The sequence below is a fragment of the Fringilla coelebs genome (assembly GCF_963513975.1).
Source record: "Fringilla coelebs genome assembly, chromosome: 1".
NCBI lineage: Eukaryota > Metazoa > Chordata > Aves > Passeriformes > Fringillidae > Fringilla > Fringilla coelebs.
Window position 1 is genome coordinate 105,123,438 of NC_140028.1, and position 144,179 is coordinate 105,267,616.

Genomic DNA, 144,179 nt, shown 5'->3' on the forward strand with positions numbered 1-144,179 from the left:
ATATTGTGCAATTTGATTGAATGATAAGAAATCGAAAACTTGGTCCAAATAGCCCTGATTTTTTTAGGGTCTTGTTTACAGAAGCTGAGCCATTTGCAATGGCTTTAATGTCAAAAGTCTTTTCAATTTCCAGACTACTCTGCAGCCTGTTGATTAATTCATGGGGAAAGAAATGAAAGTGAAAACACAATAAACCTGTTGAGTTTTTATAAGTATTCAAATGAGAAAGTCAGAGCATCCAAAATCTTGTGCTTGGCATTCCAACAGTCCATTTCTTGACTCACAATGACAAAATCCAGCCCTAATAAAGTACTGCCAAGCAATTAGAGTAATCTCATGAAGATTGAACTGTTCTTCCCCCTGAAAAACACTGCATTTGTCTTATCAAGGATTCTTACCACTTTAAGAGTATTAAAAGGCTTCACCTCTCTTGCTGGTGGAAAATAACATGAAAGGAACATATGCAGTTGTCTTGCCAGACAAAGGCACACCTGCATTCACAGCATTGCTAGTTGCACTGAGCTGGGCACAAGGAATTATGTCAGTGTGGCTTCCAACAGAGAATTTTAAGTATTTTGGCAAGACTGAAATGACAGCAACTATAACAAAAAGAGTTTGTTCTTTTCTATCAAGAGTTTTAATTTAGAAATACATTTTGTGGCCATTTTATCTAAAGCACTTCCTGTCCTCTTTTCACAACATTTTAACTTGCTTTGTGAGTGAAAAATATTCTTTAAAAAAAGGTAGAACATGAAAACTAAGATGCTCTTAGTATCTTCAGTAACTTTCAGGACTGACTATGAACTCTGAGACTGTGTCCCTTTACTCAGCCAGCTGCTGTTACTTCTCCCTTTTCTTCCTTGGATGCTGTAACCAAAAGCAATTCTGCACTCATGGGGATTTCACCACTGGTTTTTGCTGCACTTTGGTAGTAAGTTGCTGCAAAATTTTGGACTTGATCTCTGCTACTGAATCTACAGATAGTTGGAGCAAGACACTAAATCTTGTCTTCAGCTTATTTGCTTATGAAAGGAAGAAAATCAACCCAAATACAGGTTGGTGAAGAACCACTTTTGATCTGGTAGCACCTGCTGCAAAACAAGAGCTTGTTCATGTTAGATGCAGAAAGATGCCTCGGCTGTTGTGGTGCAATATGTGGCGTGTAGTAAACCCTGGAAGTAAGGAGAAAATTAGGTCTAGAACTGAAAATCCATGTGGTTTACACAGATTGCTCTGATCTAGAACTCATTAATGCAATTGATGTGTAGAAGAGAATTCACCTGTACACTGCAAAGCTTTTGAATTATTTAAACTAAAAAGGTGGCCTTAAAATTAATATTAGTGTATCTGTGTCTCATAGTATTGGATTTTTACAAGAGACTTACCCGATTGTTCAAACACTTAAAAATTTGGTAAAGAGCACATGAATCACACAGCAGATAATATTGTACAAAAATTCTTATTAACTCTTATTTAATTCTTTGAACGCACACATTGAACAACAGTCAAGTGTTTGAATATTTTTCAACTGGGATAAAGGCCTAGGAGCAAACAGAGGGATAAAATTTCTATGTTCTAATATGATTTCAAGTATGTATAGTGCCCTTCTTGTTCCATTTGGCTTATCATGCTGGTCCTTTCTTGGTTTGTTACTAAAACTTGAATTAGCCTATAGGGACAGTTTCTTGAAGTTTTCAAAATGGAAATGAATGATGCAAACATGGCAATGCTATCCCTAGATGTCCTGGTAGATATGTACCTTCTTTCTGGATATGAGATATGGAATGTTGCCTGACACCACATGTGTGTATGTGTGCTTGTGTCTGCGTACACTGCAAAGAAGGAGAAATTATCATCCATCTTCCATGAGGAAATTTGAGGTGTTTTAACAGGCTTTAGTTATAATAATTGCAAAAAGAACCTGAACAAACAAACAAACAAATTCCTACTGAACTGGTGATTTGTTGCAGCTCTTAATCCTGATTTATTTATTCTAATAAATCCAAAGAATTTTGCAGAAAAATACTGGAATGTCATCTGAGAAAGACATTCATTAGAAAAATTAATGGCATGACAAATACTTGAAACAAGAAATGCTTATGTTTGCAACCATTCATTGTTTGTCAGTTCAGATGCATCCTTTTCTTAGATATCTCATTTCCTTACAGTATTCAAGGTATTCAAACCATTAGCATTTTGCAAAGGCTTTTAGGCCTTTTGGTTACATACTGAGTTAGAGGCTGGCTTGTTTTCATGGCCACCATGCTGCTATCTTTACATGAAGAAATACGATTATTTTTAAGTCAAAAGTGGGGCTCTCTAAGGAAAACAGTTCAATATTCTTCACCATAGTTAAAACATGCTCTAGCCTTTGATTTTGAAGCTGTAGCAATGCTTATTCTCAAGTACCAAGTCTGCGGAAGAGCCATGGTTGGTAATCATCACGGTTTTGCATAGTGACAAGGAACTATAAGATCAGCTACCTTGGGTATTCCTCTGGGCTAAGCTACACTGAAATCTCTTTCCCTCAGTTTTATTCCAGGTATAAGAGAGGTAGTTCTTTCTCTTGCATGTCATCTTCTCTGACCTTTCTGCAAGTTTGGAACCCACAGAAAACTTTCATGAGAAAAGTCTTGTTGTAGCTGTGGTGAAAACATCAAGTGTTTCACTGTTGTTATATGTGAAGATAGATGTCTGTTAAAAGCTGACCCTTTAATTGCTCTTATGCTTCCCTTAAGCTAAGTAAAGTTAATGACTGAAGGATTTTGACAATTTTTCTTCCAAATTTGCTCTCCGTAGAAGCAGAAATTTTTAGAAGTTCCTATTCCTGGGTTCATTATTTCAGTGCATTCTTACAGCAGCTTCAAGGAGAGTTTTAGCTCATAAAAATAGAGGTTTATGATTTTAAAGTTCCTTTGCATCTCCTTCTTTATTTAATCTTAACCACTTCTGCTAATTGCTGGAAGTAGTTATTTTAAGAAAACTCATCTCCTGTGTTTGATCCTTTAATGATGATGTAATATGATAATGATGTTGTGACATCATTATGGATGACAATAACCACTTAGTTTTTATGTCTTTGTGTATTTGGTACTTTTTCACTATTCTGCTATTCCTGTACTCGTTCTGTATCAGTCCAGGGTAGCTGCAGCAACACTGTACCAGAGCCTCAGTTTATGAGAACTTGTGAATGCACCCACCTTAAATGTAAACTGTTCTAAAGTGTTCTCAGCAAGCTTTTCAAAAGAACTTTTTATTCACATCTATAAATACAGGCTATGCTTCTAGGCTGATTCAGTATCCACCATGACAAGCTCTTCTGAAAAGCTTACCATCTTTTCTAGCATCTAAATGAACACTAAAATCTTGAAGAAATTCATCCCCAGTTATATCTGTTAAAATATTTCCAATTCAGGTGATCAATTTCGCTAAGTATCATAAAGAATTAATCAAATCTACATGTGTTTCACTTCAGTATTGAAATGAAAGCAGGAAATATTTAACTGAGAGAAGATGCATGGCTGCCTTCTGTTCACAAAGAGTATCTCCCAGAGGTATCAATGAGTTAGTGTGGGAGCTAGCTGAAGGAGTTAACAGCAAGTTGTCACCAACAATCCTCCATGGTATAATCTCATACTTCTTTATCACTGTTGCTATAACAGGGGTACTTACTAGCTTTGTCTTTTGCCATTTTTTCATTATATAGGATGCTGTTGAATAGCTGTGAAATACATGGAAAGCTCAGATTTCAAATGCTTTAGGCACTGTGTAAAAGAGGTTGCTGCAGTTGTTATTTTAAGTGTAGGAAGAGATTTCACGGTCAGAGGACATTACCTATAACTCAGTGGCTAGGATCTCAAGGTATGGTTTAGGCTCACCTTATTTTCTATGCTATATAAATAGAAAGATTTTAGAATCTGGAATTTAGAATAGAAAAGCAAGACAGATGAAGACAATTTTAAAGATGCAAAGAAATACCTTGATGATGATGAGTGAGTGCATTTACCATATATGTGGTCTAATTGTCAAGATTAGTTGTGAATATGTAGGAAACAGGACAGGAATAGACCCTAATAGATGCCTTTTTGTAACCTTTGAAGTAAGAGTTTTAGGGAAGTCACTGGATGTAGATAAGAATGTAATACTGCAGTTATTAAAAGGTTACTCTTCCCCAACCCTCAGATGTAGAATAGCAGAAAGCACACAGTAAGATCATTTTCATATTTACCAGGGGAGCAGTGAAAACCAGCAATGCAGGCTGAGTTAAATCTTTCCTCTTGTATAAAATTTGAGATAAAGGATTGTGCAGGCATAAGCTGGGAAAGAGCTGACTGAAAATCGGAGAAATAATATTTCCAGTTGTCACAAGTCAAACCATAATGGAGTATCACAAAGACAGAGAAGATGACAAAGTAAAATAAATAAGCTAGGAAAAAAATGAAGGCATTATTTGGGGATTCTCACTAGGAACACATCAAGATTGTTCTTCTCTGGGCAAGCAACATGGATATTTGAATTGCCAACTTAACTTATCATTATTTTGGGGCTTTGTTTTGGCAGCAAGAATTTAATTTCCTAACAGTCTAACTCTAAGCAGAGTTAATTTGAAGTAGAATAAATGTGTATCTCTACCCTATAATAAAACTTTGCTTTTATTTTATTATTTCCTAAAAATAAGCTCTCTTGCTTACACACAAAATTTTCAGTTCAGCCCACTTAGAAAAATGTCATGGAAACTAGGTAGCAGCTAGGTCATCTTGATAATAAATCTCATATCTCAGTAGACTTGAAACTTCAGCAAAATCTCATTAGCATGCAAAATAACATTTATATTCCATATTTCCTCAGAAAACCTAATGATTTCCAGTATACAGATGCCCATTCAGAGCTCATTTGCTGTAGTTTCTCCAGTGCATATATTGTATTAACATGCAGTCTTTAAGAGTGGCATTTACTGTGGGCAGTAAGAGTTTGAGAGACAATTAAAGTAGTTACATAAGGTACTATGTGTGACCCTAGGGAAGAGTACCTCAGGATAAGTTTTGGGCATGTATCAGCTACATCAGGACAATTACTTTAAAAAAAAATCACTAGTGTTCTCCTTGACTACTATGGCTAATTCTACATTGATGGCATAAGCCTGAAATATTTTTGTTTTTCTATTATTTTATACCATATCAGTCTCCAGGTACATTCTTTCCCTCTTTCTTTAGTTTCTCACCACAACTTCCCCTCTCCAATTGTTTGGTGGTTTGGGTTTGTTTGCTTTTTTTTTTGTTTGTTTTTTAATTACTTGAGTCAGTTTCTCTGTCATGACCCAAATATCCTCTGTCAACAAATACAAGAGCAACAGAGGAGTTGCTGACAGCTCTGTGATTTTCTTCTTGGCTAGAGACTGACCTTGCCCCAGCATAGGCCAACTTCAAGACTTTTCTGAAACTTTTTGTCCAAATTTTCCATTAAAAAATTTGACAGGGATGCAGGGATGGGTAGAGTGTTCCTCTTATATCCATCTGCTCATGCTCAATGTATTCAAAGTCCAGACACACAGTAAATCAGTCCCAAAGGACCTATACAATCAAACCACCAAACTCTGAGAAAACCAAGAGAAATATTCTGATCATGTCTTTTTCAGTCACTGCTTTATGGACACTACCTTTAGTGGGGTTTTTTAACAGTTCGGGCAATATTTCTTTTTTTCTTCTTTTTAGTCTCTAAGCTACATTGTAGATGATTAGTGAAATAGCTATCTTTGGGGCATGCCTTGGTTTAGTCATTAAGAGAAATGTCATTTCTTAATCATTTATTCAATAATTAATCAAGTATATCTTCCTGCAAGTGCTAGAATTCATGCCTTCTACCTTTATCATTTAAATATATTAATTTCTGCTAACTTTTGGGCCACTTATTCAGTGAGACACCACAACTTGATGATAGGCATGCATGGTGTTTTTTCATGTATTGAGACCATCAGGAGGGGCAGTCCAATCGCTAAAGGCATAGTACAGAAAATAGACACAAAGTTCACTTTCAAGAAAAGTTCTTTGAGATTTTGAACAGTCTTCTCACTTTTTTCTCATGAACACCCAAGTTAAAAAAAATAATATTGAGGGATTTAATTGCTCACTTCTTTCAGTTTATGTCAAGTGCAATTTTGACGTATATTTATTTATAAAGAGTGAGATTTTTGTTGATTTGGGTATCTAGCAGGAGACCATAGAGAGCAGTAGGTTTTAGAAAAGCTGTATGCCCAAGCTTTTTATAAAGTGTTGCAAATTAGGTGTGAAAAAATGTATAATTTCTTATTTTTTTCCCAAGTCTGAGCTGGTTCTGTGAAGGCTGTTAAAGAGTAATTGCAAAGTATCATTATTTACATACCCAGACTGACTTTGTACAAACTATTTGTATTATATCCACGCTCATGTCTGGCTTATATTACCTTTAATAGAAGGACATAGGTCCTCAGGATGTAGAAATGGAAACCCCTACATTATGCTTAATACACATATTTTAGAGTCATTATGTTATACAATGAAATTGCATAGCATGTAAGACCTCAAGCAGAGAAAAGATTTCTCAGGAGTATTGTTAGAAAATGGCACTGGTTTAATGGGGGGTATAGAGGAGATATGGTGCTTTGCAGAAGCTCCCTGTTCAGTGTTTTACTAACAGTCCCCAAGCAATCCTAGCTTTGGGATCCTATCCCCTGAATGCCCTATCTTAATTGGATTGTGCTTTAGGTAATTAGTTTTCCTAATGCAATATAATCAGTTCTCTCTGAAATTTTCTTTTAAGGCCTAGGGACACATCATGTCAAAACATGATGAGTTTTCTAAGCTTATGTATGCAAAAAAATGATTTATAGTCAAGCTTACTCCTCCTCTATACCAACATAGTGAAGATAGGAAGGACTAGAACTATAATCCTTTCAACATCCCCAGCAGGAATCTAAACTTATTCCTCTGCCCATGTAAGATTAATGTCTTGCAATAGTATGAACTAGGGACAATTATGCATCATCCCTGACTATGGCAAGTGTTTTCCATTTCTATCTTTCATTTTTGCTGGTGAATCATCAACATCTGGGCTTGGGACAGGATGCATCAGCCATGTGCACCGATGGCCAAATAGTAGCTGGAATAGAAAAGGAAAAAAAACCTAAATTATTTTACACCCCCAAAAATTCATGCTTTTGACTTGACCAAATTCATTTTCCAAACCTGTTCATTTTTCTGAACTGCTAAGTAAAGCAAAATGAGACTTAAATCTTTTGTTTGATACTTCTTGGAGTGACATTTTCCAAACTGATAATGCCTCACATTAAATATATTTTTCTGCGACTAACATTTTGAAAACAATTAACTTTGATGAAATCTAAGATTACTTTTTAGTATCTTTGCTTGCTGTAGATCTTTCTATACCCCCTAAAAGGTTGGAAATGTCTAATTAAAAAAAAACAGAACTCAAGGGTTGAGTCCAACACTTGAATATGATAAATTGCTTTAAATTATTTCAGTTGCAGCTTATATTGTTATACCCCTTGGGTATTTATCTAACTTTTAAAAAATACACAAAGGTTTCTAAAGTATTTCTCTATATGACATCTGATGATATTGAAATAAACATCCAAAAGTTTCCTATCTCATAGAAAAGTATAGGATATTCTGTCAGTTGGTGAAAGTGGTAAAATCAGAAATTCTCAAAAGTCATTAAATTTAAGAATGTTTCAGCTGTTCCAATTAAAATTTGCAAAGGATGATTCCTTTGAAATCACATAATACTTTGGAGTAAGTTATCACAGTATGTTTTCCTCATCAGTGTGAATTTTTAAAAAAAGGGAAAAACCCCTTTGAATTTCTGGTCTTTCAGCATCTCCCTCCAGAGAGAGCATCCTTCCCATGGGATGCATCTCCTACAATCCCATCTTCTGGTTCATGAACCTTATGTTCATGAATCAGAGGCTAGATGGATGGCTGCAGGGGCCATTGCACAGGAACAGCCTGAGGGTGTGCTGCACTTAGGACTAAAGCCAGACTGAGATGTTCTGGCACTCATCTGCTCTTTCCACACCTCTGTGTTTGGGAAGATTTTGGGGGCCACAGTGTAAATCAGATTAAAAACAGGGCTCCAGTCCAAAGTCTTACCCAGTCCAATGGCCAAGGTTAGAGTGTGATCACCGAGTGAATGGCATTGGAGGTCGAGGACAGAAACAGACAGATGTAGAATATTTTCTATCATTTTGGTGAAGAAGGAAAAGTACTGTATAACCTCACCCTGGAAGAATTACACTTCTAGGAAATGCACCACCATGGGGAAAATAATCAGACCTTACACTCATTTTTCTCAAGTCTATGCTGTAGTATGAGGAAGAGCATAATTTTTTATCAAACATGATATGTGCTTAATGCTTCTTGATGAACTGGATAAAATGGAATATTCTTAGTTGAAAAGGCACAAGCCTCAATAGTTTCTTTTCTGAATGTAAAACAAGTTTTTGTCATATTGGAAAACCCTTGATTCCCCTCCTGCTAAAATTCCGGTCAAAAATTTATTGAAGTCAAAATTTCCCCACCGGTTCTTATTAAGTAATATAAATACAAAATATAATGGACAAATTAAATGAAGTGGTGTTTGTGGTGTCTTTGCCAGATCCAGAGAGTGTGCTCCATTTTAAGAGGAGAGATGATGCTACAACTCATAATACCCCTAAAATGGGAATGAACTAAAATGAACTCATTTCAACATTGTTTGTAGCAGGCAGAAAAGAACAAGCCTCAAGTAAGTCAGTCAAAATGTTCATTTTTCTTTCTCATGTCACACTGAGGAAAAGGTGGACAAAGAAGAAAAGACCAGTTGTTTTTTCACTTGTGGACAACATATAACATTGAGCCTGAAAAACAAAAGCCCAAGCAGCACATTTCCTGAAACTGGGAAAATGAGACCTCAGTGCTTAAAAGAGCCTATGAAAAGGGAATATTAAAGCAATTTCTCATTTGATTTGCATAGCACATTGCTGCAGCTGTAGCTCAGCTATATCAGGCTGGGGTGAATGTGATACAGAAAAGGAAGGCTTAGCAGTTGGGCTGTGGCTATTTGACGAGTGAGGGACTGGTGCTCTGCAGTCTGGCTGTGACCCACATGCCCAGCTCCCATTTCTGTGGAAAGCACAGCGAAGGGATGGAAGACAGAAAAATATCTTCTTCTTATCTAAAGTTAAAATGCCACCAGGTTGAGTTCTCAGCTTTGGAAAGTGACTCACACAGTTTATCTGCAAGATTCTAGCCTCAGCTTGCATTCTACACAGAAGCAGGGCAAACCCTTGGCACCCTCTCCATGCAGTATGTGGATGTATGCTGAGGATTTTAAGGCAATCTTCCTTATTTTCATAGCACACAACAAGGTTTCTCAAGTCTATGTGGGTACTTTAAGTTGGCATTTTTGTCGTGGGTGGTGTTCTCCCACATATTTTATATTCATTGGCTCTCCTGCTTAGGGATATTTTCTCATGCAGATTTCAAAGGAGAGGCAGCCTGGGAATGGGACATTTAGTCTGAGAGGCTGATGAGATGTTTAGCTTAACTTACTGCATTCAAGTAGCCAATACAGTTCTTGAGCACATTTGTACAGCATTTAAAGACTGTTACACAACATGCAAGAAACCCTTGCTACAATTTTCACCTTCATTCTGTAGGGAAAAAAAATATGGGTTTGGAAGAGCTCCAACACAGTCCAACTGATCCTTTGTGCCCTGTGTAGTGGTAAACAAGGGGCGACCATTTTGCATTGCAAAAATCTTCTGTCTTTATTCAAGACCAAAGTTCAAAATCAAAGCGCTCTACCTGGGCACAAAAAGGGGAAGGTTTCCTTAGGCAGCTTTTCAGTGCTTAAGCAACAAATAAATTGCCAGATTTTGGGCAGAGCTGAAAGAACCAAGGTTTCACACCTAAGATGAAGCACATAAAGGGTTCTCTTAAACCCTTGGCTGGAAATATTAGTGGAAATATTATAACTCATATTAATTGTTAACTGAACTAATTGAAACTTTGGCATTTACCACATTTTAGGCTTAGGGGAAATAAACAGACTTTCCTCCTATTTCACAGCACATAAAGATTTGCTCAAAAACTTAGAAAAAAAATTATGAACAGCTTAACCTCCTAAATTAATAAGGGCTCTGAGAGGAGCACTTTGATGTAAACCGATTCAGCCCTCTCACTACCACCACTGTGATCCCTTTAATTACAGGAACAGTATGTTTTATAAATAATAGTTCACAGCCTCCTACGTGACAGCAAGGGGAAAATATTGAAAGAAAGTTTTATAATTACCGTTCAATGATCTGTATTTTAATTGAGATTTTTACCAAATAATTTCATAGGAAGACAGGAATGTTCCAGTAAAACTGATTCGTGGTTAGGCATTTAGGGTTTAAATTGTCCTACTTTGTTATATTTGGACCTATAAGGACATGGAGACATCAAAATATTTCTAAGGGTTAGGGGTTTTTTTTCCTCACTTCTATTTGCAATATTCTAGAAAAACACACTTTCTTATGTCTGCCTGCTTCTGAGCAGTCAAATGCATTATACGGTGTTTTGAAGAAGGACTTTAATTAAAGTTGATAGTGGGGTCTCAAACATACTTGCAAAACACTTGACTCTGCTGCTCCTATTCTCTGAGATGCCCTCTCTGTAATTCCATTTTGCTGAAAAACCAGACTTTCTTTATTTTGCATTTGCCTACTTATCCAGTTTCTGCCATATTTTCTTAGCTAATGCTTACTCGACGGGTATTGTTACTTACCAAACAGAGAGTTAACAATGAGATAGTAGAGCTGACAGAACCTCTTCCAAGATAATTTCTGCTGGTGTGAGAGTTCCTGTGTTGGCTAAGCAAGCAGAATTGGACCAAGATGTCTAATGGCCTGTGATACTGCTATTGAATCCTTATTTGGAGCTGTAGCAAACTCCTCTCTGCCGTCACTCTGGTTCAAAGGATAAACACAGACCCAGTAATGCTAAACTTAATGCTTAACTCCGTTAAATGGTGTTGGAGAACAATTTCTCAGAGCTTTTTTTTGCTGTATTTCCTAGGCCAACAAAGTGTTGACAAAAATATTCTGACTACCAATCCTCTCCTTCACTTATCTCTGGTATCTGTGATACCATTAGCCAGTCTTAACCAAACCTGCCAGAGACATGGACCTTCTTTTCATGCCAACAAGCTGTGAGAGAGAGGGAGGCTCAAGATTGTGTCACTCTGGTAGAGGTGGTGAGTTTGCTCTCTGTTACCCCATTTAACACACTTCACATGCAGATCAGAAATCAGGTCTCGATAGGTGAGGAATGACAGAGCAATTACCAGTCCATTTTTTGCTCACTTTTATTGCAACTTTTGTGTGTGTGTGTTTATATTTCAGATTAAACTCGGAGTAAAATACCAGATGAATGCAGCTCACTGTTTCCAAAGTAGTCTAATAATTCTTGTTTCCCTACTGCTGTGTTCAGACTTCTCAGCTTAAATGTGTTTATTTTCTTTGTGATTTTTACTTGCTGCCAATTGCTTAGGCACTTAACAATTCCTTCAAACACATGTTTTGTGATTGTTCATTTACTACAGGTGCGGGAAATTTTATTTTCTTAGTTTAGACATAGTAAATCCAAATGTTCTTGGCAAGTGCATCAAATAAAAATGCAGTTCTACCTTCATATATAAAACCATTCAAATACATCTCTCTGGGTATGGTCCTTTTCCAGATGTGCAAGGGGATTGATACCCTTTCGGATTGAAAAGGTCACAACTGGGACCAGACACACTGAGAATGCGTTGGAAATTGTGCTTTAGTTTGATTCTTGCAGAGATAAGGTTTTAATGTTGTATCTTTTCATGTTCCACTTTCAGTTTTCCCAGAAACCTTTTCAATATTTTACCTTCAATATGCAGCCTTGCCTTTTCTCTTGTGAGCTCTCATCCCTTTAAATTAGTAATCTTGGTCTACGGAGGCATAAACAGGAAATCAGAGTATTGTCCTTTCTGGGAGATTTGCAATTTGTGAATATTCACTGATTTCTGCCAAACCTCCCAAGATATAGAAGACTCTTTATTTCAGTGCAAACTTGAGTTTCCAGCATGTACTCTTCCCATGAAAAGTTAGATTTGGAAGAATCACCTGACTCTCATGAAGTACATGATGAGCAGAAAGCTTATACTCATTTTACTTCAGGTACTTTTCCAGCTGTGTGCATGTGTAAAAATAGGTTATGTGCATACACTATGCATAAAAGTTATTTGTAAGTTACCTTCTCATTTGGCTAACAAAGAACCCTCATATAACACATCTCTCTCTTTTGCACGTGGCTTTTGGAATCCATGCCTTGGATATTATCCTATGTCTGATTTGAATGAGTAAGTTTCAAGTTAAATATTTCTTTTCCTTGATCATCTTCTTCCTTTTTTTTTTGTAAGATAAGTTTTCTCTTCCAGGCACGATATATAGCTGTCTCAAGTTATATTACAGCTGAGAGTCTCTGGCTTTCACTTCCTGTGATTACCTTTTTGTACCTGTGTTTAGAGAGTATATTCCATGCTTTGTGCTATGCTAAGCAGACAGTCTAGTGAAAAAACATGAAATCACCAAATAAACTGGTACTTAAAACCAGGAAAATAAATGTTGCACTTAATTATCTGTACTCTCATTTAACCCTAGGTGATACTCTATTAGGTTCTGATTGAAGCTTCCAGCAAGTGTGTATGCACCCCAGGAAACAATTAGTGGAGAGTAATACTGCACTCTTCTCCAGAATGAAAATATAATCTCATCACTGCAAAATAATGCTACTTATTATTGATGTTCCATCTCAGCTGATAACAAGAATGTTCAGTTGCATTAGATAAATATCAATATGCCATGAAGGCTCTAAAATTCAGTACCTTAGAAAGACATTTTTCAAAAGCCATAATAATAATTTTGTCTTTCTTTACATCAAACCACTGACCAGTGGTGGAAAAAAAAATAATGGCATAAAGTTAATATCACTGTGGTATCCTAAAGATAATTCATTTTTGATTAAATTTAGATGTAACAAGTTGAACTGTTCTTCCTGTACTAAAATCAGCAGCAGAATTTCCAATGGGATTGGGGCAAAGCAGCTGAGTCACTTACTGAAAGCTGTAATTTTTAGGAAAAAAAAGACAGCTCAGACTATGATATTGTCCCATGACTAAATATAGGGGAAAACCAAGCCTTTCTGTCTCTTTTGTATGATTCCAGCGTGCTGAAATTCTCAGAGGATGAAAGGACAGATCTGAATGTGATATTTCCTGAGAGAAGGATATTAGTTTTATGAGTCTAAATATAGAGAGTGGACAGACTGCATGAGAGTCACAAACTCCTAAACTCAGTGTGAGAGAATTACAATTACCAGAAGTATAAAACTGCTATTTGTGTAACGTCAAAAGAGTCCTGACCCAGGCCAGAAATAAAGAAACCAGAAAGAATCCATTTTCAGAAAGACATATTATTCACTTACAGGAGCTCCTAATGTAGGCAGAAGGATGTGCCCTGCCATGTGAGAATGGATTTCCTACACAGAAGGTAGATATGTATAGAAAATGAGATTATGAGAAAATGCAATTTTTTGAGAATCCAAGATTCAAAAGATTCTTCCTAACTGCAGAAACTGAATCTAAACAAAAACCACTCCTCTCCAAAACTGTTTTTATACAGAGAGCCAGATTGTATTCCAGAGCCTTTCAGACTTCTTTTCTCACTTGACATGTGTTTGCTTATTACCAGGAAACATAGAGCAAATTCATCTTATTTTATTCTTCTTCCTCTTCAGGGCAAGAATTAGTCTTCATGAGGTTTTGCTGCTTTATGCTGACTCCTGCAGCTCCTTAGTTGGTGTTGGCTCACACTCAGAGTGATAGTAAAGCTCAGGTAGGTTGCTTGAGGAGAGTTTTGTGGGGAAGCATTGTCCTTCTGATTGCAAAGCAGCCTGTAAAAAAGTACTGTAACTTTGCACAGCTTTTCCCAGGGGTAAAATACCTATCCAGAAGGTCCTAAAATCAAGTTATGAGGGTGAGAAACTTCCTTTCAGTCTAGAGGGAGGGTGGTTACTTCACAAATTGGTGGTCTTCCCTTTTCTGCTGCCAATAGTTATTTCTCTTCTATTGACAAGACAGAGAAACCAGGACTACTCCTACATTTACTGCTGTCCCCATTCATTTCTTCATACTGTGGGGAACTGGGCAAGAAGCTTGTCCCTCCCATTAAATGCAGAATTTGTTTGCCTGAGGCTGAGTGGAGTGGTGTTACATTGAACATACTCCACTGCACTGATCCATTGCACCCAGAGAGGGCTGTTGAGTTATGTCCCTTTGAAATAAAAGGGTTGTTCCCTCTCCACTGACAGGGCTTTTTCCCTCTCTACTGACAGGTCTTTTTATCCAAGTCCCACAGCATGGATCACTAGTGGGTTTTGTGTGAGTTGCCTAGTTAGGGAACAGTTAGAGAGAATTATTTACCTTGAGGGAAACTCAATTAAAAATCCTTTGAAATCAAAAAGCCATGTCTCTTCTCTAACACTCTTTATTTTTTTTTAAACTTTCGTCACAAAATAAAAAAAAAAGTTGAAAATATAATGGGGAAATATTGAGGTGGTGAAGAAAATAATTTGGTGGCCTTAGTGAGTCATATCACTGTTTTGCTGACCATCTTTTTCAGTTTCTTATTAGCAGGCAAATGGACATACACACAGGAGCATTTCCTCATACTGGCTTGCAGCAGAGCTCTGGGTTCAGCTGCTTATGATCCCTCAGCCAGCCATCTCCTCTGCCTTTGGATAACTAACTCCTCAGGATGCTATTGTAATGCTTGGATATTTGACCATTTCCAAAAATAATTCCTTGTGCATGTCCCTGAGTTTGTAAATGAATCATTTCAAACGATGAATCACTGAGATGTGCTACAAAGGGAAAACAATAGCCCCAGTCACAGTTAAATTTATGGCTTAAAAGCTATAAACCCAAGGCTTGAAGAAACAGAATTCTAATTTGGCTGAACACTCCAAACCCAAGATGGAGAGCGAGGACAAGAGCTGCCTCTGAGCAGCTTCTCTTCAAGCAGCTGAAGCTGTTGGCTGTGGTTTGGGGTGCTGAGCTGCAAAGCTCTCCTGTGCTGCTCCCAGGAAATGCAAGCCTTCAGCCTCCTCTGCCACTCAGGGTATAGCAGAGCAAAGATGGGACACACATCTCCTGGGAAGCATTCAGATCTTTCATTCCCAGCAGATGCAATCAGCCCTGCCACTGATGACCATGACCTGGGGGTGTATTTCAGTCACAGTCTCACGTGGTATCTTCTGCTTGCATTGCCTGATACATCTGCAGCATGCATGTTGCCATAATTAAGGCAAATGAGAAACTGCCTCTCCAAACAAGATTCTTTTGCACTGTCTCCATGAATTGGTAATATCAGCCACAACCTAGTCAGTTTTAATGAGATTGTTGATACCTTCAAATGGACAAATAAAATAAAATAGCTCTCCTGGCTACAGAAATTGCTATGATTTACATCAAAAAAGCTTCATAGGCCCCAAGACTATGGTAGACCATTTGAATTTCTGCTACACACCATTGTTCTTCAGCTTCATTTGTGAGTTTTAGGTAAAGGCAGGGAAATGTCATCCTATTTAATTACCTGTTTATATGTGTATGTGTTTTTCTCAGGAGAAACACATTATGGTGTACCTGCCATAGAGCTCAGAGCCAGGACATAAAGTTTTATAATCCTTTTATCCTCTCTTCTATAGATACCCAAAAATGTATTCCTACAAATTATTTCTACATTTTGTCTTCCTAATGTGTTTTTCTCCTCTCCCAGCCATAGTGGACTATTAGGACCATTTTCCTAATTTTTTTATTAGCCAGCTGCATCTTTGTACATTGTTACAAGTAGGTAGTTTTTCAATCTTTTCCAGCACTGCACTTTTGTAGATGTAAATATTTTTTTTGCATCCTGGTATGCTTCTTAAAATGTCCCTAACTGACATCACCACATGTTTAAAGTGCACAGAATGCTAAGTGTGGGCATTAGTCTGCTAGCATCTTTTATAAATACCTTACTGTGCATGGAGAAATGGGTTTTTTCTTCCATGATTACACATTTTTCATGTATGACATGATATGATTACATTTAGAGGGACCCCAAAGGTTCAGTGTGTTGACTCCTACAGGGTGCTCGTGAATTAGAATGTCCAATCAGAGAAGACCAAAGCTTTTAATATACTTCATAAAAATGTGTGGTTACTGAAAAACATATGATTTAGTTAAATGTGCAATTACTACTTGATTGAATGGCATATCTGATTTTATCTATCTTTAAGTAAATATTAGGGGATCTACAAAGTAATCTATGAAATGAGGTTAGGATCGCTGAACTGTTTGGCATAAAACTGGATGGAATATTAGATTAAAGTAAAACTTTTCAGTCACATTGTTCACTAAATGGAAAATCAATTTTTGCATGACCTAAACAATCTCCCAGTGGGGAACTAAGTTCAGAAAAAAATAATTCCTTCAGGAAAAATGAGGATCTTATAATATTCTTTTTCATATTTCTTGCAGCATTTTCAAAGTGAAAACATTTCCTCTTCAAATCCTCATTTTAGATCATGATAAACAAAATTAAAATTTAAGAAAGAGAAACCAGGACTAATAGAAAAGTGCAACTTTAAATTCTAAAACAAAAATTGTTATGCTTTTTCTTTAATCTAGTGATGAGTTGGAGGAGGAAAGCACCTTATGAAAACTACATTTTATTTGTTACTGGTTAGTTTACAGTTTTAGTAACTAGCCCAAAATAATCAATTATTTCTGAAGTTCCATCTTTCCAAGAGCTATGATGAAAAATAGCTTAACATATATAAGACATTCATTAATTATTCTTACAACTATGGACTTCAGTGTTCAGTATTCATACAGAATTTGGAAAATAGCAGGAGGACAGCTTAATGTCTTGTTTTTAAGTATGGAATTAGAAGGATGTGTCTAAGAAACTCATGTGAGATGACCTATTTTTACTAGACACAGAGGAGAACTAGTCAAAATTGACCGAAATTTAAAAAAAAATTAACCCCCCCCAAAAAAAAAACCCCACACCCACCCCAGACCCAAGACATTGCAAGACCTTCAGAGAAGTATTCAAAAGGCCTCATCCTGCCATAATTGATTCCTGAGCTTCCCAAGTATTAAGATTCTGCCACCTTTGATGAACCTGGTTCATTCAAGCCAAAAGAATCTCCTCCTGTCTACCTCTTCCAAGAAGAATCAGCTGTAGGGAAAATTATGAAGTGTTAGGTTGTTTTATATTAGGGTTTTTTTGGCAGGAAGTTCAGGTTAATTATTCTATGTGTTTTACCACACTCCTCAGGAAAAGACAAGCCATTTAAAAAGTTTCCTTGAGTCTCAATTCTGAAATGATAAAAAAGTGCTATAACAGGAAATCTGTTTCTTTAATCTCCTTTTCCTGTTTTTCTCTAAATATATTGTTTTGTCTACTGAAAAGAAGAGAGAGAAAAAATCAATAACAGAGTTCATAATATAATTTCCTTGTTAGCCTATCCAGAAATCAGCTGTCAGATTAAAACCAAAAGAAAATAACCAAACAAAACTATAGAAAACTAAAAACCCCGCAAACAAACAAACAAACTCCAACCAATCAACAGAAAAAAACCCCAATGTGCTGTTATGCTGGCACCAGGAAAAAAATAAAAAGAGTTTAGAAAAGAGTTTATCTGGGACTTAGCTGTTTAATCTTGTGGCTGTGAATCTGTAGGAGTGAAAATTGCTTTGACATTTCACGGTAGTGCCCGTGTCTGCATAGCCCTGAGAAGACATCCCCAGCAGCAAGTTCAAGGCCAAAGGCCTCACCTGTCTGCCCACTGTGAGATTCTGGAAGTGTCATGCAAGCACATCACCTGGCATGCTGGGAGTCCTCAGAGGACATTTTTGGTGCCCCTGCCCCTGTTGTGCTGGCAATTGGAGCTGGTGAGATCAGCGTGGCTGAAGACGGATGCAAAAGCCCCCTTCCCATTTTTGTGGGTCCCTTCCAGCATGATTATTCAGTGATTTGTGATTCTCCTCCCTCCTAGGGCTGTGCACTCCTGGAGCACAGCTGGGAAGCACCAACCGTGTCCCTTGGCCACCCTTTGCCTTACTGGGCAGCCCTGGGGCTGTGGCAACACCAGCCACTCTCTGCTGGAGCCGAGCCTTTTGCAGGCACCTTTCCCACTGCCCTCACCACAGAAGGAACATGTCACATCCACACGGGATGCCTGAGCCTTGCCCTTCTCATCCACATCAGCAGACCCCAAACCACAGAGCTGTAGTAGTTTCAAACAGCTTTGCTTCTGGCAAAGAGCTACAGAAATATTTAATCACGATGGTCTTCCCTGATATGCAAGCAGCGTCTCTTTGGCTAAACTGTTTCTGAGGTTTCTTTCCTTTTATTGGTTTAATGACAGATTAATTAGTTTTTAAAGGGCTTGTGTCTCTTGCCTGCTTTAGTGGTACTTTAGATGTTTGTGGATCTAATCTGAATACAAGTTAGGTGGTCCTCATATTCCAGGCCAGATTCTGCAAATTAGTTCAATCCACAGTAAGTATTTAGGCACCAGGCTAAGAGGCTGGACTTTTAAAAGAGCTCAAGAAGCTGGACTGTGTAGACACTTAAAATTCCACTATGAATGATAGAGCAGCAAGATGTTGAGAGTTCTCTAGTTTTCAAAACAACATACAAAAAAGTTATTTGTCTTGGTAAGAGAAGAGAGAATTTGAAAAATCATCCTTTATTTGCAGACATTAATTCCTGGAAATGGCGCTGCAAATACTCCTGGATTGATTGTTCAATATATTTGGTGAAAACCCAATTCTTCCTATCACTAGTAGAGAATTGCAAGTCTCGTGTATTCTGCCAGCAGAGAAAATTCATCTACCTTTGTTACCAAGTTTTCTAGATTTTACTTTTCAGAATTTGAGTAAAACTTGTTTTTCAATCCAAAACGATGTTCAGGCAAGTACATTTTCACTTCTAGCTTAATTGGAGTCCAGCATGTCTGGTTGGAATTGTTTGATGGCTTTTTCAATTCCTTGAGGTTCCAGTGATTTGTGATGTCTTTTATTTGTAAGTAAAGGCACAGCCAGCTTTTTTCCAGGGCTTGTTATTCTATTATAAAGCTACATAAAGGAGTAAGTGCCTATTGGTAATGAGCAGCAACAGCAATACTGTTGTGTAACCAAGTCACCCCCTTCTGCTTCCTGTCTTTTCATTTAGTCTTCAAAGTCTTCCCCTTCTCTCTGCAAATATTCTGCTTTGTGCTAAATGGTTGCTGGTACTCAGTGGATGCAGATAGAGTGAGGCTGGCCTACAAGGTGGTGTGGATCTCTAACTCGTCTCTTTAAGGGCAGGGCTTTAGCATAAGCCATGCCCAAGCCACTGGATTAAGTTTGCCCTTGGGATCATAGGCCAAAAGGATCCTGGTAGTGGGCTACAGGGGCAAGGAAAACCGTGCAGGTACTGATGCTGGCTGGAGATAATGACTCACTTCTTTCCAAGCATGATGCATCACAGTCTGATGTGGTTTGCAGCAGATCCTGAGGGACCTGTGGGTATTATGCCAATCTCAAGATAAAAATTAAGAGGATGGTTCTTAAATTCCACTTAGAGAGGGGAGGGTTTCAGTTGTATATAGAGGAAATGTACTATTTCCACGAAGTGGGAGCATTAAGAAAAGGTCTCCATCACGCATCTAAAATTTCCTGTGTGCAGCTGGGAAAGAATGAGGACTGGAAAATGGAGAAGAAATATGCAAAAATTGAATTAGGAGATTTAAGAAGAGAACTGAACACCATTTTTTCTCTTTTCAGCAAGTTAAAGAAATAATTTTGAAATCACTAATTCCTTTCCATTTTTCCCCTTTTCCCCATAAGAATCAGTTGGGATCACATGTCCTGTTAGAAACTCTGTTCTGTTTCTGTGTGGTCTCTGGCACATTCAGGACCCCTGCCTTCCATTCGTATAGGTGACATTAACAGCCATTTGTCAGGAGTGCTTCTGTAGAGACATCCTCACACAGATACTGTGAGTCTGCTACTCAGGAGACAATTATCAAGCAGTGAGAACAGCACGGAAGGCAGGCATTTCAAAATGGACTCAAAGCTGGAGTGAAGCATTTGCCTCCAGCTAAAATGGGCCAGGTAGACTAGAGCTGAAACAATAGCATGGTGCAGGCACATGCTGAGTAGATGTAGCATTCTTATTTTATCATAAAATCTTCCACACTTCATAGTGTAATGTTAAAAAAAAAAAAAAAAAAAAACCACCAAAAAAAACCCCAAAACCCCCAAAAAACCCCAAAAAACCAACCAAACAAACAAAAAAAAGCATGAGCTACTCAGCACTGCAATTCTGTACTACCTCATGGCAGATTGACACCCTGCACTGGCTCAGGGCTCCCCAAGTATCATCCAGGTCCACATAATAGAAGGCCACTCAGAATGACTCACCATTCAATATGCTCACATTCTATATACTCACTGTCTTTCTGACTTCAATAAGGTTTTTGGGTTTTTTTAATTTATTTAAAATTCACACTGTTTTCTTTCTGCCCCCTCTTTGTTTTTAACCCAAACTATTGGCTATAGGAGTTTTTTCCAGAGTACCCAGCAAGGTAGCACAGGTAAAACAAGCTGTGCTCCTGCTGAAATTAATAAGAGGATTTTTCATAACAACAGGAATCCTGGCATGAACTTAGGAGCCTGTGAACTGGATGGTGGATTTTAAGCCAGTGCCCTGGTGTCTAATTCCTCGCAGGCAGTGGGAGAGCAAGCTTTTAATCTCCATCAGAAGCGCTCTTCTTGTCCTGTGTGCAGACCTGTTGTGTGGGTGGTGAAAAGGGAAGAAAGCCCTGTCACTTCTCCAGACTTCTTGTAAAATTTCTGCTCTTCCTTCATGACAGTAACAGGGAAGGAATAGTTTCTGAATGACCTGAAATATAGGGATTTCTCTTGTCTGACCTCCCCACCTGGCTGGTTGCAGGGAGGAAAACTGTGCAATTAGAGATGTCAGAAAGGTGGATGAGGTGTTTTTCTTCTTTTGGTTGGTAGTGCAGAGGCATAATAGCACTTGAGCTTTTATCTTTCTGATTGATATTAGCCCTGGGGAGAAAGACTTGTATAGCCTTACTGTAATGTGTGTATACATTGTTTTAATTGTGCAGCAGAGGAGGAAAAAAATTATATATACCTACCTTTAACCCTGCTGACCATATATAAGGAGACCCTACCATCTGAGAGCAATTGAACTTGTTCTGGTCATTCTCTAAATATATTAGAGTAGTAGCTGTTTCTAAGATTTCCATTCTTAAATATTCTGGCAGTACCTGAAATGACTCAAAGTTCAGTATAAATGCTATGTGCTGTCTGCTCTATGTTGATATTAGGGTGGCATGCTTCCCAGTAGCAAAGTAAATAATTAGCATATGAGAAGTAATTATTTCTGTTAATAAACAGACTCAGTGCCAGTTTGCCCAACATAAACCTATTGGATCTGTATGCCTAGGCAGCACAAATAGTCCATGGGGCCATGGCCTCAAAAAAATTCTAATAATACAGATAGGGTAAGGGTGGTTGCTAAGTGGTTGGAAATCTGGAACCTTGGAGGAAGAGATGATTCTATATTTGTGCTTCTACCTCAAATTCACCAATGATCAAATTTGCTGTAGGGAACTCTCCCCTTCTGGATGCACTGCCAGATTAATAACACTCAAAACAATGGCTCTGATGAACAGCAGGCAGAGCATGGTCTCATATGCCCTGCCATGGGAGTGGAGTTTCCCACCCATTCTAGTAAGGATGATTGCAGTAACGTCTGTCTCAAGTTCTATCCAGACTGAACATAATCCAGTGAACCCATCTGTGTAAGCTGGTACAGAAAATGTTCCCTAGTGAACCTTGTACCACAGCTCCATTTGGCTGAACAGCTGGTTTCTAGCCCTCCTTCTAGCTCCTTGAGAAGAGGTGAGGTGAGCTTTTCATACAAGTGTCACTGAGAGGAGGGGATGGAGATTGAAGCCAACCTGCCTGGCAGGCCACCAACCAAGTTCACTCTGTGAGTGCAAGGAGGGAGAGCTGAGTGTCAAGAGTAGGATGATGATCCCTTTTAAATTAATTTACAGTGGTCCAGATAAGATTAACAAAGATGTTTCAGCCCCTGAACTTCTTGCTATGTCATGATGAAAGGAACAAAAGCACCAGAAAATTTAAAGATCACCCAGAGAACGAAGAGTCACCGTCACTAAGCTGGCATTTGCCTAAATAAGAGACATGAGGAGGGAGAAAGAGTATTATGGGATAGCAGTGAGGTTCAAAAGAAGTACATTAATTGACTCCTTTCCAAATAGGAATCATAAGGGTGAATTTCCTTTTTCTTAAAGATGCAGCTTTCCAGAATCTGTAACACACACTGAGGGGTTACACTTAGGGGTCTTTCCCAACCTAAAAATTCTGTTATTCTTAGACTCTTTCCATCCATCTGTCATAGAGCTTTCAGATGAAAGGGTAGTTGGATTGAGCTTGAAAGAGAAGCCTTCTTTACCTCAGAAGTAGTATTTCTCACTCCTCTTTGTCATTTTCTGAATACTGCAACATGCAAAACTGCTAACCTGATCTCTCCTCCTGCTAATTAGGCAACAGCATTAAAACTCTTTATTAAAGGCACCCCTCCTGGGTGGCTGCAGATATATATACTTTCACAGAGTAATTGCTTTTTGGCCCTCATTTTAATTGGAGTCCAGGGGGGGGCTGGAATTCCGCTGCCTTCATCTCCCACTGGCTCATTGTGCCTGTGACACAAATTTAGAAACAGGGGACTACTTTCCAGATCTGCATCTGAAAGAAAATGTCAGCAAGGGGAAAAAACTAACAATACTTAGTAGATAAGATGCAAGAGGAATTGGACTGGGAGAAAACAAAGCCTTTCGCTTTGGTTCCTTCTTTTACCAGGAGGAAAAAAAATTGTGAAAAATTTTCTGGCATTTCTGTTTTCTGTCTTTTGTCTAACATGGTGCAGCTTGTAACTAGGTTAACCAGATCCTGAAGGAACTTAAAGACCATTTAAAGCAAAGCTTAAATAAAACCTACTTTGCAAATTGACCCACACCTTTCTAGGTCCTTGGAATCTCAGGCAAGGTATGTAACCTAAATATGAAAGGAATTGCCTCTTCCAATTCAGATTTGTCAACTTTAGCTCCAGAAAAAATGTTTCAGCTTTATTGAAACTTCATATTTTGTTGAAAATGGACCCTTTTAAAGGTGCTGAAAGAAACTATTTGCCTGAATAAAACATTTCTGTCAGAGGAACTCCAAAAAAGCAACAGGTTGGAAGAAAAACGGGTGTTCATGCTTGATTACACAGAGTATAGTCAGGAGGGTTTCAATGCAGAGAGACAATGCTTGGTTTTATGCTTTGAGTTTTTGAGATATGTGCTTTAGCTAGGTATTTCAAATTAAATGAATAGTAGTAAAATGGTAATTGTATTGTTCTTATATGTCTTCAGAGTTAATATATTCTAAGATGAGCTAATTCGCATCCACCAAGCCATTGTTTCAGGCAGTAACTGCAGACACTTCTACTCTGTATAGTGCTCCAATTAGTGTTTTCTAAATTATAGTCATAATCATAAGGACTGGAAACTGTAATTTTTCAAAAAACTGTGCAGCTACAACAGCGTGAAAAGAAATCCTGTCTCATTTCAACATTTTAAAATAAGTTTTGTTCAATTCTTTTTGTATCAACACAGAAATAACTTCATAAAACTGCAGGTATATAATTGCCTCTTTTGGAGGTTTTTCCCCCAACATCTCACAGTTTTGACAGTTTTCAATTAATTCCACTAGAACTTAATATACATCCTTCATTCTTCTAACTCTTTTTCCTTTGTAAGTTTAGGTACTGGATTAGAGTTTCACCACAACCTAAAAATGCCCCAGTGGCACACACACACAGACAGACAAGGCTCTGCACCTGAGTGTCAGTCCATGGTGATTGTGGTGCTAGTGTTTTGTTTCCTGTCTCAGACAAAAGGCTGATTACTGTTTCCATCTCTGTGCACAGTTGGGTCTTCCTAGGAAGGTCTGTAGCCCCTCATCACATCTATCTAATTAGGCTGATTGGTTCACAGCGCCGAGCCAGCCTGATTGAGAGTGTGCTTGGCTCAGTGTCCTTATTTCTAACTCCTTTTTGTGTGTTAAATGAACCTGTGCTGAGGCCCTTTGTGAACCACTCTGCCAGCTTGAAGCAAAGATGCGTGACCAGTGTAATGCTGAAGAAGTATAACCTATCCTTCTAACTTGCTGTGGGTGAACTACACCACAAATACACTGAGGTCTTAATTTTAAAGTTGTAGCTACATAGAGAGAGAAAAAAAAACAGCCATGGAGTTCAAAGATTGAGGATTTGGACAGACATTCATAAAACAGGGATCTAGACATAGAGATTAGTGCAGGCTGATTAAGCTCATTTTCCATTTAAAGGTAGTTTGGCCAGATTGCTTTAAATCTGTTTTGTAGATTTAGATTTTTGAATTTATAAATAAAAAGCTGACTGCACTTGTTTCAGGGGCTGGGAGCCTACAGCTGATATAATTTCAGGCTGCAATTCTTGCAGCCCTTTCATAATGCAGTGATCTCATTCAATTCTCCTTCAGGGCCTCAGAAACTCAGCTTCCAGTGTTACAAAAGAAATAGATTTTTCTAGTAGAAGTATCATAAAAACACACGAAGAGGTTGATGATGGGTTACACTGGAGCAAGAAGAAGGATGAGACAGGGCTGTGCCTGTAATGAGCTGACTGACTTCTGTGCTGCAAGACCAAGAGGGAAACAGGGGAGAAAAGGAGGCTGCATGGTATGAAGCAGAATTCAGGCATCGGTTCATCTTTTACATCTGAAACTTAGAGATGTTTAGATAAATGCGATTTATTCACTCTATAGTGGTGGCCCCACGGCTAATTCTCTGTTGGCTGGAAGTTTTGTAATCAAAATAATTATTTCAGCACACCATAACTAGAAAAGCATTTGCAGCACTTGCAGCATATATATATATATATATGTATGTGTGTGTGTGTGTGTGTGTGTGAAATTGGATTTTGAACTCTCCTAAATGTGCAATTGCTCTGTTCTCAGAGAAACCAAAGCTCTTACATTACAGCCTTCAAGTTATCCATTGACTTTGACAAGCAGTCACAGGAATGCTGTGCTGTTTAATATGGGCTGTGAATTTAATATGGGCAAATGTTCCTTTTTGTTGAACCTTGTAATGAAAATGTCTCTAAATAGCTCTAAACCTAAAACTATCAAGTGCTCTACTAGGTTCAAGTTCTGCTACAGTTAAGTAACAGTTAATGCCAAGTGCATCAAAATTTGGAGAAATCATGTTCCTCTAACACAGATGAACCACCTGACAGATTTACATCAAAATCAGGGACACTTTTTGCAGTTTCATTTGATTGCATGTGAGAGTGTTTCATAATCTGATGTTCTGCTGTGCAAATTTAGAGTGCTGCCATTAGCTTTGAAAGCACTGCAGTAAATCCACCATCCATGTATCTGATTCAGCAAAACCAAACCCCACATTCCTTTTCAGAAATTGAGTTCTTAACATTCTGCTCTTTTACCTTTTTTTATTCTTAAGGGATCAAAAAAAAAAATCAAATTGTTTCATTTTGGAGGAGAAGGAAGATGTTACAGCTGCAGCACTGTGCAACATTTGATCCATTTTCCATTTCAAATATACATTGGTATGTACAGCTGACATCCACAAAGAATTTTGCATTCAGAATTAAAAGCTCATTTGCACACAGTTTACGCAGTGCATTACCTCCTTTTATAGAAAGACCACTGCTCATGAGTAGTTGTCTAGAAAAGGTCTTACTTCAGACACATGACAGATAAGAAATCAAAGCATTTCCACAAGCACACTCCTTCCTCCTTTCATGCACCCACGTGGCTTGGACCAAACTGTATTTACTCACAGGTTTGAAAGGCTTTGTCCACATCATAAATGGTAAACACTGGAGAGATTTGTCTGAAGAGATGAGATAAACTGTGCACACAAGTATTGCAGTCAAAGGCCAAGGTAGAGTGTGGGTGGGAGAGGGCAGTTTGCGCTGGTGTAAGAGTGAGAGAGCTAGGAGCTATGTTTGGTGTCTCAGTAAGTATTATAGGTATTAGTCTTCATGCCTACATGGCTTAAGGCATTACAGCTGAAAAGCTGGGCTTAGGGAACACTCAACAGTCTTTGATAGGATACTTTACCCTGTTGAATTAGAATTTCAAGGAATAAAAGACCACCTCTTTATCTTCAGTCTGAATAACAGATCTGCATGCCAGCAACAAGCTGAAACAGCCAGTGAGTCTATGGTGTATAGGTGTTCACTTATATAAATAAATAGGAAGCAGTTTTTCCTCTCACCTCCATCAGCTAACCACTGACCAAACCCTAGCTTTCTCCTAAACATGTTTTGAAATCTGCTTGCAGTCTGTTCCTGAGTTCACATGGTGTGAACACAGGCACACAGGCTCTATCAAACAGATTGACAGACAAATCACTCTGTAACTCCGTGGTCTTTCCTTCCCCACCTGGGAAAAGGGAAAATCCTCAAGCAGCAGATCAAATGCTCACATGCCTTTAGAAAATGTCCCCCAAGAAGGCTTACAGCTCATGGATTTCTTCCAGATCTCCAGTGAGTCTTTAATAAATGCCAGAACACTGGCCATGCTCTTGCTGAGCAGCAATTCACCTGAGCAGGTGAGAAAACTTATCCAGCTGGTTACAATACTTCTTCACACTGGCCAATAAATCCCAATAGGGATTAGAGTGCTGTAGTATAATCTGAGTGAAAAAATAGTAGGTTAAATTTGCTGGAGAGACCTGGCAAACCATTTGTTAGATAAGTCCCCCAGTATCAAAGCTACAGTTGTGGGTAATATATAAAACATTTACATGTCCAGGACAGATTGTGAAATATGAGCTGATAACCAAGGTGACTAATTAAAGCAGAAAACCTTTGCTTCCTGAATTAACATATAACATTTGAATTGAATTAATAGGAACCCCTGAGGCTGAAATAGGGACATGGCTTTTAAACTGTGCTGAAATGCATTGAAATAGTTACACTTCTTTGTAAGATAGACTATACACAAAAATACAGAAAATAGGAATGTGTGTGCTAAAAACAGAGACTGTCCTTTCTCTGTTGGAATGTCTGACAGCTAAAACAAATTGGTTTGGCTTTGTCATTTAAAACAGTGACTGATATTTTGTCATGTTGTTCCCTTGTGGATAGATTCTTACAAAATGAGAGCAAGGATTCCATTAATTTGTGTCTCATCTGTGGTCCCAGGTGATGTAGTTAATATAGTTTCTGTAATATCAAGTTAATACTTGTTCCTCCTTTTGGTGAATTTTTTTACAAACTTGCCCTCAGCTTGTGTTATACCCTCTGCTAGAAGAGGAGTTGAACTTGGGAACAGAGGCTTTAGGCTTGAGCTGGAAAAATTTATAAGATCTAAAGAAATGAAACTTCCACATATGTATTCAAAAACAAGTTGGGTTATGGCTCTCCTCTTTCTTGTGGGGGGCCAACCCAATGCCTGGACATTTCACAGAGTATAACCTCTTCTTCCATTAATTTTTTTTCCCCTTTCTGTGTGAAAAGCACAGTCCCACATCTTGACTAAAGAGGAGGAAGAGGTATTTCAGCTGGACAGAGTGGGACAAAGTTGCCAAACGCAAACGTGCTGTTGACATGGATAGTGCTTCCCAAGAGACCTGATCCTGGTCCCAGGGAGCCTCTAGGCAGAAGATGGGAAGAAGTAAAACTCATCATCAGAATATCTAACTCATTTAATGAAACAAGCTGGACATTGATCCAGAGAAAACTTACGCTTTCAGGAAGAAATTTCACCTAAACTTTAATTTCTATTTAAAATATTAATCAAAATTGATGACCTTAACTTTTCAACAGAGCAGTTATTTGTATTCTTCCATGCCTTTGGGAATTTTTGAGTGAGCTTCTCAGAGATAAAATGAACACTGGTGTAAAACTGTTTCACAAAATAAATTTGTATGTTTCAGGAAATGCTTCTCTCACAATGACAGAAATGAAAAAGTAATTGGCATAATTTGGTACAATCAGATGGTACAAAAAGCACTAAAAAGAAGTAAGCATTAGAGAGGGATAAATCCAAGCATTTTTTCTTTTCTCTTTTTCGTTCCACTTGAAAAAAACCTACAACATAGTTAAAGCATTGTCAGAATTGATGTTGATCTCTCTGGCTATGATTTCAATGAGTTAAAACTTCAGGGATGTTTGGCTGTGTTCCAGTTTTTCTCAGTTCTGTGCTCTTTTAGGAATTTTAATTTTTCTTGGATAATTAGATCTCTGACATTAGACGCATATAATTAACAGGGAAAATGGCTTGCATGCTGGCTATAATAGCACTGTCTGATCTGTTTGCCAGATAACTGTTATGACCTGTTTTTTTGGAACCAATTTATTCCCACAGATAGCAGCAGACATGCCTAACTGGAACCACTTCAGTTTGTTTGAAAGGATGAAATCCTGGGACTTTTTACTGATTCCAGTGGTCCCAGGGTTTTCCATGCATCCTCAACATTTCCTTTTAAGATAATACTTTTTCAACATTTTTTTAATATATATATATAGCTGAATCTGAATTACTCCCCCATGTCAATAGAATAATAGGACTGAAACTTCATGGGCAATGCTGTATTGCTCAGAGACGTTTCTTAGAACTGTCACAGATGCTTTTACTGTAATTTTCAAAATGTGCTTCTCTGGGTGGGAGGGAGATGTGTTCTCTTTAAACTAAAATATTAGCTTTATCTGTCTGTTGTTAACCAAAGTTCAAGACTTGAGTGTCATTCACGTCTTTTGCAAAATTGTCCCCAAGACTTTTTAACAGCCTATTTACCAACTGCTAAATAAACACCACCTGACAATAAAGGACTGGAAAAAAATGTTTTCAGCTGCTTGTTGCCATGTATTTTATGCTACTTACAACTTTTTGCATTTAGATCAAGTTTTCGTTCTCTAAAATAAAACTTTCTTTCCTCATTTTTAAGGAATAAAAAATATGGCTATGAGGTGAGGAGAGCCAGCACCATATTACTTTTTATTTTTGCTTCTGAGCATAGGGTCCAGGAAGAATCTTCAGGTGACTAATAATAATAATTAAAAAAAAAAAAAAACCAAGCAAACCTAGCAAAGAAAAAAAAAAAAACCCAACCAAAAAAAAAACCAAAACCAAAGAAAACCATATTAAAATAATAAAAGCCTGAAAAATAGGCTGAAAATGTTTTGGACCAAAGTGGTGTTAGCATTTTCAGCTGAGTGCTTGATTATGGGCCAGGGTTTCGGTCTAGGCCACAGGAAGCAGGTTTCACTTCTGTGGCATAAGAGAAAGGTCCATTAAGCATTTTTGAAAAATCCCAGGAAGATCTGACAACAGTGTATTACATGGAGAAATTTCATGGAAAAATGACTGTTAAGACAGGTTCCAAGTATCCTTATAATTCCACTGTGTGCAATAGATTAAAAAAAGAGATCACAGAAAATTCAAAACCTTTACCAACTCTGCAGTTAAATCATATCATTCACATTACCCCATATTCTTTGCTTTTCTATGTGAAAGTTAAAAACAGATTTCTTACACAAAGCTCACATTAGAGGGTCAACAAATACAGAGCAGAATTTTTTTTCTAAATCAGATAATCCTCTACAGTACTACTTTTGATGTATGGCATTCCTAGTGCAGTGATTTTTTTCCCCCATCTCTCCTGAGCATAGTTCCTTATCTTTCAACGTGTCTACAATACATGAAGTCCCTACTCTGCTAAGTATGCAGCATGTGAACATATGTGAAAGTGCGTGTATATATAGTTACTGTTTAGATTCCACCTTTTTTATTTCAATGTCTTTGCTTAAGGTATCAGGTTTGAAAACAGCACTGTGGTTTTTTTCTAAAAAGAAAAATGGTTTTCTACTTCTTCCTCCAGTTTCTAGTAGTCAGTGCAGAACAGCACTCTGTTTATCATAACAAACTGAGAGGAGGGGAGCAGCAAAGGGGAAATTTTTGGTGATAAGATTTTTGAACAAAATCATTTTATTGCACAACTTAGATTTACAGCACTACTGGGATAGAACATGTCCATTTTTAAAAGATCCATTTTTTCCTGCAATATTTAAGACCACACAGAATCCCCAACTATCTGCTAGTTTCTGTACATGCTCAAATCAGAACAATGCCTATCTTGAAGAGTTCACAATTTACGTACAAATTTTTTATGTTTTCAGAAGTTCATATCGGAGGGCTGATCACATCCCTTTGCGAAGACAACCTCCTCTCCATCCCAGTTTGATTGCTAGAAATTTACTTTTCATATTTTCCTGTGAATCAAAATCTTTTTCTGACAGAAATGATCTTTCCCAATGTCTCATCTCTTGAATGTTGAATGTGGTCTTCAGAGTCAGCTGGATTTCCTTGTATCTGGCCTTCCAGAGGGATGCCCTAGTTTGAAACAATCCCTTGCCTTAGGAGATGATGGGTATCACTTCTGCTATAAACTTCTGCTTTCTTTAATATTTGGTCTTCTGTATTTACATATAACCAACCACCAGCACTCAGTTCGGCTTGTTCTGCTTTTGGCTAAATTTCAGCCATCCTGATGCTCATTGTTCAGTAGTCTTTTCTTTCCTCATGGTCCAGGTAAAGAGGCTAATAAGACACATAAGTGTTATGGACTACTAAATTGAAATAGAATTGTGAAAGTATAGAGATTTATTACCTAAATCATTATTAATTAACTTTAGCTGTCTCAATTATCCTAACAAAATCATTTTGACCAATTACACGTATAAAGCTCCAACATACTTCAGTACCCAGCTTATTCAAAGTCTGAAATCACAGACCTCAGTGATTAGGCATGTGAATTTGAGATGCCCCTTTCCATGGAAACAGCAGGAAAGATCCAATTCTTACTGCGTCCAGTGTGCAGTCCCATTCTGCCTGAAAAATTCAGACAGACTCTGAGACATCAGAATGACAATTACTGAGTGGTTATACAGCAGGTGGTATGACTAACATGTTTATAAGGAAACCTTGAGTGATTCTTTCATGATTCCAATGAAAAAAAAGTAGTTATGAATGAGGACGGTAAAGGCACTCATACTTTGGACAATTTCCCCCTCATTTTTATTTTATTACTCCTCCTTTATGACATTTGCACTCTTAAAATCTTGACTATCTTTGCTAGTAAAATCATTTGCTCCTGTAGCTGAGCTTGACCCCTTTGAATGTTTAGAGGCTGTGACCTGTGACTCAGAAGAAGCAGTGAGTCCAGGATGCTCTGTGTTGAGATTTCAAACGGACATCAGTCATCACAGTTAAAACAACTATATGACATGAAGCACAATAAAAGGAGGTGTTATTTCTATGAAGAAACCAGGTTTTAAAGCTTTTCAGCTGCAATGCTTATTGATTTAAATACTGTTTGTATTCTTAAGAGTAAGATCTGATTTTTTCTATGTAAATTAACCTGAATACTATAAAATGGTATATTTCATAGGCTCATAGGATTGTGACAGTCTTGTCTTTATTAAGAAGACAAACTTACCTTCCTATTATCATTTTTCACTGAGTCTTAAGACTTTTTATTGTTTCAAAACAATACAAATCATTATAGATAACCTCTTGCAGTGTTTTTAAAATTTAATTTTTGCTCAATTAAAATTTTATTTCCATTTCTATTTTGAATTGGTAAATATGCTGAGAGCTAACAACCCAGCTACATCAATATCTTTTAAATTTTACATCTTATCAAGGAATAAAACTAATATATTTGGCCTTCAAGATGTTCACTTTTTCATCCAATTTATAAAGGGCTGAACAATTACTTTCTTGATTCTTGTTTGAGAGCTGTGATAGATCTTTATACTGAATTACATAATTGTGGGCAACCCTCATCATACACACTTCCATTCCAGTTGACACATGCACTAATCTGATAGAGTGAAATGTTAATCTAGATAATAATTTCTTCTATTTCTACAAAGCTTTTCATTCTTTAATGTCCAAAGGCATTTAAAAGATTTGCTGTGCACTGCTGAGTTCTACAAACCCTGTAGAAAAGCACCCTTTTAGAACAATGAGAAATATTTTTTTCTTCCAAAGCAAAATACATTAGTACAGCAGCTGCAGGTTTGCAGTCAACAGTGAGGTTCATTTTGCATTCAGCATGCATGTTTGTGCCTAAATATTGCAGTGACAAGCATGCTGTAACTACCTAAGACAGGAAATACTGTGCATGCACAGCCTGTTAAAAATTGGTGCATACGTACCCATAGGATATCTAAAAAAAAAAAAAGCAAACCATATATATGAAAATATATGAAACACATCCTTGTGTTCACTACTGGTTATGCTGGGAACGTTTGCCAGGTCTTATTTTGGATTCTATTTACAGTCTAAGCAAAACATTGCTCTCAATGCATTTTCACTGACATTAGTTAAGAAATAGCTCATGATGACGGTATTCAATACCAGAATAAATGGAAAGAACAGGAACCTGAAACAAATCCAGTAAAGCTCTGCAAACTCTAATACCCAGCTCATGCCTGGAAAAGCTAACAACCAGACAAAGGAATTTAGGGAGCAATTCAGGTCAAGAAAGGTCAAGGGAAGAAAGAAGTGATTGAAGCCCCTTCTATCAAAAACCTTTCTAAAAAAAAAAGACTGAGATCCAGCATTGTTACCCTGTTGGTCCTTCCTCCCACCATATCCTGGAAAATGCTGAGGATAAAAGAGACACAGACCTGGCTGGGATGGTATGATTATGTGAGGCCATTATGACTGCTACTGAGAGTCACCTGGAAGAGTCTTAATGACTATCCAAGGAAGTAGAAGTGAAGCAGAGTCTCAAAAGAGTAGAGGAAATTATGTTATTTATCATAATTCTATTATCTCTTAAAATTTTTTTGTGCCATGGATACTCTGAAAGGATTTAGTACATGGCTAAATCAGCACTTCAGCTACCTATTGAACTGGTTCAGGTCATTCCTGTTAACAGTCACGTTGGACCAAATCAGTAAATGGCTATTAAAAGGCAGGAATTTCTAGGAGCATCTGCGAGTTGCAGGAAATGTTGCTACTGATTCTTCTTTTTATATCGCATTCCTATAAAAAGTGAGAAGGAATCTTATTGCCAGCAGAGATGTAAAATCAGGTCGGGACTGTCGCTGGTTATTTAAAGGTATTGCCATCCTTTTTGTAAGACTGAACATATTACATGCTGTATCTTGGCTAAATTCCATCTTTTATAATTACATCCTCTTCTCCCCTTCTCAAACATTTCTTGCTGTCACAAGAGGATGCAGCACTCTTCATTTTCCTGGTCTAGATGTCTGTGTAGCAGTGTTTCAATCTCATCATGACCTCCCTGAAAGAAATATTCAAGTTGCCCAAGATGCAGCGTGATCTCTTCATCACTCCCTGTGGCATTGTTGTGGATGGAGAGAAAGAGGGCTTTGAAGTTAATACTCAGGCAGAGGTTCTGGTTTTTTTCCCGCTTAAGTACAAGCATAAATCTGTTGGTTTGGCTTCCTCCACAGTTACTCATTTGCTACACTCCCTGGAGCAGTGGGAGGCTTAGTACTTTACCTCGAAAAAATACTTTGAGATTATTTAGTCAAAATGCAGGCCACCAGTGTTCCATTAGTACTGGGAATGCTTTCAGAGCATTGACCAGCTTTTGCTTCCAGCTTGATGAGCTGATGATTGTAGCCCTCAGATGGCATTTAGATAAGCAGAATCCACAGGGATTTTTTAGTATGTTAGCTGCTCAATGAACTGCCAAGATTGTATAGTAAGCAAACAAGGGGTGAGTGATTATAAACACAAAACCCCAGCCACATGATACTATTTTAATCTTGTTTTCTTTGCGGATACAATGTTTGCTGGTGAGAAGAGCCCGCTAGCCTGTCACTTGGAAACACAGAAAGATATTCTGAGCAATGGTACTTGAAGTCTAGTAGCCAGCTGTGGGTGAAGCAGATGTTTGAGAGGAGAGTCCAGTAAAGATATCAACGAGTGCATCTGGCCAAAAGCACCATGCCAAAAGTAAAATTCTCATCAGAGATGGCACAGGGTATCCTGTTGTCAGTTTCCACAATGACAAAATCTATTTGACAAAGAAACACAACTACTTCTCACCTGGAATACTCAAGAAAGAGAACTATTTCACACCTGGAATGCTCACAAATTGGCATGAGGGACTTGGGATGAGGCTGACCAAGTTTCACTGCAAGTGCTACTAGGACATTATTTTTGGACGACGTTTTTTTGTGTCTAATGGTTTCTGTGGCTCTGTCTGCATCCTCTTGGAAGTTGGACTCCAAGGCTTTCTTTCAAGAGTCTGCTTTAGAGCAATCCAGACTGCAGCAACCAGACTGATTCCTCACTTTGTAAAGCTTTGTAAACTTCTAGAGGGTGGTACATAGTAATTTGAACCAGTGCCATCTACAAGCAATGTGATCTCTATGTGCTCCCTTAGACCCTCTTAGCTCAGAAGCATGGGATGGTTCATGCACCAAGCTCTGAATACTGACAATTATATCTCCCTCTTTCCTTTTTCCTTGTTATCTTTTCTCTACTAAAATGGGAGTCTAAACGGAAATAAAGTATTTGGTAAGTACTGATTTCTTATCATTCCTTTAGTGAAAGACAGCATTGTGCATATATATCATTGGCAGAGAGGTGCTCAAATACTTCAAAGGACTGCCCATATCCAAAAAGAATAAAAAAAGGGAGGCAAAAACCATGGCATGGGCCAGATCCCACCAGCCTAATCTTGCCACTTTGGAGGTCTCCAGCATGTAGGACTTGGCAGAACAGGATGTGTGTATTGATGTATTCCGGGAGTCAGGAGTCTCGGGGATGCTCTCATCAGGCTGGCTTCAGCCAGAGCTTAGGAAGAGCTACTGCCCAGCACAGAGGGCTGTGCCACACCACACCCTGTCACCTTCATGTGTGGAACAGAGAGTGGGAGTGAAGGAGGGCAGACAAGACATGGCACGCATGCAGCCCACGTCAGACCACTGCAGCCATGCAGCCAGCATCAGACCACCAGCAGAGGAATGCTTGGCAGGGACTCCAGGCAACACACAACAGCCTTTAGACAGCCAAACAACTTCAGCTGGGGGCTGAGAATTGGCACTCATGTTTTATTCATCCAAATTGTTTTTCCCCACTCCAGAAATCTACACTCCTCTCTACACTACAGAAACTGTTCAATTTCCTCTTGTTTAGCACTGCGCTGCAGTGCTCCCATTTCCTCTGAGCACCTCCACGTAGAGACTGATCAGCAGTAATCACAAGTCCAACTTCTCAGGAGTGATGCGTGGGTGAGAGATGTAGGTTCCTCTAACTTGATCAGTCTGTTTTGTTATACTGTATATTAGATCTTCCATAGCCAGCTCCCATGGAAGGAAATAAAAATGCAACAAATCCAGTTTCCTTTCCTTTTTGCATTTTTGGTAAAATTTTATGTTTGACTCATCTTTCCCAAGCTAATTGTCAAGAAACTGACAAATCCATCGTGGATGACAAGTGAGTAATTGGGGGAAGAGAAGGAGTGCAGCAGGTGTTAGTACTAATTTGGTAAAACAATTAAGAAAAAGAGTGGTATGATAGTCACTTACACAATCATGACGTTACAAGCTCTTCATACAAAATGTGTTCAGGATTTTACAACACTCAGAGAATTAACTATTAACCAGCCACTCCACATCCATTTCAAAGATAACCTGCAAGTTCACCATAAGATGTTTTTTGAGCCTCTTAACAGGAAAGAGCAGAACACGACACTTGTGGGGAACTAGGAAGAATTTGGTTTTATGATTCCCACCTGTCAGGTTGCTGGGCACACAGAACAGTCCTTGTAGGGGGCAGACCCCATGTGCTGACCATGGCTTGGCTGTTCTAGGCTGGACCATCAGGGAAGGACGCTACTGCCAGGGCTGGAGCATTCAATCGCTGTTGCCCTGCCAATATGTCCGTTGCCCACAGCTGCCCTAATTCTCCGAAACTGTGGCTCTAATGAGTCACTGCTCATTGCTAAGAGGATGATCTTACAGCAAAGCCCAAGTCTTACTTGCTGAGTGAAGAAATTACCTTTGCACCTGGAGAATTCCTCCAGCACTGAAGGGGATGATCTAACACACGGCTGCATTTTAGAAAGCAAGTCCTTGGAAATAAATTCTTCCACTTACCTGCCAAATCTGCCCCTCTGAGCTGTGTATTTCCTTGCTTCAATCTCAGTTGTTACTGCCACTGCCTCAAGAGCAAACAGTGTACAAACGTTCTGATCCCTGTAATCGTGTTAGTGACTACAGGCCAAATAATAGGTTCTACTGGCAGACCCTTAAGACACTCCTTTGCTCTGAAGCAGCTGTACAAATAGCATTGCAGCATTTCATCTTTATTGTCTGCTAAGGATTTTGATATCTTTTATGCTCTGTTTCAAAAACATAAAGACCTTTTCCCCATCTAAGTTCCACTCCTCAAGATTCACTGGGGATTCAAAGAGGAGCTGATTTTTTTTTCTGACTTCTGCATAGTTATTAAGAATACAGAGGCTGCAGGGCAATTTCTGCTCTGGCTTTCATCTGTATAACCCCTACTATCTTGTAAACTTGCTTCCACTTTCACACATGGATTATTTGAGGTGAAGGGGACCTGCAAAGCAGCTCCAAGTAGCAATTGTGTTTCTAAGGGATGGGTCCAGAGGGGAATCTGGTGTCCTTTCCCAGAACTACAATGTACTAAAGATTTTCTCTTAGACCCATCAAATCACCTCCAAACACCTACCTTACAGATCTACTAAACAACTATTGTTTTTCTTCTCACTTTCCAGGATGTAAGTATTGCGATTAGAAACATATTTGGGTTGCTTTTTTTTCTGTTTTCTTTAAATGAAAGAGTCATCTCCACCAGCCATATGGAGTGGCACCCGCTCAGCGAAGCGTATCTGGTGGGAAGCAGATCCATTCAACCTTTCACAATACAGACCTCAATTCAGCAGGGAAGAGAGCTGACATGCACCTTTGCAGCAGATTTAAATCAGAGGCAAAATCTCAAGCAATATAAAGCAATCTGAGGCAGACAGCAAAGTCACGCTGACCTTCTGCCAGCAGTACTGCAGACCCAAGCGTGACTTCAGGTGCTGCATCCTCAGGAATGACGGCACTGGGGGAAGCCAACAGGCTCTTCCCAATGGCTGCCTCCGCTCTGCTGCTGCCTGATGGAGTGTTATCACTATGACAACCTACAGGTATAGTATGTGCATGATAGTGGGAGCTCCAAATGACCCAGATTGCGTGTGCGTGGCTCAGAGCGGGGCTTCCCTGCCTGGGAGGGGAGCAAGGAACACGTGGATCCACAGGTAACTCTCCCCCGACTGTCTTGTCATCTGCCAGCAAGTTTGGGATGTGAGCAAGGTGGGAGCCTTAGAGACACCGAATAGCTAGGATTTTAAATAATCTTCTCTGGGACAAGGAAAAAGATTCATTTTCCTCCTCTTTTTCAAGAGCCCTTTTGCTGGGCTTCTTTTTCTTCAGTAAAAGACATGAAAGAATATAAGGGTACCCTTCAACTTTGTCTCTGCCAGTCTGTTAAAAGGTAAAATGCTTCCAAACCTCATATACACTGCCTGCCTCTGTGTGTGTGTCTGTGCATGTGCATGCACACGTTACTTCCTTTCACTACTATGACAGCACATGCTCCTCCAGAGCTATTCACAGCCTTAGAAATACAACTCCTCCCTCCAGTGCCGTGTGTGTGTGTGTCTGTGTGTCTGTGCGTGTCTGTGTCTGTGTGTGAGTGCGTGGCTTGGGCTCGCTGCTTCAGCTCACTCCCCTCTGATTGTGGGGCTGGCGGTCACGACGCTGCTCCACACCTCCAGGCTTCATATGGAGGGGAGGAGAATCGGGGAAAAGCAGGCACACAACTGACCTACAGAACCATCGATAACTTACTCCCTCGCAGCACAATCGCATAGGAAAGGGGAGGGAGGAAGGAGGGGAAGGAGGAGGAGAAGGGGGAAAAAAAAAAGAAAATCCAGAGAATTCTAGTCTGGCAAATATAGTGAAACCAAGCGGTCGGAGTTCATTTGCTCTAGAAGAGCAGAGAAGAAAGAGGACGTTAAATGAAAAAAAGCAAGAACCATCTGTAGCCTTTTTTTTTTTTTTCCTGATAGTAGCAGTGTTTTAGAGGTAAAATGATTCCTCCGAGCAGCACGACTGAAGTCAGCGTGGACAGTGTGGAAAAAGAGAATGAAGTGGAGAGCACAGAGCAGCCCCCCTCTCCAGCATCAACTACCAGCCAGGAATCAAAGGTACTCAGAGAATGAGATTTTTTCTTTCCCTCTTTCTTTGTTTTGAAAAGAGATGTATTGCCTTGATTTTCATTTGGAGCCCTGTGCCAGGATCAGCGGCAGAGTGCAATGAGCCACTTCTGGCTGCGGTGCCTGCTCCGACACTCCTGCTTCTGAATTCTCCCTGTCACCTCAGGAGTCTGAGCTGGGAAAATACCTGCCTTCTGACATGTTTGGGTTTGTGGATTTTTGCCTGTGTTTTCTTCTCCTCGTTATGGTAACATCCTGGGGTAGTGATGGGGCTCAGGGAGGGGATCACTGTCAATGGGCATTGTTAGGTATTTTCACACCAAGTGTCAGATCACTTAAAGGATTTTTGTTGGAAAAATTGATTTTCCACAAAGGTTCAGAGAAAATAATTTTGTCTGGAGGCTTGGGGTATTTCACCTGACTTTACTTCTCTGGCAGACTCATCAGTCAACTTTCACTGTTTAATGAGTTTATTAAAATATGAGATAAGTCGCAGCTTTATCACAATGTGTGCACACCACACAGAAAAGGATTTTTGTTTCCACAGCCTTTTTTCTGTTTGTGAGTTTTTCAATGTGGTTCAATTTACCTTACTGAAAATCAACTTTCAGCTCAAATGGCACAGCCTCTGAATTTTTGACTTGCATGTGAAAAGTTTTTCTGACTGCCAGGGTGCTACTTGGAAGACAGAGAGGCAAAAGGTAAAGTAGTAACCTTACATAATGAAAGTTCCTTGCAGCTGACTTAGATAATATGCTTTTACTGATCCTCTGTTACTTATGATTGATACCATGATAGCACCTGACAGATCTTTCTGTGAACTTCATAGTGATGCTGTGTACACATGTAAAAATAGGGAGGTTCTTGTCACTAGGAGCTTACAGGTGGGTAAAGCCTCAGGAGGTGTGAGCAAAACAGCTGCTTGACAGGGAAGGTCTTGTGCTGGCCTGAGTTTAAAGGAAGTGGCTGCCTGGGTCTAATATAGGAAGACTGCTACATTATCCTGCAGTTACAGCTTTCCACTTTCCGGAGGGTGAGTTGAAATTATCTGTCTGTGTGGGTAGAGTTTTGACGCGGCCTTTGGGCTTCTTTATTTTATGTATTTATTTGGAAGCTGTACTCCAAGGAGGAGGGCTGAGGTATTCCCTATGTAATACAACCTCTTTAAAGAGAAGATCTTTTCCAGTAATAATAGCATACAGTATTCACTATACCCATTTAGCTCTACTGGAGTCTCCCTGGTTCATGGAAAATGAAAAGTAAATGGATTATTGGTATAAGCCCAGGCTCTAAAAGGATACGGTACCTAAATCCCACCCCCCTGAGTCCACTTCTCTGGAATTACTAAAGTGTTATATGGGCAGTGGAAAGCTTTGCCCCTAGTGAGGCCCCAAAAGTACCTGCAGCCTTCACTGCACTGCCAGTGCCAGCTGCTCAAGCGTTGTGGGCTGTGCATGGGCCTGGTGGGCTGTGTGCTCCCTGTGATCCCAGCTGTGATCCTCACCCTGTGCCAGAATGGCTCAGGAGCTCCGTGTGCCACTTGGGAACAACGGTGCTTGAGGGACTCTCCCGCTGGGTCGTGGAATGCTGTTCCCAAAACAGACTGGCATGGATCCAAAACTCAGAGAAAGTGAAGAGCTGCTCAGAGGGTTCCCTCTTGCTGTTTGTGCACCCATGTGCTTCCGAGGATGACAGAGGAATTGGGCACATCTGGACAGAGAACAAATAGGCTGCAAACTAGTTTATAATTAAACATTATCATCGTCAATTTTTTTCAGTCTTTTGAGCATTTGAATCAATCCGCTGGAATAGGCAAAAGATATGACCATGCAGTTGATGCCACTACTTGGATAGAGATATTCTTAGCAAACAAATAATCTGTGTATTCACATTTTAGAGCTGCAAATATGATCAGATAGCATGATGTATTGTCATTTCAATAGATAAAGTCAAAAGAGACTTCTGATCACTGGGGTAATAAGCCTTCTTTTTCTGGTCCAAGGAAACAGGAGGATGGAAAAAATTCTGTGATTTCATAAATATATTTATGCTTAGGGTTTTTTAAAATTTTCTACCTCCTAAGGTACTTCACAAACTAGAGTCTGAGAGAAGCAGAGGTCGGTGCTTTTATCCTGTGGTGTCCCATGGTGAGGGAGCTATCCTGTCATTCACAGGAAACTAAGCTTTCTTCAGGTACTCTCTGCTGCCCATGTTCAGAAGTTCATGTCTGCTGCATTTACTGCAAAACTGTTTGTGCAGTATCTAATTAGGCCCCAACAACTTTATTCTGTGGCAAAATACTTCAAACTTGACAGTTTTTTTATCTGGCAAAACTCTCCACCTATTATGACTCCAAATATACAAAGTGAACCAACATGGACAGTAGCAACCTCCAAAATGCCTTCGAAAAGGCTCCAGCAGAAAAGCAATTTTGAAAAAAATAATGTAGAATTAATAGCTGCAAGCTTCCTTCCAGTCCAGTGTAATCAGAGACACTGGTGGCACATAATCCCTGCTCATATTAAAGTCCAGAAATGAGTTTTATCTCTCACCCTCCAGAGGGTACTTAGAAGATGAGAGAGAGCAGGTACTGCAACTTCTGACTAGTGCTGGGTTTGAGAGGCAGAACTTCAGCTGCTACCTAGTAGCTGAAATTTGGAAGGATGACTCTTGTGTTAGTCACACACTTCTGTTGCAGGAAAGCAGTTCACTCTTAAGCACATGCTAAAGCCTCCCACCACCTTTCCCTGTGGATTAGGAGCACAGCTGGCAGGTGAGCACACCCTGGTTGTTGAAGGAGCCATCCTGTGCTACTATATGTACTGCTTCTGTGCTAAAAACCCTAGCGCCTGAGTGGCTAAGAATCTTGCAAAACTGATAATTAATTTATTAAACTAATTTATTGGCTCTTGGAAACATTTACTTCACACCTCAGTATGACTTGAGTGGATACTTTTTAAAGTTTACCACGAGAATTACTTTAGGAGGGTATACTGCACAAACACATGCAGTTGCTAAATTTCTTACATTCATGTAGTTGTAGTTATGGCTCCCACCTGTTTGGGACATTTACATCTGGTTTCCAGGAGGGCAAATTACTAGTTTGCCAAAGTCTTTCATAAATGTACAACTCAGCAAGGGAGGAAGTCACTAGTTAATGAATCCTGAGGGAAAATTTCTTCTGGGTGGTAGCATATTTATTTAACCACTAACTCAGCAATATTAGCAGAAATCTAGTGGAAGTAGAGATCATATTTCTGATGTCTTTTATATAAATGTACCTTGGTTTTTCATAAAGAAAACTAAAATTTGAATAAATATGTGTCCAAAGAAAGGAATCCTACACATGGCATGATTTCTTTGTGTTTTGGTGTAGGTGGCAAATAATTCTGTTAACTTTATTCTTGTTTTATCTTACCGACATTTGTATATGAAAAAACCCCACTTCTGCTCATTTCTTTAGGTATGAATCAAGTTGTTATCACTCTTCTGTGAGCAATGGCTGGGGTATTCCTAGGCAGTAGGGTTATCTTTCAAAATTCCTTTAGCATTTTTAAATTTTAGGGGATACCTGCGCACCTGCAATGTTTGAGCTAGTGCCACTAGGGTAGATTAGCACTGCTGATCTTCGAGCTGAGTTCCATGTTAATATGTTAAAAAGTCTTTCAGGCTTTCTCATATACCTCAGAAGAGGTATCAAGTCCTACCTCTACCATTGCAGGCAATCGGTCATATAGAAGTTATTTGAAAATATTGATGGATTTCTGTGAAGACCAATTTTTTTTCCCCCACAGTTTTTCCACTTCTGTCTACTTTATTTGCTAAAATACAGCTATAATTGTGTTGTACTGTAATCACACATCTTTAGAAGGATTCAAAATTTTCCTCTGAACGACAAATTCACGAGTCAAAGAAGTTGCTCAAACTCAGATCAGCTAGGTAATTTGAGCAGCTAAAAAATTGAAGAAAAAAAGATAAATTAGATCTGCAAATATATATGGTATCTGGACTATGTATTTCAAAAAATAAATGAGTCAGCCTCAGTCTGACACTTTCACACACTGACTGCCTAGTGGACAATATTCAGGGAAATGCAGCCCATTATCTTCAAATTCAGGTATGGCAATTCAGGAGATGCAACAGTTGTTCCAACATGAGCTAGCCTGATAAACAGTACATAAAAGAGAAGCTGAAAAGAGTAGGAATCCAATAAAAGGATTAAGCATTGAAGTTCAAGACTTGAAATTCATTTGTGAACATCCCCACGTCAGTCATGAAGACTGAACTTACATACCTGTCCTGCTGGATATTGCTTACTTGAGGTTCAAAACCAGGTGCTAATACTGGATATTGAACTAACATAAACAGCTTGAAACTCTTTGGGTTGTGTGGCATTTAAATCACATGGAGCTTGTGCTATCCTGTTAAGCAGAGACCTTCCCCACTTAAAGAGTTAATACTTTATGAGGCTGCATAGATGGTTACTCATCAATATTTTAAAAGGGCAGGGAGTATGGTGTGTAGTTAGTGTTTCACCCTCCACACCAGTGATAAATATCCAGCATGTAAACTGGTGCTCTAGTCTTCAAAGGAATACCAAACAGCTTAAAAACATCCCATGAAAGGGGAAGAAAGAACAGTTTTCCTTCTCAGTGTTACTTCCATGCCTCTGTGTCAAATGGTGAGTACATGCTGTGAAGGTAAGACTAAGGGAAAGAAATTAGTTTAAGCATTTTTACATGTTTTGCAACAAATTATGTGAAGGAAAGTTTCATTAAAGCAGGAAAGTAATACTCTAACCAATCAATGTCTCCTCAGCAGACTTATTCTTGTGTTTACACTTATTTTGACTTTTCTTTCTTATTCTTGTTCTGATTGAAACTCTCTGGTATTGTTTTTACTTTGATATATGTGTCAGGTAAGCTTCTAGGCACTTTGAGATATCCAAGACAAAACAGAAATGTGATCGGTTCATTCTATTCACACTTTCAATGATGCTAAAATGGAGACATCTATTAGATTTCTATAACTAAAAATGACTTGACTGAAATCTGGTGTGGTAAAAAAAAAATGGATTTTTAAAATGGTGAAAATTTCCCTGAAAGAAAACAATTTATTTACACAGCTGGAAGAGAGTTCAGTCCACTGTCCAGTCTCTTACACTGTATTCTTCTTCATAAAGTAATTCTGTTGAATTCAGCTTTTACCACTACTTTTAAACTACTCTCCCAACACCTGTATGGTCTAAAAATGGCTAAGGGATGTCCTCTATGCTTCATCCTCTTCTAATTCCAGTATACATTTATTTTTTGCCAGCTTGTGTGGCATTGTAATTTTAATAATATTGCTTTAGGTTAAATATCTCCTTTCCATTCTTGGTGCAGGTTTCCATCACTTGATAGACTTTCATATCTTTTATTAACCTTTAATTTTTATACTAAATAATGTGGGCTGACATAAAATAAACTCTCCATTCTTCATCTCATTCTGGTAGCAGAGCAGTGCCCCCATTTCAGTATTGAATAATCTTTCTTGAAAAAGAGTGACTGAGTTTGTGCATGGTATTCTCTATGAGAGCCTGTACAGTATCATTAATTCCCAGAAACCTTGATTCTAACCTTTGTGTCTCCTAGTCACCCCTTGGTGAACCAGAGATGTCCATTCTATTTTTCTGGAATTTCCAGGGGATCCAGGCAGGATACATTTGTCTGTCCTCATCTGCAGTGGTTTGAATCAGGTCTCAAGCACAGAAGTTGGCACTTCCAGGGCTGACCTTCATCACATTTCCCTGACTCCATCCCTCAAGACCCAGGCCTCCCTAAATGTGACAATGCTTCCCAGCTCATGTTAAAGAAGCTGTTAAAGCTTCCCCATCTGACCATCCAGGAGCCCCTCTGGCACAGTCCCTCTCAGACCACCATGCTGGGACCAAGGCCTCTTCCCAGCTCACATTCCACACTCACACAGTCACATCAGGTTTCCTTACCCACTTGACCCCAGATTTCCCACAGCCCATTCTCAGATATTTTGATCCTTGAAACAATTTAATTATGGTGCAAGAGCAAAATAACAGCTTGAAGAGGTTGCCTCCAAGGAGGGACCCCAGAGCAAGGAAACCCTGGGGTTTTACACCTTTACAGGTAAGCACAGGAAATTCTGGAGTTCTTGGCTCCTGCCATGTGGCTCCTGCTGGGTCTGGTCCCCGTGTCTGGTCCCCAGGCTGTGCCCAGGTCCCCACACCCTTTGTTATGCAAAGGGTCATCAGTTCACAGTCTTGCCTGGGGTCCTGCCACCCAGAGCTCAATCTGCAGCTGCACACACAGAGCTGTCTGTGCTAAATGTATTCCTCAACAGTGCCAGAGGGAAATGGCCTTATGACCTGCGTAATCTTTGCAAAAAATCCAGTAATAAAAGTAGAGAGAGCAATATCGACCCTAAAACTATATCAGTGCTGTTCTTTGAAGAACTCCACCAGTGACCAGCCTCAACCTCTCCTTTCAACAGCATCCATCTCCATCTGAACTTTCCATAAAACTTATTTACAACTTTCCTCCTTTTTGGTCTTGGCTAATAGATTCCCTTTCAGCAACGTATTCAATAATTTAAATGAAATCCAAGTAGACACAGTGTATCTTTGACCTAATACATTTTCTAGAAAATTGTCTAGAAAATTGTTCATCTTATTCATTACAACTGATGTAGGAGGATTTATCTTTTTTTTATTGTTTGATTTTGATTTGGTTTTGTCAGATTCCGTTGAGGTCAGATCTACAAATCTGTATTTGCTGGGATCCCATTTTCTGCCTCTCAACAGAGATCTCAAGTTTACATCATTTTACATTCAGTTTACATCATTTCTGTCTTGATAAAGCTTGTTAAGGAAACTTGTTTCTAGACTTTCAAAGTAAAATTTTATAACAGAGCTTACTCATTTATTTTCTCCCTTTCACCTCAACAGACACATTAAACTGCTTTTTTAATGTCATGCCATAAATTTCTGTAGTCTCTTTCCTATTGTTCCAGCTGTTTTTCTCCAGGATCGTGGTTCTGGGAAGAAGGTAAGCTGAAGTGCTTGCTGAAGGTCCAAACCAGCCTTTTATCCTGTCCTTACTGTACCACAGCCTTTTTCTTATTTTTCTTTCCCTAGCCCGAATCTGTCCATTGACAATTCCTAAAATACATTTTCAAAGGACTCACTCAGCTTTTCTTGACAATTAATATCCTTTGACCTAAGGAACTGTGCTTGAAGGGTCCACTTTTATTTACACAGTTTTTGTTTTACTTTTTTTCTTTCTCTTGTTCCCCACCTTCTTTGTAGACTCTTTTCTTAGTCCAAATTTCCTTTTTGAGATAACAATTTTCATGCAGTTTTCCAAGAGCATACATTCACAGAGTCTTTTCATTTATCTGCATTTCATAGCATCGGTATTAGTAGTAACAGCTTTGGAGAAATTATAAGTATCTTACATATCCAAGCACATTCAAGACAGCTCTGCTGCTTTCCAGACCACTGCTGAGACATTCATACCTTCCTACAGTCAGAAGTTTGGGTTCTTCTGTGTCACACTCAAATATGCCTCTAAGTATCTGAGAGTGCTGAAGGCTTGAAATTTCTTCAGGGTAATGGAGCACGTCAATTTTGGATTTTTGAAATCCAAAACATGGCTTAGAAGTTCATTTTTCCTGTGCACTTTATTTAATTTAAATGCAAGTAAGTTGTAACCACTTGATAGAAAACTGTAATTCTTTGTATGACAAGGATTTTGCCTACTGCCTAGGACCCATTGCTGCATACTCCTGATGGGTATAAGATTGCATATTTGACAAATTTATACTCATGTTTGTCAGGCAGAGGACTAGGCTTTCAGATGTGAGCATGAGTTGAATATTCTTAACACAGTACACAGTCCTGCACAACTTCCAGTTGCATAGGCAAGCAGTCATCCAGTGTTAAATAAGCACTTCCCAGGAAAGTGCTGAAGCATAAGCAAAGGTTGCATGTTCATTAGCAAAGAGGACCAGCTGTGAAAATGAGAAATCTATGTGTGAGTGACTGAAATAATTTGAATTTGTTTTCCTTCGACATATGCCTCTGTTGGAGGAAACTCCCTTTGATTCAGTAGACCAATTGAGAGAGTAAATGCTTCTTGTCAGGGAATTTAACTCTGAACCCTGTAAAATATATTTACAATGGATGTCTGAAAAACAGATTTCTTGTGTCTCTGACATCAGCAGTTAACTGTGACAAATGACTTGCCCATCTTCTTATTTATTAAAATAAAATGAGTTTCATGTCTGTAGTCTCACATTACTAGAGGCTCATGGAATTTTTCTTCTTGACAGGTCAGCATTTCTTAGCTGACCTCTTTTTAAAGTGATGAGAATGGTTTGCTAAGTACTGTCAAATGAAAGTGTTACTGTTTAGGGGCTGCAGTGGTGTTAAAAATACCATAGCATGAATAATTGTGAGACAGAGGTATTTCCCAGCCACAGGAGGCTGCAAGTTCAATATGGAATTGCAGTCCTTTAGGCAAGTAACAGCAACAACTTTAACGCTTTTCCTTTTTGTAGACATAATATGCTCCATCTCTGAGTGCCATTCAAAAGCTTTATTAAAATGCCACACATGCACTGCTTTATTAATAAAGATCATTTTAGCAGTCTAGTATTCTGAATAGAAAAGGAAAATGAAGCTGACCTACAGTAACTGATGATTAGGCTTAACTAAGAAAGGAGGAAAATTACTATAAATTGGTATTCACAGAGCTATTAAAATCTGCACTTAGAAATTTTTTTTCACTTATTCATCAGAGTAAGACAAAAAAATGTATGCTTTGGAGGTACAGCTACAGGTGAGAAGGCAAAGTCAACCTGACAGATTGTTATAGCAAATACTGCTAAATATGGTCTTAAAGACAAATGCCCACTACCTCAGTACCTCAGTATTCTACTTTTTTTTTTTTTTTTTCAAAAATTGTTCATTCATAGTGAAGGGAGACATCAGCTTTTGTCAGCCAAGGGAAGGGTCAGATTTCTGGCGCAATGCAAACAAGTCACCTTCTAAACTGTCATTTATATAGGTGTACTATTTGTCATTGATTTGCCAGTGTCTTCCCTGCCAGTTTAAATTCCGTGGTTCCCAAAATCAAAATATCTTGAGACTGAAATGAGAGCCTAAAAGCCCTGACCCAGCCTCTCTTGCCTTTGTGCATACAGTGAGAAACAGGCCTGGACTGGGCATCTCTATGCTCAAAAGTAAACAAATTCAGCATGATTAACTTGTCATTGTCCCTGGCTGCTGTGCAGTTAAATTGAGAATCCAGTTGTTTCAGAGGTTTCAGGCCCAAATGCATTTTTAAAATGCACGTACTCTTATCAGCTAGTATTAGTCAACTCAAGGACCTGGCACAAACAATTTTTGTTGTATCTCTTAGTGTACTTATTTATATTATTTATAAGTGGATTAGATAATTTCTCACTTGTTTTCACACAACATCTTTTAATTTAAATTATCTAATTAAGGAATAATTTACACATAAACATAAGGTGACTTGTAATGATTTGCAAGATATTTCTGATAACGAGCATTTCAGTGAAATGCATGCTTCTGGAGTGCTTTAAAAAAAAAAAAAAAGCATTTACTGCTTATTTTTCAATGTCAAAACATCTGGTCCTGAGGATTTGTTCAGTTTCTTAATTGCGTAAACTTTTGCTAAGGTGCTTTCCCTGATTGCAAGTGAAATTTCCAGACAAAAGAGGAGGGGGAAAAAAACTTCATCCCAGGTTACATTGTACAACCTCACCTGTAATTAGAGACCTACTATAGGCAGCTAAGTTAGTAGTTCAGTCCTCCTCTGTTATAAATGGAACACAGACCAAAACCGTTTTATCAAAGGTGACTTAGAGGAAGAGCCCGCTTTGTGCGATCCAAATTAGCCTCTCTGAGCAGAAATCTTTTTTCCATTGACCAGAGTAGGCAGCTACAGCTGAGTTAAAAGCTGAAATTTAAGTAAGGTGAGCACCATTGAGATTCTGTCAGAGTGAGGTCTTGAACCTTGCCTAGGAAGACTGTCTGTTCCCCTGCATAGCTGGTCTGTCTGACATTCCCCTCTCCTGCCCACAGGTCTCTCAAAGGCATTCTGAAAAGCTGCACTTGTTTGGGGTTATTTTATGCCAACGTGGAACAAAATCATTTGAACTTTGAAAATTTTTGCTAAGTGAAACTGCTGTTTGCAGACAGTCCTATAATGGAAAGTTATGCACCTATGAGGAAAAGAGAGAAAAGTGTGAGCCTGTCCAGGCTTCAGAACGTGAAGTGCTGTTGTCAAGCTGTAACCACGAGATGAATCATGTACCAGTTTCATGAAGTATGGGCTCGCAGGAGTCTTTGGCAGGTTCACAGCAGTTAGATATACCTCCTGGAGCTGGTTGTAATGACAAATGGATTTCATCCTCCTGACCATTAAAGATCCAGGGAAACAGTTCACTTTTGTGCTACCTCACCCACTCACACTCTGCCTTTCAATAATTCTTTCTTCCTTCTCTGTTCCTATTCTCACACTAATGCTTTAAACCATGACCAGGCTCTCTGATACAATGAGTCTTTACAGGAAAAACGTCCATGTTTCCAGGCTTAGCCAAGTTTAGATATTTCTGTTAAGAAAAGGGACGGTGGTCCTTCTGTTAGGGAAAAGGGCCTTTCATAAACACTGTGTGGATGCTGACGCTCCTGCTGTAAGTACACTTGGGAAAAAAGCAAACCCCACAGTTGGTACTTTCCCTTTCACCTATACTCAAGCTGTACTTGCATTATTCACAGAGGAATGCCTTCAGTTGCATTTAACTTCCTCATATGTTCCAGTTTTACATGGCCTGTTCCTTGTGTGTGGATACCTATTTATCCCTTGATGTAACCTCATCATGTCTTTACATGTCTATGCAGGAAACTATACACACATTTAAAACCTGAACAATGAGGTAATACAGAGCATTCCTTATGGAGAAGAAATAAAGACCCTTCCTGGTTTCCCCATCTTATCCCCTCCTTTTGGGGTAGGTAACTGAGGACCGTGCTACTCAAACAGTTCAGGTGCACTGCTGCTGAAGGTCTTTTGAGCTCCTGCCTTCTCCAGAAGCTTAAGTTCCCACAAACTGCTACAGGCTGCAATTCTGCCCTTCAACAGCACTGGCTTTTTTAGCAGTACCTGCCTGGCATCCAATAAAAATGCTCTGGACATCTTCCTTAGAGATTATCAAAGCTAACATGAATGCCAACAGCTGTAATAGATCTGCCTGAATCCTGCTAGAATGTAGAAAAATTAAAAACATTTCATAAAGGTCCAAAAAAATGACAGTCAAACCTTAAATGAAAAACTCTGAACAGAGTGATTTTCTTCAGAGGAGAATACAACTATGACTAGATGCTGGCCATAAGAAGTAGCCACTCAGTCCAGTCAAAAAATCATCAGTTCTTTTTTAAACAAGATGAGAAAGATAGCCTATTTTTTTTTTCTGGCATTGTAGGGAACACACTGTAATAAATACAATATTCCCAAAGTAGCAATAGACGTAATGTCATTTTATCTTCACTACTACCTGCTGAATTCTAGGAAAAAAAAATCTCCTTTCCATGAGGTAATATCTCTCCAGTACAGTCCCACACATGGCCTCTGCTGCATATAAAAAAAAGCAACTGATGGGAGAAAATTGATATAAATCTCAGAATTTAGCACTGCACTTGCTCTTTAGTTCAGCAGTAGACAGTAACTGTATTTCTGCTGTAATTTTTCACATGCCTTATAAGTCAGTGTTACTCAGCTAATATCAAGAATTCGAGAATTGCACCTACTCTAACAGTAGAATAGATGATACAAAGGGGATCTTTTCATGGAAAAACTCCCCACTTTCATTGGATTCATTTCACATTCTTTAAAACTCTTTCTATTAACTTGACTTTCCTTTCTTCTTCCTTCTATGTCCCTGCTTTCCTGCCTGTCTGAAATCCCTCATGCAGCCCCATGCAATATGCTGTTCCTCTTGAAGTGACAAATATTATTTTTGTCAGACAAGGCATCACAGTTTTACTGGGTCAAGATCCCTGAATTTCCCATCAAAGCAGTAACTCTTATTAAATTAAACAAGTGATAACTTATGTCAATGACAACAATGTTTTCTCTTGCAACGCTAAAATTATGAAGTTTCGTTTGTTAGGTGAACACAACATCGTGACAGAATTACAAGCTTTTTTTTCAAAAACGTTATTACAATTATTAGATGTTTGTGTGCAGGTTTTCATTAGCAACAGTTTAAATTTAGAGAGTTTTGAGGAACTTTAAAAAAGTCTTAATAGTCAGAAAAAAATTTAGTACTTCAGGAAGAGTTACAGTCTTATATTCTCTACTTTTCTACATATGGTATCCTGTATGTAACCATCTTTTTACACAAAACCAGCTATCTCAGTATGAAACCGCATTTTTACAGTTCAGTCATTATAATCTTGAAATTTTGATAGAGGTAATTTGAGAAGGAAAATTGTGCAGCTGGTGAAGATAAAAATAAAATGGTTTTGTTTTGCAGGGTTGATCTTGAAACAGTAGCTGGCTGAAGATATGTTCAGCAGCTTGGAGGTTTAGGAAAAAATATAAAAGAAATGGATTAGCCTGAGGCAAAAGGAGTCAAAGATGGATCATAAATCTCATACTTAACAACTCCTGCTAATTAACATCTCCAAATATACGTGTTTACATTGTCAACTTCTTGAAGCAGTGTTTAGGCCTTCAAATGTTGCCATGAAGCTCCAAGTAACTGTGTGTCATCTGCATGGCAATATCATCCCCAATTAAACAGATTTTCCATGTGGAGAATTGGCTTATTCTTTATGTTGGACATTCAATGCAGTTTTTGCTTGGCATGACTAAAAAGTCGTAACAAAAGGACAAAAGACAGAGGTAGATGGAAACTTTCTGTAGCAGTAACAGATTCATTGGAAACTGGTACTACAAGCATAATATTCCCAAAAAAATTTTGGAAATGCTTTTTGAAAATGCTTTTTGAAAATTAGAGAGCTACTAGAGTAGATTTTTTAAAGGAATAAATGCATACTGTAAGTTGCACTTTGAGAGGAGCTTTAATGGAAAATGTACCAGATCTGATCTGGACTGGATCTGAAAATAAACATATTTTTGTCATCGTGGACAGTAAGATAACTGGATGCGGAAAAAATGACAAGGAAAATGTTATCAAGGTAGAAAAAAATTTTAGTTGACACAGCATTTGTTATTTATATAGTAGCTGCTGTAGGACTTAAGAACTGAAAATACAAGATGAAGGAAACCCTGTGGGTGCCCAGGTAAAGCGTGGAGAAGCCCAGAGGATTAACTAGCTTTGATCCTTGTGTGCTATCAGCTCTGCCCCCAGGTCCAGGACTTTATGCCAGAGTGGTTTCAGGGCAGCAATGTACACCAGGACCTTATGGATCCTGTCAGATTTGTGGTGTCTGAACCAGCACTGCCAGGGTGGCCAAATGCCCTGGCTGGCAAGAAGCAGTGTTCCCATGATGAGGCATTGTTAGTCTTCAGGAGGGGCAAAAGGAAGATAGCAGTCTGCAAATTTGCTACCAGACTGCAAACTATGCACAAGAAGAGGAAGGGAACCATGAAAAAGAAAAATTGGAAGGGAACCAACAAACACTGATAATATTCTGTAAGGTATGAGTTCCTGTGCCATCTCTCACGGAGGTGTGTTTGAAATGGAAGCATGAAAACCAGTTGTAAAATTTGGATCTGAATCCCTGTTGGTGAACAGGCAGTAAAGAAAGGAGTGAAGAAACCTGTGGGATCATGTATGACAAAATAGTGGCCTGTGGGCTTCTTTTAAGCCAATGGGCTATACAGCACCCAAATTCTTGCATTTCTTGTGTGCTAGCTCTTTCTTTGAAAAACAAAATAATATCATCTCAAAGTTAAAGCAGAGTAGCTAGGCAAGAATTGGACAGAATATATTCACACAAAGTATGAATTGATACAATTGTCCAGGAAGGACAGTAGAAGCAGAAGCATAATGTCACCTGGATCTACCTAAAATTGATTATGGAGCAGCACACTTTAGAAAAGAGTAGTTTAAGAAGAAGAGGTGTGAATTGAAAGTCAGCCAGGTAACAAAATGTCAAATGTGGCCAGGTGTTCTTTCATGCTGCCTGCAGAAATCCTTTAGTTTAAAGTATAAAACACTAAAAAAAGTTTTATTTCAAAACATACAAACAATAAAACCTCCAATAACCCATCCAAACCCTGAGCCTTTATTCAGGATACATGCTCAATGAAGTCAGTGGGAGTTAGCAGTAAGCGAAGAGCTTTAGGATTTGGCCCAGTGACAATTATTCTGTTGTAGAGCTGTGCACTTACATGTTTTCATTGCAAAGCAATTTTAACAGTGTAAGTTTTGAGCCCCAAAAGTAAGAGGGGAAACACTGACTGAGTATTAACTATAACAACTCCCAACAGGTCTCGGACTTCTTTTTTGTTTTAAGATGACACAAATGTGATAATTCAGTATGTGGGTTGTGGTGTTCATGTTAATTTGCCCTCAGTTAGTATCAGCCTCTCTGCAAGATGTACTTCCATATTTGCTTCAAGAGATAAATTCCTATTTAAATTATTATAAAACAGCTCTGTTCACAAAAATAAAAGAAAAAAAAAGAAAAGAAAATCGATAAAACATATTAGTGAAAACTATTGCTGTAGGTAGCCCAGCATTTTTTAGCAGAACACTGTTGTGTTTTGGGCTTTTTTTTTTGAGGTCCAAGGGTGTCATACTGAGGCAGAAGATCAGCAGGGGAAATTCACATTTCATAGAGGTACAGACATGAGATACAGTCAAGGATGATTAATCTTACATTCACAATCACATTTGCTCCAGATTATTCATGAGAAGGAAAAGAAACAAAACTCAGGTCCTATTATTATCAATCTGGAAGACTCTCAGCAGGTAGTTTTTCCTTTCCCCTCAGCAGGGCTGCCTGGATTTACATTACTCTGAAACCCAGCCTTTTAATCTCCAAATTTCATTGTGCCACATCCACCACAGAGAAGATTAATAAATTACTGAATCAGGAGTTACCAAAGGCTTCTAAATGTTCCTTTTAGAAGCTGAAATGGAAAAGAGCTATCCAAAAAGAGATGCAAAATATGGGATTCCCAGAAGGGACCTCAGAGGTAACAGTCCAAATGCTGTCTACATCCAGAGGCAAGAAATAACAACATCCTGATAGAGACAAAGTATGGAGATGACTGGCTGCTTAGCAACCAGGAGCCTGAGATGGACCCCAAAGTACAAAACCAGGTGTTGTAAACACCTACCTTTCTTGAAATTGAAAGTACAGGCTGATTTTTTTTTTTTTTTCATGGAAGGGCTATTCCTAACCATCTCTTGCTTTCTTCATGAGCTTTTATTTTGGTTTCAGGAGGAAAAATTTGAGACAGTTCTATTGTCAGACTATGAAAGGGAGCTACATAAAGGTCTGCACCAGACACCTTTCATAACCTGAATTATAAAGGATGTCCTGCAGCTGGTGCCCCCCATGTGGAAACAGTTATTTACCATCAGGAAGAACAGAATCCTGGATATAGCTACAGGATTTGTAGTCTTTGCTCCTGAGAGAAGCAGCCTGTCTTTTGTTAGGTGAGGCAGCAGGGAAGATCAAAGAGACAAAATATTTTGCAGCCCTGATATTTGATAATGACTGAAGTGTTCTTTAGTTTGATTTGCAAACTGTTTTGTTTTATGCACATGCTGACAAAGGAGGGAGAACTGATGATCAGTGAGTTCAGTAGATCTTTTTTTGGGACTGTTAATCTAATTTTTGTCAATTGGATTACAAACTTTGGAAAACTACAGTACAGATTCTCTGAAAGATACTGTGATTTGTTATCTTGAAATACTGCAAATTTGAGAAAGATTCTCTGATAAAAGCAGACTGAATGCAAACCATGGTTGAGGGTTATTACAAGCATTTTCCCCACAAAAAAATAAACTTGACTTAAACCTGTTAGGAAGTTTGAAGAAATACTGATAGACACTAAACATTATTAAGATAATGTAATATGCACTCCTTTCTTTCTAGATTACGCTTTCCAATACAGCTTGGTTAAAAGAAATCAAAGGAATACATCAAAATAGAGCTGTTCAAACACGCAAAAGCAAAAATTATGTTAGATATAAAATTTGAGAGTTTGGGTGTGGATTTTACTCAGTTTTTGATTTAAAAAAGTCTTGCATTTTTCTTCATTTTCATTCATGCAAGTTTTTTTTTTTTTGCATATGTTTCCTCCTTTTTGTAACCTATTTTAAATTTTTAAAATGATTGTGAGTTTGTTGAAGTTACAATGAAAATATAATTTAGCAGGGAAGGTAATGTGAGCTCAGGGTAAGTCACAGACAATCTAATAGAGTGTCTACCCTTTTTATGCCTCAGGACTACTTAGACAGTTCTGAACATAATAGAGAGAGAAAAGGATTTCCCTGAGATTTGATGTCAATTGATACACTTAGTAAATTGTGTTTCCTCAAATCTATCACTCACTGGACTGTATTACTTTATTCTTGTCTTTATTATTGTCATTATTGTCATATTATTACTTTATTATTGTCATAGGTGAAGCTGAATTTTGATCTATAAAAGAATGCAGATCACATAGGAGACTTTTCATATTTTCAGGCCTTAAAACTTCATGTACTTTATCTCACATTTACCTCACATATTTGCCAGTCCTGGTTCCTTGAAGAGTTAGAAGACCACACACATTAAAATGTAGGATAAGTTCAAACCAAGTGCAGGAGCAATTGTTGAGGACCAGGTGAATTTTTAGCTTGGTTTAAACCAAACCAGAGTTGTGGAGAATGAACAACTCTGCTAAGCAAACTGCCTGTTTGGCTACATGTGCAGGCTGACCTCTTGATAACTCAGAGGTCTGCTAACTGGAGATGCAAATGCCCAGCTGGCAAGGAGGTAGTACATCAGGAGAGGGCTGAGGACATGGGATTCACACATAGATTTGTGAGGATGGTGACACCTGGGCATCCCTTCAGATTTCATGCTTTCAAACCCTGAGGCTCTTTCAAGGATTTTTGCTGCTACGCTCTGTCATGTCAATCAGAGCATTTCATTGTGGTTTTGGACGCTGCGTGTGAAAAAGCATCACAGAAAGAGCCCTGCCTGGAAAGGTTTATATTCTGAATAGGTCTGAGAATCTGTGAGCAGATTTAAAAAATAATATTAGACAGGGAGGAGAATCTGAGGACGATGAACAGAGCTGCGAGAACCAAACAGAGCAGCTGAAGGTACACAATGAATCACTAATAATAATATTGCTAGGTATTATGAAAAATGGCTCCTCTTTGACTATTTCAATACCATATTCAAGCAGAAAGTTTGAATTATTTACTTTTTACAACAATAACGAACATGTTTGTTCATATAGCTATGCAGTCTGTTCAGGAAAATGCACAAATATAATACGTAGCAGATTCTGCAATAATGAACACTCCCTCTTAGTCTGTAGTGGATTAAAAGGATACAGCTTCCAAGAGAGCTGGCTAGAGCAAACACATCTGCATGATAGGGCCAGATTCTCAGACTGTATAAATCATCTACAACTGAAGTCAGTTTAGCTAATTGTACTAGCAGAGTATTTTGACTATTTATTATTTAGAAAGAAGATGGTGGAAAAGAAATCGGCTTTGCTTACAAGTTTTATGATTGGTCCTTTGCCAATAAACAATACAACTCCCTAAGTATTAGAAATATCCTTTTATCTTGTTAATGTTATAAGACATGGTACTCCTCTCATCAGCAGGCAAACACACATATTGTTTATGAAATTGCATACCGCCTTTAGGCATGTTATAATCTTATTTCTGCTCATTAAAATGTCAAGGCAGAGCATTTTCAACTCAAAATCTGTAAAAAACCTGCTCTTGTCTGTCCTCAAAAATCACTTGCTTTTGTATCTCTCAGTTTTAAGAAGAAAATTATTAGCCTTCATGCTCACAAAAAGTAAGCACTCCTGTTTGAGCTGGTTCCCTGTTGGCTCTAGATCAGCACAGCTAGCTGGAGCCCAGAAGTGCCGCCAGGGTAGCTTACACCCTGGTAACATCCAGTCCTTCAACAATGCAAGTAAACAACTGAAGTATGTTCTGAGAGTTGCTAATGCAAATTGAATGTTCCTTGACCCAGAAAATGGACTGTACTCCGTAGAGGAGATGCCATTCATCAAGGCTTTGTTCTCTCCCTTATTTGAAACACTTTTGGTCTGAGTCCCTTTTGGTAATAGCCCCTGTACCTGACATTCTCTCTAGCAAATCTACGCAACATCATCTGAGCCATGTGTGCTGAAGTCCTTCTTTTATAACAATGTGAGAGTCAAATAATTTGGAAATTTGGTCTAAGCTGCAAGGAAGAAAAAATGGTTCCTTACAGAAGGTGGATGTTTATCTCACAGCAGAGTGAAATCTGTTGACAGAGCATTTTTAGTCTGCATACTAAACAAAATAGCTACATTTTATAAGGCTTGCAGGATTCAAACTGGCTTGATGGCTCGTTCCAGCTCTGTTAATACCCTGAATTACTTGTAGTGGATCTAATGATACTGTTACACCAGTGTAAAGAAAGGGATAGAGAACAGCAAGCAATATTTTTTTTATTTATTGCTAGTCCAGTAGCAATATAACAAACAGCTGATATCTGAAAAATAAGGGCTTGAGTCAGTGAATTTGGGCTGATAAGTGGGACTCATTTATTCATTTCTCCTGGGAAATAGTTAAGAGTGGAAATGTACAAGCAATTTCCCCATAGGCCCCACACTGCACAGGCGCCTCTGCTGCTGGCAGGGATGGCTAGCAGTGACCAAGAGGGGAGGACCAAGCCTGTAAGGAAATGTGTGCATGCTGGGTGCTCAGCAGCCCCCGCTTCATCCTTCCCATCCTCTCCTACTGAGCTGACTGCTAATGTGGGCAAGCTGGAGAATCAAGGGGAAAATTGTTCCTAGATATCAGGGAGCACTCAGGAGCCTGAATAAAGTACTCTGTGGGGTGGATGCATATCTTTGTAATTGCAAAGCTAGGGACTGTGAAACAGCTCAAATCACATCTTTCCGATTTTCGTGGGAACTTTTTAAATGAAAATTGTAGAAAAACGTTGGGTGCTTCCAACAATTACATCAAATAAAGTCCTGGTGAGGGCAGGGGCAATTCCCGTTCACAGCAAAAGCAGTGGCACGTAGCTTACACTAGCAATGAATTTGAATAACTGTTCTTTTACTGCCTTCTGTTTTCTGCTTACAGCAGCTAAAGAGTTGTAGTATAGGGGAATTAGGAATGGAGGAGTGCTGATAACAGAGCTTCCTGATCCCTTAAAGCTTGAACAGTCACTGACTTGGAGGAAAATTGAGATTGTGCTGGAAGATACAGGGAAAAAAAAGGTTAATCAAGCTCTGAGGTTGAGCTATTGCACTTATCTCTACCTTGCCTGTGGGGTAGTATGTGCAGTCACTGTGAATCTGTGTGACTGCTAAAAAGCTTTTAACTAAAAACAAAGATTTTTTTCCCTTACTCTAATTTCAAACCACAGGAACATCCTGGCTTTAATATCAAGGACTCATATTTCTGAAGTGTCAACACTGTGAAGTCTCGTGATGCTACCACGAGTCTAGAAAACCTCCTGTGCTTTTGGGAATGTTATTTTTATTTAAATGAAAGCTAAATTGCAGCCTTGCTCACAATGAAGAAAATGTGAAAGTCTTAGGAGATTCATTTCAAATCTGTTTCTTAAAACCTTCTTGTGCTTAGTTTAGGGGTTGTTTCAGTCTCAATACATGATTTTTTACTGAAGAGTTGAAGTACTGAGTGTAGAACAAACCCAGCTGCAGGGTTTTTTCACAAAGTTTTGTAATGTTTCTTCATAAGGTTTAACTTTGGACTCATTTGCTCTGCAGAAATAAAGTGTAAATATTAAAATTTGCATATGTTCCTCTCTATTGAAAGATTTGATTCCCACCTCAGGGGAATATTATACCAGCTGTGGCATCACAAGTGCTTTAACTCACTTTACAGCAGACCAAAATCAGACATATATTACATACCTGTATTTAATTACATTTGAAATCTAGCAATAAAAGAATGGAGATAATCCTGAGCAAATTTCAAAATGAGGAGATGGTGATATTTAAGTAAGGGAAGTGATGCTTACTCAAGTGCAGTATAATAATTACTTAAGCTTTTATGGTTTTATAGTTTATATAATATGTATAACAATCAGCCCTTGCCCTTGCTTGGGCCAACTTTTCCTAAGTAAACAATCACATACCATTGCCCTATTTCGAATTCTCTCATGAGTCTAATATGAGAAAGGAAAGTTGGATCTGATCTTAAAACCTGATGCCAATCTTCTGTGGCCCTGTATATTCTCTCCTACGCATGAAGGTCATAAAACCTGCTGATCTGAGAGGTATTCTTAACAGTAGAAGTGTGTAATTAGCTGTGCAAAAGGCTAAATTTTGCCAGTATTCTTCATTTTCTCCAAGTCACTTCTCCACACATATAACCTATTTGGAATGTAGTCCCAGACTTCCACTGGTGTTTTAGGTATGCAACAGAAGCCACACATGCAGGTGTCTTCCAGTCTGAGTGCAAATGGGCATGAAATCTGTATTTTGGCTAATGAAAGGGATGCCCATCTTGTCTGGGAATTATTTAACCACATGAACCCAGGATGGTTCTCAGTGAGTTTCAGAAAGGGCTATCAGCTTGCAGAGCTGCAGAGGTGCCTCCCAAATATGTTAAGGTAACTTGCTCAACTCTTGGGTATGTGTCCTCTGAAGATTCTGGGAGAGAATGCACAGAATACACAGTTTCATACCCTTTAGTGTTTATCCATAAGTTTGGGCAGGCACAGCCTGAATGCTGGACTATTCTTTTTTGGAAAACTTGACTTTTCTGCTTGGGGAAGGAAAAGCTGCTGGTAGTTCCTTCAACTGGTAAATGGCTGTGCACAGGAGAATGGGATAAGGATAGTAAATGCAAAGGTTCTTAAAATGTACTGCATGCATTATCCAAACTAGCAGGACTGTTGTTTCATGATAACACAAATACTGTATTGCACAGCTTAGGTTTCCTTCTCTGGCAGGAAGAGCATTTTGAAATTTAATTAGCTCCATGTGGCTGTAGAAATGGATGGCAAATCAATAACGGATGCCATTTCAGTCACCTTGTGGTGTTGTAATTCTCTGTGTTTTGCTACACTAATTAGGTCTGCCTTCAGTGAGAAATGTTTCAGGAGCGAGGAGGTGAATTATTGTTGAGTTCCTGGCTGTCACTGGGGAGATGAAGTAATCTCAGAACTGACTAACCTCAGTGACTTCAAGAGCCAGTAACTTTAACATCCAAGAAGAGGGAAGATCTCACATTCTCATGGTGCAGTTTACAGTGAGTTTTAGGCCCAGTCAGCCCGTGGCTTGAGCTTCAGCTGAAAAAGCATCAGAAACCATAAACTGCACTTAACTCATAGTTGGCATTTAATTACTTAATTGCTCTTATTTTCACATTCCCCTACAGACTGAGAGTTTCTTGCAAATAGATATTTCCTTCCTTTGGATCCAGAGCTCCTCCTCTGAACCCAGACTGAGTTGTGGTTGGAGACAGGTGCATGTGAGATGGGCCCCAGGTTCTGATGCCTCCCTACTCCCAAAGCCATAGTGAAGGAACAGCACAGGAAGTAGAACACAGTTTGCTTCCATGTAGCAAACCCAAACACTGTTAACTGGAGCCAACAGCAGCTCCTTGTCCATTTATTTGACTCTGGGGTTTTATTGGGAAAGACTGGGTAGAGAGCTGGTGTCTCCCTCTCCAGGAACAAGCTACTTGCTTCTGAAGGTGGAAGAGAGACTTTCCCCCAGAGTGTCTTGACTCTCCTCTCCAACAGTGTGCTGTCAGCCACATCATAAAGAAAATGGATGGATAAGAAACAGAATCTAGGGAGAGCAAGTACTCTGAGGCCACTAAGTCAGTGTGACGTACCAGTTCTATGCTTTTTTTGGGAAAGCATGTAAACTCCCTCCCTTTATATTAGCATGAATTATGATTCCAAATAATCATTGCTTCTAACATAAACAGTTTTTAATATAAACCATTCCTGCTGGTTACCACAGACAGCCTGAGCAGCATGGAAAATTTCAGTTGTTGCATCACAGTCACCCAAAGAATAGCAGCGGTGATTGAAATTATTTTGCAGTGGTTTGAATAATGCTGAGTGAAAGGTGATACAGAATTATTGCACTTCACAGAGGGCAAACACAAAGCAGACTCAGAGCTGGCTTTCCTCTTACCTGGCCTCTCCTTGTGGGATGTTGGAGCTGACAAACCCACAAATTTGTGTGGCTAATTTCCTAATCATGTCAGTGACTCATCCAGAACCCCTCTCAGCCTTATACAAAACCGGGGAAGAGAATGAAAAATTAGAGGATGGCTGATATGGCACAAGAGCATTTACAGATAAAGAATTTGAGTTAACAACTCCAATTTAGTAATGCCTTATTGTGGTGTTTGATAGTCTGACAATCAATACAATACAACATACAAAAACATATGTGAATGTGTGTTCACTAGTATTAATTAGTACATTAACTATCAGCTGGCCAGCTAATTACATTCTTCCTGCTGTTAAGACTTCTGTCCTTAAAAAAATAAAAGTAGAATTTCTTAGTCAAAGCTAATCAAATGCATATAATCTAAAATATATATAATAAAATATGCATATAATCTTTGTTTCTGCCAAATTCAAGAACTTTAAGTATATCAAATATATTCACTGAATTCACTTGTCATGTACCACCATTTAACAGCTATTCCTGTAATGGTTTTACAAACTGATTAAGTACTCTTAGAGGATGAATAATGCTCTAAGTTCCCTCATGCTTGAATACAAAGGGTGTCTGCTCCCATGCCTACAACTTTCAGCAATACTTCTTTGCTGTCGTACCTGCAAATAAAGACCAAAAGAAGCGTTCATTAGGATTATCAAGTTTATTGTCCATCAGAAAACATATGTAGGGTAGGTTATTTTCTGATTTGGATCTCTTTTCTTTGCTCAGAAATTGCTGGTTAAATTTTAAAGTCAGTTTTATTGCTTAGGTGGTTTAAGGTCTAACAGTAGCTCCCAGTTCGCTTGGCAACATCACACCCCAAAACCAGGAGCCTTGCATTGCTTTCAGAGTAGAAAAAATAGTAATTATAATTGGTTTATTCGTTGCAGCTGCAGAAACTGAAGCGATCCCTCTCCTTCAAGACTAAAAGCTTGCGGAGTAAAAGTGCAGATAATTTCTTCCAGAGGACTAATAGTGATGTGAAACTGCAAGTAGACTTAATGCCTGAGGTGAGCACAAGCACTGGGCAGCTCCCCAACTCAGACAGCCAGGCATCTTCACCCACCAGAGCCCAACAGCTGCCAGAAAACAGCAAGACTCACATCTTCCAGGAGCACATCTTCAAAAAACCAACCTTCTGTGATGTCTGCAACCATATGATTGTTGGTAAGAGACATTTTATTTAAAATCTCATTGTGCGTCCATGCTAGAATTTACAGGATAACCTTTCTCTAATTTCTGTGAGTCCAGAAGTCTTCTTGAGAATATTCATGTAGAGAGGTTCTGGATTTATGTCATATCTGCCACAGGCTAACACAAGTTCTACATTTACTGACAGATGTCTTGCCTTGTAGACACATACTGTTATCACAAATTACAGGTAAGGAATTCAGCTGGAATCAAACTCTTCTGTCATCCAGGTTATACTGAGCACCAAGCACAAGTTGTATGCTGCACTAGAAGCAGCAGAAATCCATATTTCAAATGTGTTCACTATCCTCAATCTTTCCCACAGCAGTAATTTTAACTTTCTTCCTCCTCGTGTCTGCCTTCACACCCTCCATCACTCCCAAATCCCTTTCACTTGGTGACCATATCTACCTCCCCCAGCTGTCCCACGTGTCACTTAAGGGACAAGAAGTAGCATCTTCCGGGTGGTAGGCTCTTGTCTGCTTGTGTGGGTGTGGGTGTTGGCTGCCTAGGATGAATATTTTGGGAGACCAGGTCAAAAACCAAATATATCAGCTGAATTTACACTGTGGACTTTCTTGGGATTCTTCTACCTGATCCCTCCTATGTACAAAACCTCATACTACCTTTATACCTTTGAAAGACAGGCCTATCTGCTCTCTGAAGCTGTCCATGAGTATGTAAGTTCCGGCCAGGGATTGACTGATGGACTGACTGACTGACTGACTGACTGACAGGAGATAATTTTGTTATTGTCTCTAGTGTGCACAAAAAACCTCCCTGATGAGCCCTGCTTGTAAGGTAATTTTCAGTGCAGTGTGAAGACCTAAAAAGCCAGCCTTCATGCAGATCATCCAGGGTGCTGTGCAAGGAGAGGTTGAGAGAGAGGTGCGAGTGCCTGGAGGTGTAGAACGTGCATGGCCACCACAGTGGGAAGCTGCAGGAGCTGCTATTCAGAAATCTGGTCCTGGAAATTCACATCCTCATGGCTAGTGTTGTGCACATGATTTGGTCTTCCTACTTACTTACCATCTACTTGTCCCAGCACAGCTGAGCAGGACTAAATTCAGTGGCAATTTACTTATGTGAAAGTGAGTGACATAATTCCCAAGCTTATGGGCAGGACAGGGAGCTAAACATGCTGATGATTTAGCTTCATGTAGAAGTATTACAGGTCTTTGAGTACAAAATATTGTCTGCAATTTGTATAACTTACTGTCAGAAACTTACATCCCTTGGCATGGAAGTCACTGTCTTTTAGGTAACAGTATGGTAAGTTCTTGAAAGATGCTGATAAGACTGATCAACATTTTTCAAATGAGGGTGCTCAGTGTTCCCCACTTCTGTGAGAAATTTGTGGTCTTTGGAAAAGGCAGCTGTCTACAGAACTTTAAAATTGATGCAAGACAATCTTGCTTCCATAAATTAACTTATATTCTCACTTCACCACAGCTGTACTGAATCCAAGGAAGCGAAGGAATTTTAATCACCACTTTTTGGTGTCATTTTTCCAGTCTTTTAAGGTTATTTCTACTTGAAGTGGTAAAATAAATGAAAGAGAGAAGCAGTAAAGTATCAGGGAAGTTCACGGTCCAGAATTTGACAGGAAGTCTGGAAAAGTAGTTAATTGAAATAACTTTATATATGGGAAAAGGCCCGGAATTTTTCTCCTTCAGTAATGAGGATGGATGTTCTATCAAAGCTTATTTTCACAAATATATACTGCAAATATAAGTTCCTTAAATTTCTGGCAGCTTCTTGTGAAGTTGTATGGACATAAATATCATCACAAATCTGCGTGACTCAGCAGTAGTGTTTCAAAATACTGCTGCTCATGACGGATTATTGCTGGCAGCAAACTTTGCAGAGAGTAAATCCAGTTCATAAACACTCCTGCCCTTCTCCTTTGCTGGGCAATCTGTGTCTGCCTGGAATACGAAAGTCCTGAAGCACAGCTCTAAGCCTCAAAACATCAGCTTTAACCCCCTGTGCTTTCTGAATTTTTTTCTGTTCTCTCTGCTGGGGGCTTTGTTTTTCTGTTCTGTGTCTTAGCCACTTCATTAGCTGAAGAAGCCTTTTATAATTGCTGAAGAAACTAATGTGACCTATTTTGTCTGGTAGCAGTCTGAGTCAGGTAAATTGCTCTGACCTCCTCCAGCTCATCTTTGCTTAGAGGTAAGGCAGAGAAGATGTTGAAAGTTTTACCTTAAGATGCCTTAGAGCATAGATGCCCTGATTTTCATAGACAAACGTCTTCTCTATTCCCGTCATCTTCTCTTTTTGGTCCTTACCGCATTCGTGCCTGATTTTGCTGTATTGTTATTTAAGCAGCATGGTAGATCTCGATGTTAACTCTTTGCCATTCAGTTATTCCATATAGGTTGTGCAACTGTGGGTTATAGGAATAGAAAAGCAAAACAGGCAGCTTTCAGGAGACCCTGTCAAGCCTGCTCCCAAAGACAGGCTGAAAAAGCCTCATTTCTGTTCAGGGACTCTGACTGCTTGAAACATGGAGCCAATTTGTTCTCTCTATTTGCATTTTTCACAGGCAGTGACATTTAAGAGTAATGAGTCTATGACTTTAAATTCCTCATTGATGAGAATAAAGGCAAAGACAGATACATGTTTTGAAGGCTGGAGGAAAGACTCCAGGAAAATTGTGTCTTGACTTTAGATGGCTTTAATTTTGCCACCAAGAATGATTCCAGGCTCACCTTAAAAGGCACTCTGATCTATGACCTAAGCAGCTCTGTTTGGTACACGGCAGCGTAATGAACAGTGTGCAGCATGAATGTACAGTGACTGCTTCAGCCTCACTCGCGGCAGAATCCGTCTGTAGCTTCAGCGTGAGCAGGACACATGCAGCAGAGGCAGCAGGTTCCCTGTGCTGCTCTTTTCACAGCAAAATTAAAGAACTTGAAACATTTTCTTACTAGAAAAAAATACGTGCATCATCTCTCTCTGATCCCTGGGCACTAGGAGCCAAATATTGCCGTTGGGATGCAGGGCAGACTTGCTCTTTAAAATGTTTTTTATGCATCCCAGAGTACAATGCAACATATTCAAGAGAAAATCTGTTTATTGATGTGATTTCAAAAAAGAAAAATTAGTATTAATACTGTGCTTCATACCACACTCTAAAGGCAGGAGTTGGAGTGTTCCTATTAATTGTACTAGACTGAGACTCAAGTTCCACCTCAGTAAACAGAAGAAAAATTTGATACGGAAGCGGTAATTTTCTGTCAAATGAAATAATGGAGGAAATTTCACATTTGAGGGAGTTTCGAAGAGTGCATGCAGAATCCATTTTACATTAATGGAGCCTTCTTACAGCATCTAATTCTCCAATAAAATCATCATTTCTAATAATGAATTCAACAGTAATAATTCACATAATTTCAGAGCAAATCAATAGTGTGTTGGAGCAGACTGCACTCCTTTCTCCCACTCACTGTTTTGCTGCTGTGAGTGCCAGGCATTGGTTAGTTTAGGACTGGGGTTTCAGCTGCATGGAGGGCTACATATTTTCCTAAACATATCCACCCTTGAACATCCTCTCACAGTATGTCTCTTAGAAAACCATTAATTTGCTGGTTTTAGTAGTAGTAGTATTTATTACTGTTTTAATATCTAACTCCAGCAAGGGAAAATTTTGAAAATCAAAGTGTCTTATGGAATGCATTACTAGATCCTCATTTAGGAGACACTGGTTTTATGGGGGTTTTTTTACATCACAGCGAAAAGAAAACCAAGTCAGATACCTCCCAGTTTGCATTGTGTTATCTATCATTTTCTGTGATTAGCAAGAATGTGGTAATCTTTGGCAATGGCAAATTAAGGGAGGCAAAACCACCTATCACCAGCAAAGACAGATACTGTTAAATAAATGTTGCATCAGATTATGGTCTTAAACTATGCTTATCAGAAGCAAGTTCTTGCTTTTCTTCAGTCTCTGGTGTGTCATCAATCATCTCTGTGACAATTTGCTGTTGAAGAAAACATGATGTCAGTACTCTATAGTTGTAAAACATTGTGTATTTTTTAAGAAAAACCTCCATCTGTAGAATTCTCAACGTTTTACTCATTTGCAGATCATTTCCTGCGCTGATTCACATGGAAAAAATGTTATTTTCCACATATTCCAAGCATATTACATGCAATTAATGTATTCCCATCTAAGTCAAATATAAGTAATGCAGCAAAAAAATTAAGCACTTTGCTTAAGCAAATATATTACTTTAAAGTTAATCTTTCAAAGCTGTGTTTTAAAGAAATATATCCTTGTTTATATTGTATCTGTCTTTGTGTTTCCAAAGTGTATGCAACTGTTTCACTCCATTCTTAACCTTAACTATGGCACAAAATTTTAATCAAACACCTGGGCTTTTTTGGCATACCTGTTAGAGCATGTTTGCTTGGAACAAACATGCAGGAAGAGCAGAAAAAATGTGGTTTGCAATGTCCAGTAACAGTCAAAACCAGGTCCTTCTGGGTCATGCCACCCCAGTCATATATGCATTATAGGTGTTCTCAAGGCAACTGGGTTTCTGGGTTGGATGCAGATTCTCTGGACCTTTGTAGCTCTGGAGGTAAATAACTCAGTACCTGTCCTCTCAGGGAACTAACCAGATTGCAGTTAGTGGAAAACAAATAATTAAAAATAGAAACCCAAAACATGGCTGTAGCATAGCTTCCTTCCAGTCTATTAATCAGTAGTGCTTAAGCAGTGAAATTGTGCTATCCCTTCAGAACTGACTCACTCCTACCACCATCTGTTCTGGTTTAGCCAGTCATTCTGGGGGTTCAGACAGCCAAAAAAGTACCATGAATAATTCTTTCTCACTTCATCTTTTAGAAGCAGCCTGTGTTTCTTTATTTCACTGTGCAGTTGTGGCCGCTAGAACTTTCAACCACTTTTATCCCCAAAGCATTGTAAAATCCTCCAGAAAGTTAGGGTCAAAGTTGATAAATTGGGCAAGCTTTTCAAATGCAGGAATAAAGGAAAGAAAGAGGTCTGGATTGAAGCTATGGTTCCTTTTTTCTGTTAGATTCTGCATTTGAACTTCTTCTCTTAGACTATCAGTAGCTGCGACTAATAAGTACTGGAAAAACTCCATGGTTAGAGGAAGTGTTTATATAACTGTAATTTATGTGGATGTTTATTAAATATAGAAAAATTTCACAGGAACTATGACACAGTGCTTTCTGCCTCCAGTCTGATCAGCTCTCTCCTAAAAAATATGCTTGACTTTTTTTAAGCTTGCTGCCTCATTTCATGAATTAGGCATTCTGGTTTGGTCCAAAACTGCCTATATCCAGCATTAGCCAGGTGGACAAAGGTGCAGTAAATGGTCACAGATTGATCACCACTTTTTGGCAGCAAGACAAAGTAGAAGTATTCCTGAAAGCATGACTGTGACTGGCTTTTTCCAAGGTTATGGTAGTTTGGAAGGCTCTTTGGACAGCGATCTTGGAGAAAAAAAAAAAAAAAAAAAAAAAAGGCATTTTTATTTATCTTGCAGGATGAAGGAACAAAATAATGTTATTCATTCAGTCCTGCCCTCCACTCTTCCTAGTCTCTCTAGCATCTCCCAACACAGATGACCTTGAGGGAAGAAATTTGTATTGCTACTTCATCAGAGCAGAGTTGTCCCCTGTAGAGAAGGGTAAAGAGCTTCCAGCAAGGGGGACGAACCCCTGGAGCAGGGCTTGTGTAGTCACAGCCGAGCCCCCCCACATCTATTCTCCAGAGACACTGTTAGTACTGCAGCATAAATTTGTTTTGTTTATTATTAAGAGTTTCCCTATTGAAAGAAGCTTTCAAAAGCAGCCAAATGCTTTTTTTTTTTCATTTGTGAGGAAAAATCATAAAATGCTGCCTGACCAATCTGATAGCCTTCTATGATGGCATGGCAGGCTGGGTAGGTGAGGGGAGAGTGGTGGATATTGAGTGCCTTGACTTCAGCAAGGCTTTTGACACTGTCTCACATAACATCCTGGTAGGCAAACTCAGGAAGTGTTGGATGAGTGGACATTAATATGGATTGAGAACTGGTTGAATGGTAGAGACAGAGAGTCCAGTTGGAGGCTCATTGCTAGTGATGTTCCCCAGGGGCTGGGACCAGGTCCAGTCTTGTGCAACACATTCATCCATGACCTGGATGAAGGGATGGATGCATCCTCAGCAAATTCACTGACATCAGAAAACCAGGAGGAGCGGCCGATTCCCCAGAGTCCTGTGCTGACATCCAGTGAGACCTGGACAGCCTGGAGAGTTGTATGGATGGGAAGCTCCAGAAATTCAACGGAGGCAGATGCAGGGTCCTGCACCTGGGGAGGAATAATCTCAGGCACCAATGCAGGCTGGAGCTGAAAGCCCCTCTGCGGGTGCCAGCGGACAGCAGTCCCGAGCTGTTCAAGGGCCAGCAGTGTCCTTGTGACCAAGGAGGCCAATGGTATCCTGGAGTGCATTAGGAAGAGCTTTGCCAGGCTGAAGGAGGCAACCCTGCCCTTCTACTCAGCCCTGGTGAGGCCTCATCTGGAGTGCTGTGTCCAGTTCTGGGCTCCCTGGGCAAGAGGTACATGGAGCTCCTGGAGCAGCTCCAGTGGATGGCTGCAGAGAGGATGGGGGGCCTGGAGCACCTCCCTTAGGGCACAGGCTAAGGAAGCTGTGGTTGTTCAGCCTGGAGTAAAGACAACTGAGAGGGGATCTCACAAATGTCTGTAAGAACTGAAGCCAGGCTCAGCAGTGCCCTGGGAGAGGACAAGGGACAACAGGCACAAACTGAAACAGGGAGATCCATCTAAAAATGAGGAAGGACTTATTTACTGTGAGAGTTACAGAGCACTGGACCAGGTTGTCCAGAGAAGTTGTGGGGTTTCATGTTACAGAGATACTTAAGGCCCACCTGGCCACTATCCTGTGCAACCTGCTCTGGTAGAACCTGATTCAGCAGGAGATTGGACTAGGAGATCTCCAGATGACATTTCCAAACCCAGTCACTCTGTGATTCATTGAAAAAGGGCCATTGTGTAACCTTTTCAATAACTGGTACCAGGTGCCATCCCATATATTACTAAGCGATCCCTGCCTCTACCTCCTCCTTCTCTCCACTAAATTTACTCCTGGATTTAGGACACTCCATTTCAGTTGACAACGATGAATGGCTCTGGGCACTTAAATCTTCTGGCACTTTTGAGAGTCAATGTGAGTAAGAATTGTTTAAGTCATCTCTCTCTGCCATGCTAAGGTTTAGGGCAAACAAAAACTATTTTTTTTAACACACATCTGCTAAAAATTGGTGTAAAATAATAATTTTACCCCATTAGACTGAAATTGAACCTGGCTTATCCTACAATCTCTTTCTTGAGTCAATAAGTCTCCGCAAGCACAGACCTCCCCACTTCTGAGTAGAGCCCTGTAAGAAGGGCCAAACAAAAATTCTCAGGAAATATGAAGTACTGGTTTACCCAAAGTGTAAAATATGCATTTAACTGTTAGTTATAGACCAGTCAGGTATAGGTAATATCATCTGGACTCTCCAAAATTTCCCAAAAGTGGATATTCTGTCTGTTAGAATAAATAAAGTGGGAATAAACAGAAGTGAAGACATAGAAACAAAATGGTATGGGCAGTGTAGATGTGCTCCATCTACTTCTACTCCTATTTTTTAATATACATGGCAAAAAGTATCCAATTCATGCATTCCCACATTTGTAGAAAAGCTACAGGGAGCCACACATTACCCCTGCATCAAATCATTACTTGTCTTTGTTAACAAAGAGTTAAACGTGCTTTAAAGCAAATATTGAAAAGGAAATATTTAGTTTGTTTATCCTCTGGGAGGGCTTTCTCCTCTGAGAAGAGACAAGAATGTTATCAGTAAATTGGATAATCAGGAACTGCTTAGCTGAGAAAAGAGGGTGGAAATATATTTTAAATTCTAATTTGTCCTTGAACAGCATCAGACATGTTTCACATTTGTTACTAGATAATTTTCAAGCTCACTTTAATTTGGGGGAAATTGCTATTAATATGAAACTGCAGTTAATCCTCAGTCAAAAGAGACTTTAAAAAATGTTGACCAGCTGTTTAATTAGATGGAAAACAATAAGCATTTCTAGAACATCTACAATTAATATTGTAATATTACGTTAGCCATGGTGATTTCTAACCAAAAAATGCATTAAAACCACCAAACACCCTATTCAGTAGTGAGTAGGCTCCTGGTACCATTGCTCCTGGTATCAGCTCTAGTGAAGAACATAATGGCAAGCTCAAGGTTTTTTAAAGGCCAAGGAATGAAGCAGAATGCAAGTGGGGTTTTTATGTCCTGCTATGTACTTTTCCAGAGCTCACATGGGATATTGGGAGTTTACAGATAAGCAAATTAAGTGCATCTTCTTTCAAGCTGACCTTCTTGTAAAAACATTATTTTTCTCTTTAGAGTCCTTATCTACCAGAGTGTGACTGTTATGTGGATAATTACAATGCTGAATAGCTGACAAAAGCATTATCCAGAAGCAAAATTATTAGAAACTTTACCTTATTCTGAGTTGAAGAAATCTTAAAATGAGGCACTTAACAAAAATGCTTCTGCAAGAAATAGCATACTGCCATCATGTAGAGTAAAATGCCTACCCACATTTGCTTGTTGCTGTCCTTGATATAGAAGGATGTCTCAGAGAGCAGTGATCCTTGCGGCTCACATGGATCATCGCATGTTTTCCCGCTTTGGAAATAGGAACGCAGGTTACTGCAACTTCACCAATGCTCTTCTCTGATCTGCCGAAATTTCGGTTTTCCAGGTATACACAATACAGAGCTGTTTTCCCCCCTGACATAAGTTTATCTTGCACACTGAATGATGCTTTTAATTCTGAAGACGTGCTTAGTTAAAAATGACATGTAATTGCGTTGTGATTTCACTGTAGTTTCCTTTAGAACATGCAGGGAGTTGTCTGTGTCTTTGACAGAAGTTTTTCTCATTCATTTAATCAGTAATTGGTGCCCCGTGGAAGTGTACCTGTAGGTGTGCTTTAAGCCAGTACTGTTCTGCGTCAAGTAATTAATTCTCTCAGGTTATAATATCTGTTTACAGCAGCAAGGTAAGATATTGCCTTTCTTGCAGTGTTTATTACACCACAAAAAATTCCAATGTGGAGAGCATCTAAGTACCAGGTTTTATTGAAGAAACAATGACATTACAGATTTTACCCTATTTGTTTTTTCTTACACTAACTTCCTCCCTCCCCACCAGCCTTTCATTCCCTAAGTCTCCCTTTCCCTGCATGGAGGGGTTACTACTAGTGACATTAGGGAAGAAAGTAATTTTTTATTCCTGCTGGAATGCTGCTTGAAGTTGCCCACCTTAGGCATTGATGCCCATCCCTGACATTGATGTCCATCATTGATGTACAACATTGATATCCATGGCTTCTTCATCTTCAGGATCTTCCTGCATTTCCCAGATCCCTTCCCAGGCCAGGATCTTCACCTTTGGCCCTCTTCTTTCTGAAAATGCTTCTTTCTTTCAGGAACCCTTGGCGCCAAATCTTCTTTCTGGAAACCAAGCTCACAGTTCATCCTGTCTAAATAATGTATGTGCATAAGAACAGCACACAATCAGCCTTTTAACTAGTGCTCTGGTCTCCTGTCTCTTTATTAATTGCAGGATTTGGGATACACTGCTTTTGTTTAGTCAGAGCATTATCAACATTTCCAGCAGCTAATAGTGGTTGCAGCTTGCAAGTAACAGCCACTTGTCTGAGAGTTCAGGGGTTCAGTTTCATACATTCACCCATGCACTTACACAGCAGTTACTGGCTGCCTGTTCCTGTTCCCAATTTCACCTGATCTTTGCCTATGACAGCTCATAAATCTTAATACCTGTATTGACACTCAGTTCTGTGCCAGTACCTTCTGACACATTGATCTGCTATTTGCTGGACTTTTGTTATATGTTACAGCTTCGTACACTGTACAACTGTACAACAGACAGATAATGCCTGCCAAGCCTTTTGCTGATCCTCTGGGTTTCCCTACCCCTGGCAGTGGTAGCACAATCATGGTTGATGTTAATTAAGGTTTCTGGACAACAAACCACATAGCCATGCTGGTCCAAACCACATGTGTAGATGAGAAAATCTATGCCTTGTGTTGGCTTGGCTGGAAGCCAGGGTGAAATTCAGGTAATGTAAATACTGTCTAAATATGGACAGCTTATGAGTGATGCATTGAATTACTCATGTTCATTGACAAAATATTAAAAAGCAGACATTTGGTGAATTTGATTAATGATTTAGATATTTAGCAATAGAGTGAAATTTCAGCTTAATGTCCCCATTTTTTTCACTGTCCAGATTGACCCTTGGGTAGGTAATGTTCTTTTTACTTTGCTGAGATACCTAAACTTCTGTAAAATCACTTGACAGAAGTTTTTCTTATTCATTTAATTATTAATTGGTGCCTTATGGAAGTGTACCTGTAGGTGTGCTTTAGGCCAGCACTGCTATGTGTCAAGTAATGAATTCTTGCAGGTTATAACAGTGAAGGCTGAGATTGCCTCTTTGACAGTTGTAAATGAAGTGTTTTTACTGCCCAGCCTGTGTGATTTCACTGAAATCAGTAGCTATTTCTAGAAAAAAATTACCAACACCCTGCCCCACCTCGCTCCCCCCAGCCTGCACTTGTGTGAAAGGTTTCACTTGAATGTTTTTCCATTGCTTGGAAATCAGAAAGAATTCACAGAAAATAGGAATGATATTGGAAGGGGCTGCTGAGGCAAGTGGTGGAGTCACTGTTCCTGGAAGTGTTTAAGGAAAGACTGGATGTATCTTTCAGTGCCGTGGTCTGGTTCACAAGGTGGTGTTAGTCATAGGTTGGACTGATGATCTCAGAGGTCTTTCCCAAACTAGTTGATTCTGTGATTGTACATTCCTCACATGGAAAAGAAACTGAAACACATTTTGCTATAAAATGTGGTTGTAAAATTCTGAAAGGTAGAAGCACATTGTGACTAACTGTAGAAATAACTTCCCTGAAAACTGACCCCACCAAAATGGTGTAACTAGCCAGTTATGGTGGTGCCCTGAATTCCCTCCAGTCCAAGCAAATCATGCTGTCAATTTGCCTGTAGGAGGAAAGGGCCCAAACCCTCAGTAAGTCTGAAACAGCAGAAGGCCAGTGAGCAACCACATATACATATACATATACATATACATATACATATACATATACATATACATATACATATACATATATATATATAATGGGAACTAAACATCTTATAGTTCTAATTGATTTTCCTTATCTTCTGGCAAATAGCATCTCTCATTTCAAGCCCACTGCTGACGATGGAGACACATAAGCAACAGGCTGTGTTAAAAATCCATTAGCAGAGAAGACAGGACATCAAATCCCTTTGCTGAGGACACACTGTTCTTTTGTTCTGTAATTCTTTTCCCACGTTTTCAGCAAGCTCACAGTCCTGGTCTTCATTTCACATCATAGGTTTTGTTCAGATTTCTGGTTTCTGTTTTCCAGCTCCTCTGTAATGGTACCAGGCCCTTGGAAGACAAAGATTTTGGCACATGTGAGCAGCCTTGCAAAATTCAACTGATTTTTCAAAGCATTTCAATACACAGGAAAAAAGAGGCTGCAACTGAGGAATTTTCATTTCAAAACATGTAAGAACACAGGTGCAAGTAACCTGAGCCTGTCAAAATGGAGATCTTGTTTGAAATCTGACTTTTATCATCTTCACCTCAGGAAGAGTTACTTGTATGTACTACTAATACGACTGAGACCAACATCAGCCATTCATCTCTGCTTGTCCTCATTTGAAATAACATATCAAGCTTAATTTCTCCATGTTCCCTTGTCCTGTTTAGTTCTGTCACCATCATCTCACACAGTCAAGTTTATGCCTATCCTCTCTGAAATGTTTTCCTTTTCAGCCACACAGCCCAGTTCAAGGACCTATAAGCACAGGTTCATCAATCTTGAAAATTATCTAGAAAAGTAGGTATCAATAAATCAGTGCCAGTTTGGTCAGAGCACAGAACATTAGACATGATTTAGCATGTTTAGTGTTTAGGGGACAGGGACTTTTTCTTTCAATAATATCTGTTAGTTTATTTACCATAGCATTCCAGCATCCTAATTAACATTTAGATGATCAAAAACCTGAGATGATATTTTAAGAAGTGCGGAGGTGGATATTTCCTTTCAGGGATAGACTTTTATAGCAAAGCTGCTGAATATGTGAAAAATGGATTTTGAAAAAAATTCTTATGGCCAAATTTTTAAAAGGCTTTTTTTTAGCAGGGATATTTTTCATCTCTATAACTGTCTTGCAGAAAAACCTGCCTATTACTGCCTCATTTTTTTCTCAGCATGTCATTTCTAAAGAAAACTATGCCACTAGGAAGTCAATTCTAATTTTATGCACTGTTATGTAGCCTGCCTACACATAAGGCAACTTTTCTTGCTATTTAAACATTGGATATTGTTATGGAGAAACTGGGGTAGGCACTCAAATGGACCCACACCTCTCAATGAGATATAATTGAAAATTTATTCAATTGAAAGGGTAGGTACTGGATATCAAGTCCTACTACTCTACAGAACATAAATATACAAGCTCCAGCTTCCCTACACACCCTGTTTGGTTTAGAGTGGCACAAGGTAAACTCATGAGAACAGGACATTTCAGGCAGTCAAGGCATCAGGTCAAGACAGGGTAGCTTGCTCCCAAGTTCAGAGGTTCCTCCTTTCATACGGCTGGACATCCTCAATGTGCCTCATCCCAAGAAATTATAAATTTAACATGCCCAAAGCTCTGTACTTTTTGAGCTGGCAGATTTAACTGTAAAAAATCCAACTCACAACTTAATAAAGAAAAAAATGTCATTACTAAAGAGTAACTCTTTGTCCATCAGTTTAAATTCTCAATCAGGTATCAGGCAGCAATGACTTCCAGTGTTCAGCCCTCTAGGGTGGCTGGGCAAATCTGTGTCCAGGCTTTGATCTGTGGCTCACTTGATGAACAGGTGAGGATCTGCACTTCTGTACTCTCCAAAATGTCAGCTGGGGAAAGTGATGGGGCAGCATCAGTTTAAAAAAAATAATCAGAAGGGTTCCAGGCATTAGGAGAGAGCGTAGTTCCCAAGGTGGCAGGAGGCACTCGGGGAGGCTGGAGGCTGAGGAAGGGAGAGAAAAGGACTCCCCAGCTCATTCTTATAAACCAGCCTAGCGGTTTGGATGCATCAGGCTCAAGGTTTTAAACTTTAAGGTCTAGATGTCTCGTGTAGAAAATGCCATTTTCTGATCTCCCCACAGCTCCTGATTGAGATAGAGCAGGAGAAGGAGAAGCACTTGTCCAGCAGGAGCCAGCCACACGGGCAGGAAGCTGCTGCAGAGGAATTTTTTTAAATAGTCATCTCAGTCATCTCTTTCAGCATCAGAGCTTTTATGCAAAACCAATTAATTAAAAACTAAGAAGGGGGCACGAGAGTAGAGTGCACAAAGGCATAGAAATAACTGCAGAGGCACCAGTCCCATTTGGGGGATTTCCTCTTTTTAAGGTGACATCCTAAACCCTTCACAGCTGTAATACTGGCCCAGCTTGCTTAAAATTCTCCATTTTCCATAAACTTTGGTATGGATGAAGCTTTCTGGTGACAACTGTAAATGCATTTAGGGAGAAAGGGGAAAGACACTCAATATTTTTATCAGCCTCCCACAGCAGAAGTTGAGTTCTATGGAAATTATGTAATTTTAAATATATTTATTTTTAAAAGTTTTAAATCAAAACAATTTCTGAATGGTATATTCCTCTCAGCAGGGATAATAAAAAAATAGTGGTTGGGTCATAGCTAGATTAGCTGGAGGTGACAGTCTCTCTGTGTCTCTTCCCCTTTCTCTCTTTTACAGACCTGAACGTTTTTATCCTCTCTGTTTTTTTCCCCACTTTGGCGTAAGTGCCTAATATAGTTATGTTTTTACAGTCAGTATAACATCATGTTGTTACCAACATCTGCAGTTTTCTTTGAAATTTCTCCAGGCTGTAGGGCTCGTTCTCCCTCTCCAGTTATTAATCTTATGTTGAGACTTGGAACAAGAGGCAAAAAGCATCAGCCAGCAGGGCTGTGGCTACAGCTGAGCTGGCCAAGAGGATGACACAGGTTCCCTTTGTGTGTCAGTAACAAGCAGATTCTCATTTGCATTCCTTAGGAAAAATGTGACTTTCCTGAAATGCACAGTAGTTACTAAACTGCTTTTGTAAGAAAACACAGACAAAAAGAGTTTGAATCAAATTCTGCCCTCTTCCCTCTGTCTTTCTCTGCCTCCAAATATTTCCATTCACCTATATTGAGGTGTTCTGTTTCCATTTAGGCTTCCTCCAAAAAAGATTTAAATTTACAAAAGTGATGCAGTGTGTCCTTTTAGTGTTATTTAAGGTCATATTATCAGAACAGTTTAAGATTCAATTTTCCATGACTGTTCTGGAAAACCTAGCCACCGGTTTAGATATTCAAATGGGAGCTGACCCAGTCACAGAGTATTTCTAGTGAGGTGTTATTAAACATGACCTGCTTCTCAAAACAATGCATCCTTCCAGACCTAGGTGCCTGGATACATTAGCTGATATCTGAAGAAAATTACTGGGCAGAACCTCATTTGTAAGTTTATTTAAGACCTACTTAGTATTCTGGCTGAAATGTCCTCTTTTTTTCCAGTGAAATACTGTTTCTTTTGTCAGTTTTGCCTTTTTTACTGTTTGAAAAAGGAATACCAGCCTGTACAGACTTGGAGATAGTTGATCCATTAGAGGACATTTGTTCTAATGTCTGTGTGGTTTTTTCTCTGTATGAATTTCATAACCACATAGACACTACTTCATTCACCAAAAAGGACATGTTAAGTGTTCATGGACACTATAAGTCAGCTAAACATGTCTAGTAATTTCCACTCTAAACCCCCACTTTCAGAGTTCACAATTTTTATAACTTAAACACCAGCATCTGGGCCAAAATAATATTAGTTCAACCTCTGACAGTTTTACCCCTTATTCCCCTAAATGAGAGCCATCTCATACAAGTTTTGGCAAGAAACAAAGACAGTGAGCCCATAAGAAAACTCATGAGGCTGTTAATCACTTTGTATTTGGAATAAGGCTAACATGGGACTCAAGAGATGGTGCTTAAAGACACACACTGACTGAGGAAAGTAAAAAATAAATGTTGAATAGAGTTGCCATTCATCAAACACTGTCTGCTCTGTTTGGTGAATGAAGTAGTGTGCCTTGAATAAAAATAGTGAAAATTACATCCCCAGACAGCAACCAAAAAGCAACTGAGCAGAATTTTGTTCTGTCCTGCTCAGTATTTACCAACCAGCTTAAGTAACCTTAGCAAGGGTGTTTGGAGAAGAAGGTAGGAGAGATGATTACTTTTTGAAGGTCATAGCAAAGCTATCAAATCTGTTAGTTTACTCCCTCTTTGAGTGAAAACCAGAGAAAAAAGTACTTAGGTTATTCCAAATGGAGCTTCATTGTTAAGCCTTTAGTTCCTATATTTCTGATCCACCACTGACTGAAATTATTCCAGTTGGGCCAAGATATAGCAGTGACTATTGCATGTGAGTATCAGTAACTTCCAGCTTTGCTTTAAGGTTGGTATAGGGGAGTATCTCCTGGTGGGAATAAACAGTAGCCTGCAATCAAGCCATCAGCTGTTTGGGGGGACAGAAATCAACCTAGACAGCAATGGTCAGGCTTGCAGATCATCAGTGTGAGTTCAGCACATGCCCTGAGGAGACTGTGTTAGTGTCTGAGACTTCACTGATTGGAACACTGCACCTTGCAGACAGTGCTGTAACCAGCTCAAACGTGAACCCGCTCCTTACCCTTCCCCTGCCCCAAGCTTCAGTCCACAGAAAGATTAACCCAGTGGGACTAAGCATGCCACAGAGAGGCTTTCAACTTCAAACAAGGCCTGGTATCCTCTGGCAACAAAGGAAAATTATCCTCAAATAGTCTCTATTGTGTTGTTGTAGCTATTGCTATTATTGTTACTATCTTTGTCATTGTCATTTTTTTTTTTTTTTTACTTTTATGAGTCATTAATACCACTTATTTTCCATTATTTAATGTATGTTCAGACCACATTCCTAACTTTCTCATGATTTCCAGGGGAATTTATTAGGAAACAATGTTTCAACACATTGCTATATCCTGTACCACTACTTTAGGCATAATGAAATAACTCTTGTACCGGTGCATGACTGTGGAACTTTCCCTGTACTCACTCAGCGTTAAATAACATCCTTGCAAGATCTGTGTTCTGCCTTCTTTTTCATTATTTTCAACTACCTGATGTCTCCTAAAACCTGCCCCATTCAGGTCAATAAGTGTGCATAAATGGGAGGCCAGAAATTGATGTAATGAGTCAAACTCTGGTCTCATTTACACCTGTACTGAATGCAATCTCTTATCTGTGATGTGAACTGTGATTGTGCCTCATTTCTGAATCTCAGAAAGTTTTGGGTCAGGTACTTTGCCAGTATGTAGTTATCTGATTCCTGGTGTGCACTAGTTTTGAAACAGTTTAGCCATAGTTCTCTGAGTGATTTAGTGTAAAGGGGAAGAGAAACTGAAGAAAGAATTGTTCTGTGGCAAAAAAAAAAAAAAAAAAAGATGTTTCTCGTAGAAATGCCATTTTCAGAGCTTGAGATATGGTGGTTAAGCATAAATGCAACATAAATGCTTCTTCTCCAAGCTCCGTAGTTATTCCTCAGTGGGAGGCAGGGAGACGCAGGGAAGTTTTTTCCAAGCTTGCCCCATCATATACTAAGTAGTTAGAACTGAAAATGGGTTGAAGATTGGAGCTTTTGGTAGTTTCAGGAATTTCATTTTGATTTACAAAGCCTTCTTGTAGACTCAAATGTGTAACAGAAATGCTTTTCCTCTCTTTGAAGCCATTACTTAGCTACTCAGATATAAAAATATGGCACTCAGCAATGGAAATAGTGTTGTTCTTTTGTAATTGTCTTACTCATTTTCACATGACCACAGACTTCCGTTCTGAAAGAGCTGGGGTTTGACTTTTGAAAGCAACTCAGATGCTTCACATTCATTTTGCATATCATTTGGGCACACAAATGTTTTGACAAACGTGTCTCTTCTGTGATCACATGGTTCTAACATGTAAGGATCAACATCCACCTTATAAAGTTAACATTAAAATGGCTGGAAGAGCATAACATAGCCGGCAGGAAGGACTGTGAGACTGTCTGCCTCTTCACAGATAAATCTTAGGAGTACCTTGGTACAGAGCAGCACAAGAGGAGTATTAGACCTGGTGTAAGCACTGACGTGTTGCATAGGCCAACTGTGATGTCATTTTCCTTTTCTCATTCTGCCCTATAAATATAATGAAAAACTGTGAGGGAACTGCTCTTTTCTCAGTGCCAATTGTGGATCACCAGGAAGGGTGATTCAGCATTTCATCATCAGTCATAAAAGCGCAAAGCCACAGAAGTCAATATTGGTTGGGGCATGTGTAATTGAAACGAAACTGTAACTGAAAAAATCCTCACAGCACACTAATCCAAGTGCAGCCATGCAGGGAAAAGAAACAAATAAACAGGCATGTGTTCTTCTAAGAAATCCTGTGTTTGCTACGAAAAAAGACCCCAGAAAAGAGGATAGAAAGGATGCCTGCACACACTGAAAGGTGGCTAAAAGGGACAACACGTGGGAGCAGGCACTGACCCCACTCCCTTGAAGTCCCTGGGGCACACCCCACCCTCAACCCCCTTTAGTCCCTGGGGCACACCCCAGCCTCAGCCCCGTTTAGTCCCTATCACCCCAGCAGTCTCTGTAGGAAGGTGGGGAGGATCTCGGCTCCCTGTCCTAAAGGAAGCACACAGGTGAAACATCTGAGCCTGGCTCACTGCAGCAACCCATGGCTACCTCTGCCTGCCTCACCTGGCTTGCAAGTGGCCACTTCAGACACCTCTTCCTCTGACAGTGGAACACAAGGCTTGGGTTTTGGCACCAACTTGATGAAACCTTCCCTGAAGTGCTTCTTTCTGAGGCAGCACTTCACTGAATCAAACTGGCAGCTGTACACAACCAATGAGCCCAATGAGTACTTTCAGATGCAGGATCCTTCTGACTAATATTTATCATGTCTGACTAATGAGGGCTGGTTAAAATGTCAAGAGTTTTTAGGGTTTTTCATTACCTTGTTTCATACTGACTTTCACAGTAGATATAATGAACAGATATGTTGTTTACTCCTTCCATTTACACAGTCCTGTAGGGGATAAAAGAGTTGCTGCAGCATCCTTGCTTCTGCACGGTTTACGAAGTGTTATGGTTGTATGAATAAAAGTGACTGTTCCTGCCTGGAAGCAAGCAGACTTGGGTCTGTCATTTAAGAGTAGGTCCTCACTGAAGCTAATACAGGACTACATTTGGCCTAGTGGGAGAATTCTGCTTATTTAAAGCAAAATTTCTGCTGTAGCTCCCCTACCTGTGACACTCTCACTTCCCCACTCAGTGACATGCAAGGAGCCCTTCCTGCACCCTCTGAGCACTGGCCCAGGATGGTGAGAGCAGCAGACCCTGGGAGCAATTGTCAGTATTGTTTTGAGCATGTGTAATTGAAAAGAAACTATAACTGAAAAAATCCCCACAGCACACTAATCTAGTGCAACCACGCAGGAACAAGAAACCACACAAACAGGGATGCGTTTGTCTGTGGGTGGGAAATGGCAAAGGAGATGGGTTAACCCTCTCACACATGCCTGGAGCTTCCTCTCACCCACAAATCCTGGGCCTCCACTGATGGCCCAGTTCCCCAGAGCTGTTCCAGAGCTGGGCTGCTCCTTCAGGGTCTCCCTCAGCCATGCACAGCCGTGCCAAGACCTCTCAAGATAACAAAGGTGCTCATGAGGCAGAGACTCATGGTCAGATTATCATACAGCAGAGCATAATCCAATATAAATCTAAAGGCAGCAACAGCCTGGGAAAGAGCCTGGGGAACAAATGCCTAAAATGGAGAGGCTATAAAGAAAATGGGCGTACAAATGTGCATTTTTTAAAAGCAGGTAAGGCAAAGAATGCTGTCAGTATTTGCTCTACTGCAACTGACCTCATCAGCTCTTTCAGGTCACTTGTTTAAATGGATGGAAACTATTGATTTTGTCTAATTCAGTCTTTGCCGTGCGTTTCACAGGGACAAACGCTAAGCACGGGCTGCGCTGTAAGGCGTGCAAGATGAGCATCCACCACAAGTGCGCCGACAGCATCGGACAGCAGCGCTGCATGGGCAAGCTGGTAAGTGAGCAGCCCGGGGCAGCTTGTGCTGGAGCTATTTCTTTGTGTGCCTGAGCCCCAGGTGTGTATTTAGCTGCTGCTCTAACAGAGCACACAGCAGATTGCTTTGCTGAGGTGGGAAAAGCTAAGCCAGGTGGTGCCCTGTTGTCAATTTGGGCAATTGCTGCTGCACAAGGTTGCAAACTAAACCAAGGCACAAATCTGGTCTGCTCTGTGGATGTGAAAATACAGTTACAGAATACAAATTTAGCTAGCTAACAAAATTAATTACCTTGGTTTCAACTGTGCTTGCTGCAGTGTAAACCTCTCAAAGAATGCTATAAATTAATCATAGTATTTCAGTAGGGTTTAACAAATGAAAAATCCTTCAAATTATGTTTTATTGTTTTCCCCACTGTTAGGGCTTGAAGAAAAAAACATAATCCACCTTAAAAAGAAAACCAAGGGATATTTCAGAGTAAGACACAGCAGAGTTTGCAGAAATCTCTCAGCAGGAGAGGCTGGGAGGAGCCTGCCCCTGTAAGGACACAGCACTTTAGTGCCTGGTTTGCCTTCTGAGCAGCAAAATCTTGTGATTGGCAATGGCAGTACGCTGTGTCTGAGACAATTCTAACCCACCTTGTTGACTATTATGGGACTATGGTTCCTTCTGGTTCCTTTTGGAAAAAGAACTTGGAAAAATACCAATTGGAATATGAAAAGTGAATAATACATAGATTCGTGTCTCAGATGTTCTCAGATTTGTCGTGACTTGAAGACACTTGAGACAACTGAGCTAAAACCAAACAGTTGTACTGGGTAAAGTGATGGGAAAATGCAAGCACTGAGTTCAAAAGTGCTACAAACCCCACCTTTCACTGGAAAGATCTTTTCTGTCCAAGAGTGCTCACTGAAAGCTATTGCTACTTATATCCTTGAGGCAAGTCTTCATGTATCTAAACCACAATCGTAGTTCTAGCAGGAGGCATTCTGGTATAGGGAATTGCTCTGTGAAGAGCTGAATGACAAGCCCTGGACAAATATTACACCATGTTAATTGATTCATGCATGCCTTGATTCCAGCCTCAGCTCTTGTGGTTACTAGTCGACAAAAGCAAAAAAAAAGAGAGGCCAAATTTACATCAGGAAGTTGTCAGCAAAATCACAGGAGTTTAGTGAGCTCATGCTGGTGCTCTGTCTGAATCTAGCTTGGGGGCAGACAAAGGCTGAAGAATCTGCAATTTATTCCTCTGACTCCAAGACTATCAGTCACCTCAGTCTTTTTCAGTTTTTTCTGCAGCTCATTACCTGAAGAACTAGTTGTCTATCAGGTTTTGATGCACACTGAACAGAGGATATGGAAAATATCCACATCTCTTCAAATCTTCCTCACTTCTCACTGTGGCTAGAAGTTCTCATAGTCTGCAGACATTAGAAATTGGAGAGACCATTTGTGAAATTCCAATGTCTTGAAGGCATTCATTCTGAGTACTAGGAATTTGCCTGAATTGAAATAAGTTTTTTAGAGTGATATAGGCACCATTATTTGCCATATTATGGTATTCTTTAATGCTATAGCTTGAGTTTTTATGGTGCATTTTTCTACAAGTGGACACTGTGGGAATATCTGGCAACAGCTTGGAGAGCTTTTTGACCTTACAAGAAAGGAAAAGAAAAAAAGAAAAAAAAAAAAAAGCAGTGGAAGCTGCAGTCAGTCAGCAGTAAACCTTAGAAAAACCTATGGGAAGGTTCTGAATTCTTTGGGTTTCACATATGCATATGTGGGAACATGAGGATTTGGAGTTAGGGTGGGGAAGGATAGTCACATGTTTAACAAATACAATGCAAATTCACATTCTATAAGATAGGGAGAGGGAAACTTCCCAGAACCTCTAATGATTCAGCACTTCTGCTGCAATTAATTAGTTTTGCTTTTGTGTACAACAAAAGAAAAAAGAGAGCTGAAAATGAGCCTCTCCTTCCACAGAAATATAGGAAATTGGTTTTTTTCTAGGCAAAAAATCAAATAAACATCTGATCTCTCAACCTCACAGTGACTCTACAACAGGAGGCAAATTTCCAGCCTCACCATAATGTTCCACCATTAACCAAAGAGCTGAGGCTATTTCTACCCCACCAATCAAGGCAAGCAATGCATCTCACTTGTTTTCGCTTTTTCTCCCTCCAGCCAAAGGGATTTCGGCGGTACTACAGCTCACCACTACTCATTCACGAACAGTTTGGCTGCATCAAAGAAGTGATGCCTATTGGTAGGTTTTGACTGCTTTTCCATTCAGTCTCCCCTTGGCCATGCTCTGCAACAGCAGCGGCAGAATTCCAGCCGTGCTCTTTGCCCTCAGCAGCCGTCCAGCTCCTTTGGGTGACTGGGTGCCCTTCTGCCACCTCAGGAAAGGACCACCTCAAAGATACAAAGCTGGAAGAGGAGAGGGTGTGTTCATTGTGTGTTTCACTCAAAACCCTCTTATGCACACCTCTTAGCAATTACTCTGCTTATCATAACAACTACCTGAGATCAAGGGAGGAACTGAGGCATGAAGAAACGCTGAAATATTGAGATGAGGGTCTGAGCTGGGAAAAAACAAATAAAAGACAGGGAGATCAAAATAGCAGGGGGCATCCAAATGACTGGTCCAGCTTTTGAGGGATGTTGCTAGGTTCCTGTCCTTTTTCATCCATATTTTTTACTTTCCTCATATTTTTACTTATTGATCATGTCTACACATTGTCTGAGTACTTGAAAGACCACTTTTTCCTCACTGCAATACCAAATTTCTGAAAAGAAACATTTTGAAATGGAGAAGTTAAGTTTATTCTGGAAAATATTTTTCCTCATCAGTACTCTAACCAGGCAGACCTGGAAGTGCAAAAAAATCAAAGCTAAAACTAGGTAGTCAGTTTAAAACTACTTGTCTGATGACATTTGCAATCTTACTGTCATCAGTTTTAAAAAAAAATTAATTACAAGGATTTAATCTAAGTTTCTCTTTCTCAAAAACATCCATCATTTTTATCAGAAGTAACAGAAATATTTCAAATAAACTCCGGCTAAAAAATGAGGCGTGCTTTGCTCTAATCAAAATCTAAAATCTGTTGTATTTTCTCACTACTTTGGCTAAAATTTCTCTCCTACCTAGTGGCACAAATGTACTGTTTTCTACATCTGACAGCCTTGTGTCACAAGGGAAGCTGAGGTCTAAGGGTGTAGAAGAGAGTTGAACTGAATTTGCTTGTTCCCATTGAAGGCATCCATTTTTCTTCCATGTGAGATTATTTTTGTGGCTAGCTGTGAGGGAAAGCTGCTCTTGAGGGCAATCCAAGAAGTCACTGGTGGAGACAAACATGGATTAGAACCTCCTGGCACTCTGTCTTCCTTACCACCATACAGGTAGCACCAGTGATGATTAGGGAAGGAGAATGGCAGGTGAAGAGAGACAAGGCAATGGCTGAGAATGGAAGAGCCAGGATGAAAGGAGGATGTTCTTTCTGGGAGGAGAGAGGCAGCAGAAAATTGATAGCAATTCCATTAAGTTCAACACTCACTCTTTATCAGGATGGTCTCTCAAATTGTTTCCAAGCATTCAGCTCAACCTCTTGGCAGAGGCAGGTGTTGCTCCAAGTTAAGCAGGAACATGACCAGAAATATCCTCAAGGATTGATGCATGTTTTGCTCCTTCTGTTGCAGCCTGTGGAAATAAGGTTGATCCTGTATACGAAACTCTCCGCTTTGGGACTTCCTTAGCCCAGAAAACCAAAAAGGGAAGTTCTGGAAGTGGGTCTGACTCTCCCAACAGAAACTCTGTAAGTATCCCACATCTTTCTTCATTTTCTTTCTGGAGGAGCAACAGATATTCATTCACATGAGATTGTGTCAGAGTTCACAAAACTTGTATTTCAAACTGTAAAAAAACCCTAAAATCTTACTCTCAGCTTCCATATAGAGACCAGAAAATTTGTTATTTTTGCAAATTCAAAATGACTCTTGTGAAAGGAGAAAAATGCTAATTAAATTAGTAAACTGTTTTTATCAGATTAGAAAAGGAAATATTAACCTTTTTATTTTGCATATCCACATAGAAGTGTGGCAGAGATATCGGATGGTCAGGCTGGAGCAGATGCACAGTGCTTGTTGTTGATGGTGGCCATTTGCCCTTCATACAAGTGATAACAATGAGTTGGAGTCCTCAGAACCTAGACTTAAAAGTACATGATCCCAGACAAAATTAAGACACTGCTACTGCAACAAAGCAAGGGACCTCCACCCCTTTCCAGGGCAGAATGGTGAGGGAGGCATTACAGACTGGGGCTTCTCTCTCCAAACCCCAAACACAGACAGGTGTGATAAGGTTGTTGTATCCAGACAGTGAGGCTTTAGCCTTAATGTTTGTCATTCACACCCTCCAGTCATAAAAGTCACTGTCTTAAGGACCATGGCAGAAGAGGTAGAGAACAAGGGAAGTGATAGCTCCCATGGCCATGCCTTTGTTATATCCATACCTTGTTCAGCAGTTAAAATTGCCATTTTCTTCCTTATCCTAGTACTGGAATCCACGAGATCGGGAGCTCCTTCATGGTGTTGAAAGAACATTTCCTACCTTCTCAGCCTCTCATAAACAGGCGCTTACACTTATGTTTGAGGCCACCCCTAGTCCCCTCAAAAAAAAAAAAATCAAAACAAAAAAAAAATTTAAAAAATAAAAAATAAAAAAAAAATTAAAAAATCTCACCTGAATCATTCACTGGAGGCTAAAGCTGATTGTCATCTCTAAAAATCAGACCTACACTATCTCACAACCTCTTCTGCTCACACCTCATAAGACAAATCACTGGGCACAGAGACATGATGAGAGTTGGTCTCCAGGTCTCAAAGGAAATACTTATACGCTTAATATGAAGTCATGCTAATATCTGTATATGTTTGTTACAACATTTCCCTGGCATTTGAATGCATGCTCACAGGCTGACCTGTAATCTCAGGTGGCATAGGTGAACTCTTAAACAGGCATCAATTCATGTCAGACAGGAAAAAAGATGAACTCATTTAAGCAAGAACTAAGTGAAGTCTGCAAGGGATTTATGAAAGGACATGTCCTCTATCCACCCCCATTTGTGCCTTAAAAGGAATTTGCTAATTCCCATTTTTTTTTAAACCCACAGTGACTCTACCTTCTGTTGCATTATTACATTTCTTTCTTTCAATTATTTAATTTCCTTTGAAACGAAATTTCTACAAATGTAATTATTGCTTTCTAAATCAATAAAGTTTATGTTGAATTATAAATGAAAACTCGAGAGTAGAAATCACTAATGCTGTGTCAGCTTACTCTAGGGAGCTGATCATAACTAGGTGGGGTGTGGGCGTAGAATTAGGAACGCAAGTTCATTACAGGAATTTCTCTAGGGTATTAAAGCTGAGAGAGAATGTAACATGTGTCAGCATACAGGAAATAGAGCACATTAGAGAATTGAATAAACAGACCTGAGAAACCATAAATTTTGCCAGCACAAGCTTGTGAATTGAGAGAAGGATAAAAAACAGGGTAGACACAACCCTGAACAAAATGATGGAGCTCAGGACCTTTAAAACTGATGTGTGACCTGGGATTAGGTACTGACCCGTGGCTGTAGCAGGGATGTGACACAGAGCCCTTAGAAGCACGTGTAGTTAATAACTCAGAGGGACTAGGACCTTTCCCCAGGGATGCCCACTTCTGGGCTTCTCTGCTCCTCTCCAAGCAGAAGCGGCAATGCAGCTCTGAGGCTGTGCTGAGTCCCAGCCCTGGGAGATGGAATGTGCTGCAGGGCTCTGCCATGTCTCCAAACTAAGGACACCAGGGACATGGGGACACCTGGGATACCACTTCATCTTGCAGGGGGTATCCAAGCTGTCCAAGGCTTGGCTCTGGGTCAGCACAGCAAAGGTGCCCCTGCTGAAGGTGATGAACAGCAAAGGTGACTGGCTTAGGAGCTGTACCATGCCATGAAGCTTCCATACTGCATGCAGTTCATGTAGACAGCCTCTACTCTCTACAGAGACAACCACCTTCCTCTAAACTAGCCAAAGTATTTTTAACATGACTGAGCTGTGTGGACGTACTCATTGATTTTTCCGCCCAGATTCTGCATTTCCCATAAAAGAAAGTGGCCATATGCTCCAGATTTACTACCTACTGCTTGCTTCAAAACTGTGCTTCTGCAACCCACATTTATACAAAAAGGCACTTGAGGTGATGTAAATGTGACTCTGGTTCTTGTTAGTTTTTTGTGGATCAGGTCCTCTCAAAAGCAGCTTTGCACCTCTATCATTTCTATTACATTTGTCATGTGGCCATTCACTGAAAAATCATTAAGGGTAAATGAGGCTGCCTCAGAAGGTTTTGGATGAGGTAAATACTGAAGAGACAGTCACTAGACATCCCATATGCACTAGAACTTAACAAAATAATATTAATTGCTAATCAGCAATAATGAAGCTAATCTGTGAAAACTGAGGAACATGTTGTAGCAATGAGCTGAAAAATAGCTGGGGCTTAGTCTTTCAACAAAGCCAGTCTTTCTCTTCTCCATCCAGCAACCAGAATCCATAGATATGCTCTGCATTGGATCTGTGTAAACTTTGCTATTGCAGTTCCTTCTCATCCTCGGGTGACCTATTTGGGCAAGATGCAAGACAAACATGACCTGCTGCAAAAGGCTGAGTCTAAAAACAAGGAGCAACAGAGCAGCAAAGTAAAGCATATATGCTTAAAACAGCAAGGGAAACAAGATAGCCACAAGACACTTGAGGCACAAATCTTTCAGCCCCTTTGTTCATTGGTTTCCTTCATGGAGAAATAGCTAGGAAAGTACTAGATAGAAGAAATAAAATTGTGAGAGCACTTTCTAAAAAAAGCTTTGCTGTCAACACTAGTAAAAGGGGAAAACAACAACATGTAAAATCTATAAAACAAATCAGATTCTGCTCCCTAAACAAAAACAAAAATGTTCCTGTGATACAGGCACAGAAGTGCAAAGCAATAGAGACCACTGTGTGTATAGTACAATTGCAAAATGTCACAATAACATTAAATCTTTCTTGTGACTTAAAATTTGTGAGCTAGAAAAAAATAAATCTTGGAAACAATGATTTGGAATAAATTTACATGTATTCAGATTAGAGAAAGCACCTGACTCAAGCTCAATCTTTGGGTTTTTTTTCTGGTTATCAAAGACGCAGAGAGTTCAAGGACTGAAGTTTTGTTAAGGTCAGACTCGCACAGAGTTGTTTGGAGCAGCTCCTAATTCCTGTTGGGCTATACAAGGAGAAGCTGACTACCCAACCAAGGAATCTGTATGCAGAGTATACTTCTGAGGCTCGAGATTATGTCATCCCACGTTTTCCTATACCCTGGAACACTGGGTCCCTAATCATGACTGACATTAATATGGTACAAAAAAGAAATCATAGTAATTCTAAAAGCAACACTTAGGTTTCAATTTCCCTAACCATACTGGCCAGATGACTGTTTAAAAAGAAAGTGAGGGCAGATATTTAAAGACTGACTTCATCCACTTCATTGCACTCTAGCTCTTTCTTTTACAGCATTTTAACAGAATTAAAATGACCCTTACATTACAGTTATTTTACTGAATAATGTATTTGGAACTGATAGATTAAAATTCAGTAGTTTCAACTAATGTTCAGTCTCCCTGGATGATAGCTATTTAGTATACCTGCAGAATCTGCACATTCCCTCATGCCCTCTCTGTTTTGTTCAGAGAAGCACATTGCTCAACACAATCCTCTGTTCCTTAACTTTCACTTTATTTTATACTGCAGAAATCTTTTGTGCTCCAGACTCCAAACTTGGTCTGGAATTTTTTTTTTCTGGGCTTCCACTGCTCCCTGTGCAGTAGGTATGTGTTGTGCATCATCACATCCAGTGTTTCCTTCCATCCTGCTAGGCTGACTCTGCTCTGCTCTCTCACCACTCAAGTACTGCATTTCCCAAAGGTCCTTGCCGTGGTTTTATTTCACTTTTTCAGTCCCTTTTTCTGATTTGTCCTGTCTCATTTGCTGTTTCTGTCCCTGCAGACAGCTGACTTGGTGGAAGTTCCAGAGGAAGCCAACAGCTCTGCAGGCACCCTCGACATAAGCAGAAAACGCAGCAACAGCGGTGAGTGCCCCCAGGCCAGGAGAGCCCCCCAGAACAAAAGGCCCATGTACAGCCTGTTTCAGAGGGGGGTTATGACATGTCCAGGTTTTTGCAGTGTTCTGGTTCCCAAAGCAGGAGGTGAGTTGGTGCAAAAAAATTGGGGAATGCTTTTTGCCATTCAGATGAAATTGAAGCCACCACTTGCCTTAATGTGGTGTGTCTAAAAGTGCAATTGGACAAGGTTCAGGTCCATTCCCTATCTCCTATATTTACTTCATGATCATGACTGTAGACTTAACATGCCTCACTTCCACAGTGGCAAAGTGGAACAAAAAAAACCCCAAACTTTCTTTTCCATATGTTTGACTTTTCCACATGATTTTGTGTATCATAACCTCTTTGGGACAAAAAATGCATCATAAAAGATCTTTGTGTCTGCAAAACACACAGCACAGTGAATTTTGATTATGATTGCATCTTCTCAGTACAACTGTAGTACATGCCCAGTAACACTAATGGCCCAACTCCTTTGTTTGATTTGCAGTACAGAAGTAATCTTTTTTACAGCATTGGTTTGATTGAATTTGAAAACCATCATAGCATCAAGAGTTTAGTCATGAAATCTCAGCCACCAAGGGTTGGTGTTTGTGACTGTATTCTTGAATTCAGTCATGGCAGTGGAAGTCCTACACTAAAGGAGTTATTGCTCAGCACAAATTCGGGCCCAAACCATCATGGCAACTTCTCTAGCAGCACCTGAAATCTGCTTTGCTGAATCTTACGAGATGTACAGAACAAGAACAAACCACATGGAACATAACTTTTTTTCTTTGTGATACCCCCAATGCTTCTTACATACTGCTACCAATTCATGTAGGTGAAAGGCCAGCTTTGCTGTCTCTTCCTATATTATGCCACCTCCTTATTCCTTTCCTGCCCTCTTGGTCCCATCACCTCTCCTCACTGTGTTCTGTCATTTCCTTCCTCTCGTTTTGTGAATATCTCATCCATATTATCTGATTTCTCCAGAAAATTCTGCTAAGTTTTCCATCTTGCAAGTGCAAGTTGACCTGACCTGGTTAAAGATAGAGAATTCAGTCTGCACCACATTGTTTAATCCTGGCCACCTGAGATTGAATTGACCCTGTTTGAATGTTCAGATAACTTTTTATTTCTTTACAAGTCAATAGTTTCATTTCTGAAACCCAAAGAAACTTTTTTTCTCTGAAATCTGTATTCACTGAAAGCACAGAAAAGCATTCAAGGAACTTACTTAAAGAGATTAGTTTAAAAACTCAGCATGTGTCAAACCTCCAAATAACTTCCTCCGCACATTAACGATTCCTTTGATCAGCACTGGCTTTTTTACAATCCATCCTTTAGGGGCTCAGAGTATAAATTATGCATCAGTCACTCCAAAAATTTTTTCTTGGTAGATTTTTAATAAAGTCCCTGCACTGTTTGCACAAGCTATCAAAATGGTAAAATCTTTTTCAGAATGTAAAAATCCCTGGTTTTCTCCTTTTCTTTTTTTTTCTTATTTTTTGGTCTGCTGCTGCTAGGGCAAACAAGTATGAAAATAGATGGATTTCTGTTGTGTGGAGATATGAGCAACATACCTCTATGGCTTTCAGATTCAAGTGCCTCCTATTAACATCCAGAGACCACAAACTAAACATAGATTAAAAATATAAGTACATTCAAAATGTTTTTACAAAGTGACTCATGACTCCTTTTTCCTCAGTTGTCTACTGCCTCTTTATCAGGAAGTTCCACATTAATGCTTCAATGACTCAGGTCCATTCCAGTTGAGTTTGTGTTGCTGTTATTATTTTTTTCCTATTAAAATACTGTTCTACAAATAAGTATTTGGGAAAACGTATGTTAGATGCTCTTTGGTAAAGGGAAACAGCAGAAAAAAAAGCTTCCAGAAGGGTAAAAGGACCCAGCACATGCATGGCCATGTAATTTTCCCTGTAGAACTCCTATGACAACAACTTCCAGGTGAGATTCTTTCACTCAGGCCCTGGCATAAATCCTATGAAGCAAAGCTTCCCCATTTACAACTGTGAGATGGGAATACTGAATTTCCAGCTCCTCAGCCTCCTCTAAGCCAGTTAGACTCTTTCACTGACGTCACCTACTATCTGTCCCAATAGCCAAAATGTACTTTAGGTGTTACCTGTGAGCCTGTTATCAACAGTGATTTGAGCACTTTCCCCTTGAATCAAATATGGGATGTCCTCCCTGCAAGCCCAGTTTTAGTGAGCACTTCTCAGCCCACACAAGGACACAGTTCAGCTACCTCCCCATGTGCTGGGTCAGATCCAGAGTTCACGAGGCAGCACATTAGTAACCTGCTTTATTTTCTGTCACCAAACAGGAATTACTCCAGACAGTACAAAAAATACTTTTACTTTCTGTGGTGAAAGACTTTTTGCAAGTGCAAAAGGCTCCTGGTTACCCAACTCAGTTCTCACCAGAAATCTTCAATTTTCCTCCTTACTCCTGCTCCTCTGAACATAAAAAGCAAAGCACAGTGATTTGAATAGGACTTTAACCCTGCCAAACTGTAACAGCAGCACTTTAAACCCCTTCATACAGATGCCAGACATACATGTACCCCTATATTAATGATGCAGTACATTAGGTTTATTTCTAAGGTTTTCCTTCTCATATCTGTGATAGTCTGTCAGAGTCCCTTTGCAGCAGGACTTGGTGAGGAGCACATTGAGGCCTCAGGTCCACTGCAGTCAGGACAGCCTGACACAACCTGTGCTGACATTTTCACGTTCAGTGTGGCAGGTATCAGCTCACATTCACATTCACAGATTGAACTTTATGACTGCAACATTGTCTTACATTATGTCAGAGATGATGTGTGTGCTCATGAATGCCTGTCACTCTGCGCCAAATCTTTCTTGTGCATGTTGTGGCTGTCGTTTCACTTGTCTTTTATCTGTTACAAGAACACTGTCATGTTTTTCAATATTCAAGTACAACTCTCTGCTATCAAAGAACCTTACTATTTTCCTCATAAAGCTTCTCCACACACTCTGTTAGGTTGTCAGCTACCATGTAGGCTAGTCTCAGAAATATGTGTAAATTAAATAAAGGACACAAAGTCAAAAAACAGAAGAGAAAAATCCAGTGGATTGGTGTTTCCTGGACCTTTTTCTCCCTGAATGCATGTAATTGTATGCCAGAGAAACAAAAAGAAAATGCCCCCAAGCCACACTCTGGAAATTGCCAAATTGTTAGAGGCTACGAAGTCCAGCTTCTGCTCAAAACACATACAGAGGTAAATGGTAGCAGAAGACATTGATGGCTCTAGCCGCTCAAAGACTCCAGCTATTAAAAAAAATCATATTCAGACTTTAACCAGAAGCAAAAAACACTGGACAATTCTTAAAATGCGAAGGGGGAATTCAGTCAAAAGGATAAAGCCACTGTGTTTTTTCTAGGGAGGACGAGTACCAGTCAGCTCATTAAATAATTGCCATAGAGGGTAACTGATTACTTATTAGGTATGTTAGGTGCTGTGACTGTTGTCTTATTCTACGAGTTTCCAATTTAGTAACTTAAAAGCAAGTTTTTACATCAACAGGCCTGTGTCTGAGTTTATCTACCCTGATTTGAAAACAATTCAGGTACCTCCTTTAAATTCAGAGAGAGAAGTAGTGTATCCAGTGCACCCCAGGCATCCCTGCTCTCTAGTGGAGAGAGGGACCAAAGAAGGCTATCAGACACTTAGAGGTAGAGGTCAAAGAGGGGAAGGAAGAGGTTTTGCATACAAACTTTCCCAGTGTTGCTCATATATGATCATCAGCTTTTGCAGGTGCTTTAAAATGGCAATACTGCTTATCCTAAACTCGACAATCCAGTACTGCACGTGAGAAAAAGCCTGCTGGTCTTTAAATAGTAATGCACTTACAGTACCTGGGTTCTGTTTGTAGTGCTGTACTTGTGTATATTCATCTGATCAAAATGGTTCATTTGTTACACTTGCAAATTCTGGGGAACAGAGATTGTGTCATGTGCCAATGGTATCTCTGGTTTTGGTGGGAGTGTAGAAGGGCTCAGATGAGACCACAAGGAATCAAGGAAAATAAGGGAGAAAGGGAAGAGATCAACAAAGTCCAAGTGATCCTGTTTAGGTGAAGAGTCTCAAACTACTCCTAAAATGTCATGTGTTTTCTTTATTTCAGTGTTTACATACTCTGAAAACGGCACAGAACACTTTGGAGAAGAACCAAAAAGTATACATTCCCCGGTATGAGCATAAATTTTGTGATGATGCAATGGTGATGGGAAGTCATGTAAAACTCTTGTTTTTACGGCTGTCTGAGGACCTTGACTAGGTCTGATGGGTCACTGATATCTGACAGTCGTGTTCTTACACCATTTCTGGGCCGCTGGCCACAGCTGGAAGCAATACGTGTTACTGGATGGGCTTTTTGGTTTATCCTTTGTCATCACCTTATGTTTTTCTGCTTATTCCAAATGGATCTGGGAATGCAAAAGATCCAGTGTGCAGGCCATGTAATTACAATAGAGTTCTCATAATATAAAAACCACAGATTTGATTTTGAAAATTATTTCGTGTTTGCTTCAGCTGCTTTTTCTTTTTTTCCCCCAGATTAATAGTGGAAAAAGCAAGAAGAGAGAGTAGCCAGTCTTCTCTGTTGAAAACCCAACACAAAAAGCTTACACACATTAAAATCACATTTAAAAAGTGATTATCCTGCTCTGAATCTGGGCCTGTGCACTGTACAAGTCTAGCTCCATCCATAATGAGAACTGTAGACTAGACACCTTATATAATGCCAGTAGTGCACTACTGGGCTCAAAAGAGCTATCATATGTACTACTTTTTGAGAGAAAAAAGGCACACTCATTTTTAAGGTCTTGTCCCAAAGAGCAGCCAGTGCAAATTTCTGCATGTGTTCTTTGGAAGCCTGGAATTTGATTTTCAAGTTCAAATAATCTTCTTTCTAAATTAAGTTACTGCCTTAATGGTTTGCAAAGTACCTGGGCCATAGTCCTCAGAGCTGTGAGAGAAGAGAAATGATTCTGGCTAATTTATTCTAAGATCAGGTTCTGGTTCCTCTGTCTGTAACAAAGTGAATCAAATTCCTTTACAGAGCAGATATTTAAATTTTCTCTTTCTCTTTTTTTTAAAGGGACCATTTTATAAAAGCACGTTACAAATGAACACCTATGTTGCCTTGTACAAATTTGTACCACAAGAAAATGAAGACTTGGAGATGAGGTAAACTCCAAAATATTTGTTAGTTGATTTGACACACTTGCACTGATGGTCATATATGACTTTGGGGAAGGGAAGGTTTCTTCTGACATTTTTACTGCACATTTTTATAGATGTAGCCATCAAGATACAAAGATGTTCTCACAGTTAAAAAGAGCAGATGACCAATTCTTTTGGCGAGGATACAATAGATTAAAAGTTTCAAAAACACTTATATCACTTTAGGAGCAAGATGGCTTTCAGCTATAAAATGTTCTCAGTTGCTTTGTTTTTCAATCAGAAGTTTTCAGCTAGGAATTCTCCACCACTTCTCGTGTTCATGCTAAAAATTTTACCAGTCCTCTTTGATCCTCCCTCTTATTCAGTTGTGTCTGAAAAAAGAGAATGGTGTCCAGCTGCTGGATGGCAGTGTTCTCAGTGAGAACTTTGCAAAATAACCTTGTTAATTGCTATTTTTAGCACTTACTTCCTTAGTTCTGCATCAGTTGCTTGCATTAAAAGGTCTAATCCAAGCCCAATGAAGGAAAAGGACAGCTTTTCTTTCACTGAAAGGATTTTCTTCATGCTACTCACATGGTCTTGCTGGAGTTCTTAATGGGAAACATGTCACCTGTCTTCAAGGCATCCCTATATCAAAATAATCATGCATGTACCACAGAATTTAGGGAATTGGCAGAGAAATGCCCCTCTCCTCAGCATCTCCAACACTGAAAGCCTTTTCCCTGTTCCCAGCTGTGCCTTCTCACTGCTCTAGAACTAAAGGGGGGGATGCCATGCAGAAATTACAGGTTTTCCTATCATTCTGCTTTAATGGCATTTCCTGATCATTATTTTAGGAATGTCAGCTCTTCAGGAAATAACCACAGTACACAGCCATCTTTACTGTAACTTGCCAGCTATTCTGCTTGAAAGATTCCACTTTGCATCCTGCTCTTTAGGAGTGTATTCCATCTTGTGCATTTCTCCATGACATAGAATATCTCTCAGATAAACCTGCACTAGACCACCATCCTCATCCAGACCCAGAAATCCAGAAAGCACATCAACCTTCGACATCCTGCTGTTCCACATTTAAGAGGGAAAGTAGCCTGTGGTCTGAAACATTCTCTTTCAGGGAACACCAGACTCTTTCCAAGGATACCAGCTAGGATTTAGACTAGTCATACTCAACCACAGCAGCGCTGTTTGTCCTTTGGTCAGAAATTCAGTAATATTTGTGTTAACGTTGTTCCATAAGGGATGCCAAATAGCTGGTAATGTTGTTTTGTTACTGCAGAGCCAAGATCCAGCTCTGTTGCATGAATTCCCATTTAGTGTAGTTGAGGTGCTGGAGGTGGGTTCAGCAGAGCAATGTTGTCAAGCACTGTCCAGGGAACCCAAGTTGGGAACCAGCCAGGCATTGATCAGCTCCATCATAACAAAGGCAAGTAGCAGGGGAAGGACCTAAGCTGAAAGGAAGAGTTAGGGCAGATTTCTGGAGTTCCCAGCTCATCTCTGAGAGGATACAATGAGTGGCAGATTACTGCAGTGAAGGTGTGTACCCCTGATTTCAGCTGAAACTGGAATTTACCACAGCCTGGATTTCTTCCCTAACAGCAGGAGCAGTCAGTCAGATTTTCCAGTGCTCTGGCATAATTAAAGTAGGACATTGCAGTAATAGACTTGTTCTAAGAGATGGCCTTATATTACAAGAGAGAATCCTAAAGACAAGCTACTTCGTGTTTCAGACACTGCAGAGAATGGAATGGAATGGAATGGAATGGAATGGAATGGAATGGAATGGAATAGAATAGAATAGAATAGAATAGAATAGAATAGAATAGAATAGAATAGAATAGAATAGAATAGAATAGAATAGAATAGAATAGTATAGTTGGAAGGGACCTGCAGTAGGCCCTGTAGGGACTTGCCATGTTGCCACCTCCTGAAACCTAGATCACTGAGGTAGAGCAGACAACTTATCCAAAGTTGTGATTTACAGAAGAAAAATATGAGACCTGACTGATTTCAACTAGTAGTAAGAACCAATTAGGTTATTAGCAGCCTAAATCTAGGGGGCAAGAATAACAGATGGGATTTCTATTTTAAATCCTTTTTGGAGATTAAAGACATCTATATTAGCTTTCTTCTAGGAAAAAGAAAATCAACAAAATCAACAGGCCTTCAACCTAAAATTCTCTGTGCTCAGGCAAGTGACAGGGAGAGACTTTAGGTTCAGTTGCCATCTTTCTTTGACAGCCAAATAAATTTCTATTTTCTGGCTTATTTTCTAACAACCAAGCTGAAGAGTATGGGTTGGACAAGGCTCTCTAAATCCTTCTTGTTGAAAGTGTTTTTCCTTTATGTGTAACGACTCCAATGGTGTTGGCCCCACTTTATTCACTTTGAAATTACAGGATCCCTTAAAACCTATTTGAGTGTTTCATATTAAATATTAACTGTAGTAAAGGTCTCATATATACTTTCCCATTAAAAAAAAAAAAATCTTTTACCACTGGGATACCAAGCTGTCCATTTTCTCTAGCTTCCTTCCTCACCTCAGTAACATTTAATTGTTCCAAACACATTGAAACAGGTTCTTGAGGAGGGCTTGAACAAAATCCTGTTTCAGATTGCACAGTTAGAAAACTAAATGCCTGTTTCTCCAGTTGTCAGCAGCAATTATAACCACTTGGAAAGAGACCAGAGGCCCACCACTGACCACACATCCAGCTGCATACTGGACAGATCCACATTTTCTATGCATGCTCTGAAAGAGCCTGTTAAATTGGACCTGTTATCCATCTTAACAGATGCTCCAGATGTGTTTTCAGGCTCTTGTGTTGATACCTCAACAATACAGTGAGCCTAACAGAGAAAGCTGAATAATTAGGGGTCAACAAATAATTTTATTAAGATCAAGAAATGTCTCTTATCCAGCAAACAGAGCTTTCTGGAGTTAATCCCTTTGGAAATGGTCTCCCACTTACGTTCTACAACATACCACTATTATAAGTACATAGGAATGTTGATGAACTGCCACCAGTGGGGGGGAAAAGGTCAAATAACTGTTCAACTACCTGCACAAAATCAGCTTAGCAAATTTTGCTATTAGTGTTTCCAGCCAAATTATTCTCCTAGCTCTGCTTTGGACCTAGTCAGCTGGATGCTGATACTTAGCAATTACAACTCAGCACCACACATTAGAAAGGTAAATATGTCCCATTCAAATAAAAAATACATTCTTGGGCAAAATTATATCCCTGCTGACTAATTGCCTTTGTCAGTAAAATAGAACTATTTTCCTGCCACCTTCCTTCTGCAATCACAGCTTGAAAACACAGATGATGAAGCAGTGTGTCCCAACACTGTGAAATGCCTTAAAATAAAGCAATAATGCCTTTAACAAAGAGGAACTGTATTTTAAACAGTTCCTTAATAAACAGGAAGCAAAACTTCCAGTTCATAGATGTTGTCTCAAAATAAAGATACAAGAGATATCTCTCCAAGATACAGAGACTGCCTTTCTACAGTAACGTGTGTGACTGAAGAAAACCTTGCCACCTTTTTGGGTCTACCTTCAGTGAATGCTCAAACAAAATAACCATGTAAGGACCACCTTCCTATTGGAAGGGAATTGTGAAAGCTGATTCAACATGACAATTAAGAATCATCTTATTCCTCTTCTAATTACAGGCCAGGAGATATGATCACACTTCTGGAAGACTCTAATGAAGACTGGTGGAAGGTATGTGCTAATCAGTTTATATCTGTTTTCTTTCCAAAAGGAAAAATATCTTGTTTTCAATACTGAAATTGTATTAAGGCTTCTACTGTCAGCAGTCTTCTTCTATCAATATGTTTCCTTCATAGGGGAGAATTGATGACAGAACTGGATATTTTCCTGCTAACTTTGTTCAGAGAGTGCAACAAAATGAGAAGATTTACAGGTGTATCAGGACATTCATTGGCTGCAAGGAGCAGGGACAGATAACTCTGAAAGAGAACCAGGTAAGATCCTCTGTGCTGGACCCTCACTGGACTCACTAGACCATCCAGCAATCTTACCAATGACTGAAGGGAAAATTATGCAACATGAGGACAGGCAGATTTTTTTACTGAAATTTTTGACGGTTTCTTATTTGAATGGTAACAGTGTTTAGTAGCCAGTTAAGAGCAGTGTTTGCCTTGTGCAAACACATACTTGATGCCTAACATAGCCTGAATTTTCAGTTTCACAGACATTCATAGTGATACTTTACACATTTCTCATGCTCTTACTGTCTTTAGAGGGATGAACACAGAGTCTTACCAGTAGACCTTGTGTGCCTGTAAAATGATCTGGTTTTCTCCTCACTATTAGAGCTAATCTAATAAAAGATAGTACCTCCCTCTCCAGATCCTAACTTACCTAAAGATCTAAACACAGCCCATGGTCTTTGCTTCAACAGGAAGAGAGTTAAGACAGCATGACACAAAGCTGTAAATCCTAAATGTGACACTTGTTCGCCAGTTGCAAGGTATATTTAATCCTTTTTTGTGTGTGTGTCATCACTTACATACCCCCTCTACAGGCTGTAATATATTTTAAACTTTAAGTGCTCCTGTGAGCTTAAGTACACTATGTACAGGGAGGACTTGCAGGGTCCATTCACCCTGGTGTATTTTCAGCAGCTCCTTCTATTTTGTGTCCTTCAGGTGGGTTCACTAGGCACAAGCCATGACCCAGAACCTGCATTAAGGGACAGGTTTGTGGCACAAGCTCATCTAAATAGGATGATGACGTACTAAGGGTAGACACAGCTTGAGTTCTCTGAAATCTGGATGCAACTGAAAGGTAGATTTTTTCCTCACTGCACCTTGCAAAGCCCAGTGTTTATCTGCCTCGTTAGGTCTCTCCTTTCCTGTGGTAATTGTGTCACATCACCAGAAATGGTTTGCCTTATAACCTGAACTGCCACTGATTTTAATAAAGTGGAGGAGAAGCCAGAACCAGTGTTGACTTGAGGGCTGTAGATTTTTCCACACAGAACTTCTTTAATGCTTCACTACACTGGTGGATAAGATTAACTTACAGCTTGGCTGCTGCTGCTTTGTGGGCATAGCAAAACATAAAAGTGCTAACAATCCTTGGGTGCACACAGGTTTTTAAGGAAGGCACAGAAATACAGTGACCAGAATATATTTTGGCTGCCCCTGTACACATAATACATTGGGCAGCTCTGCAGTTTCTAGAAAGAAAGTTCTTACCATATTTTTACCCAATATCTCTTTTAATTTTTTTCTGTCTGTACAGGCAGAAAAAAGAAATATTACCAGAGCAGAACAAGAGCTTTTGGAGGCTTTATGTTCTGAAATAAGCAATACACAAGGGCAAGGGTAGGAAATGGTAGTGTTGGAACATGGCATGCCAGCATGAGGGAATGGTCAAGATCTGTGTCACTTCTCATTAGTGGGTGTACCAGATCATCTCTGTCAGCGTGGCTACTGCTGAAACAGTGAGAGCCCAGTTGCTTCCCTCAGCTCTCACAGAACCACAGTTTCCAAGTGGGCAGCTCTGGCAGCTTCATCTAAACACAAGGGCTTTCCTATTGTCCCTATTTCATAATAGCATCACAAAGGGAGCTCGGAGTCAGGGTGCCTCATCCTCTCTGGCAAGGCAGGAGGTAAAGAAAGGGATGAATTGATCCTGTTCCCCTACTACCTAACTTTTTAAAAAAACTTTTTCAGCTCTATCTCAAGCCCACACAAATGCTGAGGCTGAATATGAATGCTGTCTGGTGCTTGCTCGATGTGGGAGAGGCTTCAGAGGAAGAAAGAAATAAATATTTGTTGTGAAACAGGGGGCAGAGATCAGACTGCACAAACACATGAATGCAGAGACATGAGAGGAAAAGAGCAAAGCAAACAGATCCCACTCCTCTCTCACACAAATTATGCAAAAGGGGGACATTTGAGTAGCTTGAAGGTCATTTTGAGTAATTTCCAGGTGGGACAGCCTCCGTGAGGCTATGGACACTTGCCTGCTTCCTGCTGTCCCTCCATACTGGGCACAATTTTTTATATTTTTTATTAAAAGCAACTCTACCTTCACTGTGGAAAAACTCTTATTGTAAGCAACATTTTAACTGTTATTGAGAATTTTTTACTTTAAAAATTTATTTTATATTTCCAAAGTCAAATTTCCTTTCTTCTTTCTTCAGCCTTTCTTCATTTCCCTTATTTTCTGTTCTTTATTTCTCCATTGTTTTACATGTGAAGCAGAGAGAGAGGTGCATAGGGGAAGGAGTGGCTAAAACAAAGTCATCTGAATGGGACTCCTGGGAAAACTTTGGCAGAATTTTTTTTTGTTTTGTTCTGTTGGGAATTTCTGCAGAATGCCATCAGCCACGTCACCTGTCTCCGGGCACAGTGTTCAGAGTGCTGTGAATGCAATACATGTACAATGTGCAAAGCACTGACTTCTTCCAGATTAGCAAACAGGGGAGATTATTCATCACTACTTATTCCTGTCAAGTCTCACTTTAGCTAGAAAAACTCATTAGCTGGTCTAATAAATTCCTGTGACTATAGGATGGTGAAGTTACTTCACTGAGTCCCTTTCCATGAGGTCTAACAAGAGCACAGAACCATTCTGACAATGAAAGCAAGGATGATACGCTAACAGAAAAACTTATCCTGTGAGAATGACATGAATTTTCTTTATATTTCTTGATACCTCCCATGGTTTATTCTTCAGGTCTCTGTCCTCTCACAGCCTATATTAATTTTTCTGGGTAAAGAGTCTGCTCTTGTAAGTCAAAAGGCAATAAATTCATATCAACAAAGCTACATGGCTACCCTAAGAAAAGCCATTTTAAGATACAAGCAGAGATACTTTCAAAGTTTGAGGCACAGTGATACTTTTTCTGGAATCATTTGGCAGTTTCATGCCTTGGAAATAACATTTGGAGTTTCCGCTTCATGCACTCTTTCTGGCAAAGCCAGCATTCAGGGAGAGGGCTGAAGAATAACCACAATTTGTTCACCCATCTTGAGCAATATGCACAAGCTAGTCTTCACAAAGGACCCCTTGAAAATTTCACTATGCAATATGAAACCCAGGCTGGAGGATAAAAAGTGTACTGCTTCAGAGATGCCAACATCTTGGAGTTTAAGTTTCACTGACAGATTTTTGAGTCTTAAAACCAGTTCAGAAGATGACTGGGCACCACTGGGCTCAATCAGAGATCTGTAGGAGGTTGCCAGGCATAGCCCCTGACATCAGTAAATCAAGATTATCAATAGGGAAACCAAACCTGACCAATTTTGGTGGCTTTCCACACATTCAAGCTGTTCTCACAAACAATATGAACAGCATAATTTCCAACTCTGATTGTATCATCACTTTTACATATGCAATATTTTCTCCAGCCTGTAACTTCTGCTCTAGACTACCCAAATTCATTACCAAACATTATACAAATAGTTCTTTGCATGTCAACAGGCTCTGATTTGACCTATGTTCACAAAAGAAAATAAAATTCCCAATATCTAATATATCATCAATATTTGGAAAAGCATCTCTTAAAATATCTTAAAGGTATTTGATCATCCTTATTTTTTAAAGAGGTCAAAATAATCTGCTGTTTGAATGTCTGTTTCTACTTTGAAAAAGATCCTACTCACACCTTTTCTTGGCTGCCTCTGATACTTACAGTCACACTAACACAAATTAGTTTAGAGCCGGGCTTTTTGTATTTAAACAACAACAATTGATTTTAAATTGTGCAAGTGATCTTGGGCAACAGAAATTACCCCAAATCATGACATTTGTAACAAACTGGGAATCAGAAGCTCTTTGCCTCATCCAGAGTGCACTGTGAGTTTACACAGAAGTCAGTGCAACATTTTGTGATGGGCGTTTTACAAATGTCTCATATCCACAAGGCTGGGCTTAATAAGGCAGGATTGGAGGACAGGTCTACAAACCCAGGAAATCCACCTCTCTCAGGTCATCTGATTAGCCTGGTTGCTTTGTTGCTACCTGGCTTTTCACCTCATTTCCTATGAGTTACTTTATGTCCCGATATTTTTGGGATGCTGTAAAAGAAGCTGAGCTTCTAAGAGCGTGACTCAGCTGCCTTTGAAAATCAGTTTTGTCACAGTGACTTATGCATTCAAATGAAATCACTTAAAAGGCAAACTCATCACTGGAAGTGATGTTGCAGCTCTTCATGTGTTCCCCAGCTCTGAGTGCTGCACCTCACAGCTAGGCTGAAAGGGAACAGGGTTGTTTTCCAGCTCTCCCTGATTTGCATTGACATCAGTCTTGCTGAGAAGGGATGGGTGCCCCCACTCATTCAGGGATGCTGAGTGACACAAAAGATTTGCAGGAGTCCAAAACAAGGGCACAGATCATCCAGTCTAGTCCAGGTCTTCTTTAAAACCTTAAGTGATATAGGTAAAACAAGAGAGTGTTCTCGGTCCAAAAGTTAGTGAAACAACTGATATAAAACCCTTCATCATCATTTGCCCTATGACTCTATGGGTTTGGAAACTGAATGGCTCAGCATTTCCATCACAATGCTCTCACAGGCAAGGACCTTGGTGCGCTGGCAGCAGCAGATATAGAAGCTCACAGTGTCCCTGTGCTGTCATTCTTGCAAACAGAAGACTTGAACTTGCAGACCTTTTGACCTGGCACACTCTACAGGCTCCAAGACAGCTCTTGAAACTGTACTGCCCTCAAACTAAAGTCCTACTTCATCAGAACTGGTCTGTGCCTGTCAGATGGGTTAATTATGTGGAAGAAAGAAGAGCTGCAAAAAGTTACAGCAATTTCAAAATTACTCCCAAAGAGAACTGGCCATTTAAGCCCAAATTCAAAGCACAGGATTTAGAAAAACAGGAATTACCATGCAGGTCAAAGGACAGTTTCCTAATTGCTCATCTCCCCCACCTGCTCAGGGCTGACTGACACATAAAAAATTCTCAGGGCAGCTGTTGACAAGTTTAGACAACAGTCACAATCTGAATGTTTGGGGGGTTTTTTTACTATTTTTTAAAAGATAATGAGATAAAAGAATGGGGAAGTAACTTTATAATAATAGATCCCAATTTCAGATAATTCTGAAGATAACTTTTTGAGTGAGAAATAGCCTGAGGTGTGGTTTCTTACCCTGCGGATTACTCCACTACTAATATCTTGAGCCAGAGTGCAAGAGCAAAATTCCAACCATCCACCTTTGTATTCCTACCAAATTCACTGAAGAGTGGTTTCTCTGGCTCACTTTTGTAGTCAGGCCAGCAGCTTGCCATCCAAAACATGCCAGCCTGCATAGCTGCCATTTGAAGCAGTTTCCAACTTAATTCAGAAAACCATGACCACCTGTGGCACCTCGTTCCTTCACAACCATCATCTTTGCCATCTCTCATCAAGGCTAATCATCAACAACAGCTGATCCATCAGCAGAAATTCAAAACTCTGGATGCTACCATGTCCTCATCGGGATTACTCTGAATTAACACCTATGTAAGAAAATCAAGAGCCAAATCTCCAGGCTACAACGTGTGAGTGAAATCCTTGGCAGCATACATAAAAGGGGTTGAGAGCAAAAGTGGCCATAGATGGTATTTTATTCAGTCTTCTCTGAAAAGTGCAGATTTGGAGCAGCTCCAGAGCTTTGCAAAGTTCCAGCAGCTGTCACAGACCCAGGAGACCTCCTGAGTGGCACAGGATTATGAAAGTGTGACATTTTGTGGCTGAGCTTATTCTGCCCCTGAACTCTAACCTTCCTGGGAAAGCAGTGAGAGAAAACTCTGCCATCTGGGGTCTGGCGCATGCAAGGCTTAGTGTCTTAGTATGAGAGAATTTCAGCTGGGATTTGGGAGAATTCAGATGTGTGTATTGGTATGTAGAGTGAGAGTTCTCACATAAAGGCACTGTACACCTCATGCCCAGTGAAAATCTAAAGCTGCTGTAGCAGAGGACACACTGATATCAAGGTGCACTCAAATGAGTAACAAAAAAAAAAAAAAATACCCCACTCCACTGAAAATAGAAACCTGCCATATTTTTCACTCCAAAAACAAAGAAAAACAGTATTCAGAAAACTCAGTATTTTTTTTTTGTCCACACATCATTCTGCTGATAATACAAGACAACAGGGCAAACCACTCTGCTCTTGCAACATGTTCTGCACAGCACCAGAGAGGTTAAGCACAAAAATGCACCAGGCTTAGTGAGCAATGTAGATCTGCTGGAGATGTGATAATTTTGGGGATCCTATCAAAAAGCTAGAAGTCTTGCAAACATCCTCAGTTAGGAGAAAAATGCACTCCTTTTAACCACCCAGTTCTAGTTATGGAGAAGCTGCAAAGGTTCATGGAAGTAGAGATCAACTGAAAAGGGGAACTTTTCCACTAATGTTCCTTCCCACACTTGGACAGTCTTCCATACATGGCCATCCTTAGTCTTGTGCTTCTTTGCAGGTTTTTTCTCTCATCATTTCTTTCTCAGGGACAGAGACCAACATATAGCAGTAGTTAGAAACACCTTTCACTGTCCATGTGCTTTGCACCTCTCTGTTTTGAATGGTGATGTGACTGCAGAGGAAGCAGTAGCTGTGCTGGGGATTCATGACATAAATGAGTTTGGCTGTTTTGTCACAGAACCTAAACTAGACAGCATCAATTCTAGACCTCTCCCACGCTTTCCATGTGATTTAGCCCAAACAACAATACATTATTCATTCTAATTGCATGTCAGCCCCGTTGGTGTGCTCAGTCATTCTGCCCCAGGGATCCAATTCCATTAATGTTGAGTAGGCAGGATAAGTAAGAAAATTAATGAGTCCATTTACTTTCCAAAACTTTGTCTGCAGGTACAGAGATCCACTTACCTATTTCCAAATACTAGAGGCGGTAAACATGAAGCAGCTTCACCACCTTCTTTTCATTTCCTTCTGGCAGCATCAGTGCTTGCTGCTAGTAAATTTTATGCAACAACAGGACAAGCTGGCCTAGAATTCAGACGTGGTATTTAGGTGTCACCCATAATAGTCATGCTGAAATGGATTTATCTAGGAATACTTTAGGGCTATTTTTGTTCGTTTCATATCCTGTGAATTATTGTAAATAAACATTGTAAATACTTATCAGACAGAGATGAGTGTTAGTCCAGATAGAGGGCTGGCACTGACATCATGAGAAATCAGTGTGTGGAGTGGTCTCAATAGGACCATCAGTTTTCCAGCTATATTTTAACCTTGTTTGACTAGTAGGAAATATATAGTTCTTTGGCACAGACGTTTGAAAACAAGTCTTTATTTGGTGTGGTGCTGTGCCCAGTCTAATGTGCCTGTGCCACTAGGCTTTCAAAAGGCTTGGCCCTTACCAGATGTTTCAAGAAGGGCCTTAAAGTGGAAATGCCTGAGATGAGAAAGGTCAGGAGGAAATGAAAGCCTTTACCACAGTGTAACATTTGTGCTAGTATAAAACCACATGATTTCAGGACTGCTCCCCTGCAGAGCAGGTGGTAAGGGAACACTCTCAAAGAGCTGGATTTGGGTCACACATTTCGGTATCCAAAACAGGCATCTGCAGGTGCGAGGGCTGAGCAATTGTCATAATCCACTGCTTGTCTCAGAAGTACTGAGGCTCCTTTAACATGCAAAAGAGAATATGCTTGCATTCAGGTCACCTGCTACAAGTGATTCATGATTAGTTTTCACCATTAGGTGCTGAGGGAGTCAGCTCATGATCTGAAATACCCATTTTTCTCACACACAGACAACTTCAGCATGATCATTACAGTAGGCTGAAGTCAACATTCAAGTTTCAAAATCTTTTGTCCACCACAAAGCTCTTAACAATTTTGATATCTCTCATGTTTATGTGGCACTTCAGGGAGATAGGGGAAAGGTAAGTCTCTAAATATGTGAGTGTGAGATTCTTATCAAAACAGTGAGAGTCCAACAGGGATTATTCTACTTATAGAAGTAATTAGCAGGATGTCTAACCTGCCTGCTATAGATCCTGGAATAATTTGTCTCTTTGATCATGGCAAAGAGTTTAACATTTTGATACCTTTTCTGTATTCAGATTTGTGTGACTTCTGAAAAGGAGCACGATGGCTTTATCAAGGTATACAGCGGGAAGAAGAAAGGCTTTGTCCCCATAGACGTCTTAGAAAACATCTGATTCCAACAGCCCACTCCCTGCAGTGGGAGCCCTTTGTTGGCAACGCCTGTCTGCCTCATCTCACACTGTGTCAACCCAGATGGGCTGTCTTGCAGATGTTCAGGGAAATAGTGAGAAAACTGCAACAACATGAAGAAAAAGACATTTCGACTGCCACAGCAACACTAAAAATACGAAAAGTTGAATGTTTGAAAGAAAATGTAGTCAGAAATCACCAGGAAAATGAGAGGCCCTTGGATTGTAACGGGAATAAGGTAAGAGAGGGAGAAGAACAGAGCCTGGGCTGATTCCTGGTGCAAGACGGCTGCTACAACCCTGACGGAGACAGACAGCTTGTTCTGAAGGACTAAACTAGCGTCCTGTTCTTGTGTCCTAGAAAACTGTCGGACTGCTTTCTTGTTTGAAGTGTGTACTTTGGGGGAGGGGGGAAAACGCCGTTCAAACTGTCCTCGTACTACAGTCCAATGCTTGTAGTAGAGTGTGGCTGTGGTCCCACAGATTCGTCCCCAACCGAGTTTAAGCGTTTAGTCCTGGTGTTTAGTCTCATAACAAATCTGTTTGGAGACACCGTGTGAATGTCAGTTCGAGAAATGCACTGTGCCCTGGAAGCTGGCAACTTTCTCTTTCTGTGCAATCTTCCCGTAGGAAAGAGTAGCGAATTTGTGTGTCCTTTGTTTTCTCTGTATATGAACAAAAGCTCTCAGCGTATGTTGGGTGTGTGTTGGCTGCTCTCATAGGTCACAAAAATAGCTGATCCTTGGATTCACAAGCCTGCTTGGAAGCATTGCTCTGTGTTTCCTTCACCCTGATCTGGTGATACAGAAAATGGGTAAAACACTGGGAGGTAGCCACAGGCTTGAAACATTTTATATTTTTTTGTGTTTATTGCACTTAAAACATTTTATATATTAATCCTATTTATAAAAAAATAAAACAGTTATATAACCCACTGGAAGGCTGTAAATGTTAGGAAAGGACAGGCTGCACACAGGACTGAAGTCTGTAATTATCAAAATGCAGAACTCGTGACAAAAAGGCACCGAGTGTCTTGGCGGTGTGCTCACACACCAAAGCTCTCTTCTCCATTTGCTAAATAGAAGTTTTGCAGATTCAGCAGTAAATACACCAACATAAATTTTTCCTTGGCATAAACCACCGTGATCATCCCTTGAGTCTTTTCCATGCAAGTGAGACTGTGCAGACATCCCTGTTTTGTCCATATAAGCCTCCATCTTCAGATGTGTTCTGGGCACAGGAACCTTTCAGGGAGCGGTCTGTAGGATCTGTGAGTCTTGACTAAATTACACAAGTCAGTCAGGGCCAATTCTGTTGTAGAGCAGGAGCCTATGATATTTGAAGACAGGGAACCTAATTTCCAAGTATTTAATTGGATGTAATTGCACCAAATACACTTAAACAGCTTAGCATGCATTATGACGTACAGATTAAGCCCTATCCTAAAGCTCCATGCTGAATTCATGCCTTCTTTGACTAGCTTGAAACTAAATGCCTGTCTTTTCAGTGACTAACCACAAATTGGTGTCCTAAATCCTGCTGCTGCATGCCAGGCTAGTATAGGCCTTTGCAAAGTTGATGCTCTTTCTAAAAAAGCAGCTACTGATCCTGTTCCCATGTATTGAGTCAGGTTGAATCTGTGTTGCATAGCCCAGGTCTCAGTAGCCGAGTTGCCCTATCTGAATTGATGATCTTGCTCAAAGCCTTATAAAATCCAGGTGAAATCTACACTTGACCCGAAGTTCTCAGAGCAGATTGGTCTTCAGTCTCTTAGAGACATATTTTGCTGCTCTTATGCATCCTTTAATTGCAGAGGAAGCTGCAGGGCTGCCAGCTGCTGAAACACGGCCCTTTATAATGCAACCAGTCCATACTGATTATGAACAAACTCATGGCTGATCAGAAGTATCTGATTTCATACCTTCTGTGGGAATATCAGCAGGGTTTTTTTTTTTCCACTTCAAACAACATTTGCTCAGCTCATTTTCTTAAACAACCAATAAACTCAGTGGGAGAGGATTCTGTTAATCCTTAAGGATCAAGAGGAAAAGCAGTAGAGACATATTAAACCAGTCTGCTTTATAAGATTATTTTATATATATATATATATATATATATATATACACCCATTCAAAGGAAAAACTCAAATGTTTGTTACAACTGAAGTATTTGCTACTTTTGATCAGGCCTGTCAAGTGGAGAAAAGGAAATCTGCATTAATCTATACATATGTGCTCTTGTTTACATGATTGCATCATACTGTGATTCCCCCCTTTTTCAGTCTTCTATGACTTTGATTTATCCCTACAATGTGCATCATACTATTCAAAGAGTTATATGAATATTACCTACAAATCACAATGGCCTTTAATCCATGTCAGTTTTATTCCTTTTGATACTGAGCAATAAATAATAATAAAGTGACTGAGTAAAAACAAAACAGGCCTTATGTAGACTGCATTACATCTGAGAAACTATTGCTTCTGAACCAAAGCTTTCATGTTTATCTTTTCTTTGTGTTTTGGTTGGATGCTTGCTTGCTTTTGTCTTTTCACTGGGCTTTTGCTGCCATTCAATATGTAGATGTAATTTATGCTTAATTTAGCAAGAAGCACATATCATACATGAGTCTTACTTTAAGCATGTGATTCATTGGCTATTTCCATGCTTGAAGCTGAAGTACTTTGCTAAATTAAGGTCATTTTACTCAAATTTATTTTGGATGCCTTACTCTTAATCCAGACAAGTATTTCATCACTTTTTTTACTACCATATGCAGTTTGCAATAGGTACTGTGTTAGCAAGCAGTTAAAAATCAGACAGAAGATGGAATGGATTTTATCCAATATATGTTAAGAAAAATTGAATTTTAGGAGATAAATGCTGCTCAGATTTAATTTAATATTCTGCTTAATAAAGACTATGTGATGGTTGGAAGGAGAATAGAAGTGTATGTGTCTTGGCTTTTTTGCATCAGACTGGAATTTTCAGTTACCCAACTTGAAGCACAGTCACTAAACCCATCAGCAACAGATGTTACTGAGCATTTCCATTTAAAATTTACAGCACTTGCACTTGCCACATTTAGTAAACCATTTTTAATGTATTTCTGCAAAGAATGTAACGTGTGGACTCAGAGGGAAGCTTTGTGGTGGGGCCACCCTGAACACTTGTTTCTGGCATATCAGAAAGTAGTTTTAGCCATTCAACATCTCATCACAGCATAAAACTGCCTGTAGAATATTTTCCTATGTGCTGGGAACAGCTGACCAACATGAATTGAGTATGAGCTGCCCAAATTGTGATCTTCTCCCTTCAGTAAATAACACAGTATCACAGTTTACTATGACCTCTTCCTACACTTGGACTCAGTGACTCCATCTGGAGATGAGTGCTGCAGCCCAACATCATTCAGCTGTGGATTCATTGCCCCAGTGGAACTACCACATTTACGCCTACAAACTCTGCATACCTTAGAAATGCTTACAGCCCCTTTTTTCTAATTATTTGTCAAGATTCGATTGACTAAATATAGCACTCAGTGCCATCAGAGGAGCACACACAGGGTTGGCAGAAAGTGTCATGGGAGACTTGGAAGAGCTGCAACCTTCTAAAGAAGCCACTGGAGACCATGTAGGTTTTCTAAAATGGAACTAGACAGATGTCTTTGTAAAATTAACCCGACTCATTTATTTTAAATATGTGCAGACAAGTCTGATTTATTGAGCATTTAAAAGACACCTTTCCGCAGAGGATGCTGAATAAATGCAGTATGCCATATCAATCTTATCCTATTTAAATCCAAAGTAAAAAAGAACCCTTGACTGCCATAGGGACTAAAGTTCATTATTTTGCAAAAGGCTCATCAGTGTTACCCTTCTCCCAAAAACCTATGATGCCATTTGTCTGATCTATTTATATCTGTACCAGATAACACCTGACTACCACATATCTTGTACTTTTTACTGTATCTCTGGAGGTACTGCTCATGATTATTGTTAGAAATGAGGAAAGAGATCCGGGTTTTTTTCCCCTTTTTCTTTTTATAGAATTTCTTTTGCTGGCTGGTGGGTAAGGGTCGCTTCCTAAATAGAACAGATAAAATATAAGGAGGGAGGAGTGTGAATGATATTCCCATGCATACTCCTGTACTTTGCTCTACTACAAATAGGATCAGACCAACACAAGTGTTTCATTTCATATTTGAGGCATTTCGTAATAAATGTGGTCCCAAATTATCATCCAGATTTTGCACACTGCGTTTTGCAACGCAAGGAGAATAAATATTTTCCCCAGTGGGAATATATGTCATCACAATGTTGAGTTTTCCATAGCTAAAAAGAGCATCTGGATCTAAGAGGTACATGGGAGTTATTTTTAAAACCATCCTTTATATAGAAAACTGCTATGTGCCTGGAGAATGAACACTTGGCAGGGTTGGTACAAGAGGCCCAGAAAAATTTTAGTAGGACTGCTGCAGGTCAGCATGTAAATCCATCTCCTGAGTGCCCCAAGAAACTCTGCACAGCACTTGCCTACATTAATGTAATTTTTTCAATCAAATAAGCTAAAATTAATTTCTTATTTTAGTCATGTTCCTACAAGCAACACATGCCTCTTACATACATTCCCATGTATGTATGTAATGTATGTATCTTACATACATTACCATCAACCCAAGAGTACATACCCTTAAAAAATCTGTCATGACTGAATTTTTCCTTATCTTACTGTGCTCAGCACTGAGTTACAATAGTGGATGGTGCCCAGTAAGTACTGAGACAGGCAGCTAGATGGACAAAGTCTGTAAGTTTTATCTGTATTAGACAATGTGTATAAAATATAAAGCCAGAGTTGCAGCATTTGAACTGGAAATAGTGTAATACATCAAGCAGAGTCTAGATGCTCACTGCTCTGAAATGCACATCGTTCATCAGGCAAAGAGAGAAGACTGCATGAAGACTGCATGCCATGTACAAACTGGCAGCCTGAAAACATGGTCAGAACATCATGTAGATCATACTGCTTTGACCTGGTGACTCACAATAATGAGAAACTGAAAATAAAGAATGACTTCTCCTGGGACACCTGAAGGAGAGGAATCCAGGAGGCTTTAAAATGTGCTAATCAGTCTCACATGCACACCATGAGAAGTACACCTAAATCTACCATCATTAGAATGAAGTAAATCAATGTCTGGATAATTACATGCTACCAGCAATCTTCCAGCTGACAGGGTCAGAGGCTGACAGCACAAAACTGGGGGACCATTAGAGTTGTTTCAGCTTTGCATCACAAACAGGAAAATATGTGACATAGCTGTGGGTAAAATTCAATGTTTAATAGAAGCAGTGCAGCCGTGGTACTGAAGCAAACCCTTCAATTTGTGTTGTCTGTTCCATGTAACCCTCTCTCCCTGGCAGGCCTAGGCAGCAGATCCCACCCCTTTGTCTCTTCCAAGAGGTGCACTGCAGAAACATGGGCACAATTGCAAAGCAGAGGTCTGGGCTCTTTCTAGATTGCCCACCCCATGCCAACAGAGCCAGCCACTCTTTATTTCAGCCACTGTCTTTCCAGCCATTCTTCATTTCAAGGGGCATGCCAGTTCAGCTTCTGGCTGCCAACTGCTTGCCCTTGTGTCTAGGAGAAGAAGAAAAAAAAAATACTAGTCCTCCCAAGTAAAAGAGCAAAACAGCAGCCAAACAAAGCAGCAGGCCCCAAAACCTTGGAGTGTGACCTTCCTGCAAAGAAATGGTGGTTCTTTGTGCCTCCCTGAGAGGGGCCACTCACCTCTTCTGCTCCCGATCGTTCTCTGTCTGGGCAGGTTGCAGCACCTTTCTCACAAGCTATCCTCAGTCTGACTCTGTTCTGCCAGAAGAAACCTTTCATGCCCATCCAATGCATCTGCTCTGCTAAGTGTCAGCTGTCAACCCAGTTGTTCCAAAAAAGGGAAATCTGGCTCAGCAGCCTTCCCACATCTACGAACTGCTTGAAACAGCCTCTTTCAAAGGGGTATGGGTCTGCTGTGAGCCCCATCCCCACCAGCACAGGGGATGGGCAGGGTTGTCTTCCATGTGATGAAGGATGGAAGGGGGAAAACTATCTCATTTTGAGCCTTTGGAACAAGTCTGTGTCTCCAAGCCCAAGTGTTGCATGAGTCATAATAAACATGGAAGAACAACTTCTGGTTTTAGCCCATCCACATTCTTTATTACTCTGTATCGCCACATTTTGGCTCAAGAAATGAAAAGTGAATGCAAACCTTTCTTCCTTCTCTTTCCACTCCACATCCTAATCAGCTGTTGTCTTGTGTCTTTCAGCTCAGTCTTGCAAAGGTCTCCCCTCCTTGGCTTTTCCCTTCCTGCCACCAGTGATGCTTTCTGTGCATATTATCTAATATCATCCAGCTCCATTGCTGTACCTGTATCTCAGCCAGGGGTGAATGTGCCCAGCACAATCACCTGGTTTGCAATTCATCCTGCTGCAAGGCTGAAAAGGGTCATATGGGTTCCTTAAAATGCCATGGTAGACCACCAAAACATAAGTAGCCTCTAGATGAGTACTGGGAAGCTGAATTATTTACCTTGTAGAATTGAGTTTCATCTGTCCAGGTCGGCTGTTGTCTGTCTCTGACCAGACACGCGTGAGATGGGTTTGCTCTGATCGGGCTTCAAAGGACGAGGCTGGACTCTCAGGTTTTTGGTCTTCAAGGTTGTTTATTATTTCTTATCTACAAAGTTTTCTCTCTGCCCACCAGGGTCTGACCAGCAAGGCAGCCAAAGGCACTCTGACCGCCCACGGGGCAGTCGTGTCTTTTTATAACAAAAACTACGTAAATCTTATTTACCTTTTGTCCCCAATACTTATCATTCTTATTAGCAAGTGTACCTTCACCAAGAACCTATCAAAAATATCTGCGTCACACAGAAAATGGAAGACATGAAGAAGGAAGAAGAACCATGAGGGAGGCCCAAATTCCTCCATCTTGTCTCCATAAACGCCCTGTACCAAAATCTTAAAACCTGTGTTTTGCCCTGTAATTATACTATTTCTATACCATTTAAACCCCAGTGATTCTCATATCCTCATACACAGGTGGCACAGCCCTAGAAGGGTCAAAGTCAAGCCACCAGGCACTTTTGGCAATATTCCAAGACCTCTGAGCCCCCCAAGGGTTCTCGCAGTAGCTCTGGACATCTGGAGCGATATGCTGAGTTCCCACATCATCAGACATCCATTGGTGTTATTGGTATTTATATGGTTTGTAGCATTTAACCACGTAAATAAAATGGTAAATACACAAAAATAGTACAAGACAAAATTAATAGCGAGTAAGCTATTATTACCCCTCATCTTATACCTGCAGCTTTTAAACTGCCTGCTGTAGTTTTTCTGTAGAGATGCATACAGTCCTGTGACTTCTAGAGTTTACTGTAAGTACAGTGTTATTAGTACAACAAGCAGGCAAATCTGCTTTACTGACATCCTGAAACTATCTCACAGAACATGTGTTTAATTCCTTTCCATAAATCTTCATTGAATGCTAAGGCATTTCTTACAGTTTTCCTTAGGAGTTCAAAAACTCCCACATCCCCAGACTGGAAGAAAGATGTTTCTTCCTGAAGACTACAGCATCAAGAGCAGTGCTCTCCTCCGTACCACTTGCAAGTGTCTGCTCTCTAAAGACCCCAGAGACACCACAAAGAGCCCGTGCTGATCCTCCACCCAAGTACCAGGAGTGCAATGGGGCGTGCAAGCCTGCAGGAAATGTTAACAGGGACAACTTCTGTATCCTGCACACTTGCATGCATTTTGTTCAAATCAAAGGTGGCAGGCTGGGCATACCTGTGTCTGTGAAGATACAGGCTTTTTTCTTAGGTTAGGTCTCAGCTGCCCTGCAGCAGGGCTGGAGTGCAGGGTCAGTGTTTGCTGTGTAGAAAGCACCATTTCCCATTCTGGGGTCAGGCAGCACCTGCCCAGGGTTGTCCATATCGTATTCACAGGCCATGATGCTAGAGCTTTGTTTCTCAAAAATCCCTGTGGCCTTTATGTTGGCTCATGTGACATTAGTAAAGTTTGTGAAAATGCAGTCTGCTTCTCTGCATAATGCACCTCCCAACACACAAACCCTATCACCATAACACATGAGCTGAGAGATCAGATGCTGAAGCAGACACACAGTTCTTCATCTGACTGCTCTGTACTCACCCATCAGACTTCAGTTATATGAGATCTGCTAATTGAGATGGAAGCACCTTAATTTCTTGAGTTTTGAGTGCTCTTTAAGAAGTCTTCCTGCTTCAGTGCTCCCATGACGCCCCTCATAGAGTTAGCTCACTAGTCACATTTATTATTAGCAATTAATGAAACAATCTGCAGCAGGCCAGAGGCATCAAAGGAGCCTCTTGTCTTTAGTGCTGTCTCTGGGAGTGAACTCCCCTGCCTGCCAGATCAGGATAGCATTGGGTGATAAAGGTAACAGGAATGGTCACTTCTGCTCTCATTCTTTTATGGGGGTTCCAGGTTCCACTTCCAGACTAACCCACATCCTCAGCCCCTGAAGGCAAGCATCACCAGGCAGTGATCTTTGCATGTTTTAACTTAGAGATTAGGATGATACCCTCTGGCCCCTCAGAGTACCACTTTCATAGCCAGCTTTTAAATATGTCACCCTTTTGTAAGTCAGATTTCACCCTCTCTTAAGCAATTATCACTGTTGCCTTGGTCTCAGACCAACCAGCCCAGCAAAGTCCTGACAAGTAGATAGAGCAGCATCTAATGCAATGTTGTAGCCTCTGAGTCTCTCCATGACAAGATGAAGAGCCAACACCTGCTTAGTGGAAATCCAAACACAGGTGAGGTATGTGCCTTGCCTTCCCCCACCATCCTGGGAGCCAAGGAAGGAAGAGCTGACAGTGCTAATGAGCACTGTAGCAGGTGATGTAATTATCATCTGAGAGCCTGAGTAGGATGAGACAGATGTTACTTTTAGGGTTCATTGCTTTATTAGTGACACCTGCTAATGTCATCCACCCCTTGGCATACCAGATACAGACTAATATTAAATGAACTGGTTTAAAACCAGTAAAACCACATAACTCTAGGTGATACCAAAGCCATACTCAAGGCTTCCCTTAAACAGTGGGAGTCCCAGCAGGAACTGTAAACAGAGACATAAAAGACTCTTAATTAAGTAAATATGCCATTCCTGCTTCCTGAGAATCTGTTGTGAATCTATCATGTTGCCACAAGTCCCTTATTCTCAAACCAGAATCATCAGCTTTGCACAGAGCTGCTGAGAAACAGTGACTCTCTACTCAGCTGCAGCCTGAGAATAATCAAGTTAACCATGAGTTTGAGGTTATTGTAGGAGGGAGGGCCCAGCTGGTGTTCACCTGCTCAGACTATGTGGCACTGAGGAATGGAGGCAGCTTTCACCATGGAGGAAATGGCACAAGGAGCCTTCAAGCATGCAAAAGCCACAGGTGATTGTCAAATCTCAGTCAAGCACTTGAAAAAATGCCCAATATGACAGATCATCACTCAAATAGGCAGGATACGTCTGAGCTCTCAGCGCTGCCCTAGAGAAAATGAAGGGAAGCAGGAAGATTTTATGGATCAATTTAATCCCTTGTTTCCTGCACGGAATATCACAACAACAATTGTATTCTGCCTGGAGTTTGGATCTCTGTTCCTCTTTGCTACTGAGAGCTAAGAACAAGTGGACAAGAAAAAAAAATCCATTAAACATGGGACAAGGGGAGCTCAGACTGTAAAGCACTTTGAGTCTTGTAACTCTTAATTCCAAAGTGTTACCACAAAACAGACACTGGGCAGCAATTAGTGCTCTATAAATCACTCTAGATTGAATTAGATTAACTCCAAAGTTGCACCCACAAAAAGCACTGTTCTTGTTCTTAAGCTTATCGAGATTTTGAGGAACAACATAAGAGCTTAAATGAAGGTGGTGTTAACAGTGTCAACAGGCACAGAAGAAATCTATTTTGTGCTGCCACTCCAACTTGACAAAAGAACTTAATCTTTTTAAGTTGTGTACCCTCATTTAAATATTTTTTCTGGTAATTAACACCAGGCACCAACAGAGCTGATGTTCCTTGAAGAGGAGTGAAACATTTATTAGCCTTCTTGTCGTCCTTCCTGAAATGATTGAGGTGAAAGAAAGGGTAAAAAAGAGAGTCTTTTCTTGGTTGTCTTATTTCTGTCTTTCACATTGGTTCCAGGAATGGAAAGTCATTAATCACCTATCAAGACTGCATATAGGAGTTGCCTTGGGGTTAGAGAGGATTGGAGAAGATCATTTAAGCATGACAATTAATTGAAATGAGTAACATGGGGACAGATTCTTCATTTAAAAGTAAGTAGCAGGTGATAGGCAACAGATTTCGACTGCCATTAAGAAAAATTGAGTGAAGAATTTTAGCTGATGAAGATGGAAAGTAGAAAATTAGTTATAAGGTAAAAAGAAAAAAACAGTAAAAGAATGGAGAAAAAAAGTTTAGAGTGACAATCCCAGTTTATTTATTGTTTTAAATTATTCAGCTGGAAATGTCTGGCTCTGCTTTTTCCTCCTTATTATGTTAGCTGCGTCAGTACTACACAGATGAAGCAGTGGGAGCCAAACAGCAGCACCTCTCAGGCTCCCAAAGAACAACATTTCAGGCAGCAATTGCATTATGCACATCTGCCACAAAGTTTTCTCTCCCAGTGAGACTCCAGAGAAACTGCAGGTATATATCTTGGAATGTTGCAGCTGCTGAGTTTTGTGATCTCTCATTTTATCTTTTGCTGCTTTTACTTACCCTGTGCTTTTGGCATGGCTGCTGACAATTCCACCAGCCTTCTCTTCACGCAAGCAAGTCATTGGGAGATAAGATTTGACCAGCATGCAATAATTTAACTGCAATCACTTTTCACATGGGTTGTTTTCACCTCTTCATTGAGTTCAATACATTCTCTACTAAATAAATTTGGTGTACCATACCCAACCAAGCAAAATGCAAAAAATTTCCTGACGGCATATTTTAAGTTGGAAGCTCAAAAAATCCCAACTTCAACTACTACAAATTGCCATTTCAATAAGAAAAGGGCATTAGAAAAAACATTAACATGGCAATGCATACTGCTTCTTATGTACTTAGATGTTTAAAGACAATGTAGGGCATACAGGGTTATGTGGTATCAATTTGCAGGGTTTGCTGTTCTTCCCTGTTGAGACTATGGGTTTTCAGCCAAGGTCTGGTACGACACAGGGAAAACACACTATGCTGCTGTCCCAATCCAAATTTGCCATTGGAGCAGCTGCCATAAAAATCCTTTGCTCTCAGAGGAAACTTGAGAAAGGGAAAAGTTTCCAGGAAGAAAAATTAATTATAAATTCATAAATATCATCAGCTGACTATTAATTGTTTCTATCTAGAAGAAAGGAGGGAACAGGACTAAGATTTTATTACAGAGACAGTCACATTTGCAGAAATTCTCTCCATGCTCTTTAAACTAGGGCAGAGGAGTTTTCATCTTCTCTGCATCACAAATGTCCATCTCTTAGTGAATTCTGGCATGCAACTATCAAAGGTCAGACCCTCTAGGAAGTTACCTCTTGGAGCAGACTTTGGTCCTGGAGTGGTGGTTTCCAGATAAATTAGTAATTACTCTATTAGTAATTGCTATTGAATTACTAAATTAGTAATGAAGTTCACCTTCATTTAAAAAAAAAAGGAAAATGAAAGTGTCCCCTTTGAGTTGTGATGGGTGGCTTAATAAAAAGACATCCACCCACCTCTTGGAGCTGACAAGAGATTCCTCTGCTACATGTGTGAAGAACCCAGTCATGATTTTTTTAATTCCTGTTGAATAAAAGAGCAATTATGATAAATCTTCTATTCAAAGTTCAATATGTGGTGCAGTAATCATTTTTGCATAAATATCCTGTTCAGTTCCTAGGCTAAAGCATGCAGAGCCAGGTTGATCTAGAGCATCAATCTTGAGGAAATTGGAGACATTCATAATAAGCTCTCGGACATATTTGCAATGCAAAGATAAACACCATTTATGCATGACTTGGCTCATTCTAAGTCTTGAAAGACTAATAACACCCAAAGCAGCTGTGACTGAGGTTCAGACACTGGGCTGTCATTTAGTGGACATTATACTAATTACAGTCCTGCTGGCTGCAGAGAGGAATTGTTCTGCAATGATCTGTGATGTCTTTTAAGGCTGCTGTAATCACATGAATCACATTTTCATTAATTGGAAATAAATCTCAAAGAACTGCAAATAAATCTAGGGAAAAAAAAGTTCTGGTAGCAGTTTCATTAAGATTGGGAACTTGAAACCAGCTCTGCTGCAGCATGGCAGATTCCACTTTCCAAAAACGATGTTTTCTTCAGATGTGTTAGCTGGTGCAATTCTTTTTGCATGCACTATTACTGCTCAGTATATGGGGCATGACTCATGATACAGAATGATAGCTAGAGAAAATTGAGCTTCTGAAAAGTGAAATTAAAGTGGAAAAGCCAAAGGAATAAATAATTTAATAGACAGACATGTCTGGAGCATACAAATGAGATGTCTCAGGATAAGTTTCAGCCTGTCATCCAACCCCAGCGGTGGGCTGTGGACACACTTTATCTTTCTAGTATCCTAAGGGAAGAGTCAAATAACTGCATGTGCAGCGTGAGGCCACCTGCTGCCAAGTGAAGGTGTGCTGGCACCTGAAGATCAAACACTGGTATGTTCTTCCAGCATCCTCTTGCTTTTAGTCCTCTGATGAGCAGTCCCAGACCACCAGCCAGCTCAGCCCCCAGCATCCTGCAAGGACAAACACCCACAGCAACTCCCTATGATTCAGGTCTCAGCACTGCAACCCCTTCCCACTCAGCAAACCTCCTGCTTGCTCTGGGTGTAGTGGGTCCAAGCCCAGCCACACACCTTCCCTTGGGAGGAAAGCTGCAGTTCAGCTTTGACCCCACAGTAAAGACCTCTGTGGAATAAGTACCACCACAATTATTTTTCTGTTGTTTTTGATGGTTTGTTTGGGGTATTTTATTGAATATTCTGACTTGAACATTTGTTTCAAAGTTCTTCCTATGAACTTTGTATTTGTCAAGTGGGGTCTCTTACGGCATTATGTGACTTCATGCACTGCTTGCAACTAATAAATATTTGTACAAACTTTGCCCATTTTTAAGGAAAATACTTTTTTTTACTTCCAGTATTTCACACTGAATGGAATACACGTGCAGAACACCGTGCATGAGCTGAGCAGAGCATGACTTACCACCTCTGCTGCTTTCTTTGGAGAACAGAAGAGATGGCATGTTTGGCAGTTGAAAGGCAAACAAAGAGAAGGAGCAGTCCTCTCTAATCTCTTGCTGCTGTAGTGGCTCTGTAGACATACACACAAAACTAAGTTAATTATCAGGCCTCTTTTTTTTTTCCCAAATGACTATCACTCTGTAGCAAGATGCAGAGGCTGATGTTATAAAAGGGTGGATGGTTTCAAATTAAATTAAAATAAAACAATAACTTCATAATGGCTTTTCCAGAACATAAGCATCCTTCTAGAAAAAACATAATCAGATGTTATTGTAAGAGCTGATAAGCTTTCATGCCCAAATTGCCACAACACTGAAACCTAAATCCAGGCAATTCATGTACAGTTTGTTATCCTTAGCCTTTCACTGGGCATACCACCTGCCCTTTTGTTCTGCCTTGTTTTCCACACTCAGAATTGAGCTGCTAAAACTCTTCTCAGAAATACTAGGATTTATGTGCCCAGGAAAGTCACCTTGTGTTGGCCCACCCACTCACCCTCCCACTTGACAGACACCTTTTGTTAAAGCAATTCCACAGGAAAGCCAACAGAACAGGTTACATCTCTCTTTGAGCAGTGTCTACAGCTCTTGAGCTTTGCTCACCCTTGAAACAACTGGGAGTAAAATAACACTGACAATGGCCTCTATTATCCTGAAGAGTGGAATGCCAGAGAAATAAATGAAGTACTTGTGCTCCATCCTTACTTTTAATATGATGGCCTTCATCCCCATCAAGTCCCAGAGGTGCCATTGGGGTTTTGTGTAGGCAAAAGTTTTAACTGCCAAAAGCTCATGGCTCAGACCAAACAGGTCGTAATCCTGCTTCACTTGATGACTTCAGAGTCTTTCAAGACTCTCACAGAGCTTCTAATGTTGATGCTGAAGTTCCAGCTCAGCACCAGGCAAATACAGCTCTAATCTTTTTGGAAAGCCAAAACAAGAGATACTACAAGGAGGTGAATCCCCTGTAAACAGAGCCATGCAAACACCTGTGTTCTGACAGCCCCCAGACACAAGATCTCTCCCAGACAGACCTTTAGAGATACCACAGACCTTCAGATCAGGACAGTCACATCCTGGAACTCACTGAAAAGAATATAAGTTCTACAGGTTTCCCACTCAGCACAAAAGAGGTTTCAGCAGGAAGCCCTAGGGATTTAATAAAAGATCCTAGAACACATTTTAAAAACAATATGCGACCTGCTATAAGGGAGATTGTGTTACTTGTGCAGGCAACACAGAGAAGTGGAATACTAGCTACAGAACTAGTTGCAATTTAGATGCTGAAAAACCTAGTGCTGGAAAAGGCATAAAAATTATGTCAGACACATCAAAAATTACTTCCAGCAAGACAGTTACCAGAAACTCATCAAAAACATGGTTTCTGAGTGAGTTTTTTCACTTGATGTCATTGCTTTCTGAGAGCAAGAGCAAGGCCAGTGACAAGTTCTTTCAGCCAAAGAAGACATAAAAAGCACCAAGACCTCAAAGATGAGAAAAATTCAGATTTTTCTGAAATGTTTTGAGGAGCAAGGGCAACTGACTGATTGGGCAAAATGCCAGAAGAATGACAAAGAGAAGACCTAGAAAACTATCTTCATTCTGCGCAGAAGCTTCTAGCCTCAAAAAAGTAGTAACACTGCAAGACCAGGAGTAACACAGTTACTCCTGTGAAAGACAGTATAAGGAAATATGAAAGACAGTAAAAGGGTCATATCAGAATTTAACCTCTTAACTACCATTGAAAATCATTGTTATTAACCCAAAACATAAAATGGTATTCAATCACTGAGAGGTGTTTCCCTGTAAGTATCCTTACTCCTATTCAGAGTACTCAAAGAACAAAAAAGAACAAGAAGTTTAAATTACTTTAAACACTAAAGATGGCACTTACTTTGTCAAAAAAAGCTGCACAAGTGTTTACAGCATTAACCAGAGTTTTCAATTCTCTAACCACAGTTAATCTCAGCCTCAAAACCACTTAATAGTCAAGTAGTCACTAGAAGAGGAAGGGGAGGAAGGGAAGGGTTTGATGTCACACTGGCTGTCAGAGAAACCCTAACAAAGCCAGAGAAATCACAATGATGTAAAGCCCATTTAATATAAAACAAACACATATTGCAAACCATACATATTCTAACTGTGGGGATTGTGCCCATGCCAATGTGACTGGCACATGGATCAGCAGCAGTGAGAAGCAGTCCTGGTTGCTGACAGACACCTGCCCAGCCAGTCCTGTAATAGGAAAGGGCTTTCCACAACAGCCCTCTCCTAGCCAGGGAGGCTCAGCAAGCACTTGCAGGACTGGCACTGGAGGGAAGCTAATCCAATAGCCACTTGTGCTCTCCTGTACCCTGAGGCAGTGGTTTTATGGAGGAAAAGAGGGTGGGACCAGGCAGGTTCCCTTGGTGGCCAGACCTGGCATGGAGTGATCAGCCGTATGTGTTCATGTGTCACTGGTGGGAGCAGAAGACATGGCGGCAAGTGACTGCTGGAAATTACACAGAACATTCCTCATCAGTGGTTTGAGAGCAGCTTTTCTCCTCTTCTACATAACTATGCAACCTTTCAGCATGGTCCTGGGAATTATCCTTTTTCCAGTACCCTGTTTGACTTTGTTGTTGATGTCACGGAAAAAAAGTAGTCAGTTGTTTACCAGAGCATTCGATTTCTTATCAGCAGATCTGGCTATGAATAATTATATCACTTATTAATACCATAGCAAGCCAGCTAATGGGCTACAGACGCCTAACAAATAACAGGATGAGAGAAGAAAGGGCAGATTGGCAGGAGGTTGTTTGCCTCTGTGAGGGTTGAATTATAGAACTGGCCAGGATTCAAAACTATGAATCATTAAGAACATGCACACAGCAGTTTTACATCAGTGAGCTCTATTGACTGTAGAGGAGCTAATATTGATCCACTAAACATATGGGAATGGGGAAGCAGGTCCCACATAGTTAAAAATGTGTTTTGATGTCTGTCCTTTGAATTGTGTTGGTTCCCTGAAACACCCACACATTTCTGACATCATGACCAGACCTTTACCCAAAGCCTTTGAAAAGATAGGTCTCTTTTCAGGTTCACAGTGATAGAAATCTTTGAAACATGACTGGAAACAAGATCATTGTGACTTACCATGCTTATCTTGTCTTGTATCTCCCTTATCACATTAGCTCAGTTTGCAGTACCCACACTGATGTTTCTATTAAAGGAGGTGTTTCTGAATATAAAATAAAAATAATTAAAACATTATCTTGCCTTTCCTTAGGAGCTGGGATGTATCTTCATTTGCGTAAATGAGACAAAAAACTTGCCTCACTAGGCTGCAGACATAACTGTTGTGAACTCTGACACCACCAAGAAGCTGCTGCTGCTGTACAGCACTTTGTTCTTCACTCCTGAAAGGGAAGAAGAGGGAATGTTGCATTCAGGGAAGGGAAGCCAACTAGCACTGCTTTTCTATCCATAAATACACTTCATTGTCCATTACAGGAGATAGCACAAATTAGCCTAATGCTGTTAGAGGCTATTTCATGGGGCAACAGCAAAAAAAAAATAAACAGAAATTTTATTTAACCTGTTTTATTCAGAGGACTTGGAGACCCTGGACCAACATCAATTAGACCAGGATCATATGGGCTGCCACCAGCGTGATCTATCACAAGTGTGCATACAAATAACAAATAAACATTTAGCACACTGGCATGTAGAAGGTAAACAGTGAATTTGGATCTTATTTGTAACATGAATTTTCTTTATGTGCTCAGTTCATGCCACAGGTCATACATGCACCTTAAGTACATATTTGCATCTCTCCTCAAATCTTAACATTTGCTTGAATTTGTTCATAACAGCTCTCACCAACACAGTCTCTCCCATCTCCATTGGCTTTGTGCTGGTACCCTCTTATTTTATGGTTACAAATATCTCAGTCACATCCCTGTCACTCTGAGCCATAGTACAAGCCTAGATAAATGGGAGCTGGACTTGGTCCTCTTCTGTCATTCTGACAAGCAGGAGCACATCCACAAACACTCACCTGTCTCAGCAACCTTCAGTAATAATAATCAGCCCTGCTACTCATTGAAATACAGACAAAAAACTCTCTGCAGGGTAGGGTTACTTGAAATACAAGACATTCTTCAATTCAAATGCTGATTTTCCATCTCTTCTGTAAAGAAACAGGAGTGTGAGATATGCATCAGTTTCAAGGCAAAGTCTGTTTGCAACAAGACCTCCAAATATTGTAGCCTGTGCACCAATAAACAAACTAAGCCTGATGGAAATCTATCATTTCAGCTTTGGCTATTGAAAACCAAGAATACGTGTGATTTAATTTTCAGCTGTTTATGAAAAGGATAAACCAGGCACAAAGTTCTTTCATTTCTCCATTTAATCCAACCTGCCTCATAGAGAAATTGAGCCATAGCCCTTTGTTGACCCTTTTCCTTTGCTTTTATGTAAGAGAAAGAGAGGGAGACTAAAGGAAATTTTTAAAAAGCAAGGGAGATAAAGTGATGTCTCAAATGACCAAGGCATTGAAAAGCATTCTAAACCACCAATTCACCTTAAGGTTTCCAAGTCTCCAGTTTCCCAGATCCTTTCAGGGAGCCAAACTTCATGCCTTGCTGTGGACCACAATATTATCAGCCTCTTCTACTGAGAAAGCACATAAGCTTTTAGATGATGGGGAAGAACTTAATACTTGCTTTAAGACTAATCTTGGCATGAGAGGCCTCAGAGAAGGACTAATTTAGGGCTGATTTGCCTTGCACAGACATTTGGTATTTTAAAATTTGACCACTTAAAGTCACTCAGTCACAATAAATGTCTACATCTAATTGCATCCCTGCTTTCCCTAAGATGCCTTTGGAAAAAAAATACATCCCTGAAAATTTAAGTTAGTGCAGAATATATTTGATATTTACAATCCATGTGCAGAGATCAATCTATTTCACCATGGAGATGAGTGTAAACTAATGGAAACAGGGCATGACAGAAGCTTTCTTTTACTATTAGGTGCATTTAATGCAACTATTATATACTTCTGAATAAAATGCAGCCTTTCTGACTGCAGTAGAACTGATCTGCCCAAATGAGAAGAAAATCTAGCTTACAAAGCAAGAGATAAAAAAATAAATGGTAACCCTTATTTCCCTGAAATAAGATGGGAATACTTCATTTAAGGAAACTGAGCTTTCAAGAACTGAAAGTTATTTATGGTACTTTTACAATGATCAGATTCACACCTTTTGCTATGTAATATATTTTTAAACATAGTGAATCAAAAGCAGCTTGATTAAAAAGCAATCTTTGGTATGGGGTCAATTAATTTATTTTGCACGGGGCTTCTAGTATTTCTAATTATTGTTGCAATGCTCCTAACACCTATTAACTGTCCTCCCCTTCAATTTAACATTCTTCATCCCAGACAAAATCCTGGTAAAATATTCACACCAGCTCTCTCAGGCACTGTGACTGCTGGATTTAAACCACTGCACAGTGTTGAATAACCTCAGTCTTTAAAAGCTCTTACACCTACTGGACCTTGAGCAAACCCTCATAGAGATAACCAAGTCAGTCCAACTGGAAAAGGAAACTTGAAAGTTGCTGTCAAAGCTTCTGCCACAGTGCAGCCATTTGGCTTGTTGAGAGGGAAGAACTTACCAGGAATGGTGGGCAGAAACCAGAAGAGGTTAGACACTCCCCATTTGAAGGACAATGTAGTCCTTCGATAACCACAGGGGTGGGAGAAGGCTCACTTTAAAAGGGATAACAGAGAGAAGAGCAAAGAATTTGAGTGGGCATGAAGACATGAAAGAAAACAAGGCAAGAGTCTTGCTCTTCTTCATCCGTGCTCTGGATACCATGAGTTTACCCCATTTTCAGTCTTGGGTTTCTCACCATCAGTTTATTTGATGCTGTGTGAAGTAATACAGTCCTAATACAGTCCAGTGAAATAAAATATCCCCACTGCTCCTTTTCATACTGATCCTGCACTCTCCTTAGAGCTTAGATCTCAAAGTTTCCTATTCATTCCCTGTACAGAGAGCTAATTACCTTGGCTAGATGACAGATCATGTTACTCACAGAGTTACACTGACAAACACAGAAAATCAACTGAGGATCAAAAAACCTTCACAAATCCCATTTCAAGGAGATCTTAAACCGAAAATTCTGAAGAGAGTTGCCATTCTCTGACTCTTCTCTGTCTCCCAAAAGAATTCTGTCCAAGAAGGGATCTGCAGAATGGAGACTGCTGTCAAGAAAATCAAATTTACAAGAGAAAGGGCTATACTGCTAGCTTCTTAATGGAAGGCTTCAGTTACCTGCACTATCTATTTGCTTTTTTAAATATGGAATTGGAATATAGATCTGATCATAGGAACTAAATTGAAAATAGGAACCTGGACAGTAAGTATTCATGTGGTATTATTCATAATAGAAGTGGAGATATGGCTGCTAATGGAATTAATAACCATTAATGACCAAGAGAACTGAAATTGATTCCCCGAGGAAAAGGATTTACAATGCTGCCTCTCCCTGCCCTCATTTTAAGACTCAAACTGGTTCACACTGTTAATGGGATAAATATTCAGCATTTTTCTCTCCTCTACCATCTGCCTCTCCTATTTTTACCTTGGCAGGCATCATTACCATAATATAGTCTCATTATGTTGTGCATTGGACCCAATTTTGAATGTTTTATAAGAAATCCTCCCTTGTCCATGTACTGTTGTTGAACCCAAAGGGACTATTTGTGGGGTGATTGTTTACATAATTAAGGATTGTGCTACAAGAGGTGGAGTTGACTTAGCAACATGTTCTCTGTGCTTAATAAATTCTCCTCATATATTTATTAATCGAGTAAATATGTTGAAGCATCATGTAATCATTATTATTTGACTTTTTTAAAACAAGTGAGGGAGGCAGAAGGGAGGGGCAGAGAATCCCACACTCCAAATAAGCACAAGGCAGGTCTCAGAAAAGTGGAAGGAAGGAAAGGAAGACACCAGGCAAACAGAATACTGAAGTGAGTCAATACTAAGAATAGAAAAAAAATTGTATGAAATATGGCAAAAGAGCAACTATGATACGCAGTGATTTTGCAAAGCATCTAATACCACGTCACAAAATCTCACTGTTAAAGTCAGTTCAAATTGCTTTGGATGTGAACACTGTCACCTGGACAGAAAGTTGATAAAGCAGCTGTGAATTCTGGGTGACAACAGCAAGCATCAACATGAAGCTGAGAATCACAGAGCTGTAGAATCATTAAGGTTGTGAAAGACCTCTAAGACCATCGAGGCCAACCATTTACCCAGCACTGCCAAGTGCACCACTAAACCATGTCCCAAAGTGCCAAAGTGAGACATTCACTGAACACTTTCAGGGACAGCAATTCTATCACTTCCCTGGGCAGCTTGCTCCAATGTCTGAGCACCCTCTCAGTGAAGAATTTATCCTAATATCCAATCTTAACCTAGAGCAACCTTGAGCCATTTCCTCAAGCTGCCTGTCCTCTTGTGCTGTTGCTTGTCACTTGGGAGAAGAGACATATCCTCACCTTGCTACTGCCTCCTTCCAAGGATTTTCAGAGAGCAATAAGGTTGCCCTGAGTTTCCTTTTCTCCAGGCTAAACAACCCCAGCTCTCTCAGCCTTTCCTTATTAGACTTTTTCTCCAGACTCTCCCCCAGCTCTGTTGCCCTTCTCTGGACACGCTCCAGCACTTCAGCATCTTTATTGTAGTGAGGGTCCAGAACTGGATGCAGGATTCAAAGTGAGGCCTCACCACTGCTCAGTGCAAGGGAATGATCAGTGGTCTGGCTCTGCTGTTCTTTTCCATTGGACAGCCTTCCAGACAGATTCTGACCATACCTGAGGTCTGGAGAGTGAGGACACTGTGGCAGTGTACCACAGAAGTGAATTTATCATTTGATTGGAAAAAAAATAAATTGCATTTGCAGGTTTAGGAAAAAGGAAAAAAAGGTCAATGAGGAAACAGAGCAAATAGTTCTTAAGGAGAAATACACATATTGGTCAGAATGAAAGCACAGGGACTTAGATCTGCTGCAGTCTACTTACCAGTTTACATTTTAGTAAAATAACTATGCAAGGGGTGAATACCCTGATATCAAGAGTGGGAATGAACAGGTTTCTTGACCAGGTTATCTAGCTGCCTTTCCATAGACTCATGGGGGACCACCTCAGACCCGCAAGATGCAGAGCCACACCCTGGAGGCAGGGGCTTGTGTCTGCCCCCAGCCTGAGTTCTGTGCTCACAGGGGCGCCTCGTGGTTTTCCAGGCCACCTTCCTGCCATGCCTCACTGTCCTGTTTCTTGCCACCTCTGCTGTGCCTTCTCTCTCCATCAGTAGAGTTCCTCCATCAGGGTTAGGTCAGCGTGGGAAGGTTCACCCTCCTTCTTGCCCCAGGACATGCTTGCTGCAGGATGGGGGACAGGATTGCTGAGGGCAGGAGTGCCCCTGTTCCAGCTTCAGCTATTTCCCACCAAACTGGAATAAATAATTCTGGTGGCCCTTTCCACACCTCTCCACTGGAGGGGCAAGGAAAGGAAACAGAGAGAAGCAGAAATTAATTCCAGCTTGACTTCAGTGCACTTGTTAAGAGTGCTCCCTGCCTGCCAAACAAGAGCACCATGGAAACAGCAACAAGCAAATTAGTGAATTAGAAAACACTGATCTTTGCAAATTGCAGCTGTAGCCACAAAGCCCCATACAAGGAAAAAACACAAATTCAGAGGCACGCGACACAGATTTAATACAACGGCAGAGCTCCCTTGCCTAGCCAGAGGATGCCAAATCACAGCTAAGTGCAGGGATCTGAAGGACTGATTTCAGATAGGGGACTGGTGTTTTCTCCACTCTGTTGTTGTGCTTTTGTTGCCATCAGATTCTTGCCACGGGAGGCCTTTGAAGAAAGAATTAAATCTCTTTTTGTCCAAACAGTAGTTGAATTCATAGTGAAAATCATGGAATTATTCTCCACTCCAAATCACACTGCTTTTTTACAAGTGCCAGGTTCTTGCTTAAATAGCAACACTAGCAAATTTCAGAAAAATAATCTGAATAATTTGAGCCTCAGCTTAGGAAAGCAAGCGCAAGTAATTTTAATTATTCATGAGGTTCTTGACTTTTTTGTTGTTGTTTCTTTGGTTTTTTGAGGGTTTTTTTGGTCTCCTAAGAAAAGAGAGTTTTATTGGGAGATTCAACAAAGGATTAAATATCACTCTTCTGGATGCTTAAGAAGTATCTTCTGAATGTGAAGATGGAAAGACCAAGCAGAAAACTGAAAATATTTGGAAAAATACAAGACATGGGCAACCTACCAAACAGCAGAGCTGCCCTAAAAGAGATTGTTGATAACAGCTAAGAGTTGTGATGAAAGATGAACAGCTGAGTTTTAGCTTTCTTGAACTGGAGCCGGGGGTGACACATCGAGAGGAAATGCCAGACAGACAGGCTGAATTTTCATTTGGACACAAGCAGATGGGTCTGGAACAGAGAGATTGATCTGAGGCTTGTCCATATAAAGACAGTAATTAACTTTGTACTTACAGATGAGTCAGGTTGGTGAGCAGAGAGAAGGAAACCACAGGCAGACTGCTCTACAAGGCTCAAAGTGTGAGCTAATATTTTCCTTCCCTGTTTTCATGCCCATGAAATAATGTGTGCGCTTTCACATCACTTGCTTCAGTGATTTCTTAAGCGCAGAAATCAGATTTTCCACAGACCTGAGACTTCAGAAGAATTCTACAATACTAAAATAGGATACTGACAACAGCACACATTGTCAGAAAAACAATATGTATTTCAGTTTTGGGAACCTTAAGGGTTACTGGCATATGTACAAGCAGTAAGTTATGTATTAAATACTGCATGTGAGTGAGAAACATTTTATATGACACTTTGAGAAGAGCAAAGAGCAAAATAAGCCCTGCTGATGCTGAGAGACCTGGAGCCTGAAACCACCAATCTTTCTTTTCAGACCAGGTGTGGACTGCAATTTATTTCTGGAGACTGTCAAGAGAGAATCGGGCTGGTTTAGATGACAGAGGGCAATTCCAACACAGGACTTGTGTGGGGCATGAAGAATTTCTTCGACTCCTGAGGATACTCAGAAAATGAGCATCCATCACAAGACAGGGTCTGAAGGGCTTTGTGGTCCAGCTCATCTTCACAGAAACACAGCTTCTTCAGTGAAGTTCCCAAGAGGACTGAAAGGTGTGGGGTGACCCTTCATACTAAGAGTAAGGCACCTTAACTTGAGCTAAAACAAACAACCTGATCTGGGATGCTTCAACACCCACCCACTCACTTGCCTCACTTACTGGCCAAAATCAATCCTGTGAGAGTCCTTCTTGGACAACTTGGAGATGAGACTGTCTTGAGTCTGGGGCTTGGAAATGTAGCCCAGTTGCAACACCCCTAAAAATCTGCGCTCTATCAGGAACAGGCACATCCATGCTTGCTCCCATCATCTCTGTCAGCATCTGTCTGCCTCATGCTTTTGCCAATACCCACGCACACATAGCAGCCCTCAGCTGACTTTGACAGCTGCAATCCTCAGCAGCCACCAGCTGGTCAACACCAGTGAATGCTCTCGTTGCTGTTGACTTCAGCACATCCCCTTCGGAGCCTCTCCCACCTGCAACATCTTTGGGTGAAGCCAACACAGGTGCCCAGACCCCTGGAGATGTGTGCAGCACGTGTGCTCTGGCTGTTCTCCACAGGCACCACAGCATCCCTAATGTCCAAGGGGACACCAAGGTGGTGAGATGGATAAGAGTGTAGGTGTGCACCTGTACAGACAGCTAAAAAGGGACATTCTGCTGCATGTGAATTTTTTGATGCAGGGCTGCATCTTTGGAAGACATCAATTTTAGCAGATCCAAATTAAGCATATACTGCTAATTTTGTTTGCCATTAGGCACATTTTGCAGCACTCTTTATTAGATCTCTCTTGGATAAATGTACTTTCACTCAAGTACCAGAATTTTCTTCAGCTTCTTTGTCTCCCTTTTTCTCTTCAGGTCATTTGATGATTGACAGCTCAATGTACTGCAGGAACATTGGAGGGTGAGAGATAACTGTGTGCTGCAGTCAGAAGGTCCATGCTGCATAAAAATGTATTCTCTTCATTATTACCTATTTGACAGAGATTTAAGAGGGTTTTGCAGCTAAGGGCCACATATAAAAAGACTACAGATCATTTCCAAAAGACAAATTGCAAAAAGTCTGGCTAATTTACAGTGAGATATACTCACCTACTTTAAGGAGCAGATGAAAGCACATCTGCAGGGTGCACCTCCACATCATGGGAAGGAAATTGAAATAGCAGACAGTGGTACAGCTGGTTACAAATTCTGGGAATTATATATGCTTCTACTGGAAAATGGTAAGTTGTTGAACTGAGAATCAGTAGAATCCCCAATGTTTGTTTGTTTCTCTGTTTGTTTTACAATTAGCAAAAGGAAAGGCACACATTGTATCTGCAGCCATGTGAAAAGGAAAATCTTCTGCTTTTGAGCACTGCTGGAATTGGAGTTCATTTCCCCATTGCTCCCATTTTCCCCATGGATCCTAGGCCCCAGCTGGATCAGACATCCCCAGAGCCACATCTTCCTTCCCAGAGACCCTGCTGAGTGTCTCCCAGCAAGGCAAGGGAAAAAATGTGTCATTGGAGGCACAGCACATCTGCACCGGTGACAGGAGTGAAACACAGCCTTCTGTCCTGCTCTCCTGTCTGTCCTCACCTTCCTACCCTGCTGCTGGCCCAAACACTTGCAATTTCATGGTGGACATGTTTCCATGTGGCACAGCCTGAAAATCAGTGCTTGGCTAGAGAGCAGTACAGCAGGGAGGGGGCCAGGGAGCTGGAGGTCCCATGAGGGTAGCTCAGGCAGATGAAAAAATTAATAACAGATCATAATGCACAAAGCACTCAGAGAAAGCCAGTTTTACATTCTTGCGTGTTGGTACAGATTATGGAAACCCCATTAATTCCCCATTTAATTCATCACTGCTCTGCAGCACTAGCCATCAGGAGCCTCCTGTGCTCCCTGGTTCATCTACATAATCCACAGATGCTGGCAGAGGTCTTTGATGACCTGAAAGTTCGAAGAGGTACTAACCCACAATGCAGTAGATCACCTTACATGTTAAAGAAAAAATAAAAATTGTGAATGGTCAGATGACAGATGCAAGAGGGGGCTATCCACAAGCTTCTGAATTCAAGCTGATCCCAGTTATACACATACCTTAGTCTGTGGGCTCCTTTGCAGAACTCCTGTATTTAGATAAAACACAGCCAACACTTCTTGAGTGCTCCATTAAACCAAGTTCAGCTTTGCAGGGAGCTGTGCAAGGCCTGCATTACTTTAGCCAGTGAGTGCTTTGCTTTTAGTGTTTGTTTTTGAACAGCACTGAAAATATGTGCTTTCATCTTTGCCACTCTTCAACACCAAAACAAAAATAACTACTGTAAACAATATTATAAATAGATTCAGAAGAAAGTAGATAAGTCATTAGGAAATTTCACCTCTTGCCTAAACAGCAATGATTCCCCTCTAGAAATAATGTCCAGGAACAGTGTTTCTAGTGTCCCTTTACCTCAGTGACTCTCGATGCCAGTGTAGCACAAGCCTCTCCTCTGTGAATGCACCACTCTCCTCCACAAGACACTTTCATAAGCCTTGTAGGACACTTTGAGACAAATCCACCTCTGTCAGATATGACTGATGCTGGCAAAGAACTTTTAGGTAGGTAGACACATCCTCTGAGAGCGTGCTCACACTGGCTCACTTCCATAGGGACTAAATTGAAGAGGGCAAACCCTTGTGACAGGAGGCATTTGCAGCCAGACTGTGATGCCACTCCATCAACCTAGACACCTGAAAAAGCTTGGCCACTTGGGGAACCTACAAAATACAGAATAAAGGGGCAGAAAAAAAGATGAGAATCTGGATGAGCAATGATTCAGTTTTTTGCTTTGGCACATTCAAGGAAATCCAGAATCCTCCTTGTTCACAGCTATCCCAGTGCCTGCATCAAAAGCATTTTGCCTCCTAGACCTCAGCTAACCCATGCTGAAGGCAGAAAAAGGGACACGTGGATTGCCTGCCTGATCCCATAGGCACAGCTCTCCCTGTTGTCCTCACTGGCCAGAGCCCACAGAGAAGAGGGGCAGGAATGGCTCTCAGAGATGCCATCACTTGTCTCCCTCTCTGCTTTGCCGTGCCAGCGACCTTTCCCCACCTCAGCCAGCAAACTGGAAAGGGAACATCTGTTGGGGGACTGGTGGTGAGAGCAGGACCGACACAGCACAGCTGTGAGGCCACTGAAGAGAAGGGAGGATGAGCATGAGAGAGATGGGCTGTCAGAGGGCAGCTGAACAGATGGAGCAGCATGGATGTAGCTCCTGGAGGCTGGGGGGCAGGTACTGCCCTGCACAAAGATGTGTGCAAGGGTTTACTTGCCAGGAACCTCTCGTCGTTCTTCTGGTCATTTCTGAATGGAATAAGGGAAGCGCACGAGGAAAGAAGAGCAGCTCTAGAGCAAAGCTGTCACTGAGTAACTTGGGAGGCTTTGTCCTAAGACAGAGGATCCAGTTCAGCTCCCTCTCAAATCACAAGAAAGGCTCTCATGATCTGCTCTTTGCTTAGCAAACTACAGCTCTACAGCCTGTTCCAAATATTTCCATTCCTCAGTTTTTAGAAAATTCTATTCACCTTGAAGTCAAGTCATCAAGAGACAGACCTTCTAAAGTTTTACCCCACAACTCTGCTGCCTCAGCACAGACAAACAGGGGTCCTACAGGGTCCACTATTCTGGTTTGTGTCTCACTCACCTGGCCTGTGCACTTCTGCCTAAGAAGGCAATCCTGTCCTGCCCTTTCCTTTCCCCAAAGACGTCCCAGCAGAGCAAAACAGAGTAGTTGTTTTGTTGGTAGGACAAAAACACATGTTCTCTGTAAGCCACCAAGACAGATAAAGCTGTCTAAAAAATCCCAAACCCTCTAAATTTAATAAGTGTCAGAGCATTGCTGATGCAGTGCTCAGCTGATGGATGGGGTGCTGAGAGCAACCCCAAAGTCAATGCCACTCTGAATGCCATCTGCAGAATAAACTACCCATGTCATGGACATCAATAGGCAGCTGCATTAATGACGGCACTCGGCCTTGTTTAAATCAGAGCCAAGCTTTAGTCAAGCAAGGGCAGAAGGGGAAATTAGAGACTGAAGCTGCTACAGCTTGAGGACAGAGCACAACTCAAAGGCCATACAGTGCAGTGAAGCAGCATGGAGACAATCTCCTACCTTCATCCCAGGTTCAATAAAACTGAAATGATATGATTCCAAGCCAATCTTGGTGGAACTATTTCACCCGGGCAAAGGGCAGCACTAATGCAGCTGTATTTGCTCTATTATTGGAGTGTATAAAAAGTGATTTGTGGAAACAAGTTTGTCTTAAACAGGCTTGAGTACCCACTTGAACAGAGGGAAATCTGGAGTTTTCTCCATACTCATATTACTTTTTCTGTTTCCGTCTTAACCTAGAATTTGTTGAGTTAGGTATCATACAAAGGAAATGTGGAGACTCTGTTGAACATTCTTTCTCCATCACCTTTGCTGGATTTTTGTTCCATGGAGTGCTGTGGAGAAAGTCACTTAATGGCTCCTCTGGATGGCCTTTGTTCAGTGTCCAAATTAGATCCCTGATTTGGTGCCCCAACGGTTTTGAATGTTTTGAATTTGAGAAAACATCTTTGGGTGTCTGATAGGAATAAGTGAAACAGAAATTTTGTGTAAAACCACACAGGCTATAGGGGTGAAAGAGAGTCCCATATGTTCTTAGAGCAGCAACCAATGTCTGGTGTGGGTCTGGATTGCTTCACACTACCACATACCCTTCTGGTTCTACAGCCCAAGTGGTTTTTGCTATCATTATAAAACAAAGAGCAATCTTCAACTTTAGACTTTGCCAGCTAATAAGAATAAAACCAGTGCTGAAGAGTCCTACAGAAAACCTCAACAGAGGGTGGAGAGGAGGAGTTTAAGTCAGTCAAGCAGTAAATTAGGATGCATTAATGGGAAAGCATAAGGAGTTCACAATACTAGTGACGCTACCAAAATTATCAGAGCATGTGCCTGACCCAAGATCCATCTCTGGGGCTTTCCTGGACTGTTCCATTCAAATACTAAAAAAAAAAAAAAGTTTGGAATAAAATTAAGCGAGTACGAGAAGATTCACTTAGGAGAGGAATAAAGAGCACAAACACTAACAGAGCAGTGCTCTCCATTGCCTAGATGACAGAAAAGTTTTGAGGAGTTATAAAATTATGTCAGAGAGTGTGAATGTCATGCTCTGCTTGTTAGAAGCCTTCAAGTTTCATCAGGAAACAGTTCATTAGAAATTCCTCCACAGCTAGTACAATATGTCTGCATTGAATGACTCAAATATTCTTCAAATTTATTAAAAACTCCAATATAAGCATAGCGTGCCTATAGATGCAGTAGCAGACACAAAAACAATTATTAAAGTGCAAGTATGATCAGCTTCATGGCAATTATTATAATGTTAGTGTGGAGTGCTACTAACAATGCAATTCTGAGAGTATAACAGTGCTGAGTATTTCATATTTTTAGAGAGCATTATATTCTACTTTTTGATAGACATCTGAGTTACCACCATCAGAAAAATATACCAGCTAAAAAATCACTGTCTGTTAAATGGTAGATGTTTTTAACCTTCTTTTTCTTGGTACCAATATCAAACATTCTCACTCCAGTCTTTGACAGTACAAATTAGACCTTAACCTGATTTGTTATCCAGAGGAAGATGTGGAGTGTCTTGCAGGCAGTTAAATAGTCCACATTCCAAAACACACAAGTGTCAGGCACATTGTACAGCAGGAAGTTTGCTTTGCCAGCTCGTCCTCTCACCCTCTCTCCTTCTAGCAGTGGAGGTAATCCAGGCCTCACTGCCTAACATCTGGGTACCTACCTCCACAGGGCAGCTTTATTCCCTTCTCTAACTCCTCTGGCACCTGCCAGATGCCTCTGCTACATCACTGGCAAGTAATCTTGGCAACTGTGGTTGGCACAACTGCTGTCTTGTGCATCTTTGACCTTCCCAGATAGTGCAGAAGAGATCTCTATTTCTTATTAGTCCTTGAGCAGTGAAAGAAGTATGCAGTAACTTTCATCGGATGTCATTGATTTAATGCTTCTCCAGATTTACTTCTGCCTTATATAACTTCTGGGTTTTTTCCAGTAAAATTCAGCAGGACTCATATGCAGAAATTTTCATGCATTAGAGCTTACAAAATCGGATCCTGTTGTCATTAATTTTATCTTTCCCTTTCAAAGGGCAAAATACAAGCAATAATTAGCTATGGGTAATGGTACAATGGATCGCTGCTCCTTATAAAGAGCACCTTTGACTTTACATTCTGAATTCTGGCTGCTGCAATTTCATTAAAGTTTGTAAATACCTGTGTTTCCAATGGAGGTTCATCTCCTCTGCCACCAGAAAGTTAAATGCATGCTTACTGCTCATAGTTACAGGTCATAGAGTCAAGCACCTTCTTTGCTCTAGCTAGATGTCTGACAATCAGGAGCCACAGCACCCACTGGAGACTAACACTTCTCTCACACTTCTCTCATACCTCAAACACCCAGTGCTTATTTCCTCCCTCTAGACAGATCACAGGCAAGAGCAGCACCACAGTCTGAGCAGCTTTCACTTGTTAAGTCTCCTTGCCCAAAGTTCAACAAGCTCTGGAACATGGTGATGCCTGTGCAGTGAGGTACCAGACACCTACCTTTTAACTTTTTTTTTTTTTTTTTTAGAAGTATACTCATCCTCCATTACAAATTATCTCTAAGATGTGAACATTGCATATTTTATGTTCATCATTCATCACAAGCCAATTAGATTAATAGAGATGGAGTATATCAAACATCATTTCCACAACTTCTGTGGACACCACTGGATAAGTTTTGCATCTGAAGTGTCAGCATTGGCACACCCAACACTGGAAAATCCAGAAAATATAATAAAAGCCCTGTGAACGGCAGCTACCTGACAACTATTTAGGCCAAGACATGCAGAGGAAATTGGACACAGATGAAGTCCCAGGAAACATTAAATATGGATGGGATACCTTAAAAGAGGAAAGATAAGCTGATGTGTCTCAGCCTTAAAAAATGCACTGGGTTGAAAGATTCACTGCTAGGAAAGTCCAGTATGATCAGAAACCTGCTGCCTTACCTTGTGGAACATAGCTTGACAGTCTTTTGATGTATTTCAGGGAAGACCTATTCATCTGAAAGGGTGAGGCCAAAAAAAGAGAAAAGAGGGGAAAAAAAATCCTGCCTGGAGACCTTTTTTTAGTGCTTGTATTTCAGAATGATGACAGCTAATTATAGCAACTGCTCTCATTATGGGTGACCTGTGCTCACAGCGTGTGGTACCGTGTTACTGGAGCAAGCCAGGGAAATTAATTAAATCACCTCAGCCTAAGTCCTCACACCTTCAAAGCATATCAGAATCTGGCCCCTGGTTAGCTATGCAGCTATCCTGTCCCCCAGATTTCCAGCAGAAAGCACTTACGGCTGTAAAGGCAAGCTGCTGCAGCAGTTCATCTCTGTGTGGGACATCTGAGCCTGGAAAGGTGCAAAAGAATCCCTAACAAAAAGGAAGAGGTAATCAACATACTTAAGGCCACACTTCAACTTACTGTCAGGGATAAACTCATGGTTGGCTTTCTGATAAAGCACTAATGCTTAAGGGAATGTCTGTATTCCTGACTTGTTCCTGTCTCCATGAATAAATTCATGTCACAGACTCATGTCACAGCTTGGTTAGCTGGCGACTCGCAGACATCAAAGGAGACATGAAACTTTGAAGGGAGGAGTTGAGACATCACTGTGAAAGGCGGGCAAGAGAGATTTGTCTTGCATATTTGTTAAAAGGTCATAGGAAAGAAATTAAAACAAGTTATCTTTTCTCTGGACAGAGGAGGAAAGTTGTGGCTACCTTTCAGTGAGCTAGAAAAATAGAATCCTATCACTGTTTGAGCACTTGAGCATTATGGAAGAAAAAAAATCCTACAAAACCCCAAAATATTTTTTTTGAGAAATATTGGTTATTTAGGCAATGTGATGTTTCTTGGGTTTTTTTTTCCCGAACAGAATGTTTTTGTCTCTGCTGCAATTTTTCTGCAGTCCAGTTTGACTTCCATTTTCATTCCATATGAATCTCCATTAACCTCCAGGCTTTATTTTCTTATTCTAAGTCAAATTAATTTAATCATGTTGCAGACCTGTAGCTTTTTTGCAAAAGAACTATGATAAAACTAAAGCAATTAGAATGCGATGTTACTGTATACCAAATTACTCTGCTAGCAGAGAGAGGAGTTCAAAATCTTTAAAAATACAGACTCCTTTTCCTTTTTTTTTTTACAGTTTGTGAAATTGCTAAGAAATGTACTGCACTGTTCAATATATGTATTCAGTGATAAAACACTCAAATACGATGATGCACACACGCACTTCAGAAGTAGTTTCAATACTTTGATGGAGCACTTAAAAGACTTTGAGTGCAAGCAATGCAAAGGGTTAAAAACTACCAATTTGACCTGAAAGGGGAACAAGTATGCTTTTGTATTTATTGTGCTGCACAACAAAGCAACAAGTCTTTTGTTTTAAAAAGGCTGGGACTTATATGTTCAGAAAATGTTAGCAAATCTATCAACCCAGAAGGTTAAGAGAAGGATTTACTTATCTGTAATGATTTATTGGACTGACAAGACAGTGTACAGATGGAGCTAGGAAATGCAGGGCAGAAAATCTTAGAAGGAAATCATTGTGTCAGGGCACTGAGCAGAGAGATCCTTTCAGTAATGAAGCAAGTGTTCTAATTCATAAATCTTGTTTGTCAGGAATAAATAAAAACAGAATCAAGGCTGGTACCTTCTTGTCTTTAGCACGCACAGAGCAAAAAGGTTCTCTCCCTGCAGCACAAGAGAACAGGAAGCATTATTTGTTGACCTACTCCAAGAAGGCATGTCTTTGTGCCATTTTGCACCTTTCCTGTTGAGGTTGTGCTGTATATTATCAATATTGGCTGTTGATGCAAGGTCTCAGTTGTCACCTAAGTGCTCTGCTGTGACTTGGGTTTTAAGCAGCAAGTTGTCAATGTCCCTCCAAGAGATGGACACTGCAGTAAAACCTGTCATTTGATTTAATGGCCCAGATGTCAGAGAGAAGTTTTCTCATGGCAGATGAGGCTGTCTTTTAATCCTCCCCCTCCACACTGAGACTGATAGAATTGCATTCTTACCCATCTAGCAGAGCCCCACACATAAATTAGCCAGAGCAATTTCCCAGGGGTAATAAACAACCATCAGCCTCTCACTGACGTTCACTGATGGCATTACAGATGAGATATATCCAAGGACACGCTACTTCAGTTCAGCAAATTTCAACACTGGGGCAAGAGCAATACTTGACATAACACAAGAACTAACCAGAAATACTTCACAGATGCACACAGGATAAGCATGATTTGAGTGACATACTCTTCATCTTGTATCTATAACATGGTACAGCTTAGATGTTGGACCAGTGTTGGATCTTTCCCTGCCATTAAAAGTGAGTAGCTGACAAATGTCACTACAAAAAAAAGAATAATTTCTCCTAAGTTTTATGATTTAAAATTTAGACAGCTATGTTTAGGCAGCTGTCTGGTTGCCCTCCATAGCTGACAAAGAACCATCTCCATAATGCAATTCATGCCACTCCTTTTACGTATTTCCGCCAGAGTGTTCTACAAAAGTGCCTCCCTTTAACCTTTGGGAAGGAAGAAAATTCACCCACCATGTTTGAGATGATTTAACATAACAATGCAACTGAGCTCTTGAGGAATAGACACATTTTGTTTGCCTGAGACTGCTCACACCCTGCAAGTCTTCAAACAAGAAGTGCAAACAATTATGCTGAAGCTATTAAATACAGAAGAGTGAAGATAGTGGGTCAGATCAAAAGTCTAGCTAACACAAAATCCTGAATCTAACAATTCTCCCAGGAGATGGTCAGGATCACATATTTTTTAAAAAACCAGGATCACAGAGTTTGATATTTCACTGATTTATCTAGCCACCATCTAGCATCATTTTATCCTCAGCACAATCTTACCTCTTGATGTACTCTTTATTTCACCAGAATTAAATCAGTGACATTTTACTCAGAGCATGTGCAGATTCTCTGTACATCTAACTCATCAATAGAACAATTTCTTGTCTATACAGGCAGTGTGCAACAGATCACCAGAGCATTTGCACATTCAGGTAGATTTAAATTGTGTGAGGATTTTTCCAAAAGTCTTTTTATTATGGAAGACGGCTTCATTCATCTGCATTTCTGACACAAAGCAAATATTAAAAAGATTCCCTATATACCAGGGCTGTATCATGACCTCCATACATGCAATATAACCAGCAGTGTGAAAATGAAAAACCATTCCTGATGGAAAAGACTCAAAAATGCAACTATCCTGCAATGGACCTTAGCTGGGAGGAAATGAACTCAAAAGCAAAGATGTTCACTGTGTGTGAGATGTGCTCATGTTAGAGAAAATGAAGAAAAAATGTAAGCCGTAAGACACAGAGGAGAGAGGTTTGTGCCATCAGGAATAAGCTCTTGTTTTGAACCTTCTGCCTTCACTGGACCTGCCACTCCTAGTAGGGGTATGCCTTTAATACCATAATTTTGCAGGTTTGGGGCTCTATTACTTGCACTGCTGTGTAAGGCAAGATTGAGAAAACAGAGTCCATCTTTCCCTTCACTGAAGAACAATTTCACAGTGATTCCTGTTAGCTTTGGAACAGATGTGTGAGTGAGGAGTCACAGAGAACACTGTGAGCATGTACAGATGCAGGAACAACTTGAGCTGGAAGTGTCAGTGCATTCTGTCTTTGCTCAGGACATGAATACGTAGAAAAGGTCCACAGCATCACAGTGATGGCAACAAATTTCAGGAGCTGAACAATGAGAGCTACTAATGATTGGAACTTTTACAGGCAAGAGAGAGTAGACAGAAGAGAAAGCAGCTCCTTGTAGAGGTAGAGGTAGAGGTGTCCTTGGCCTACAGAGGAAATGTTTGTAAATCAGGGCACTGTCCAGGTGCTGTTTCAGCTTGTTTCCTCCAGCAGCAGCAAGCCAGTTCACAGCCCCCTGTGATGCTCCCACAAATGATTTACAGAGCTGTTGACAGGGAGTATCCAAGCACACACACTGCACTCGTCCATGCAGAGCTGTTTGGAGAGAGCTGTATCTGTCACCCTTCTGCAAGGCACCGAGACACACTCAGCCTCTGCAGTGAGCATGTGAGGGAAATGGGACTTTTATTCACTTCCCTTTTTTCCTCAGGAACTTTCAGTATTTAGCCAAGCCTGTGAAAACTGACCAGGAGTAACACTAGGAAGCAGGAATGTGTTCAGGGATGTACTGGGCTACCCCTGTCACTAATGTTTCACTTCCATTCTTTCCAGCTGAGAAACCATGAGCCAGAAAAGTTTTTGACTATTCTAAGAAACTTTCCTTTCCCCAAGGGCACCAAGCACCCATTACTTCATACCACACATCACTGTCTGTCCCTGGCCATTCTGTTCCAAAGAACAGAGGTCAATTTGCAAGGGTGACTTAGCCCACTTAAAGATTTCACTCAAGTTGTTAGAGGCATTTTAGAGCAAAGTTAGTTGATTGAAGGGGTGAAAGAAAGATTTTACTGAAGCACAATAGTGTTTCTTTTCTACTTTTCTTGCATGTCCTACCACACTTTGCATGAAGAGAACTTAAACTCCTTTCATATATTAACAAAATATCTGTATTCATTCAAAATAATGTATCTTTCCCCATTTTGCAGAGGCATGAAAACATCAAATGAGTTTGTCTGATTTCCCCTTCTGAAAGAGCTAGGAACAAACTTGGACTATCCCAGTTCTCAATCCCTTCCTTGAGCCACATGGAAATATTTTTGAACCAGAGTTTGATATAGGGTTAACACCTCTATATTACACAAGATCAAAATTAATCCTTCCCTGCATGTGAGGAGCAGGGTAGAAGATTCCTTTGTTCCTTCTTGTCTATCTAACATGAAGAAGTGAAATAAGGATAGAAATTGCTCTTACCTCTAGGAAATAGTTCCCCTTCTCAGGCTTAACCATGCTCAGACAAAAGTGGAGCCAAAAAACTCCCTTCATCCAAGTTTTTTGTCATATTTCCCCAGCCTTGCTCTTCCTCCTGTGGAGCTTTCTGAAGCCTTCATCAGAGGAAGGTTATATTGAATCAAGGTGGAAGATAGTCATTGCCCATTTCTCCCCAGTATCTTTGTCATCCTCTGGCACATGCAAAGTTCTACATGTACATTTTTATGTATAATTAAGGGAGCTTTCCACAAGTACTTCCATATAAAACCCCACTCATGGAGATGAGATAAATTAACAAACACACTAGCTGAAAAAAAAAAATCAAACCTCAAACAAACAAATAAAAACCAAAGAAAAAAACAATCAAAAAAAGTCCCCTTTTATTTGTTTAAACCACCAACTGAAATACCAAGTGATGCCTAGGAGAAAGTATGTTTTGGATGTTTTGCACCCTTATTTTTTCCCATAGCCTATGCTAGCTGGATCAAGCTACAGCTCCCAAGATTCCCTGCAGTATCTTTTGCTGCTCTAAAGGGACTTGAAGTTAAGGCAATTAGAGAGCAGCTTTGAGAGCCAGAGAATAACTGTGGCACTGGAGAGGGGTTTGGAGCTATGATGGCTGTAATGTAGGGAAGAGTGGTGTTCCAGAAATGCTTTCAGTTTAGGCTGAAACTCTTCAGTTAGGAAACAAAAAATTGCTTGATTTTAACTTTCAGTTGCTCCCATTTTTTGAGTAAATAAAAGGGGCTGAAAGGCATACATGGAAGGTTTCAATCCAGCAGGGACAAAAATGTGGATCAAATCACTATTTTTTTAATAATGTACTTTCCAGAAAAAAAGAAAAAAAAAAGAAAAAGGGGATGGCAGGCTGGGAGTTCTTTACAGAACCTTTTCACAAAATGACTTGTGCCCTTTCTACTCCCCCCTGCATCCTGTTGCATCACAAAACTTCAACTGCTGTCAGTCAGAGTGACACAACTATCAGGCTTAAGAAGGCAGAAGAGGAAGGTATTTTCCTGAGCCTGATCCCTTCAGAGCTACTGCCTGAGCAAGCACCCAGTGCTCCCATGGCTAATCCCTAGGAACACTAATCCTGCCTGTGAAGTTTCACCCAGAGTTTGCTGATGGCTGACAGTGCTCTTGCGTTGCAGCTGGATGGGCAGTGCCATCACACTGCCCTCCAGATGTTGTTAAACTCACCTGCTGATCTTCTAGAGGGATGGTGTGCCAGTAACACATCCATCTGTTATTACTGCACAGTTATGAGGCAAGCTTACAAGCAATCCATCAAATTACTAGCTTTCATACCTAACTTTTATTAAATTATTAGTTACTGAAACTTTAGTAACAGCATTTTCTATGAAATTATAAAAACACCTGATGAACACAAGGTTTATCTGAGAGAATTCTTGAAATTCTGGTTTTAGTAAAATAATGTTGTCATTTTCAGGCTTCAGTATTTAAAAATAATTCATTCAAAGAATATTAAATTGAAATTGGGCTTATTTTAGGCAATTCAATGGCCTTTCGTGTCACTGTTGACAT

At 40.1% G+C, this 144,179-nt stretch overlaps 1 protein-coding gene across 2 annotated transcripts; it reads left to right on the forward strand.

The window, feature by feature from the left end:
* Nucleotides 1-38,409: 38,409 nt before the first annotated feature.
* On the forward strand, nucleotides 38,410-107,050 carry STAC (SH3 and cysteine rich domain; the record flags this gene model as incomplete). Of its 2 annotated transcripts, none has more annotated exons than XM_084206054.1 (11): nucleotides 38,410-38,526; nucleotides 61,838-62,114; nucleotides 81,387-81,487; nucleotides 83,655-83,736; nucleotides 85,170-85,285; nucleotides 89,559-89,640; nucleotides 93,828-93,892; nucleotides 94,797-94,891; nucleotides 98,564-98,615; nucleotides 98,741-98,878; nucleotides 106,952-107,050. In XM_084206054.1, the coding sequence occupies 11 exons, from the start codon at nucleotides 38,410-38,412 to the stop codon at nucleotides 107,048-107,050; spliced, it is 1,224 nt and encodes a 407-aa protein (XP_084062180.1). The 2 variants fall into 2 exon arrangements, with proteins under 2 accessions (XP_084062180.1, XP_084062181.1); XM_084206055.1 differs by having other exon boundaries at nucleotides 94,803-94,891.
* Between the last annotated feature and the right edge of the window lie 37,129 nt (nucleotides 107,051-144,179).